Genomic DNA, 144179 nt, shown 5'->3' with positions numbered 1-144179 from the left:
ATCTCTTATCCAGCCATCCCACAGAAGTACGGACCAATCCGATATAAGTTTATGGACTAAACTTCAAATGAGGACAGGAGATAGACAACTTAAGTAACAAGCTATACGATTGTTTATCATAATCACATTATATCAATCATACACTGGGCCACCTTGCCACAATAAAACAATTGTTTTACAGAGATAGGTTTGTAATTATGTCTGTCTAGGCAACAATGCTTTATTTCACTCAGTTGAGAGATAAAGAGCATATTTACAATTCAGAAGTAATTTTCCTCCAGTAATATTTCAATAGATCCACAAGCATAAGCCCTGTATAAAGTACTCACTGTCTTAAATTATGTAATTTCATCCTTTGTTTTCAGTGAATGCCTGGTACTGTTATTCTCCATTGTTTTACAGGATAGCACATGAAATAATCTGTAATGTGGCGAGAAGTATACAAATACATTCAGCATCACTGGATTATCTGTTCTGGGATGCTGTGGTACACAATTACAATGCTTCATAGAAGACAATAAAATGTATGTAATTTGTGTGGCATTACTATAAGAACGTGTAGGTTGTCTCTGCACAATGGAATTACCTTTTAATTATAACATAGAAAGTAGTGGTAAATTGAAACCCCTTGTGCAGTCTACTCATATCGCTTCTCCTCTAATTTCATTTTGTTTAAATCAATGTTCTTGAACTCCAAGTACAGAGTTCCTGCAAACCTTTTAAAATTAATTCATTTTGCTTATATTGTCTATTCTCATTCATCTTCAGAAATGCATAACCTTGCAATTCTTTGCATTAAATTTCACATGCCATATTTTTACTAAATTTTCAAGTTTTCTACCATCTGCAACTTATGAAATTATGTTCTCTGTACCCAAGTCATGTTGATCAAACAAATCAAAAAAGCAGTAGTCCTAATAGTGCTCTTTAGGGGACACAACAGTATGCTTCTCTCCAATTTGAAAAACAACTGTTGCCCAGTAATTTGTGCTCTCTACTTCTTAGCCAAGTTTGTATTCATAATGTCATTGTCGCGTTAAAGCCATGGCCTTTCATTTTGCTAATAAGTCTGTATTGTGACAGTTTACTAATCACATTGTTAGTCCAAACTTATGAATGACCATACAACAACACAAAACAAAAGCAAAATGCTATAGATACCAGAAAGTTGAAATAAAAGCATAAATTGTGTATAAACTTCGCAGGTTCGGCAGCATATTTGGAGACAGAAACAGAGTTGAACAGCTAACTTTTCTGAGCACCATAGAGTTAGATTACAGCAGGGGATTGGAGCCCATACAAGCAATAGACAATAGACAATAGACAATAGGTGCAGGAGTAGGCCATTCAGCCCTTCGAGCCTGCACCGCCATTCAATATAATCATGGCTGATCATTCCTAATCAGTATCTGCTTCCTGCCTTATCTGCATAACCCTTGATTCCACTATCTTTGAGAGCTCTATCCAACTCTTTCTTAAATGAATCCAGAGACTGGGCCTCCACTGCCCTCTGGGGCAGAGCATTCCACACAGCCACCACTCTCTGGGTGAAGAAGTTTCTCCTCATCTCTGTCCTAAATGGTCTACCTGTATTTTTAAGCTGTGTCCTCTGGTTCGGCACTCACCCATCAGCGGAAACATGTATCCTGCTGCCAGAGTGTCCAATCCTTTCATAATCTTATATGTCTCAATCAGATCCCCTCTCAGTCTTCTAAACTCAAGGGTATACAAGCCCAGTCGCTTCAGTCTTTCAGTGTAAGGTAATCCCTCCATTCCAGGAATTGACCTCGTGAACCTACGCTGCACTCCCTCAATAGCCAGAATATCTTTCCTCAAATTTGGAGACCAGAATTGCACACAGTACTCCAGGTGTGGTCTCACCAGGGCCCTCTTTGCTTCTATACTCAATCCCTCTTGTTATGAAGGCCAGCAAGCTATTAGCCTTCTTCACTACCTGCTGTACCTGCATGCTTGCCTTCATTGACTGGTGTACAAGAACTGAAAATGTGTTGCTGGAAAAGCGCAGCAGGTCAGGCAGCATCCAAGGAACAGAAAAATTCGATGAAGGGCTTATGCCCGAAATGTCGAATTTCCTGTTCCTTGGATGCTGCCTGACATGCTGCGCTTTTCCAGCAACACATTTTCAGCTCTGATACTCCAGCATCTGCAGACCTCACTTTCTCCTGGTGTGCAAGAACACCCAGATCTCTCTGTACTGCCCCTTTACCTAAATTAATTCCATTGAGGTAGTAATCTGCCTTCCTGTTCTTGCCACCAAAGTGGATAACCATACATTTATCCACATTAAACTGCATCTGCCATGCATCTGCCCACTCACCTAACTTGTCCAGGTCACCCTGTAATCTCCTAACATCCTCATCACATTTCACCCTGCCACCCAGCCTTGTATCATCAGCAAATTTGCTAATGTTATTGCTGATACCATCTTCTGTATCATTAACATATATTGTAAAAAGCTGCGGTCCCAGCACGGATCCCTGCGGTACCCAACTGGTCACTGCCTGCCATTCCGAAATGGAGCCGTTTATCACTACCCTTTGTTTCCTATCAGTCAACCAATTTTAATCCAATCTAATACTTTGTCCCCAATACCATGCGTCCTAATTTTACTCACTAACCTCCTGTGTGGAACTTTATCAAAAGCTTTCTGAAAGTCCAGGTACACTACATCTACTGGATCTCCCTCATCCATCTTCAGAGTTACATCCGCAAAAAATTCAAGAAGATTAGTCAAGCACGATTTCCCCTTCATAAATCTATGCTGACTCTGTCCTATCCTGTTACTACTATCCAGATGTGCCATAATCTCATCCTTTATAATAGACTCCATCATCTTTCCCACCACTGAGGTCAGACTAACTGGTTCTATAATTTCCTGCTATCTCTCTCCCACCTTTCTTAAAAAGTGATATAACATTAGCCACTCTCCAATCCTCAGGAACCGATCCCAAATCTATCGAATTCTGGAAAATAATCACCAACGCATCCACGATTTCCTGAGCCACCTCCTTCAGTACCCTGGGATGTAGACCATCAGGCCCCTGAGACTTATCAACCTTCAGGTCTCTCCAACACCTAATCCTGGCAAATACAGATTCCCTTAAGTTCAGATCCTTCAGTCACTGTTACCTCAGGGAGATTGCTTGCGTCTTCCCCAGTGAACACAGATCTGAAGTACCCATTTAATTCTTCTGCCATTTCTTTGTTCCCCGTAATATATTCCCCTGTTTCTGTCTTCAAGGGCCCAATTTTAGTCCTAACCAATTTTTTGCCTTGCACATACTTGAAAAGGCTTTTACTATCCTCCTTTATATTATTGGCCAGTTTACCTTCGTACCTCATTCGTCCTCTGCAGGGTGGAATGGTATCAGAATAATTCTGTAATGTATTTCCACCATCGGAGAACATGCCTAGGAAAGTCAGCAGTATTCTCCAACAAGCAAGCAGCTAATAATGCACCATACAAAACAATAAGGACTATTTTTCAAAGAAAATAGGACTTTCCCACTATCAGAACACATCACTGTGCCATTTGGAGAGCCCACCAGCTCACTAAAGGTAGACTCAAGGTAATGGGATCCCAAATGTCCAAAGCCATGTCCAAAAAGAAAGTCCTATATATGGTTGGTTCTTGAAACTAACATTTGCAAAAGGTGTTGAAAGAAGTGATCTTGAAGGCAGCAGGATAGGTACGTAAGCTGGTTATGAAGACATACATGATACTAGCCTTTATTAATCATGATATTAAATACAAGAGCAAGGAGGTTATGACAGAGTTGTATATAATGTTAGTTAGGCCACAGTTGGAGTTCTGGTCACTGCTCTATAGGAAGGATGTGATTGAACTAGAGAGAATGCAGAAAAGATTCATCAGGATGCTACCTGAGCTAGAGTGATTCAGCTATGAAGAGAGACTAGTTGGGCTGGATTGTTTTCCTTAGACCAGAGAAGACTGAGGGAAAGATCTGATTGAGGTTTCAAAGTTTTGGTGGGTATAGATATTGTAGATAGGGAGAAATTTTTCCCAAAGTACCACGGTTTGTAACCAGGGTACAGTTTTAAGGTAAGAAGCAGGAGGTTTAGAGAGGATTTGTGGAAATCCTTTTCATGCAGAGGGTTGTGGGTATCTGGTACTCACTGCCTAAAAAGGACGGTAGGGACAAAAAACCGCAGCTGCTAGAATCCAAAGTAGACAAGCAGAAGGCTGGAAAACACAACAAACCAGGCAGCATCAGGAGGTGGAGAAGTTGACGTTTCGAGTATAACCCTTCTTTATAGTTCTTTAAAGTTGTAAACCCAACTTTAGGAAGAACGGTTACACCCAAAATGTTAACTTCTTCACCTCCTGGTGCTGCCTGACTTGCTGTGTTTCCCAGCCTCCTTCTTGTCTAAAAAGATGTAGAGGCAGGAACACTCAAAACATTTAGGAAAAATTTAGATGAACAGTTGAAACACAAGAGTGTGCAAGGCTACTGGCCAATTGCCAGAAATGGAATTAGAATTGATGGATGTTTGATAGCTGGTGTGGACACAATGGGTTGAAGGGCCTCGTACTATGTTGTAAAGACTCTATGAAAGATGAGATGTTAAACACTGCAAAAGGCCAAGAACTGAGGGAACAGAGTACTGACAAGGTGGGGAATTAAAATTACAATAAAAGGTAACTATGCTTGTTCTGTAATTGCCAGATGGTAGACTCATCTGAAACACTGTTTGGTAACACAAATAAGAAAGTGCCTGAGGAGGAGGACATGTGAGTAATTGGTATGGGTGGGGAATGTGACTAAGTGATTAGGTAGGATGAGTGACTGGGAAGGAAGATGAGTGAGTGAGTGATGGGAAGGGGATGTGAGTGATGGGAGAAACTCAGGGCAGAGTCTGGGGAGAATGATGTGAGTATTGGAGGGTGAGGGAGAGTATCTGGGAAGGGAGATGTGAGTGAGTGAGTGAGTGAGTAAGTGGTGGACATGATTACCATGAATAAGATAATACAAATACCAAGGATCAGGAAGCTATTTGCTGTGCAAATAAAAGTTCCCAATGAGACTGCTGAAGAATAATGTTAGACTTTCGAAGTATCTCATGGTTACTGCTATCAATGAGAAAGAAATATGTCTGGAAGTGAACATAGGAAGCATCAAATTTCCTCATAGTTACCAAAATTTATTTTTTGAGAAAGGATTGCTTACATTATTTTCTAAGGCAACCTACAACTAGTAATGTGCCACACGCCATAATTATTTGTGAGAAGAAGTGATGACATAGATGGGGTAAGTGAAGGCATTATTACCAAGTTTGCAGATGACACAAAAACAGGTGGAGGGGAGGTGGTGAGTATGAGACAAAATCCACAGATAGATATAGACATTTTAAATAAGTGGGCAAAACATTGGCAGATTGAATATAAATTGAGAAAATGAACTTCGGCAGTAAGACCAATGGAAGTGGTTATCATTTAAATGGAGAAAGACTGCAGAAAGCTGCAGCACTGAGAAACTTAGGGCTGCTCATGAATTAATCACAAAAGGATGGTGTACAAGTTCAGTGAGTAAAAGAGAACGCTAATGGAACATTGGCCTTTATTTCAAAGGGAATGGAATATGAAAATAGGGAAATCTTGCCAAAACTATACAAAGTATTAGTCAGATCACACCTAGAATACTGTGAATAGTTTTGGTCCCCTTATCTAAGGAAAGTCAAACCGACTTTGGAGGAAGTCCAGACAAAGTTCACTAGGTTGTTCCCAAGAGGAATTTTTTAATAAGTGGAGGTTGAGTAGGTTGGGCCTGTACTCACTGGAATTTAGAAGACCAAGGCATAAATTATTGAAACACATAAGATTCTTAAGTGTCTTGACAGGATAGATGCTGAGAAGTTGTTTTCGATTGAGGGAGAGGCTTGGACCAAAAGGCAAAGTCTGAGCTTACTGTATCACCCATTTAAGAAGGAGATGAGGAGGAGTTCCTTCTCTCAGTGCTTTGTGAATCTGTGCAATTCTTTACCGCAGAAAACTGTTGAGGCTGGATTTGTCAGTGTTTTCAAGGCTGGCGTAGATATATTTATAAGGGAATTGAAGGTTATGGGGAAAAGACAGGTAAGTGGCGTTGAAGATTAACATACGGCCATGATCTCATTGAATGTTCGCTCAGACGCAATGGGTCAAATAGCCTACGCCTGCTCCTTCATTCTATAGTTTTATGTTAATTGCAATTGACCAGTCAGCTGGGTCAAATGCAACATTTCAATGTTGTTTCTCACCAAGTTAACGGTGAAACATAACAAACTGGATAGATGAAAGGCTTTCCTGGATAGGTGACAAGCTCTCCTGCTCTCACTGTCTCTGATGTTGGCATATCTTGGAAGGATATACAAGTTGGCGTATGTCGGAAGAATTTACAAGATGATACTCAATCTTTCTGGCTGTGTCATGAATGCACCTTTCTTGACCATCAATTTGTGGAGTGGAAACAGGACCTTCCAAAGTACAAAACAACTATACTCCAAAACATCATTAATTGCTACATCCTGAGAATATCAATGGCGTTATGTAAATGCAAGATCTTTTACAAAAGCAAAATGAGAAAGTTGCAATTTTTGTCTATCTTTGTGGGACTGACGACAATTGTCCTTCTGTTTTCCTATTTTCTTTTCTGTGCACAACATGATGATGACCTTTAACAAAAACAGAAAAAGCTCAGCAGCTCTGAGGGTCACTCAACATAAAACATTAACTCTGATTTTTCGCCATAGATGCTGCCAGACCTGTTGAGCTTTTCCAGTGAATTTTGTTTTTATTTCTGATTTATAACATCTGCAGTTCTTTCAGTTTTTATTTATAATGACAATTTATTGGATTTCTTTATATAATAGCTTATATCTGCCCTTTCTTACTTGGTTGATGGTGTCTTTTGGTTCTATCTGATCAACAATGATAAAGTATTGATTTCTGAAGGGAACATAATCTGTTTTCATTCTTACTTTATGATAACAATCATTGTTATCATTTAGCACAAACATATGACTGAATTTGAATTAGGAGTACCAGTGTTGTGTGTGCATTGGAGCATTAATCATACGTGGCATACTATGCAAACATTTATAAAGTTAGTTATAGACTTCTATTCACTTTCTTCGTGAACATACCCATTAATATTTTCTATTATTCAAAGATTTACCATCAATAAGTATAATTAAAATCAGCAAATAACCAAAATAGTGGAAACACAGTGATAAAATGGAATGTTTAAAAATATGTTTTGACATTTTCTGTACTTCAATGTAGAGACTAAAAGTGTTAATTTAGGTTTTAATAAACTCCTTTTCCTTTTAATTACAACCAAGGTAACCAAATAGTTTTCTCAATCTTGACAAATGTGACACAATTTTCACAAGTATATTAAAGAAGCTGAAACTTCTATGAAGTGTTTTCATAATGGAAAAAGATATGTAAATGGTCACATATGATGTCTATCCTGATCATGAGAAGGATCAATCACTGGAAGCCATTAGAAGCTAAAGCAACAATCAGCAACTCTGGAGTTCGGCTATGACAGAAAGCATCACTCTGGGTGGCCCAAAGCATCAATGATTGTGTAGCAAAAATAATTAAGAGACTGGCCTTCAGTATTGAGGCCCAGTTTAAAAAAAATCTGATGTGTGACTGGAGGTCAGATGGACAGAAACAGCAAAATATTGCAACAGAATGCCTGTTACCCTGGTAACCTTTTATTCATGTACCTAACAAGAATCTGTCTACTTCTGCCTTAAAATTTTGAATGACCCTATCCTCAACACCTCTTAAGGCAAAGCATTCCAAAGTTGCACACCCTCTGAAAAAATTTTTTCTTCATACCTGTCCTAAAAGGGTGACCCCCCAGTTTTAAAAAGTGTCCACTAGTTCTGGACTCACTAAGGGTGTCCATGTCCACCTTGTCAAGATTGTTCCAAATCTTCAATCAAGTCATCCTCACATTTCAAAACTACAGTGTAAACAAGCCCAGCCTGTCCAACCAATCCTCATAAGACAACCACACTTTCCATGTATCAAGTGAATCGCCTCCAAACACATTATATCCTTCCTTAAATAAGGAACCAAAACTGTGCACTGTATAACCAATGCCTTGTATAACTGCAGCATGGCATTTTTACTTTTATCTTCAATTCTTCTCATAATAAAAGATCATATTCCATTAATTATTTGCAGTACCTACATATTAATGTTTTGTAACCCATCATGAAAACACCTAGATCCCTCTGCACTTGAATACGCGGCACCTAACTTCTGTTTAAGTAATATATGGCTTCTTTATTCTTCTTGCCAAAGTGAACAACTTCACATTTTCCTTCATTATATTCAATCTGCTAGATCATTCAACTTATGTATATCCATCTGCAAACTTCTTGTGTCACCTTTACAACATAATTTCCTATTTATATCAGTGCCATCTTTAAATTTAGTTACCAAGCCAAGTCATTGTCATGAATTGTAAAAGAAAACTGGTACCCTAGCACAGAGCCCTGTGGGACTCCGCTAGTCACATCCTGTTAACCGAAAGACGCTGTCTTCTGTCAGCTAGTCATGTTGCTAATATTACAATGCTGCCTCTCAAGGCAGTACTGCAATATAAAAATTAGAATACATTCTCTTTAAAAAAAAATTAAAATCCTGTTCAAATTCTAAACCAATTTGACTTCAGCATTCTGCCATTATGGCCAGCAAATTCATTCCTGAACAAATGGATGAAAATACAAGTGGTAATGAAAGCCTATTACATACGTCATGGTACTGCTCTCACAGGATAACAACTATTATTCTGGTTTGAAGTGGTCACAATTGCATTTAGAGTGCCATCTAGCGATTCATTCTTATACAAACCAGGAAGTAAGCGTGTTTCACATAACAATAGTTCAAAGCACTTTACAGCCAAGTAACTACTGTTCAAGTGTGGTGAGAAATAGGCAAACATGGTAGCCAGTTTACGTAAAGTAAATCCCATCAAATACCAATAAGATAAATAACCGTGAGATAAATAAAAACAAATTACTATGGATCCTGGGTACCTGAAATAAAAACTAAAAATGCTGGAGGTAACTCAGCAGGTCTGGCAGCAGTTGTGGACAGAGAAACAAAGTTAATGCTTTGAGTCCAATATAACTCTGCTTCGGAAAATAAATAATCGGATTATTTATTTCGTACTGTTAATTCAGAGTTAAATATTGGCTGGAATTCTGGAAGTCATCCCTATTCTTCTTGGTGCCATGGAATATTTTACATCCATCAAAGAGGCGAAGGAGTCCGTTTTTTTTATGAGACAGGCTCCCCTCTGGAAGTCTGCTATATACATTGATGTATATATTTCTGGGTTATGCACCCCAATGCATAATCTTAATTCAGAAACGAGCATGTCAACATTGAGCTGAAACTGACCCATAATCAACACATAATTATGAAGCCAACTCAAAACAAGGGTATAATGCTCTTCTTATGCTGGGGTTTTGAGATGGATGGTAACTCCAAGCACAACCTGCAGACTCTGCTAAATTTTGTGCATGTTTGTGTTTAGAGAGGGGTTTGAAGGGTCAGGTAGACAAGTTGATTGAAGGCTTGACTTTGCTCCAGCATACCTCCCCAAAAAAGACAATGTATTCAGAACCTTCTTAAATCGACCTTTTCCACTTTGGTCAGTCAACTCCAAGGTTCTGTGCACAGCAATTGGCATCAGCATGGGGCTCTCAAGAGTTAGTCCAGATGTTTGACATCCTCAGCAATCCTATGAAAACATACCTAAAATGTTTATGTTGTTCTCCTGGGAGTTTCCCACGGTGATCAGGTTTAGAGTAGAACTTGCTACCGGAGATAGATTTCAGGCAGACAAACAAGATGCTCCCCTTGGCAGAGCTAATTTTGAAGAATTAGCGCCTTGATGTTTGGCATTGTGGCTTCAGATAGGATGCTGCTAATGTACTGTATAGTACCTTTCTGTACTTTGCTGTGCATTCTGTAGTTTGTCCTAGACTCTGAAGCAGTGACTGGGGATGACAACTGTCTGTTCAACCATTACCTTAGCCTCACATTTGTGATCCTGATCCTCAAATACTATTTGCTTCAGTTAGACAAAGACTAAGCAAACAGACAATGCTAGAAAACCCTGAAGTGAGCTCACTGAACCCAAAAAGTTCATTCTGCTTTTCTCCACAGATGCTGCCAGATGTGCTGAGTTTTTCTAACAATTTCTGTTTTGTTTCTGATTTCTACCATTTACCGTCCAAAAGACTAAGTTGACTACAATAAATTTTGTCAACAATGTTTGCCTTTGTTGAAAGGAAGTTCCTGAAGTATGGAAAATGGTCCACATTTTCCAGGATTTTGCCACTGATCCTAAATCAATTTGAGGAGATGTGTTTTAGGAGATTGCTGTAAAAGGATTTGGTTTTACAGACTTTTACTGAAAGGCTTCGGTTCTCTTGTGATTCAAAGAATGAGTCAACAATGATTGGAGCTCAGTTTCTCAGCCGGTACACAGAAATACCTTCTACATACTGAGATTGGGATGATATTAGCATTGAATTGAAGCAAGTATAGGGTTGAACAGTTTCCTATTTGTTTAGTCAATTGTTTTCATGAATGTGAGTAATTTGCTGGAGGTGAGGTACGTTTGCAGAGAGGAACATGGAGAAGATGGCTAATTCAATGACACAATCTTGTTTCTCTCCAATATTCATTCAAACTGGTTCTATGGGTGGTTTCATTGATGGGACTGCCTGGGGTGGCACATTAGCTCAGGTGACCAGCACTGCTGTCTCATAGTGCCAAAGACCCAGGTTTGATTCCACCTTTGGATGACCATGTGGAGTTTGCATATTCTCTCTGTTTCTGCTGAGTGGTCTGGTTTCCTCCCACAATCCAAAGCTGTGCAGGTTAGATGAACTGGCCATACAAAATTAACCCGTAGTGTCCGGGGATGTGCAGACTAGATTGGATCAGCTATGGTAAATGCGTTGTTACTGGGATAGGGTGGGAGGCTAGATTTGAGTGGGATGCTTTTTAAAGGGACATTGCAGAGGCCTCTTTCTGTAGAGTTCCTAATGTTTCTATGTGGTCACCAGCGATAACTGAAGCTTTAATGATTTGTTACATTGTACATGATATCATATCACAGTGCGATTTCTGCAGCCTTGACTTCCTTTAAGCACCTTATGTACTCCCTTTTCTAAAATAAACTTTGCTTATGTAAGATGACAATTAACTTATTCTTTATGTTGATGGAGTTCTGATGCAGAGTAACCACACTTGAAACGGTAACACTGCCTTCTTCCCACAGATGCTTCCAGACCTGCTCAGTTTCTCCAGCAATATTTGTTTTTGTTCCCTCATGCTACTTTGCTTACTTAGATTACTTTATTATATTGGTCTTTCATTTATTTCTGTTCTTTCTCAATTAATTACTTCTTCCAAAAAAACATTTATTAATATCCTGAACCAATGTATACACCACTTACCTGTAATGTCAGTTTGATTTGTTATCTCAATCAGCAATCTCCTGTAATTGTAGCTGTTAAACTAGACTCCCCTTCCTCTGCTCAATTGAAGCCAAAGAATGTAACTTTACAAACCATGAGCAATTTAAAAATAGAGGGTTTGTGTGGTCTAGTGGTAGTCTGAGCCATAAAGGTATGGATTCAAGTCTCACCTGCTCTAAGGTGTGTCACAACATGTCTGAACAGATTGATTAAAAATCCCTGAACCAAAAAAGAAATGTATGGATAAAATGGTAGTAAATTGAAAGAAATGGTAGACAATATTGTAAACATTAGGGATAACTCAGATGATTGGGAGAAATTTCGAAACTAGTAAAGAATGACTAAAACTTAAAATCAAAGTGGGAGAAATGGGAGGCTAAGAGCAAACTAGTAAGAAATATAAAAAGAGACAGTGAAAGCTCCTGCAAATATAAAAAAGAAAAAGAGTAACTAAATGATGATTGATCATTTAGAGGATGAGATTATGGAATTAATAATGAGAAGTAAGGAAATGATAGAGCTTTTGAATAATTATTTGTTAACAAGTATATCTGTCAAGAATCATAGAAACAATCAGAGACAAAAAAAAGGAACTTAAACTAATTATAATCACAGGAGTAAAAATACTCCAAAAACAAATAGGACTAAGGCCGGAAAATCCCTTGGACCTGATCCTTATCCTTTGTCCCAGGGTCTTAAGAAAAATAGCTGCAGATATAGTTGATACATTGGTCTTAATCTTCTAAATTTCCCTGGATTCTGACAGGTGTCAGAAAATTGGAAAACTGCAAGTGTATCAAGGAATCATGAGACAAAAGAAAACAAGAAACTATAGCCAATTAACCTAACATTTTTAAATCGGAAAATGCTAGAAGTATTAAGTAGGTAATGGCTAGGCTGAGTCAACATTGTTTTGTGAAAGAGAAATTATGTTTGACAAATGTATCTTTTCTTTGGAGGTTGTAGTGATTGTAATGAGTTCAGCCAGAAAATGACTTTGCTGATTGGAGCTGTTAATCTGGTCCAGTCAGGGAACCCTGGCTGACAGATAAAAACAGGTGTGTCACTTGGGTGTTTCTTTTCCTGGTGGTAGAAACTGAATAAAGATTCATGCACCTTGTGTCTTTCCCTGTGTCACAAACATGGGTGTGGGGGAAAAATAAGCACTAAAAAAAAACAGGAGTGTCTGATGTCCTGAACACAAAAAAAAAGAAAAAAAAGAAAAAAAGCAGGTATGTCAAACATCTTGTTCACTCTGAGAGCTGGCTCTGAGGGAGCTGGATCAGTGTCAAGGACTTTCTACATGTGAATAAAGGATGACTTGATGATGGAATAATGACATCTGTGGAGTTATTTCAAGGGTGTACCAAGCAAAGTAGATAAACGGAAATCAGTATATATAGCCTATGTGGATTTCCAAAAGATGTTTGAAACTCTGCCATATTACGGTGTTTTGGATGGGATAGCTTCTTCTGATAGAGGATTGACTAATGAACAGAAAACAAAGAGTTGACATAATGAATTCTGTTTTGTTTAGCAAACTAACTGATCGAAAACTACTGCGGTTCAGTGCTCGGGTTTCAACTATTTACAGTCGACATTAATGACTTGGATGAAGGGACCAACTGCCATATAGAAAAATTTGCTGGTGATACAAAGCTGGGTCAGAAGACAAGTTGTAAGGAGAATACTTAGAATCTGCAAAGGGATACAGGTAAGTTAACTGAGTGCACAAAATTCAGCTGAGAGACATAATATGACAAAATTTAAGATTGTCCAGTTTGGCTAAAATAATGCAAAAGCCGAATATTACTGTATTTAAATGCAGAGAGACAGCAGAATGATGCAGGAAAGGGGTCTAGATGTCCTGTAAAATCACAATACATCAACATGCAGGAACAAATAGTCAGGAAGGAAAATGTTGGCCTATATTGCAAAGGGGATGAAGTAGAAAAGTATGGAAGCCTTGCTACAACTGTTCAGTGCATTAGTGAGACCACACCCTGAGAATTTTGGATAGTTTTGGTCTCCTTACTTAAGGAGGAAAATCTTACATTAGAAGCAGTTGAGAGAAGGTTCACTGGCCTGATTCCTGAAATGAAGGAGCTAACATATGAGGTTAGTAGATTGGCCCTCATTGGAATTTGGAAGAACGAGACATGATCTTATCGAAAAAAATAAGATTCTGAGGAGGGTTGATAGGGTAAATGCTGAGAGGATGTTTCCCCTCATGGGAAACTAAAACTAAGGGTCACAGTTCAAAAATATGGGATCTCTCTTATGAGGGAAATTAGGATGAATTAATTCTTTCAGAGAATCATGAGTCTTTAGAATTCTTTTCCCCAGATAGCACTGGAGCGTGGGCCATTGAATATAGATATTTTCCTAAAGAACCTGTTTAGAGGTGTAATTACACACCTCCGGAGTAGGTGGGACTTGAACTTCAGCAGGGATATAGTGGGTGCTCTCAGTTCTGGTATAGCGGAACGAGGACAGGAGGTGTCAGGTCTGCTGAAGGGTGGCAAAGGTGTTGAATTGGAATCTGGAAGGTTATGTAGTCTGGGGAAAGTTCTTCTTCAGACCCTGAGCACCTACTCCTTAGTGATGACCAGTATATCACCTCTGTCCCCTGACTCTCATGAAATTTTCTTATGCTGCTTGTGTCTTCCACTCTGATGCAGACTGATGCAAAGTATCTCTTCAGTTCCTTTGCCATTTCTTTGTTCCCCATTACTACTTCTCCAGCCTCATTTTCCAGGTGTCCAATGTCCACTCTTGATGTCCTTTGCCTTCTATATATCTAAAAAAACTCTTTCAATCTTCTTTTATATCACTAGCTTACCTCATAATTCACCTTCTCACCCCTCATGGCCTTTTTAGTTGTCTTCTGATGATTTTTAAAGGTTAATGAATCCTCTGGCTTCCCACTAAACTTCACCTCATTGTATGCTTTTGCTTTTATGTTGTTCCTGACTTCTCTCATTAGCCAGGTTGTCTCATCCTTCTTTTAGTATGTTTCTTCTTCTTTGGGATGAATTTCTGCTGTGCCTTTTGAATTACCCAGAAACTCCTACAAAGCTTTCCTCCATCTTTTTCAGCTAAACTAAATCTTTAATCAATTCTCACTACCTCCTCCCTCTATATTTGCAGTTACCTGTACTCAATTGTAATACCATTATGTCTAATTCCAGCTTCTCCCTCTCAAGAAGGTGAATTCTATCATATTGTGGTCACTGCCCCAAGGTATCCCTTCATTGTAAGCTCTCCTAAATAAGTCTGCCTCATTACACATCACCAAATCCAAAGTTGTCTGTTCCCTAATGGGCTTTATCATAAGTTGCTCCAAAAAACTATTTCGTAAACACGCTATGAATTCCTTTTCTTGGGATCGCTCTCAACCTGAATTTCCTAGTCAAATGCATATTGAAGTCCCCCATGATATTTCCAATAGTCTCTTTCTTACATGGGCCGAATAGTCAGCTTTGACACTGTAGGGATTCTAACTCCTGGTTTACTTTCTGCCTCACATTCTGAATACTGAAGAGACCTGTTCACAACTTCCATCAGGGTCTTTTTCCCTTTGCAGTTCCTCAATCCTACCCACACAACTGCAACTTTTGTACTGTAACTTTTCCTGACCAACTTTACCTAACTTCATCAGAACCCTCCAACAACTCCGATTTAAATGGAGACTTTCGGAGTGTACCTGACATCAAGGAATTGCTCAGCGGTATCTTCAATTTTCTGGACAATTTGTTTGTAGTCTACTACAACGGGAATTCCACAGAGTCCCCATGAGCAACTCCCATCTGCAGTGGAAAACAGCCTTCTAAGAAAATCTGGGCCAATGTTTTCAAAATAAAGCTGAATAACTCTAACCAGTAAAATTGATATTGAGCTGAGATCCAGTTGAACCATAGCCTGGTTTAATTCAGCTGAAAAATAATGTTGTACTGCATCTTCAAATATCATAACATTCAAACAAAAAGGATGAGTGCAGGAAATTGGGATCAGCGCACCTTTAGTGATAGTTATGTCGGTGCAGACTTGATGGGCTAAAGGGCCATCTGAAGAACAGTCTCTTGTCTGAAATGCTAATTCTGCTTTCTCACCACAGATATTACCAGCCCTGCAGAGTTTCTATTTATGCTTCAGCTATTGTGAAAACCTTTCTTATTTGATGCCAATAAAACAGAGGAACAATCTAATTGTGTCAAGACAGAAATCACATTATACTAAAGTCCAAACTATCCTCTGCACCACAAATGCCCTATATTTCTTGAGAGAGATATTTTAATCAATCCTGCTCAGATGTGTTATGACAGACCTCTGGGGCAGGTGGGACTTAGAATCATACAATCCTTACAGTGTGAAAGCAGGCATTTGTGGCTCAGTGGTTAGCACTGCTGCCTCACAGCACCATGAACCCAGGTTTGATTCCAGCCTCGGGTAGCTGTCTGTGTGGTGTATGCATATTCTGTCTCTCTGTAGGTTTCTTCTGGGTGCTTTAGTTTCCTTCCACAGTCCTATGGTGTGCAGGTTAGGTGGATTGGCCATCCTAAATTGCCCATAGTGTCCAGGATATCTAGATGGATTAGCCATGGGAAATGCAGGGTTACAAAGATGGGGTGGGTCTGAGTGAAGACGCTCTTCGGACAGTTGGACTTGAACACAGGCCACCTGGCTCAGAGTTAGGTACACTACCACTGTACCATAAGAGCCCAAAGATCCATCAAATAAATCACTGAAGATATTTCAATCAACAAGTTTAGATATGACACAATCCGGAGCTGGTAGGACTTGAACTCCACGTCTTCTAGCCCAGAGGTAGGGTATCCCACTGAACCTCGAGCTCTATTATAGAAGTATTAAACAGGTTTTTGATCTACAATGAAGTCAAGAGTATTGGGGATAGATTGTACTGGCAGGAAAGTTGAATTAAGGCCACAATCATATCAGGTAGGAGTAAGTGAGGACTGCAGAAGCTGGAGGTAGACAGGCACTGAGGAAGGAGATGTGGCTGTGGTAGTGAGTCTGCTTCAGGATGCAGCTAAAGAGCTTCAGGGCAGAGGAGATGACCTGGGGGGATGGGGGGTGGGCAGCAGTGAGGAAGAGACTCACTGAGATCCTTGGAAAGAGAGAGGAGGAGAACTTTTTCAAGGTAGGCATCCTTGGATGAGGCTTCGCAGTGGGGTTGAAATTAACTAGGAGAAAGTGAGGACTGCTGACGGGTTTATGCCCAAAACGTTGATTTTCCTGGTCCTCTGATGCTGCCTGACCTGCTGTGCTTCCCCAGCAGCACACTCTTGAACCACAATCATATCAGCCATGATCTTATTGGGCAGACTTTAGGGATTAAATTCCTTCACTTGCTCCTATTTTTAATCACTTATTCAAATTAACTGATTTTACTGTTTACACTGCCTACGCAACAGTGACGACACTTCAAAAGGATTTCACCTCCTGTGAAGCATTTGAGACGTTTAGTAGTCCCAATCAGCACCTTATAAATGCCAGTGTTTCCTTTCGAATGTTTTCCCCCAAAGAGTCTGTTTTACCCCTCAGTCTGCTCACCAGGTTCCACTGGAAGCTGGGCGAATGTGAGTAATACAGATGCTAGAGATTAAAAGTCAAGAGTTTCTTGGAAGCTGGGCAGAATTCCAGACTGCCTGGCAAATGTGGGAGAAAGTGAGTACTACAGGTGCTGGAGATGAGAGTCAAAAAGTGTGGTGCTGGAAAAGCACAGCCGGTCAGGCAGCATCCGAGGAGCAGATCCTTGCAAAATAATGTTATAAGTCCAGCTTGTTCAAATAGAACAGCATTTACTCCTGGCTCCTCTGTTCTGATCCATGTTCTCCTACTTTCCACTCAGCAGGAAAATTATTCCTAGACTATTGCTCATTTGTCCCCAATCACTGAGAAACTCTTCATCCATCTCACTGACAAATAAAAATCCATTAAGTTCTCCCCAATTTCCTACCTATCCACTTCACTAAATCTGCATTCTCTTATCTCTTTTCTCCATCTCTCCCTCCAATCCCCTTTCTGTCAACCCCTCTCATCTGCCTGCTCTCCAGTTATTACTTCATTCATGTTGGTGTGGATCCCTGTGCATATTAATTGTACAAAATTAAACTATTAAAAGTTATATGAAGTACACATATAGATACATTGCATTCTCCATCATTTCAAGCCACGACCTCAAATGGTGTTAGCAATTGTTAATCTTATTGTGTTTATAGTCATGATGATGATTCTTCGAAACTACCTTATGCATCCTACCCATCACCTGAAGGTTACCTTTGGCCTCGGTCACTTGTTAAATGAATAAATTATGGCAAATGGAGGTTATTATAGAACAACATTAAAAAGAGGTTAGTATAAGACATAGGAGCAGAAATTAGGCCATTCAGCCCATCGAGTCTGCTCCGCCATTCAATCATGGCTGATAAGTTTCTCAACCCCATTCTCCCGCTTCCTCTCCATAACCCTTGATCCCTTTGATACTCAAGAACCTCTGTATCTTAGTCTTGAATATACTCAATGACCTGTCCACCAAAGCCTTCTCTAGAAATGAATTCCATCGATTTACACTCTCTGGCTGAAGATGTTTCCCCTTATCTCCATTCTAAAAGGTCTTCCCTTTACTCTAAGTCTATGCCCTTGGGTCCTAGTTTCTCCTATCAATGGAAATATCTTTCCAACATCTACTCTGCCCAGGCCATTCAGTATTCTGTATATTTCAGTTAGATCCCCCTTCATCCTTCTAAACTCCATTGAGTATAAACTCAGGATCATCAAACATTCCTCAAATGTTAAACTTTTCATTCCTGGGACCATTCTTGTGAACATCCTTCGAACAAGCTCCAGGACCAGTACATCCTCCCTGAGATATGAGACCCAAAACTGTGCACAATTCTCCAAATGCGGTCTGACAAGAGCCTTTTAGAGCCCCAGAAGTACATCCTTGCTTTTATATTCAAGTCCACTCAAAATAAGTGCCATAATTGCATTTGCCTTCCTGACTACTGACTGAACCTGCAAGTTTACCTTGAGAAAATCCTGGACTCGAACTCCCAAGTCTCTTTGCACTTCAGACTTCTGAATTTTCTCCCCCTTTAGAGAATAGTCCATGCTCTATTCTTCCTACCAAGGTGCATGACCTCACACTTTCCCATTTTGTACTCCATCCACCAATTCTTTGTCCATTCTCTTAACCTGTCCAAATCCTTCTGCAGCCTCTCCACCTCCTCAATGCTACCTATCCCTCTACATACCTTTGTATCATCTGCAAACATAGCCGGAAGGCCCTCAGTTCCTTCAACTTGATCGTGAATGTGAAAAGTGAAAAACTTGGTCCAAAACACTGAGCCTTGCAGAATACCACTCAGGCTGCCATCCTGAGAAGGATCCTTTAATCCCCACTCTCTGCATTCTGCTAGTCAGCCAAAATTCTATCCACGCTAGCACCTTGCATCTAACACCACGGGCCTTTATCTTAATCAGCCTCCTGTGCGGCATGTTGACAAAGACCTTCCTGAAGTCCAGGTAGATAACATCCATTTGCTCTCCTTGGTCTAACCTGCCCATTACTTCTTCAATGAATTGTCAGGCATGACCTCCCATTGATGAAACCATGCTATTTTACCATACACTTCCAAGTATTCAGATATCTCATCCTTCACAATGGATTCTAGCATCTTACCACAACTGAGGTTAGGCTAATCGGTGCGTAATTTTCCATCTTTTGCTTATTCCCTTTTTAAACAGAGGTGTCACGTTAATGATTTTCCAGTCCTCTGGGACCCTCTCCGATTCTAGTGATACTTACAAGATCACAACTAATGCCTCCACTATCTCTTCAGCTATTTCCCTTTGCACTCTGGAGTGTAGTCCATCTGGTCTAATTGATTTACTCACCTTTAGGCCATTCAGTTTTTCTGGCATCTTCACCATACTCAGCTGTGCCACCTCACTCACTTGAATCTTTGGGAATACTACTCATGTCTTCTACCATGAAGACTGACATGAAGTAATTGTTCAGCTCAGCTATTTCCTTGTTCCCGACTACTATCTCTCCAGCATCATTTTCCAGCAGCCCAATGCCTACGTTTTCTTCTCTTTTGCCCTTTTATAATCTAAAGAAATTCTTGCAGTTTTCCTTTATATTACTGGCTAGCTTACCCTCATATTTAGTCTTCTCCTTCCTTATTTCATTTTTTGTTGAAATCTGTTGGTCTCTATAAGCTTCCCAATCCTCTGGTTACCCACTGCCCTGTATCACATTATATGCTTTCTCTTTTGCTTTTATGCTATCCCTGACCTCCATAGTCGGCCATGGTTGCCTCATCCTCTGTACTATGCTTCTTTTTCCTCAGGGTGAATCTCTGTGGTGTCTCCTGAATTAATCCCAGAAACTCCTACCATTGCTGTTCCATTGTCTTTCCTGTTCAGTTTCTCTCCCAGTCAATTCCATCCAGCTCCTTCCTCATGCCTCTGTAGTTGCCTTTAGTCAGCTGTAATACCGTTACCTCTGATTCTATCTTCTCCCTCTCAAATTGCAGAGTAAATTCAATCATATTATGATCACTGCCTCCTCAGGGTGCCTTCACCTTAAGCTCCCTTATCAAGTCATAGAGTCATAGAGATGTACAGCATGGAAGCAGACCCTTTAGCTGAAAATGTGTTGCTGGTTAAAGCACAGCAGGTTAGGCAGCATCCAAGGAACAGGAAATTCGACGTTTCGGGCATAAGCTTATGGCCGAAACATCAAATTTCCTGTTCCTTGGATGCTGCCTAACCTGCTGTGCTTTAACCAGCAACACATTTTCAGCTGTGATCTCCAGCATCCGCAGACCTCATTTTTTACCAGCAGACCCTTTAGCCCAATCTGTCCATGCCGACCAGATACCCCAACCCAATCTAGTCCCACCTGCCAGCACCCGGCGCAGATCTCTCTAAACTCTTCCTATTCATATATTCACCCAAATGCCTCTTAAATGTTGCAATTCTACCAGCCTCCAATACTTCCTCTGAGAGCTCATTCCATTTGTGCACCACTCTCTGTGTGAAAAAGTTTCCCCATATCTTTTATATCTTTCCCCTCTCACCCTAAACTTATGCCCTCTAGTTCTGGACTCCCCAACCCCAAGGAAAAGCCTATTTACCCTATCCATGCCCCTCAATTTTGTATACCTCTACAAGATTACCCCTCAGCCTCCGATGCGCCAGGGAAAACAGCCCCAGCCTGTTCAGCCTCTCACTATAGCTCAAATCCTCCAATCCTGGCAACATCCTTGTAAATCTTTTCTGAACCCTTTCAAGTTTCACAACGTCTTTCCGATAGGAAGGAGACCAGAATTACATGCAATATTCCAACAGTGGCCTAACCAATGTCCTTTACAGCCGCAACATGACCTCCCAACTCCTGTACTCAATACTCTCTGCCTCATTGCACAACACTAAATCCAGTTTTGCCTGTCGTTATGGACCAGGGCAGACCCCTCAAAACATTTTAAGAAGGTAGCCCAGACCCTACATTTGCTAGTTGTTTTAAGCAAGTCTCCATAAACACCCCTCGGCACAAAAGATGTGATCAAACAAGTTCTTTCAGGAGAGAGGTCAGAGAGGAGAACTAGCCTGAACTTGCTTCCAGCCACCTGTCCTCACAACTACTGCTACTAAAAACCCAAACGAGAGAAACACTGAGCTGAGAGAACTGGGCACTCGCCTTTCATTATACAATTTTTTAAATATAAACTTAAATGCCTTCTGCCTGAGGCAGTATCTGTTAGCTATTAGCAAATTAGCCCTAAAACCCTTCACACTTCAAACTTTTCAGAGTCTGTCATTTACAATCTCCCTTGTTAAAGGAACAGCTTTGTCACACTGTTCCCTAGCGGGCTCCATCACAAGCTACTCCAAAAAGCCATTTTGAAGAAAGTGAGGACTGCAGATGCTGGAGATCAGAGTCGAAAAGTACGGTGCTGGAAAAGCGCAGCAGGTCAGGCAGCAACTGAGGAGCAGAAAGGTCGATGTTTTGAGCATATGCTCTTCATCAGGAATGAGAGGGTCTCCCCACATATGTTTGGGACACCACCCATGCCCTCCACCTCCTCCATCTTTCTCCGGCACCCAACTCCTCATCTTCACCATGGACATCCAGTGCCTGTACATATCCATCCACCATGGCAAAGGCCTCCAAGCCCCCCATGTCTTCCTCTCCTGCCGACCCAACCAGTACCCTTCCACTGACACACTCATTCAATTGACTGAACTGGTCCTCAACAATTTCTCCTTTGAATCCTCCCACCACCTCTAGACAAAAGGTTAGCCATGGGCACTCGCATGAGCCCCAGATATGCCTGTCTCTTTGTAGGGTACATGGAACTGTCCATCTTCCGCAGCTACATTGCCACCCTTCCCCACATTTTCCTCTGCTACATCGATGACTGTATTGGTGCCACCTCATGTTCCCGCGAGGAGGTTGAACAGTTCATCAACTTCACCAATACCTTCAACCCTGACCTCAAGTTCACCTGGACTAATAGTTGTTTATAGTTATGATGGAGTAGTTTTTGTATATATAATTCTTCGACTCCATGAGTCTTCATTTACTTTTGCTTGACGCTTTGTAAGCAGGGTTTTTCGATCGAGGGGTTCAAGGGTCTCTGACTAAGTGTCATGTCTAAGTGTCTTATTAAATGATGCACCTGGAACATTAAGGGAATTCATTCACCTGTTAAAAGGAAAAAAGTGCTTTCTCGCCTTAAGAGGGAAAGGGTTGATATCGCTTTATTGCAGGAAACCCATCTTGATGATGGGGAACACCTGAAATACAACAGGGGGTTTATGACTGGGTATTCTTTTCATCCTTTAATACTAAAAGTAGGAGAGTGGCGGTACTCATTCAGAAAAATCTTCCGTTCACATTATTAGAGCAGGTGAAAGATGGGCAGGGACAATGATACTTAAAGGCCTGATACATGGGGAGGAATATGGCATTTTAAGTGTCTACTGTCCTCCGGCGCATCCCCTCAAATTTTTGATTAGTGCTTTCTCTAAGTTGAGTGCTTTTGGAACATGGCACATTATTGTGGGGGGAGGATTTTAATTGTCTTTTGGATCTGACAGTGGACAGAATGCCTTGAGACCCCCAACTATTTCTTTGCAGGCCAAGCAGGTGAGGAGTTGCGGATGATGGATATTTGGAGATGTCTTCACCCTACTGGCAGGGTCGTGACCTTTTTTTTCAAACCCACATAAATGCCACATGAGGATTGATCTCTTTCTGGCTCCCTTGGTCCTTCTGGATTCGATTATGGGTTGTAAAATTGGGAATATAGCTATCTCTGATCACGTGGCGGTATATTTGGAGGTTAAGGCCAAGAGTGAAGGGCTAGGTTTGCGGCACTGGCATTTGGACCCTTTTCTCCTTAAGGATTCCAAATTTGAGGAATACTTTTTGAAGGAGTTTCAGGAATTCCTGACTATCAACTCAGGCACAGCTAGTATATGTCTATGCTACAGGAGACTGCTAAGTTCTTTGCTAGGGGATTAGCTATTTCCTGTTCGACGAGCCGGAAACAACAGAAAGAGGAACAGCAGCGCCTGCTTGAGACGTGGTTGAAAGCCGCCGAGGCGGCACATTTTGCGCAGCCTTCGGTGACTAAGCTACAGCGGATCACGGCCCTCTGGGCTGCCTTGAATTCAATACTGACACAAAATGCAAAAAAGAACTTGCTTTTGCTAGACAAAGGCTGTTCAAATATGCGGATAGGCCAGGGAAGTATTTAGCATACCTGACTAGGAAAAAGCATGCTCCCCAATCCATTACTGCAATCAGAGATAACGCCCGGGGTCCTTACATATGATGCTAAAAAGATTAATGAGGCTTTCGGAGCTTTTACTCTGAATTGAGTCAGTCAGAAGGTTGCGAGGACAGGAGGGCTAAAATGGAGACCTTTTTTTAAGAACCAGGACCTCCCAGGGGTAACCTTGGAACAGGCCTCTCTCCTTAATGCCCTGTTGACAGTTCAGGAAATACAAGATGCAGCTAGGCAACTTCAGAGTGAGAAAATGCCTGGCCCTGATGGTCTCCCAGGTGAGTTTTAAAAGGAGTTAATAGGGATCCTGTCAGGGCCGTTGCTGGAGATGTACAATCACCCCTCTGTGCATGAATGCCTACCACCATCTTTGAGAGAAGCTAATATTTCCTTAATTCTTAAGAAGCGAAAAGTTCCTAAGGATTGTGCTTCATACAGGTCCATCTCTCTATTAAATTCAAATTTCAAGATTCTGTCCAAGATCCTGGTGCTGAGATTGGAAAGGTATTGTCCCATATTGTGAAAGAGGACCAGACAGGCTTTATAAGGGGCCGTACTCCTCTAATAATATTAGAAGGTTGCTGAAAATGATCCAAGTTTGTCAACAACAATTGATTCAGGGGTTGGTGATTTCCTTAGATGCAGAGAAAGTGTTTGACCGGGTGGAATGGCCATTTTTTTAATGTCTTCGAACAGTTTGGGTTGGGTGGGGTCTTTGCTAGGTTGGTGGTTGTTTTATATCACCACCCTCTGACCGCGGTTATCACCAACTGGGTGAAGTCTGGGAATTTTAGGACGGGTAGGGGTAGTCAGCAAAGCTGCACCCTCTCACTGTTGTTGTTTACGTTGGTGATAGAGCCGCTGGCAGAGGCCATTTGTCAGAACTTCCACATAACCGCTCTGGAAGTGGGATCGAGGGCACACAAGATTACATTGTATGCGAATGATGTCCTTCTGTTTTTATCAAACCCGATGACCTCTGTACCCCATGTGATACAACGTATCAATTCATTTGGGGGTATTTCAGGATATAAGATCGACTTTGCAAAATCGGAGGCTTTGCCTCTGGGGAGCCTTCAGGATGTGCCAGAAGTTGAAGGTGGCCTGATGTCCCCTTTTAAGTGGTCACGGGAGGGTTCCAATACCTAGGCATTTTTATTACCCCCAAGTTTGATCTGTTATTTCAGACTAACTTTGCTCACTTGCTCAACAATATTGGGCGAGATCTCCAGATATGGGAGGATCTTCCAATTTCATGGCTGGGCCGAATATCTCTCATTAAGGTGAACGTTCTTCCTGGTTTGCTTTATCCCATGCGTACATTCCCTATAATGATTCCCAGGTCAACGCTGTGGAAGCTTATTGGGTGGTTTGGTTCCTTTGTTTGGCATCGTGGACAGCCCCTCATCAAACTCACTAAATTGCAGTTGTCTCAAGGAGGGGGGAGGAGTTGATTTCCCAGACATCAGGAGGTATCCCTGCTGTCCTTTGTCTGTGATTGTGTAGGTAACGATCCAAACTCAATATGGCTACATATTGAGGCCTCTCAGGCAAAGTGCTGTCTTATTAATCGGTTGTTCATGGATAAGATGAGGACAGTTATGAACCACTGCCGGAACCCCATTGTCATTAGTACAGTCAAACCATGAGGGCGATGTGTCAGAGTGAGGGTTGTTTATCCAAGACTTCACCACTTCCAGGGTTCTGACAAGGGATGATGAACTCAGGGTTCAAACTATGGGCTGCGAGAGGAGTTTCTAGTTTGGGCAACTAGTTGAGGGGGAGGTTATGATGTCTTTTGAGCAACTGAGCTGCAAATACAGGTTGCCCAGCAGAGATCTTTTCCGTCTTTTTCAGGTTAGGGATTTCATCCAGAAGAAGACTACGTTTCTCACTATGCCCTATAAGCCCGATACAGAGAAGTTGTTGCTATGTTCCACAAGCACCCTTTCAGTTAGTGCCCTCGATCGCATGCTGGGTGGCAGGACCTGGCAGGATATTAAGGTCTGGGAGCAAGAGCTAGGAGTGGAGATCTCTTCTAAAACATGGGAGAATGCTTGAAAGATCTCAATCTGTAATTGGACATGTGCTACGCAGTTAAAAGTTTTGCACAGGGCTCATCTGGCACCAGAAAGTCTGGCGAAAGTTTAAAAAAGGGCATCTACAGTGTGCCTCAAGTGTAAAATAAGTGTAGGTACTCTTACCCATTGCTTCTGGACATGCCACAGGCTCAATGTTTATTGGAGTGCTGTGATAGGAGAGATAGGAAGGGTATTGAGGACTGAAGTCAAAGTAGACCCGGTATCTCTCCTCTTAGAATTAACCATCTTTAGACAGGCACGAGAAGAAACTATTTAATATTCTTACATATTGTGCACGGAAGAATATTCTGATGAACTGGGTGTCTGAGAATCTGCCGGGCTTGCAAGGATGGCAGAAATTAATTATGGAGCACATTCCCTTGAATTGTTTTACAAACATGGTGCACCACGCAACAGACCATTTTTATAAGACATGGCAGCCCTACTTGAGTTATTTGGATATAGATTTGTCAGCTATCTTAACTGGGGCATTTGTTTAACCAGTATGTTAGGTTTGTCAAGCCCTGGGCCCTAGAGGGGGTCTCCTGAGTTAATATGAGTATATATACACAATGCTCCCGTTCCTTTGTTTGGGAGCTTTGCGCCGAGTATAGCTGTTCTGAATTTTGTGCTTTTTTACTTTTCTTTTTTTGATCTATTAGTTATTTACTTATTTATTGGTGTGGCTTTGCACAGTGTTAGGGTTTGTTTTGTATTATAGGGTAGGTTAGTAGTTAGTAGACAGTAGTTGTATTGTAATTTGTGTTTTGATTTCTTTTTATTATACTGATGTTTGTTAATGATTGTATTTTTCAATAATTTTGTATGTTTGTAAAGTTAAAAATACTTGCTAATAAATATATTTACAAAAAAGAATTCACCTGGACTATCTCGGACATCTCCCTCCCATTCCTGGACCACTCCATGTACATTTCCGGTGACGGACTCAACACGGACATCTACTTCAAATCCACCAACTCCCACAGCTACCTGGACTACATCTCCTCTCACATTGCCTCCTATAAAAAACACGATCCCTTACTCAAAATTCCTTCACCTTCACGGCATCTGCTCCCAGGAGGACCAATTCCATCATAGAATATCCCAGATGGCTTCCTCCTTCAAGGATAGCAATTTCCCCTCCCACGTGATTGACGATGCCCTCTCGCACATCTCCTCCACTTCCCACAAATCCACACTCGAATCCTTCTAATCACAACGAGGACAGAAACCCCTGGTCCTCACCTTCCACCACACCAACCTCCAGATACAACGTATCATCCTCTTCCATTTCTGCCACCTATAAACAGACCCCACCACGAGGCATATATTTCCTTCCCCAACTCTATCTGCGTTACACAGAGACCATTCCCTCCACGACTTCCAACAACCCACCCTTCACTCCCAGCACCTTCCTTTGCCACCTCAAGTAGTGTGAAACTTGCGCCCACACCTCCCCACTCACACTGTCCAAGGTGCCAAAGGATCCTTCCACATTCAACAGAGATTTACCTGTACATTTGCACATGTCATCCACTGTGTCCGTTTCTCTAGGTGTGGTCTCCTCTACAATGGGGAAACAGGATGTCAACTTGAGGAATGTTTCAGAAAACATCTCTGGTACACGCTTACTAAACAACCCCACCGCCCTGTGGCCGAACAGTTTAACTTCAGCTTCCACTCCGCCAAGGACATTCCAGTCCTGGGCCTCCTCCACTGCCAAACTCTAGCCACCCAAGGCCTGGAGGAAGAACACCTTATCTTCTGTCTTGGAATTCCCCAACCATACGGGATGAATGTAGATTTCACCAATCTCTTAATTTCCTTTCCTCCCACCTTATCCCAGAGCCAATCATCCAAGTCAGCAGAGCCCTCTTGAATTGTCCTACTTGTCCATCTTCCTTCCACCTATCTACTCCACCCTCCTTTCCAACCTCTTGGCAACACCACCCCCCACCTCCGTTTACCTATTGCATTCCCAGTTGTATTCCCAGCTACCTTACCCCCATTCCAACTCCTTCCCACTTATCTCTCAGCCCCGATATTCCTAATGAAGAGCACATCCCAAAACATAGACTCTCCTGCTCCTCACCTTCCTGACTGGCTGTGATTTTCCAGCACAGCACCTTTCGACAAAAAGCCCTTTTACATACATTCTACAAATCCCTTTCCTCGCAATCCACTACCAACCTAATTTTCCCAGTTCACCTGCATATTGAGATTCCCCATGATCACCATAACTTTGTCTTTCCTACACATCTTTTCTATCTCCTGGTGTGCCTGCTCCTAACTACTGTTTGGAGGACTGTACAAAACTCCAACTATGGGTTTTTTAATCTTTGCCATTCCGCAATTCCATCCACACAGATTCTATACCATCTGACCCAACTTTGTTTCTTACTATTGATTTAATTTCATTTCTTACTAATAAGGCAAACCACCCCCTCTGCTGACCTGCCTATCTTTTCAATAGGATGTATATCTTTGAATATTCAGTTCCCAAACCTGATCCCCTTGCAGCCACATTTTGAAGATGCCCACCATATCATACCTGCTAATTTCGATCGGCACCACAAACTAATTTATCTTATTTGGTATACTGCATGCATTCAGATATAACACCTATAGTTTTGTATTAACAGTCCCTTTTCAATGTGTCATTCGTTTGTCCAGTGTGCTTGAAGTTTGATTGCTAAACCTTTCCGTACACTTTGCCCTATTTGTGTCTGTGCTAGAGATTTTAATAACCTCTCGAGTTCTGCAGTTTTACCTCCTTCTTTAATTCGGGTTTTCTAATTCCCCCTATAACACTACCTCCCTCGCCTTTGATCTCAGCATGGTTCAGATGAAGACCATTCGATCGGAACAGGTCCCTTCTTCCCAGTACTAGTGCCAGTGTACCATGAATTCAAACCCTTTTTTCCCACACCAATCTTTGAGCCATGTATTTACTTGCTTAATCGTATTGACCTTGTGCCAATTAGCTTGTGGGTCAGGTGGTAATCCAGAGATTATTACCTTTTTGGTCCTGCTTCGTAATTTAGCTCCCAGGCGTTCATACTCCCTTAGCAGAACCTCTGCATTCATTTTATCCATGTTGTTGGTACCTACGTGGACCACGACCATTGGATCTTTACCCTCCACTCCAATTTCCTCTGCAACCAGATGAGATATCCTCCAACCGAGCACCAGGCAGGCAATGCAACCTTTGGGACTCTCAATTCTGGTCACAGAGCACAATGTCTTTGCCTCAAACTATACTATCCCCATCTACCACCTTCTCTCCTACCGACTTGAATGGTTTCCTGCACCATAGTGCTGCGGTCAGTCGGCTCAGCCTCCTTGAAGTCCCTATTCCTTATACACAGGGAGCAAGGACAGGGATTGAGGCTCCTGCAATGCTACCTCCTGGATCTCTCTTACCAACCTTACTCACAGCCACATCTATCTATCCCTGACCACTGGTTGAATTTGAGTTAGTTAGTCTAAGGAATGTGACTGTCTCCTGAAACACAGCATCCAGGTAACTCTCCCCCTCCCTGATGTGTTCTAATGTTTGAAGCTCAGACTTCAGTTCACTGACTCTGAGCCAGAGTTCTTAGAGCAACCAACATTTAGAACATGGAACATAGAAAGGTACAGCACAGAACAGGCCATTTGGCTAATGATGTTGTGTCAAGGATTAATCGTAATGTAAAATAAAATAACTTAACCCACGCACCCCTAAATTCACTACTATCCATATGCATGTCCAGCAGTCGCTTAAATGTCCCTAATGACTCTGCTTCCACCACCACTGCTGGCAATGCATTCCATGCGTTCACAACTCTCTGCGTAAAGAGCCTTCTTCTGATGTCCCCTCTATACCTTTCTCTTAATATCTTAAACTATGAGCCCTCGTGTCAGTCAATCCTGTCCTGGGTAAAAGTCTATGGCTATTGACTCTATTTATTCCCCTCATTGCTGAAAATGTATTGCTGGAAAAGCGCAGCAGGTCAGGCAGCATCCAAGGAACAGGAAATTCGACGTTTCGGACATAAGCCCTTCATCCTGATGAAGGGCTTATGCCCGAAACGTCGAATTTCCTGTTCCTTAGATGCTGCCTGCCCTGCTGCGCTTTTCCAGCAATACATTTTCAGCTCTGATACTCCAGCATCTGCAGACCTCACTTTCTCCTGATTCCTCTCATTATCTTGTAAACCTCGATCAGGTCATCTCTCTTCCTCCTTCTCTCCAGAGAGAAAAGTCTGAACTTAGTCAACCTCTCTTCATAAGGCAAGCCCTCCAGTCCAGGCAGCATCCTGGTAAACCTTCTTTGCAACCTCTCCAAAGCCTCTGTATCTTTTCTATAGTAGGGCGACCAGAACTGGACACAATATTTCAATGTGATCTCACCAAGGACTTGCAGAGCTGTAGCAAAACCTCGAGGCTCTTAAACTCGATTCCCCTGTTAACAAAAGGCAAAACACCATATGCTTTCTTAACAATCTTATCCATTTGTGTGGCAATCTTGAGGGATCTATGTACTTGAACACCAAGATTCCTCTGTTTCTCCACACTCCACATACTACAGACACGGTCACTGGGAACCACAATGGGGTCTGTTAGAAAGTGACCTGTCTTTCCACAGTAATAACATCCCGCCTGTGGGGATTTCCACTTTGATCCTTGTTCCTGTCTACCAGACCCCTTAAAGTCTCCTCCCTTTATTATCAACATGCTGCCCGCCACCATTCCAGTTTCCTTCTCCTTTTAGTTTTGTCCTTTTCTTTATTACCTCAACAACCGCGGCTATCATTATTTTTGCCTTCTGTTTCTGCTTCTCATGTTACATTGCCAGATCACTTGCTGAGTCGATTTAACAAACTGAACATCTTTAGGGCCACCTCATGGCCATTCTTCATCACCCAATGTTTTGTTTAGACCTTGATTTTTTTAAAAAACAAATATTGCAATATTTCAAATACAATTTATCAATTTATGCTTGTCTAACTTTAAAGCCTGTTCCTAACTATACATTTTGGAATCTTACATTTAAATATATATTTATATATTATAAATTCATTTATTCAGTGTTTAATATTTAAAATGTAAAATGCATACAGTTCCCAACTTTGAAATCCACTATAATTACCCGGTTTTAGTCCCTTGATTTAAATCCAAAATTAGTTTTCTGAAGTAATCCTGACCAGTCATTGCTCAATTATTAATGCTATAGGTCATGAAATAACCAGAGCTGCCTTAAAAAGGATTTGTCTATTCAAGTTTAAAAAAAAACTTCTAATGCATGAATAATGGCCAAATCCAAGGTCACCAATTTTAACCATAGGATTTTTTTGGATTTACTACAATCTAATGTTGAACTGAGACTTCAACTGTCCTCCATAAATCGCTTTTATGTAAGGATAAAAGAGATTAGTTAGAATCTGATAGTAAGGCAGTCATGACCTGTAAAAAGAACTGGAGTTAACATTTTATTTCATAATCTGTAAAATCCTTAACCTTAAAAGAAATCATGTTTAAATTTCCATAATAGAAATCAGATTCAAAACAGTCCCAGATCTCAAGCTCCAGGGAACAAAGCATAAACATTCAATCACCAACAAACAAATCGAATCACAAAGGGTTAAACTTTCTGTTAGCTGTACAGCTTTTTTCTCTCTTTCTCTCACACGCATGCGCGCGCACACACACACACCGTATCTCATAGACACTTTGAGCTTCCCGAAATGACTCCTCGAGCTTCTGAATATTTTTCTGGATGTCTGGCTATAAAAGTTAGTTACAAAGTGTACCCTTAGTAGCCCTTCAGCTACTCACCCTTCTGACACGAAGCATAATTTGATTCCTCCTGACTGTAAGGCTGTTTTTCATTGACATTTTATCTTTGTTTTTTATCCTTTCCTTGTGTCCGAGGATTGTACTTCCAATCTCTTAACATTTTTCCTAAAGGACTGTCCGTTGGGATGTGGTCCTCGGACGTCCCTCTCATGTCTCCTTCTACACTTAAACAACTATTCTTATTTCCCATTTTAATACTCAGCCGTTTCTTTATGTAATTTAATTAACCTTACTGAGGTCCGGTATCACCTTCTTCCACACCCACTTCAGGGTCCTGACCTTCGTGTGGGGGATTTCCCCTCTTAACAACCGGTCTAAGGCTGGGTGGTTGAATCAGGGAGACACCTTACTCATCAGATTAATCTAGCCAATTAAATACTTTATTTTATATGTTGCCAATTCCCCATACTTCTCGTATGTCCCTGACCACCAAGGCAATACTTAAAGGTCCATTTTCTTTACCTTGGTCTGTGCACAGAGTTACCTGGTCGTTTCAGCGTGCCTCGTCCCGCTGCAATTCCCGGATATATTCACCTGGCAGCAATGGTCGGCCGGATTCGCCTAACCTAGTCGCCCAGAACCCCAGTTCCCCAGATATATCCACCTGGCAACAGCAACTACTGCTGCCAGTCACCCGGATATATCCAGCTGGCAGCAGTAACTACCGCTGCCTACCCAGGTGCCCTGGATCCCCAGATATATCCAACTGGCAGCAAATACCGCTGCCTACCCCGGTCACCCAGATAAATATTTTAAGACCTTTCTTACCCAGGTCTTGTGCACACAAGAGTTACCCAACTGAAACCCGCCGCGTCTGCCTGTCTTGTTTCCAGGGTCTCCCAGTCCGGATCACGCTTGCCCAAGTTGCCGCGGCAAGGAGGGAAACTAGAGACCGCCAAAATCAGCGAGGTGCACCTTCTCCATTTTCCCAAAAATGCCGAGCATCTGGAGCTTGGGATCCCAGACGAGCCCCCAAATCTGTTAGAAACAAGTTTTCATAAAATTTAGACGAGACCACAAAAACTGAAAACAAGACTATTTATTCTATGATCTTGCAAGAAAGGGCATCACATGTAGAAGCAAATGAGCAATGAACATTCAAACTAGTACACAGTTATACTTTTGAGCTCCATGAGATCACCTCTTCTGACTCCTACATTACCCAATCAACTTTATTCTCTGACTAACTTGCAATCTGCTATTATTATTTCCCCCCCTTCTCCAAGTTGGTGACCCTTCCCTCTGTAAGTGCTGACATAAGGAAGATTCTGCTAAACTTGGATCCTGATGTTCCTTTCACTTTATCTGTTTTACTTGTAACATCTTCCATTGTTCATAGGTACATTCCATTCCTGAATATACGTTTTAGCAATGTGTCTTTTCTTGCCTAGTTTATGTGTTTCAGCTATCTCAGCTATTTTGCGGAGACTAAATAATTTAAACTATCATGATGAAAGAAATTATTTACTAGAATAATTATGCACTAAAGCTAGTACCCAATTATACATTTCCCTAGTGCTTGCTGATTTAATCATTGTCTGCAACTGCCCTTTACATTCGATTTATCAGCACTATACTTAAGCTTATTATCACTACCTTTTTGCGAAAACATACTTCCCCATTTCTTGCAGGGTCTACCAGCTCCCACATCATGCTGGAACAACACATCACCTGACCCTCCATCCTTCTTTTGTTTAATTGCTGTTGAATTTTTTTTTAGATTAAGTTTTTGTATCTCAACTTATCTGCAACGGTTAATGCAAACAAATCGAACACTTTGCAGTGCGGAATGAACATCACTGACTTGAAATATTAACTCTGTTTTCCTGGACGCAGTTTTTATTTCTTATCAACAAATCGAACCCTGGTAACCAAAAATAAAGTGCGGACGAAAAACAGCGAAGGCCTTTTTTTTCTCGAATTTCAATGCCACTGACTCCCCATTTGTGAAGTCCAGGAAAACCCACAACTGATAATGAACAAACTATACAAAAATGTGTATTGACGGATATTACTGTTCACCAACTGGCAATAAATTAAATCTGATGTATTTGTATTTAAAGTATAACAAAACAGCAAATAATTGAAAAAGCAAAATTCTTACGCCAATAAAAGAAAACCACCACTCAGCAACTCGTTTGAGATATTCTCTCCTTTCAGCTTAGTTTACCTGTCAATATGAACGATCGAAAGATTTAAAAGTAGCAAACATAATTTAGCAGTGACTTATTGTGAACAAGATGGCTTGCGATTTCCAGTTTGGTGCAATATTGGTCTTAAGTTCATATCAACGACTCTTTTGAATTAAATTCTTCTTTAACTCACCTCGTAGACATTTTCAAAACCTTTGCGGTTTGGATTTCACACTTGCGGGATCGGTGCGCTCTCTTCATAACCTTTTCAGTGATTTGTTTGTTGCATTTTATTTTGAAGTTACCTTGGATTCAGCCGCCGCTAGCTTGTTGCCATGACAACTGACTCGGCCCCGTCGCGCACCCTCGCTCGTCAAGTGGGGACCGGCCGCGCAGCCACCGCGTCTCACGTGGTCCCGTTGCTAGGGCGACGTCGCCGGGCGTGTTGACGTCACGGCGAGTTTGCGCGTCGGCCTTTTGAAGCCGCTCGCGGAGCCGGAAGTGGTCGTTGCCAAGGTGGAAGTGGGCCTGAAACCGGGTCCGTCTGTCGCGGTTGTCGCCTATTTTCCGGTTTGGCCGGAGAAAGTAACTCCTTTTAACCCTTATTCTGAAGGGCTCTGGCCGAGGCAAAAGATTCAACGTCACATTACAAAAAAAAGAAACGCGAATTCTTCACGTTCTGGACAATTGGTTCAGGGTGGAGGGACTGTTCTCAGACTGACGGGCCGAAGGGTCAGTCAGATCAGTTGCAGGCAGGGCGGAGAGGTCGAAGGAACAAACTGCTTTTCACTTAGTGGCAGTCGATCGCTGGCTGTCTTCTTCCCTCCCCGAAAAACAGCATTATTTTGATGTCGCTGCTTGTGTGAGAGAGACGAAGCTCGAATCCCCTGCCCTGCTCGCCCCCAAGTGATGTGACAGGCTTTAGCTGCCCCTCCCAAGCACCGCTTCCCCCACAAGCTTCAGCCGCTTGCTGACCATGGCTGCAGATTTGCATGCCAAGTATCAGAAACTTGCACAGGAGTACTCCAAGGTGTGTCTGTTTGTCTGGTGTGCTGATTTCTATTTTGTTTCTCATCATTATTTCTATTTTTTATTCTTGGAGATATACCGTAAATTTGGAGCAAACTGTCTTCCAGTTCGAATCACTATGGAAATACATGCGTATTTTGCCGAAACTGATTTGGTTTCTTTGACATTAGCTTATACAGTATTGAAACAGACTGGAAATCGCAAAACATCTTGCTCATAATAAATCACCGCTAAATTAGGTTTATGCTACTTTTGAGCCTTTTTTGGTGTGTGGTGGACTATGTAGGAAGAACACAATTTAAATGCTGGAAATGGGATATCATCTCTAAAGACACAACTTCCTAACGTTTGGTGTATTATTCCTTTCTTTAGAATTAAGCTTTGTAGTATGTTTATTTGAACTGTCAAAACACATTCAAACATGGGTGTGTCTTGGGTTAAGTATCAGTTGGATAGTGATGAGAGCAATTTGAGATGTTGAAGAAGCCCTGTCTGCAAATTGAGTTGTACATTATCGAGCAATGTATTATATTTTCACTTAAATAGACTAAATGTTAATTCTTCTTGACAGGGCAATATCACAAAGTAATTTCTTGATTACTTGCTGGGTTTGTTTGGAGACGATGAATTGTGTGACTTGAGCAAATTGCTAAATCTTCAAATATTTAAACTGAGCTGTATGTTGGATCAAAAATATTAAAGGTTGGATCAAACCTACTGTTTGATATTACATTCTGTGGTGAGCTGGGATCATGATTTTCCCCAACAAGGTGAGTTCTTGATTTTTGGCCATGCCATTGGAAAGAGAATGGCTGAATGAGACAGTTTTGACAAAGGGTCAGTTAGACTCTAAGCGTCAGCTCTTTTCTCTCCTGACAGACGCTGCCAGACCTGCTGAGATTTTCCAGCATTTTCTGTTTTGGTTTCAGATTCCAGCATCTGCAATAATTTGTTTATATTATAATGGCTAAATGAAGAAGAGCTAATTGTATGTCCACTCTTTTAGATTATGCAGTTCCTAAGTGTGACTCAAAGCATTGAAAGAAATTTGGACAGATTATTGACCTTCTGTTCAAATTGAGAAATGATTCAAGATATGCAAATTGAAGGGAAATGATAGAAAACTCTGCAAGTAGATTGATCAGTTTGTTTTGCACAATTTGTTTTACAGTTGAAAGGAATTATTTGTAAAAGCTATTTGTAACATTGATTTTATCTTTAATATTGTCACCATCTGTGAAATTACTAGCTACATGAGAAATTAAATTTATTATGTAACTTGTCAACTTAACGTTTACTGAAATTATTGCTGTGTACTCCAATAGTAAAATATCAATTTTTTTGAAATATTTTAGCTACGTGCTCAGAACCAAGTACTGAAGAAGGCTGTTGTAGATGAGCAAGGCCAAGGTGCATCTTTAAAGGTAATGTTGAGAATATCTTGCATCTGAGAGGTACAAATGTAGTCATGTTGCAAGATTTGATGTTTGCCTTCCAGATCAAATTTTGTTGTTTTTAACCTTAATGAAATATGTTTAAATGTTTCTGCTAAGCAGGACTATTGTGGGGTTCTAGTAGTTAAATAATTTATTTTAAAACTTGTGCATTATTGTATGATATCCAGGTTCCTGTAATGCAGTGGCAATGTCCCTACCTCTGGGTCAGAATGCCTAGACTAAAGTCTCATCTGCATGAAGGCATGTCACAACATGTCCAAACACGTCTTTTTTTTAAACAAACACAATAGCATCTTCCAAATCAAATTCCTTTACTCGATTTTATGAAAAACGATCAAGTAATATAAACGAGAAAATTGCAAGTATAAGCAATTCACTTAACTCAAGACCAATTCTCTATAGTTAAATTCAAGTTGTCCTGATGTAAATTATATTCAAATTATAAATCAATTCATTGCCTGAAATATACAATGAATATTTGTTGGACAGGAGAGATGGAAGAGAGCAGGAAGAACATAAAATACAGAAGTTCCATGCAAACCTGGACCAGCACGGGAGGTTTCTCTGGTGTACTGGCTAATGTTTATCCCTCAAACAATATCGCTAAAACAAATTATCTGGTTGATCGATTGTTATTGTGAGATCATGCTGTGAAAGATACATAAACAAATTTTAAACGTTGTTTTTGTGTTAATGCAATTTTGGTGACTCTTTTTCTAACCTGGAAATCTGGAAATTCAAAACATTACAGAAATTTGAGAGGAGAAAGCAGAGTTAACATAGGGTCTGGTGACTCCTCTTCAATTGGATTTGAAACATTAGCTCTGCTTTTTCCCCACAGATGCTGCCAGACCTGCTGAATTTTGCCAACAATTTCTGTATTTATTTCTCGTTTCTAACATCTGCGGTTTTTTGTTTCAATTTATTGCAGAAACCTGTTAGCTCTTGATTGAGTTTGTGACCAAGTTCTATGCAACTTTTATGATTGATTTATTTTGCTTTTTTTACCACTAACCCCCATTTATCGCAAGCATTGTTGTGAATGAAATATTTCCTCATGGAGCATTGTCGATGGACACCTGAACTGATTCACTTTGGGTTACAGCCAGCTCTCCTGCATGTTTGTTGACTCTTGAACTAAAATTAGATTTGGATTGAGAAAATGGTGCCATGAAAGCCTGTTCTTGGGAAATTATGTACATGTAATTTTTTTCAGTCTGTTAGTTGATAACTTAATTCTGAGTAAATGACTGAAACTCTTGGCTGGTACCTCTTATTCTACATCTATCAAATGGAAGCCACCCCAAAACTTTGCCTGGATTTTGTTTCACCAAGTCCTATTCATCTTTTACCTTAACTAGATTAGTTCCTCGTCAAACAATGCTGTGATTTAAAAATTCTTGTTACTTTTAAATAACTCTACAGTCTTGCCCCACCCTAACTCTTGTAAGCACCTCCAGCCTCACACCCCTCTATGGTATCTGTGCTTTTCTAATTTTGACCTACTGAGCATCCCTGGTTTTAATTCTTCTACCGTTGGTGACATTCCTTCAGCTGCCTAACTAACCTCCAATTGTGTAATAACTAATTGCCTTCCTAATCCCTTCAGATATATGCCTCACCTTCCTTTAAGACACTCCTCAAACTCAATCCTTTTGACTGAGATTTTGATAATTTGTTCTAATATTTCCTTGCATGAATATCTAATTTTTATACAACATTGTGCTCCTTTAAAGCAACTTAATGATATAGGTTCTATCTATATTTTATTAAATTTTACTTAATTTACATTCATGCTGTTTTGAATGGTATATTCTATTGTACTAAGCAATGGGTAAGAACTTTATAAATATCTTCATACTATGCTCCATTCTGATTAGGAGTCTTTTTCCCTGTTGGAGAGGGAGGGGCCTCACAGGTGAGAGATATAAGGAGAGAACTAGCTGAACCATTGTAAAGCACTCAATTTCTGCTCTCATCTTTCAAGAATACTCATACCATAATCATCCTGAAATTCAAAGATAATTCCCATCATTTTTCCTCTATTGCATTTTTTAATGCCCTTGTCTCCTGTTTCCTCCACTCCCTCTCTTCAACAGCAAGTGAAGGGAGCTCATAGACATCTCTATCACTAAGATCAAGACCATTTTGCTGTTAGTTTCCTTCCTTTGCTTTTTCAGCTTGGTCATACTTCCTCCACGATTATTCCCGAATTCTCAATTTCTCTAGTTTCTTTCCTATTTCCCCCTGTATCTTCTTTGAGCTGTTTGAGATCCCTTTCCTATTCTGTTGACAATATTCTGCTAAACTGCAAATTTCTCCATTTTCATTCTTGGTTCCTATGTTAGCTGCTATTATTCTCACTCCTAAGGTACAATCCCTTCTCTGGTTCCCCGCTGACACCATATATCTCAAATTTAAAACAAACCCTTTGTCACCCTCGGTCCTTATAAAGTACCATCCAATCTCCACCTTCTCTCCAGTCCTTGAAAATGCTGCTTCTATTCTGTAGATCTTTCCTGCAAGTTTGAGCACCTCCAATCTCTTTCCAACTTCCACAATGCAAGTTTCTGACAAATTCACAAAATCTGAATGTAAACATAGTAAACTATCCCTCCTTGTCCTTTTAGATTTGATTGTAGTCTTTGACATGATTGACCACATCATTCTCTTCCTTTCCACCTTTGTCCTGCTAGTTCAGACCACACTTTTTATCCAGTCACTGCTTTTGACATGATTGACAGTGGCTTCCCTTCTTGATCTTGCATTGTAATTACTGTCTGATAAAGATCTGTCCTTGATACCTGTCATTGCATGCGGCCCCCTCTGACATCCAAAAACAAGGTCAGCTCTATTTCCTGACTACCTCACGTATCCTGTCCATTGTGAATAAATTATCATATTGTTGGCTGGCATTCAATGCAGGAAAAGTTTACATTTCCTCCGTCAACATTTTAAGTCTTAATCCATTGTGTTCAGATTTTGTAAGGAAACTCTGATCCCTGGTCATCAGTGAATTTGCCACCTCTAGATTTGACTACCCTGTGCACTCCTGGATGATTTCCAATCATCTACCCTCCATTAGCCTGCGTTCTTCCTAAACTTTGCTTCCTATATTCTAATTCTCAGGAAGTTCCATTAATTATCCCCTTGTATTTGTTTTGTATTGTAATGTTAGGAGCAACTATATGGAGTGCAGTGGTCTTTTAAAGTCCTCTATCACCTCTATGTTCTCATAGTGTGAAAGTTAAATAAGACAGTTTTTTATTTTCCCTACCTCAGGAGGAACTGAAAATGAAGGACCAAAGTGTTAGAAAGTTACAGCAAGAAATGGATAGTCTGACGTTCCGAAATCAGCAACTGGCAAAGCGTGTAGAGTTACTTCAAGAGGAACTAGTAACTACTGAGGCCAAAGGCAAGAAGAGCAAGGTAAAGTCCAGAAAGGAACAAGGTTTCTGGCCTGCAAAGCTTTTTGAATTTTGGATGAAACCATGTAGTGGATAGCATAGAATGAGAGTTTTTGAATCTGCACTTTTCTTTGCAAATAGATGTTCGCGTATCTAAGTTGTATTTATCATTCACTGTTATTGACAAGAAAGACATCGAAAATATTTCTTAGTCAAAACATATTTACTTAACAGTTGTTTGCAACCTTTGACATCTGCAATGCATTCCCAGTCATCTTCCCACATTGCACACTCCACAAACTTCAGATTATCCAAAATTCTTTTGAGTTCTTTTCACGTTAAGTGCTGTTAATCTATCATTTGGTCTCACTGACCTATACTGACTCTTTGTGCAAAGTTTCATAGTATTGTTTATCAATCACGTGTGTTTGTTTTAAGATGGAGGTGGCAAGTCAAGATTGGACAGAGTATCAAATGAAAATTGTGGAAAATGAAAAGAGAAATAAGGAAAGAAAACATGTGTGAGAAAGTTAGCTAGCAAAATTTAAACAGAAAAAGAATTCACAAAGGTAAAATTAGTGCTATAGAAGGTGAGTTTGGGAAATTTAATACAAGAAAATTAAGGAAATGGCAGAAGAATGAATAGATACTTTGCTTTGTTCTTCTTTGTGAAAGGTACAGTAAAACATCAGGAAATGGAAGAGCAGGAGCAATTTAAGAAAATCACAATCATTAGGGAGGTGATACAGAGTAAGTTATTGCAGCTGTGCGCTGACAAATCTGCAGGCCCTGATGCTCTTCATCTTAACCAGCAAAATTATAACCCATGAAAAGTAGTAGCTAGTGAGCTGGTTGATTAATTGGTTTAACTTTTCCAAACATTCCGTAGATTTCAGGCAAGGTTCAATTAGATCAGAAGACTGAGAATGTCACTCTCCTTATTCAATAAGGAAAGTAGTGCAAAGCGGGAAGCTACAGAGCAGTTAGTTCAACATTTGTCAGACAGAAATATTAGAAATAATTATTAAAGATCTTATAGCAGGGCACCAGGATAATCAGGCAGAGACAATGTGGTATTAACCAATATATTAAAGTTCTTTTGAGGAAGTAACATATTACGGTTGAAGGGGAATTGGTTGATTTAATATATTTGGATTTCTAGAAGTCATTTGATAAGCTATATTTAAACTGTTTATGAAAAATAAACACTTGTGTTGCAGCAGGGTAACGTTTTGGCAAGTGTCAGAGATAGGTTAGCTGACAGGAAATAATACACATAAATTTGCCTCTTTCTGGTTGGCAAGATGTAATGAGCTGTGTACCACAGGGATCAGTACTAGGGCCTCAACTTAAAACATATATATATAAATGACTAGGATGAAGATATTAAAAATTTGGTTGTGAAATTTGGTGAGACAAAGGTAACTAAAAAAATTACAACAAAAGCCTATTTATGTGCCAAATAGCAAGTGATAAACAGGACTAAATTATTTCACAACCAATGGATTAGATCTAAGCTCTCGTCCTACAGCATTCAGTCATGAATACTGGTGGCCAATTTAAAACAAACTTGCGGGAGGAGGATACTTCACAAATATCCCCATCCTCAAAGAAGGGGGACCCAACATAGCATTGCAAATGCTTCAGTGTTATCTTTTGCAACAATCTACAGACAGAAGTGCTAAGTGTAAGTTCATCTGTGCCTTCTGGATATTCCAAACATCACTGTTTCAAATCTTCAGCCAATTGCATTTACTACCCATGATACAAAGAAGCAACTGTAGGCATTAGATACTGCAAAGGCTACAATCCTGACAAGATTCTGCCAGTGGTATTGAAGGTGGGCTCCAGAAATTGCTATGCCCTTAGCCGAGCTGTTCCAGTATGATTAAACACCAGCATCTGCCCAATAACATGTCCCGAATACACACAGCTTGACAAATCCAACCTGACCAGTCATCATCTATTCAGTCTAGTCCTGAGGATGCAACATGTCCTTAGCAGTAATCTCCTTCCTGATGTGATGTTGGGATCAGCTCCTGACTTCATTACAACTTTGGTTCAAACATGATGTGGAGCAGCTGGTGTTGGACTGGGATGGACAAAATTAAAAATCTCACAACACCAGGGTATTGTCCAACGGGTTTATTTGGAAGCACTAGCTTTGGAATGCTGCTCTTTCATCAGATGGTTTTGAAGCAGGACCATAAGACGCAGAATTTATTGCAAAAATCCACTCTGTCATGTAACTGAAATGATATATTGAACAACCTAGATTGTTAAATTAACAACAATCTAGGTTTGTTCAATATATCACTTCAGTTGTATGACAGTGAAATATTTGCTATAAATTGTGTCCAACAATCTTGTACTCCACAGCCACCTGATGAAGGAGCAGTGCTCCTAAAGCTAGTGCTTCCAGATAAACCTGTCGGACTATAACCTGGTGTTGTGAGATTTTTAACTTGCTTCAAACATGCACTCCTTTAAGTCAATTGATCAACCATGACTGGAGCCTCGGGATTGATCTCTCTTGACAATAGTTGCGATCATTGCACTCCTGAGGTCAGGAGAGGGTTCTGTATCTCCCCTCAGCTGGATGAGTTCATTCAGTCTTGGTGTTTGCAGTGCCTGCCAACAATGAGTGCTTCAGCTAGATTGCCATATGAGCCACAGGCTTTCTTAATTTTCCACCTGTGTGATAGTTTGTCACAGCTCTTCCATTGAGGTAGTTCCTTCGTGGATTCCATCACAGGATTCTGGCAGATACTCTTTAGGCTATCAGCTGTCACTGTAAATTCGCAAGTGAGTTGAAACTCTGTTCTTTCTAATGTTGACCAATGCCATTGATATACTTAACAAAAAAAATGTGGTTTTTTCGTTTGACTTTGGTCTATTAATCACCTGGTAGCTATAAAGATCTTTGCAAATGATGGTCAGCATCAGTTGGAATCTCAGACATCTTTTTCCTCACCAAGTCAGGAAGGTGAAAGCAGATGTCCAGTAGGAGATTATTGGATTTATAGTTTGAAAAGTTCGAAGTTTGTTTTGTTGACCTTTGACGTGGCAAATCTTTGTTCTCACCTTCACAGCTATCAGGCTTTTGTTGCTTTGATACTTTTGAACTCTATAACTTAAGCATAGTAGCTGGAAATTTTATTTTTGTTTCCTTCAAGTAATCACTGAAATAACCTTTTGCTTCTCCATTTTGGGTAGTGAAGTGTAAACATTCTGGTAAGAGTGTGTAGCTGTAATCCTTTTGCTTCCTAGCAACGTAACAGTTTGATGCAAAACTGTTTATCCACCTGCTGCTTGGTACACAAGTAGGTTTATGTTGTAAGTTTGCTACTTACCTTTGTGTCACCAACAAACTTTGCAACCAAATCTTTGTCTTCATCCTTGTCATTTACATACATTTTGCCCTCAATTTCTTAAAAAATATAAATGTTTTTCCAATTGCCAGCCACTTCAGCATGCCACCTTGTTTCCTGGCCAACGTTTCTGTTGGCCTGCTGCTATGCTTCAGTGAAACTGAGTACAAGCTGAAAGATTATATTTCCATTTCCACTTGGGGACACTGTAGCCTCAAGTTCAATAACTTTAGAACTTTGACACCATCTTCTGTGTCCTTAACGCACCCTGACACCCTAAACCCTGTCATCGGGGTTACTTCCAGCACAGCCAACCCACTTTCACAGATGTGGTCCCCATTAGCAGCATTTCTTTCTCCCTGGCATGTTATCATTCATCTCCTTTGTCTCCTTAACTGTCATTCTCTTTCACTAGGCTTCATCTCTGCCTATCCACTCACTCACTTCCTGCCCATGCCATTCCCTTTGTTTGGCATGTATACCATCTTGCCACAGCTACAATCGGTTCTGAAGAAGGGTCACTGGACCAAAACGTTAACACTGCTTTCTCTCCACAGATGCTGCAGACCTCCTGAGTTTCTCCAGCAATTTCTATTTGTTTCAAATTTCCTGTAGCTGCTGCTTTTTGTTTTATTTTTACAGTTTGGTAACATTGGTTGTATTGCTGAGGTTTGCAACTTAGAACCCTCGGTGGCATTTTATTCCTATTATAGTATTACTCATGCCAAACATAAATGACTGAAACTAAATATTTCTACGATGCTTACACTGCTAATACAGTAGTTCAATTTTTCAGATAATAAGAAGTTTGTGACACTCAGTTAATTTCCATGTACATTATATAAGAGTCACAGAGATGTATAGCATGGAAACTCGTCCATGCCGACCAGATATCCTAATCTAATCTAGTCTCATTTTCCAGCACTTGGCCCAGGTCCCTCTAAACCCTTCCTATTCATATACCCATGCCTTTTAAATGTTGCAATTATACCAGCCTCCGCCATTTCCTTTGGCAGCTCATTCCATAAATGCACGACTCTCTGAATCAAGAGACGGATTTCAATAAACCATACAATCAAGAAAGAACACACTGTACTCATTGTAGATTTACTGCAAGGCTGCACATGTCTGTTCTTGTGCTATGAGCTCTCCCACACAGGTTCCTCCAAGATCAGTTACGTTTTTCGCTGCTTTGTTTTCCCAGAAGCACTCTGATGTCCAGGGATACATGAATTCAAACAGCAAAGGCAGTAATTGAGCAAATTCCTCTCTGCTCTCGCGCCCCCTCGCACCTACAAATACCGTGTGGTTTTGTCTTCCTCCCTGTTAAAAGTTTGGTTGTTTTGACTTTTTTCAAAGTTCCAAAACAATGCAAAAGCATATAAAACAATAATTGCTGCTTCTGGAATTCAAGGAAATCACCTTCAACACCTAAAATACCTGAAAAAAAAAGCGGCTCTTACAGCCACAATTTTTTCCCATCCTCCACCTTGGATTACCCAGAATGCTATGCAAAGTATTATTTTGTAGCCTGGACTAAGTGAGAACTGCAGATACTGGAAAATCAGAATGGATAAAGTGTGGAGCTGGAAAAAAACTGCAGGTCAAGCAGCATCAGAGGAGCAAGAGTCAATGTTTCAGGTCGGGTGCTTTCATCAGGACTGGGGAGGGGGAAGGGGGCTGAGAAATAAATGAGGTCGGGCTGGGAGAAAGGTAGGTGGAATGGCGACTTGAATGAATCACAAAAATCTAGCATCCAAGTTTAGGTAATCATGAAGGCAAATGATCTGACAGTCTTTATTTCAAAGGGAATGGAGTATAAAAATAGGGAAGTCTTGCTAAGTTTATACAAAGCACATTTTTGGGCAAATCACCACAAATTACTTTTGTTTTGGCTACTTATTAAGAAATCGCTCAGACAATTAAGTATTGAAACAATTACTTAAACTTCATTGCATGTAGCAACCGAAATAAGACACCTCAAATAAGCACATTAAGCCTGACAGGAGAAAGTGAGGACTGCAGGTCAGAGTCAAGAGCGTGGTACTGGACAAGCAAGGCTGGTCAGATGGCATCAGAGGAGCAGGAGAATTGACTTTTTGGGCATGAGCCCTTCTTCAAGAATGTCAGTTAAGCCTGACAACCCACCTTGGTTATCACCTGATGGGATATGGCCCGGAACTCAACAATAGTATCTGTCTCTGCAAGTGCCTTGGTTCGATTCTTAGGCAGTGTCGTTTTCTTGAAGTTCTGCCACTGACTTGTTCTGATATTAAATTTTTACACAATTTTCTGTCTTTCAAGTTTGTGGTGTGACATCATTCATGAGTTGATAGATTCTTTCATTCCCAACTTTATGTTCCTGGAGACCTCAAGTTTGTAGCTTGCCTTATCAGAAGTAGTTCCCCTCTTGTTGCATTTGGGGATTGCTGTCTGTTCTAAACCATGCTTTTCCTGCAATTTACTTGAGAACATTACGTCTGTCTTGAGGCAGGAACTTATCAAGCAGTTGCCATCTCTCTCCCAGGAAACTATGTTTATACTAAATAAAAATTGAAAGAACTGTGGATGCTGTAAATCAGAAATAAAAGCAGAAGTTGCTCAAAGTTGAGCAGGTCTGGTAGCATCTGAAGAGAAATCAGTTAATGTTTTGGGTCCAGTGACCCTCGTTTTTGGTTTTGGTTCTGAGGAAAGTGTCTATGTTCCTTCTGCTCCATTTCACGGATGGCTAATTTGCACATTGCTTTCAGTTTCTTTTTAGCAGTGTCTCCTTGCCTCTTTTATTTTGAATGTTTATTCCAGGAAGAATTGTTGCTGATTCGTTCTGTGTGCAAAGTTTTTCTTCTGTGGATTCATTCAATCCATGAAAAGTTTATTGAAGTTGTGAAGTTTTACATTGTTGCAGTGCTAGCTAGACTACACACAGAATACTGAGATTAATTTTGGTCCCTTTGCATTAGGGCAAATATGACATTGGTTAGAGAACGTTCACTAGGTTGATTTTAGGTTTGGAAGGATTTTCTTCTGAGAATTTAAATAGGTTGCAGTTGGAATTCAGAAGAATGAAACACATCCTTGAAACATAAGGTTCTTTGGGGCTTAACAAAGTAGATATGAAAGGATTGTTTTTCCCTGGTGATTCAGCATGTCTTGGAACAGGGGACATAATGTCAGAGTAAGGGATCACGTGTGGAAGACAGAATGAATCCCTTCTCAGAGGGGAATGGATCTGTGCAATTCTTTCTGGCAGAGCTTCTGTTGAAGCTAGGTCATTAATTATTTTAAAGTTAGATACAGAATTTTCATCAGTAAAGGAATTGAAGGTTCTGGGGAAAGGGCAAAGTGGAGTTGAGATATAGTAGATCAGCCATTAATCTCTCAACACCAGGTTATAGTTCAACAGGTTTCATTGGAAGCACTAGCTTTTGGAGCGCTGTTCCTTCATCAGGTGGTTGTGGGGCACACAATTGTAAGAAATTATAGCAGAAGTTTACAGTGTGATGTAACTGAAATTATACTTTGAAAAATACCTTGATTGTTTAAGTCTCTCATCTGTTAGAATGACCATGATGGTCTCACTTCTTTCATATGTAAATCACAAAACCTTTTTAAAAAAGGTACTTTCTCAGGTTAACTGTAAATGGTGTCAGCGCAGATAAGATGTTGAAGGTGTTAGCCCCCTGTGTTCCCTGTCTGTTAACAGTTTTACATGGATTCATGCAATTGTTGAGCAAAGACAATGCATCTCTGCAAGTACAAATTCACCCCACAAACGTGTGTGTGCGTGTTTATATAGTGCAATGGTGGTCACCTGTAGTGTGACACGCGCACAACCCACATGTATACATGTGCTTGTGGGGTGAATTTGTACTTGCAGCGTTACATTGTATTTTGTTCAAAAATTGCATAAATCCATGTAATAGAATCAGTCTAAACATTATGGCACAGACTGGGAACACAGGGGCTAACATCTTCAACATCTCAACATCTTATCTGTACTGACACCAGGTTACAGTTAACCTGAGAATGTAACTTTTAAAAAAGTTTTTTTTTCATTTACACATGAAAGTAGTGAAACTATCACGGTATTCGAACAGATGAAAGACTCAACAAACAATCAAGATATTTTTCAATGTATAATTTCAGTTATCACACTGTAAACTTCTGCTATAAATTCTGTCTTACAATTGTGCGCCCCAGAACCACCTGACGAAGGAGCAGCACTTTGAAAGCTAGTGTTTCCAATGAAACCTATTGGACGATAACCTGGTGTTGTATGATTTGGAACACCCCAATCCAACACTGGCATCTCCAAATCATAGATCAGCCATGATTTCATTAAGTTGAAGAATAGACTTGATGCGGTAAATGGCCTACATCTGCCCCTACATCTTAGTCTTATGACCTAATTATTGAGAATCTAAGTGGTGTGTATTTCAGAAGGAGCCCATTTCACTCATTGTGCGTGTGCTGCCTGTTTTGAAAGATTCATCCAATTAGGTTTCCATCTCTGTTTTACTCCAGAAGCTTGAAACTTCCTCTTTCCAATAGTTATCCAATTTCTTTTGTAGATTATTGTATCAGCTTCCAACCTTTTGAGGCAATGTGGATTAATGTGTTTGTATAAGGAAATGAATACTTGTAATTACATTTATTTTAAGTATTGATTCTTTTATCAATTGTCTTTAAATAGCCTAAGCTGAAAATGTGTTGCTGGTCAAAGCACAGCAGGCCAGGTTTGGCTTTGAATTCTTTGTTAATCCCCAGTGGCCTTTCACAGTGAGTTGATATCTAGTCAAAGAAGTTTGGAGATGAGGGAATACTGATGGGTGGTGATTGAAAGGAAAGTTGAGAATGGAATGAAGTTGACATGGGAATAAAGAAGAGGGATGTGAAAAGAAAAGGAGAGTGTGTGTCAATTGATAGTGTGGAAAGGTGGGATATTAGGAGAATTAGTCCAAATGTGAAAAATGATGCTAGGGAACATTAGACAAAGGGTGGTCTGAAATCTGAAAACTGCTCAGGGTTAGGAATGGAAATTAAAAACCATGTTTCATGGTGGTTACAGAAGTTCCTAAAGATTTGATGAGATGTGTCTTTGGCCTGTTTCGGCAGGCTAACATGCCAAATTGTCAATGGGGATAGAAACAGAAGTTTGTTCAAGCAAGTAGGCTGTTCTTCTGGGTGTTGGTCACAAGGTGAGCTAACTGCTAACAAATAAACTTCAGGAAGTTAGTTGGCTTCATTGTGTTGACAGGCCAGAGTTTGTGAATCCATTGGACTTAAGTTTAGAAACGGCAATGGGCAAAGACTACCTTGTGCTAGCTGAAATGTATTGAGGAACAAGTTGGGCAGCTTTTTTCCCCTCGAGTATATGTCAGATTAAGTTTGGGTCTGTTATATTTTGTGACATGTTTAAAGGGATGGCTGGGGACAAGATAACCATCTGACTTTGTCTACATGGAGATGTTTGCTCACTCCAATTGCATTAGTACAGCATCACCCAGTGGTGGTGATAAGAATTGAAATCTAAATTGAAATAAACATACGGGAGTTGACAGTCACGTTAGATAATGCCCCTTTGGCTCAGATTTTTGCTGTTATTCTAAATGCCATATACAGTTGTGCAATATCTTTTATACATTTTTGTATAACATAAATTAGGATAAGTGCTAATTTTTAACTGACTTTGTACAGCAGAAGAGTGTTGACCCTCCATCTCAGATGAGCCAACAGCGACAGAGTGTGTTTGATGAAGATCTGCAGAACAAAATACAGGAAAATGAGCGTCTGCACAGAGAAGTAAGTTAATTCCAGTGTCAAATTTATCACACTTAAAGCAGTTTTTGTGATTGTTGCAATATTAGGCACGAGAAATCCTGATAATTTATAATCACGTCACAGGATTAAAATGTTCCTGAGTCCAGAATGTGACATCAATTATCTGTTATGAACCAGGGATCAAAATCGGAACCATCAGGTTTGCAGAGTTTAGTTTGTGCCATTTGCTGACTTAATTATATTAAGGAAAATCTCAATCCCTTCAGTTTTGGTGATTTTGTGAAGTATGTGAAATCCTGTGCAAGTGCATATAGATAAATTAAATTAATACTAAATTCTTATATCCTATAATTTCAACCATGAGGCATTTCCTCCATATATATATATCTATCCCTCTGAAAGATTTTCTTTAAAATATACTTCTTTGGCTAGATCTTGATCACCCATGGGAATATTGGATCTCTGTCAAATGTAGTTTATTAATCCATTCTTTGAAGTACTTTGCGATGCTTTGTTGTGTTCAATGTGCTATCTAATACATGTCATTCAGTGCAAATTCTGAAAACTTCATTTCAAAAAGCATTGCTAAACTTTCACTCAGATTTAGTAACCAGGTGAATTTCTTTTTAAAAATAGCAACATGGATTGTACAGGGTTTTTAATGTATAAAACATCAGTGTTCTTTAAGAGCCGAAAATAAGTAATCTCAAATAGAGGAAAGTGGGGCACCTCAAAATCTATCTCCTTTGTTATTTTTCAAAGGGATTGAGTGTGAAGCTGAAATATTTGATTATATGTTATCAATAATTGAGGAAGAAGAAGCATGCAAAGGAGGTCATAATGCTAAAAGTAGAAGTTAAGTGCAGGAATTTGAAGAATTGCTTCCTTCCTCCTAAATTTTCACTCAAGAAGTTTATGATCTAAAAGCTAAAATCTTCCCTTTAATACTGAGGATTAAGCCATGGTATTTTTACTGATATGAAATTGCGACACAAGGATGATCAGTTTTGTTACTTCACTCATTACTGCTTTTGTTCTTGTCATTTCAATTAGCAGCAGATATAATCGGCTCTGATTTATTGGAAAACATGATTGAACCCACTTAATTGTTCAAGAGATTGCATAACAGTCACGGGCCAGAAAGCTTTTGCTGTTTTAAGCTGAAGAGGGAAAAGGGCCTATGAGAATCATGTCCACTTGTGGTAGTTTAGATATCTGCTCAGACATGTTATGTCTGGGACTTGAATCTGGACCTTCTGGCCCTGAGTTCAGGACTCCGCCACTTTAAATATTTTCTAAGCTGTTCAGATCCAAGATAGAGGACGGGAAAAATTTCTGGCTGTAACAGCTGCTTTTTTTTTTGTTTTTTTTTGGAGGTATTTCAAGTGTAGGAGGTGATTTCCTTGAATTCTAGGAGCAACAATTACTGTTTTATATGCTGTTGCATTGTTTTGGGACTTTGGAGAAAAAAAAGTCAAAACAACAGCACTCTTAAAAGGAAGCAGTACAGACAAAGGAAGCACATGGTGAGGGGAGAGAGAGAGAGAGAGAGAGAGAGAGAGAGACTGATCGAGCCATGAACCTGCATATTTACTGCCTTTGCTGTTTGTGTTCATGTATCGCTGGATATCTGAGTGCGTCTAGGAAAGTTAACAACCAGTGAAATTCACAATTAATCTTGGAGGAACTTGTTTGGGAGAGGTCACTGCACAGAAACAGATAAGTGGATATTTTAAGTGTGGATGACAGAAAGTCTGTAGTAGCGAGTAGAGTGGGTTCTTTCTTGATTATGTTTTTTGAGATATGTCTCTTGATTAAACTTGAAATATGAGCCATAACCTGGAGCAGTGTTTTGTAGAGGAATAAGACGGTGTTATTTTTAGGGTCTGTAGATTGTGATGGAGCAAAAATGGCCTTTAGTAAAGTAGTATGCTCTTGTCAGATGTGGGAGTTTAAGGAGAGTTTACGGGTTACTGTGGATTATATCTGCAATAAACGTCGTTGGTTGCAAATCCTATCAGATCGAATGGAGAGACAGTTAGAGGCAATCAGGAATTTACAAGAGCAAGGGGATGTGATGGATGGCAGTTATAGGAAGGGGGAAAAGTCACAGATACAGTCACATAGATGGCTTCACTCCAGAAAAGGTAAGAGAGCTAGGCAGTTAGTGCAGAAGTCTTCTATGGCTATCCCCATTTCAAACAAGTATACTGTTTTAGAAAATGGAGGGGGTGATGGATTCTCAAGGGAACATAGCATGAACAGCCAAGTTTCTGGTATTGAGACTGGCTGTAATACAATGAGGGGTATGTCGGGTTCCAAGAGATCAATTGTGTTAGGGGGCTCTCTAGTCTGAGGTACAGACAGATGTTTCTTTGGCCAGCAGCAAAAATTCAGAGTGATGTGTTGCTTCCCTGGTGCCAGGATCAAGGAGGGTGCAGAGTGTTCTCAAGGGAGAGAGGGGCTAGCAGGAGGTCATTGTTCACATTGGAACCAATGGCCTAGGAAGGGAAAAGGTTGAGATTCTGAAGGGAGATTAAAGAGTTAGGCAGGAATTTAAAAAGGAGGTACTCTAGAGTAGTAATAACGAGATTACTCCCGGTGCTATGAGCTAGTGAGGGCAGAAATAGGAGGATAGAGCAGATGTGAATGCATGGCTGAGGAGCTTGTCTATGGGAGAAAGATTCACATTTTTGGATCATTGGAATCTCTTCTGGGTTAGGGGTGACCTGTACAAGTAGGATGGATTGCACCTAAGTTGGAAAGGGACTAATATACTGGCAGGGAGATTTGCTGGAGCTGCTTGGAATTTAAACTAGTAAGGTGGGGCAATGGGACCCAGGGAGATAGTGAGGATAGAGATCAATCGGAGACTGGTACGGTTGAGAACAGAAGCGAGTCAAACAGCCAGGGCAGGCAGGGACAAAGCAGAGAACAAGGTCGGACTGATAAATTAAACTGTGTTTATTTCAATGCAAGAGACCTAACAGGGAAAGCAGATGAATTCAGGGCATGGTTAGGAACATGGGACTGGGATATCATAGCAATTACAGAAACATGGCTCGGATGGACAGGACTGGCAGCTTAATGTTCCAGGATACAAATGCTACAGCAAGGATAGAAAGGGAGACGAGAGGGGGAATGGAATTTTTGGTAAGGGATAGCATTACAGCTGTACTTAGGATATTCCCGAAAATACATCCAGGGAAGTTATTTGGGTGGAACTGAGAAATAAAAAAGGGATGATCACCTTTATTGGGATTGCATATGGACCCGCTAATAGTCAGAGAAATTGAGAAACAAATTTGTAAGGAGATCTCTTTTTTTTATCTGTTAGAATAAATGGTGGTTATGGTAGGGGATTTAACTTTCCAAACATAGACTGGGACTGCCATAGTGTTAAGGGTTAGATGGAGAGGAATTTAAGTGTGCACAAGAACATTTTCTGATTCTATATGTGGATGTACCTACTAGAGAAGGTGCAAAACTTGACTGACTCTTGGGAAATAAGGCAGGGCAGGTGACTGAGGTGTCAGTGGGGGAGCACTTTCGGGCCAGTGACCATAATTCTACTAGACTTAAAATAGTGATGGAAAAGGATAGACTAGATCTAAAAGTTGAAGTTCTGAATTGGAGAAAGGCCAATTTTGATGGTATTAGACAAGAACTTTCAAAAGCTGATTGGGTGCAGATGTTCGCAGGTAAAGGGATGGCTGGAAAATGGGAAGCCTTCAGAAATGAGATAATGAGAGTCCAGAGAAAATATATTCCTGTTGGGGTGAAAGAAAAGGCTGGTAGGTATAGAGAATGCTGGATGACTAAAGAAATTGAGGGTTTGATTAAGAAAAAGAAGGAATCATATGTCAGGATAAACAAGATAAATTGAGTGAATCCTTACAGTATAAAGGCAGTAGGAATATACTTTGAGGGAAATCAGGAGGGCAAAAGGGGACAATTAGATAGCTTTGGAAATTGAATTAAGGAGAATCCAAAAGGTTTTTACAAATACATTAAGGACAAAAGAGTAACTAGGGAGAGAATACGGCCCCTCAAAGATCAGCAAGGTGCCCTTTGTGTGGAGCTGCAGGAGATGAGGGAGAGACTAAATGAGTATTTTGCATCAGTATTTGCTGTGGAAAAGGAAATGGAAGATATAGAATGTAGAGAAATAAATGGTGACATCTTTAACAATGTCCATTTTATAATGGAGGATGTGTTGGATGTCTTGAAATGCATCAAAGTGGATAAATTTCCAGGACCTGATCAGGTGTACTCTAGAACTGTGGGAAGCTACGGAAGTGATTCTGGGCCTCTTGCTGAGATTTGTATCATCGATGGTCACAGGTGAGGTGCCGGAAGACTGGAGGTTGGCTAACGAGGTGCCACTCTTTAAGAAGGGTGGGAAGGACAAGCCAGGGAACTATAGACCGGTGAGCCTGATGTCAGTGGTGGGCAAGTTGTTGGAGGAATCCTGAGGGACAGGATGTACATATATTTGGAAAGGCAAGGACTGATTAGGGTTTGTCAACCTGGCTTTGTGCGTGGGAAATCATGTCTCTCAAATTTGATTGAGTTTTCTGAAGAAGTAACAAAGAGAATGTGATCTATATGGACTTCAGTAAGGTGTTCGACAAGGTTCCCCATGGGAGACTGGTTAGCAAAGTTAGATCTCGTGGAATACAGGGAGAACTAGCCATTTGGATACAGAACTGGCTCAAAGGGTTGTTTTTTAGACTGGAGGCCTGTGACCAGTGGAGTGCCACAAGGATCGGTACTGGGTCCACTATTTTCCGTCATTTATATAAATGATTTGGATGTGAGCACAAGAGATAAAGTTAGTAAATTTGCAGATGAGACCAAAATTGAAGGTGTAGTGGACAGCGAAGAAGGTGATCTCAGATTACAGCGGGATCTTGATCAGGTGGACCAATGGGCTGAGAAGTGGCAGATGGAATTTAATTCAGATAAATGCGAGGTGCTGCATTTTGGAAAGCAAATCTTAGCAGGACTTATTCACTTCATGGTAAGGCCCTACGAATGTTGCTGAACAAAGAGACCTTGGAATGCAAGTTCATAGCTCCTTGAAAGTGGAGTCGCAGATAGATAGGATAGTGAAGAAGATGTTTCGTATGGTTTCCTTTATTGGTCAGAGTATTGAGTACAGGAGTTGGGAGGTCATGTTGTGGCTGTGCAGGACATTGGTTAGACTACTGTTGCAATATTGCGTACAATTCTGGTCTCCTTCCTGTTGGAAAGATGTGAAATTTGAAAGGATTCAGAAAAGATTAAAAGGCTGTTGCCAGGGTTGGAGGATTTGAGCTACAGGGAGAGGCTGAACAGGCTGGGGCTGTTTTCTCTGGAGTGTTGGAGGCTGATTGGTGACCCTTTAGAGGTTTACAAGATTAGATTAGATTACTTAGTGTGGAAACAGGCCCTTCGGCCCAACAAGTCCACACCAACCCGCCGAAGTGCAACCCACCCATATCCCTACATTTACTCCTTACCTAACACTACGGGCAATTTAGCGTGGCCAATTCACCTGACCTGCACATCTTCGGACTGTGGGAGGAAACCGGAACACCCGGAGGAAACTGACGCAGACACGGAGAGAATGTGCAAACTCCACACAGTCTGTCGCCTGAGTCAGGAATTGAACCCGGGTCTCAGGTGCTGTGAGGCAGCAGTGCTAACCACTGTGCCACCGTGCCGCCCACTAAATTGAGGAGCATGGATAGGATACATAGACAAGGTCTTTTCCCTGGGGTGGGAGAGTCCAGAAATAGAGGGCATAGGTTTAGGGTGAGAGGGCGGCACGGTGGCACAGTGGTTAGTACTGCTGCCTCACAGCGCCTGAAGACCCGGGTTCAATTCCCGACTCAGGCGACTGACTGTGTGGAGTTTGCACGTTCTCCCCGTGTCTGCGTGGGTTTCCTCCGGGTGCTCCGGTTTCCTCCCACAGTCCAAAGATGTGCGGGTCAGGTGAATTGGCCATGCTAAATTGCCCGTAGTGTTAGGTAAGGGGTAATGTAGGGGTATGGGTGGGTTTCGCTTCGGCGGGTCGGTGTGGACTTGTTGGGCCGAAGGGCCTGTTTCCACACTGTAAGTCTAATCTAAAAAAATATAAAAGAAACGTAAGGGACAAGTTTTTCACGCAGCAGGTGTATGGAATGAGCTGCCAGAAGAAGTGGTGGAGGCTAGTACGATTGCAACATTTAAAGGGATTTGGATATGTATATGAATAGGAAGGGTTTGGAGTGATATGGGCTGGGAGCTGGCAGGTGGGACTAGATTAGGTTGGGATATCTGGTCGATATGGATGAATTGGACCAAAGTGTCTGTTTCTGTGCTGTACAACTGTATGACACTATGACTAAATGCTATCACATTTCCTTGGAGGAAGTGGGACTTCTGGATCAGTGGTATTGACACTACTGTTGTGCCACAAAAACCTCGACTTTTGTATTTTGTTTGATTTGTTACAACACCTCTGGAACAGGTGGGACTTGAACCTGGGCCTTCTGGTCTTGTGGTAGGGGTGCAATCACAGCACAATAACAGCTCCTACATGTGGCTGTTTATCGCCTAGGCTCATTGTTGAACCAGTTGACACTAATTATTTGCCTACTACTTCCCTGCCTCCCCCTGTGAAGTAACAAAACTGACCATCCTAGTGTTGCAATTTCATATCACTAAAAATACCATAACTACTTATTCAGTATTAAAGTTAAGAAGGAATATGTTAGCCTTCAGGTCATAAACATCTCATTGCCTCCTTCCTCCTTAAGCTTCCAATTTCCAAATTCCTGCACAGAGTTTGCCTAAGGCTTTCTGAGGCAAGTTATCCTTTCAAAGGCACAATGCTCAATCCAGGGATCTGACATTGGGCTTGGGGTATGGCTGCTGAATGCGAACCTCCATTCTTGCCTTAATCACATCAGAGAAGTGGTATTGAGTAAATGGACTGAGCAGTGTGATACATGCCCGCGACCTGATGGACTTCATCCCAGAGTCTCAAAAGAAGTGGCCTGATGATAGATGATACATTTTCCAAAACCCCCTAGTTTCAGGGATGGTTATTTTATGTTGGAAAGTAGTGAGTGTTACTCTTTTCATCAAAAGGTAAAGGAGATAGAAAGCAGGAAACTGTTAGTTGGCTTAACAATTGTCATAGCAAGCATGTTGGAAACTATTAATGAAGCAGTTTTGCAGGGCAGCTGATAGTTCAAAGTAATCATGCAAAGTCAACATGGTTTTGTGAATGGTCAGGCGTGATTTCCCTATCTATTGGCATTCTTTGAGGAAGTAATACTTAGTATGAAGGGAGACTGGTGCTCGTGCTGGTACTTAGATTTCCAGAAGGCACTTTATGCAATGTCACATTGCATTGGCTGGCACAGCCTACCCATTCTCTCCTACTCGTGGCTCTCATTATCACATAATTAGCTTCTCTTTTGTCCTAGCTTGTTATCAACAAGGCCTCTTCATTGCCTACCCATTCAAATGGCTTATGACCAAAATGTTGACTCTCCTGCTGCTTGGATGCTGCCTGACTTGCTGTGCTTTTCCAGTGCCTCACTTTTTGACTATATCTTTCTCTTTGTGCTCTATCTCTATCTTTATCTCTATTTACCTGGTCACCTCTCCTTCACCACCACCGCCATCCTAACCTTTGTTTTCTGTTTTCTCCCCACAGATGCTGCCAGACCTGAGTTTCTCCAGCAATTTCTGTTCTTGTTAACTTACATTGGGTATGGTTCCACATGTGATAATTGCTTGAGTGATCATTTCCCATTTGAGTAATAGGGGAATTTGACTGCAGGGTGAGGGCACTATGTAATGAAATTCAAACAAAGTCTGATCCTATTCATATGCGCGCTTTTTAAAAAGCTAGTGACAGAATCTTGACTTTAATTCTCTTGATTTGTCCTGCATCCCATCTCTCAGCCCTGGGTTGCTAAGGTTGATTGTAACTCCCACAACTACTGCTCAAAATGGATAAAAAGATTCAAAAGCATGGCATGTAAATCCAAAATATTCTGGCCTTAACTGACTAAGCCATTAGAGAATTTGTACTTTTTTTTTGGTTCCTATTTTGTCTTTGTTAGGCTTTGATCCAAGCAAATGGTAGTCTGACTCTGTATCTAGTTGTGAAATAAGTGTATACCTACCCATTTATTTTATCTTATTTTTCTGCCTTTCACTGAAGGCAGGGAATGTCTCTATACATATCCACATGTAAACTGACTGCACTGGGATTTAAATTTACAGCTTTCCTAGTTTCAAAGTATTTAACCAGTCAATGTTTTTATTACTTTTAGAAGAACTCAATTAATGCACTGAAAGCCTCACTATTTCATAATGCATTTTGATAGAAATATTTTTTCCAATTAAAAGATTAGATTACTTAGTGTGGAAACAGGCCCTTCGGCCCAACAAGTCCACACTGACCGCCGAAGCACAACCCACCCAGACCCATTCCCCTACATTTACCCCTTCATCTAACACTATGGGCAATTTAGCGTGGCCAATTCTCCTAACCTGCACATTTTTGGAATGTGGGAGGAAACCAGAGCCCCGGAGGAAACCCACGCAGACACGGGAAGAATGTGCAAACTCCACACACAGTTGCCTGAGGCGGGAATTAAACCTGGGTCTCTGGCGCTGTGAGGCAGCAGTGCTAACCGCTGTGCCACCATGCCGCCCACTTTCAAAGAGTAAACCAGCCAGGCCCATTCCCCCTACCCTACTACTCTACATTTACTCCTGACTAATGCACTTAATCTCTACACATCCCTGAACACTATGGGCAATTCACCTTACCTGCACATCTTTGGATTGTGGGAGGAAACCCCCACAGACACAGGGAGAATGTGCAAACTCAACACAGGTAGTTGCCTGAGGCTGGAATTGAACCCAGGTCCCTGGCGCTGTGAGGCAGCAGTGCTAACCACTGAGCCACCGTGCTACCCAAGCTGATTTAACCCCAAATTAAATCTTGGGTTTTATTGGATAAAAGCTTTTCTTTTAGTTGGTCTTAGATTTATTTATTTAATATTAACATTTCACATTTCTTAAAATATAATTAAACATTAATCCTTACATTTTTCAAGTTATGTTTTGATGAAATAATAAATAGATTGGCCTTTTGCATCTAAACACCATTTCATATTTGAGATACTTAGTATATGTCTTGCTTCTTTTGGCTATTTTGTCTTGTAAGTAGCAGAAACTGAACTGAACAGCTATTCTGAATGCAAACTGTGGTGGAGAAACTTAGTAGATCGAACAGCATCGATGGAAAGAAAAAGAATGATATTTCAGGTCTAGTGGCCCTTCATTGGAATGGAAAGCTGCTAGGAAATGGTACTTATGATGGTGGTTTAGGAAAGGACAAATGAATATGTGTAGATACAAGAACAGCTTAGAGGCTGGGAGTTATGTGGCAAGTACCTCCTAAGTACCTAAAGCCTTTCTATATCTACGTGTCTCAAATCAGAATATGGTGGAATCAGTTGGGAAGATTGCCACTTCACCAAGTGACCCTTCAGAACTTTCTTTGAGTCACTGGGCCAGATGTCAACTTTGCTTTTTCTGCACAGATGTGTCTGACCTGAGCTTTCTAGCAGTTTGATTTCCAGCATCTACAGGTCTCTGGTTGATTAATCCATGACAAAACAACCTGCTTTATTGGTATTCCATCCATTATCTGAGAATTCACTCGCTCAGCCACCAATGCAGCAACAGCAACAGCGTGCACCATCTGTAGAATGCAGTGCACAATCTCATAAAAACTCTTTAGACAGCATTCTCTAAGCCTATGATCTTTTCCACTGAGAAGGATGAGCAGCAAATGCATGGGAACAAAATCACCTGTAAATTCCCTTCAAGTCGCATGTCATTCTGACTTTGAACTATATTATCATTCTTGGAATATTGCTGGTTCAGAATCCTGAAATTCCCTCCATAATTGTACTGTTTGCATACCTATACTGCATGGACTGCTGTGGTTCAAGCAGAGGCTCACCACCCTTTCAAGTGTTGTTGGATGAGCAATTAATGCTGGCCTAGTCACCTAATTACATTTAAAAAAAAATTCTCGTCCCTCCCTCGATGTAAGGGTGTTGTTTCAATTTGTCTTGACGACCTATGCAAAACCTGATCATTGGAAATGTACAAGTAGCCTGATTAGCTCAATCCTGTTTGGATTATCACTTCTTAACAATGTAGATTTATTCCAGTATATTTTCAATTATTGACTCATGAAATTAAGACAAAGTACAATAGTGATTGCATTGCAAATGCTGTTAATTAAAGCATACTGCTCTTTTGAAGCTGATTATTTTGCAATGTTAATGGCTTCGTCCTAAGTAACTTCAAGACGTCACCAAATTATATTCTTTGGTATGAAATAATTTAATTTTGAGAAGTTTTGCATTTTGAAAGTCCTCTTGATTTTCAAAACTAGACAATTGAGATTTCCTGAACACAACTACTTTCGCCTTCAATTGAATTATTTTGTCAGTCCTATTAATTTGTGTTTTAATTTGGAAAAACTACAGTAAATATAGTCCAGTCTTGATAGTTCAACCCTAATTTTTGTGCAGATTAATTGCTTAATCTCTGAATTCAGTTTTAATATCAAGGAATAAACATTATAGAATAGTGGAAACTCTTTTTGATGGTCTCTCAGACTCTTCATATTATTGGTCATATTGAAATTTCTTCTGCAGCTGCTTAATGTTTGTGGAAAAAATATTTCTGTGACATTTGGAATTTGTCCAAGAGTAGAGTGATTTACATTTGGACCCAAAGCATGAAAAGCATTTAGCAACCATTCCATGTGTACACATCTTTGTTTCTCCCGTATTGTTTTTAGGTCATCGGGCTTTTTTTTTGGCTGTCCAACTTCTGAAAAACGGATTTGTCTTTACTTGAAGTAAAATTTGCCAGTATTCTCCAATTAAGCTCCCACCTTTATAAGGTGGTGGCTTTTGCTTATAAAGACCTTAGCTCTGTGCTTTAACTAGCTCTGGAACGTTTTAAAAAAAACTGTTTGATTTAGGAAAACATATGGTCATCTGGCACGAATGTTATCTGTCTGAAATTTAATTGTGATCAATATGTTATGTAATAAATATACAAGCCTTGTGTATGGTAATATTAGGATTACAATCAGCATCTTCATTCTATGGTACTCTACATTGTGATCACCAGGTGCAGGCAGTTATCAGCAAATAAGATTAAAACCAGATTTTTCACGATAGTCCTCATAGATGTTTCTTTCTTGTTCACTCACTTTGACTACTGTGCTGGCTTTTGTTTTTGTTGTGATTTGGCTGCTTTGTTTTCCATTGTCCTCGTTGTATGTGAAACATTGAAGCATTTCCACTCCACATTGAAGCATCAGCAAAACGATGGAAGAGGTCACAGACAGTGCTATCAAGTGCCATTTGTTTAGCAATAACCTGCTGTCACTTCTGCCAGGGCTGTTCAATTCCTCAACTCAATAGAGCTTGTGTCCACCATGAACAAAAGAGTTAAACCCCAGCATAAGGGGGAGTAACTGTTCTTGACATCATTTTAGCAGTGTGGCATCAAGGATCTCCAAGATAACTGACATTGTGGGAATTGGGAAAATGATCCAATAATTCAAGTCATAGCACAAAAAAAAGATGTAGTTGTTGGTCTGTCATCTCAGCTCCAGGACATCACTACAGGGGTTCCTCAGCATTATGTCCAAGGCACGGTGTGCTTCAGTCTCGTCAATGACCGACCTTTCATCCAAACTAAAATCAAAAGTAGGGATGTTCACTGCACAATGTTGAGCACCGTTTTCAACTTCTCAGATGTTGTAGTCGTCAGTACCCATAAGTAGCAAAAGCTGGACAACATCTAGGCCTGGACTGAAATGACAAGTGACATTTGCGTGAGGCAATGGCAATCTCCAGCAAGAGTGAATTTGTTTGTGGGATATTACAAATTAGCATCCATGATTCAGCGGACAATAATGATTACACCTCAAAAGTAATTCATTGACTTGGTGCACCATTCCAATGTTGTGAAAATAACTACATAATTGTACAAAGTTAAAAATCACAACACCAGGTTATAGTCAAACAGACTTACATGGAAGCACACTAGCATTTGGAGCGCCGCTCCTTCGTCAGTGTGCTACCAATTTAACCTGTTGGACTGTAACCTGGTGTTCTGATTTTTAATTTTGTACACCCCAGACCAACACTGACATCTCCAAATCATACATAATTGTAAGTTCGCTTCCTTGGTGGTGGCAACTTGATTCAAAGGAACTAGTTGGCATATTGTTATCTTTGGTAAGTTTCAGATGTTTCTGTTCCTATTCCTACTATTCCTCAAAGTTTATTCGAAAATTATTTTTATTGTTGAATGTTTCAGTTGGTGTTTGCTTTTTGCCCATTTTATATTTATTTTATTTGCCCTTTAGTTCAGAAAAGTAGTTACTTGTTTTATTTCTTGAGCATCCGTGTATCATGACTGCGACACCACTGCGGTTTTCCCTTGCAACATAACTTGGTAAGCCTGACCACTTTTTGCAAGGGCTTTTCCTAAAATGCTTCAAATCGCATGCAAAGTTTGTGTGCGCCATGGTAACTTTTTTTTGGAGAGGGTGGATGTAGGTTTTCTTTTCCAATACTTCTGGTGAATTTTGGTTTATAAGTTTTGCCAGGCAATATACCAGAGATGTCTATGATATCCTGTTTCACGGCAATTGTTTTCTGCTGAGGAGAAGGAAAAGACATTAAGGTCTTTTTCAAATGAAGTAATTGAATTATTGTTACATAGTTGCTGTTCACTTGGATATTATTCTAAAGGTTTCTTTGTTTATTTTCATTCTGGGCTTGGTGTAATGGTTACAGAAATTGCAGGGTAGCTATATTGATACTTTTGAGAAGTTGAAATTTGCAACCTGACTTTCATCTCCAAATTATAGCAGTTACTGGTATAAGGCATGCAGTATTGACTTTTTGAAAGCTTTTTGAACTTATAGACAGGTTCCTGTCTTTGAGTTTTTTTTGGTTTAAAACATTTGGCATGAAAGGTCACAGTTGAATGGAGCATTAAAAATAATTGGAGTACTTTATTGTGGAGTTATGTTATTGCTCACTGTAATAGGACAAGATTGTTTGCTTCAAATAATTTGAAAGAAATGGAACAAGAAAGGTGTTCAGCTCATCTGTTTCTATATCAATAATTAAGAACAGTTTTTTTAAATTCATTCATGGGACATGGCCCCATTGCCAGCAATGTCCAATATTTATTGCTGTCCCTAACTGTCCTTAAGAAGTTGGTATTGAGCTGCCCTCTAAAACCAGTGCAGTCCATGTGTTGCAGGTGGACTCATGATGCCCTTTGGGAGGGAATTTCAGGATTTTTACCAAGTGACAATGAGGAATGGCAATATATTTACAAGTGAGGATGGTAAGTGGTTTGGAGGGGAACTTGCAGATGAGGGTGTTAAACCAGCAATCTCAGTATCTGTGTTTGAGATTTTATTTTGTATTTCTCTGTGCAGATACAAGAAGCACAAGCGAAACACAGCCATACTGAAACTGACCTCAGGGAGCGATTACTGGTACTGGAGAAAGATGCTATGCAACATAAAGCTGTGATAGATGGCTTGAAGATGAAGTACATGGACACCATAGAAAAACTTCAAAACGACAAAGCAAATTTAGAGGTGAAATTTCTTCATGTATCCTTCTCATTCTATTGTGGCTCCCTTTGCTGTTTTCTCATGTGTTGGCTCTGGGAATGAATTGGTGTGCACAAGAACAAGGCAGCATTCCAGAGCTTCATTTGCTTTTTCCACACTTGAGGAAAGCATTCGAGCAGGACCTTTACATTGTTGCAGATTGGTATTTGAAGACCTGAAATCAAAATAGTTTACAGCATTTGCCAGTTTAATGAACTTTGAGATCAAAGTTCTCTCTCTCTTTCTCTCTTCTGTCAGCACCATTCCACCTATTGTTAGTCTGCCCTCCCACCCCATCTTTAGCACACATACCATCCTTTTCCTAGCTTTAATCAGTTCTGAAGAAGAGTCACTGAACAAAGTATTAATTCTGCTTTCTCTCTACAGATGCTGTTGAGTTTTCCAAGCAATTTCTGTTTATTTTTGTTCTCAAAGCTGTTCCAAATAACTCCAGAAGAAGCACACCTATAGTTCATAGAATGATGTAAAGCTGAAGAGTGAAAGATTTCTGTTTCCTATCATATCAAACATCTATTTTAAGGACCTTTGCTAATGTTGGCAAATATTGTTAAATATTAACTCAGGTCCCAGCTGGGCAAAATGTTAAACCATTTATTAAAAGTCAAATAAATCCCAGTAAATTGAGACATTCAGTTCAGTCCATTCCATGTCACCATATTTTAATGTCCATTGTGAAGTTAATAGTAAGACCATAAAACATAGGATCAGAAGTAGGTCATTCATTCTTTCGGCTCTGCTTTGCTCATTCAATGAGATCATGGTTGATCAGATAACCCTCCACTCCACACTCCTGCCTTTTCTCCATAAACCTTGACTCGTTGACTGATTAAATATTTATCTATCTTAACTTTGAATATACTTAATGATTCAGCATCAACAGTCATCTGTGGATTTAAAAAAAAATCCCAGATTCACTATCCTTGGGGCAGAAGTTCCTTCTTGTTTGTCTTAAATGTGCCATTCCTTGTTCTGAAATTATGCCTTCTGGTCCTAAACTCTCCCACAAGGAGAAACCGCCTTTTAGATTGCTGACCCTGTCAAGTCTCTTAGAAATCTTGTCATGTCAATAAGATCACCCTATTAGAAACTTATTACATCTATGACTGGACAGTTAAGAATGAAGCCAATAAAAGGCAAGCCCACTGAGTTGAAATAAAGGGACCACTTTTAAAGAGGTTTTTGAGGTGGTGTTAAAGCTTTATAGAGAACAGAGAAAGGAAATTGACAATAACGGATGTTTGTGACTTTGGAGCAGTTTCATTATTATGGTGAGCAAAGCCCTGATTGTAAAGTTCAAGTGAGTTTCTGAAAAGATGTTTTTGGGAGGTAATAAACATGATTTCGGGACTTTGGAGAGGAAAGCATGTTTGGAGATACAACTGTAATTTACTAGAGCAGGAATTAAAGCTCACTTTTTAAAGTGATGATCAGCTGCTTGTGCAGATGGATATTTAAGTTTGGCTTTGGAAAAGATTCATAAACATTTTCAAAAACATATAATATTTCTCAGGTGAAATCACAATCCTTGGAAAGAGAAGCAAAGGACTGTAGGCTTCGGACAGAAGAATGGTAAGATAGTTATGATTTGTGCTGTATTACTGATAGACTTGCATTGAACATTATGGAACATTTAATACTTCGTCGTTTTCAATGCAGCCAGCAACAGCTAAAGAATATCCATACTGATCTGAGTAGCCGTTTGGACCAGTCATTAAGTATTATTCAAGACAAGGTACCATTTAATGATACGAGTGAGTATGACTACTTCCTGTGCAATTGAGTATTTTCAATGGAGTCCAAGACATGAGTTAGTTTCAATAAGAATGTGGTTGTTAATTTTACTCCTCCTGGGTTAAATTAATTATAAAATTCTTGCAGCCATCAGCTTTCTTACAGGAAAATGTTTTTTCAATCTCATTGCATTATAGGGTCCCACTATTTTTAAACGCCAAGGTTTTGGTACGTTGTTAAAGGCAGATGAATAAAATGAAAATATTTAAACCATCATGTACTGGAAACAGTGACCTGCAATTTCAAAAAAATGAAATTATTTTTACACCTATCTGTTCCATTACTGCCACCTCAGGCTGATTGTTCTGCAAACGTTGCTCTAAAGACCGATCCCCAAACCCAGTCCAAGCATTGAGAAGATTTGCCGCATGCTCGCAACCCTGGTGTGATTCATTGAGTATAACACATTCAGATTGCTATGAATGCTCATTCCATAAACTGCCTCCTGACTTTGCACCAGTCAACACATTTTATTCAGTGACTACAGTACAACCTAGATTATCCGAACAAGACAGACTGGGAGTATTTTGTTCAGATAGTTGATCATTCAGATAATCAATCTGATCATAAACGATAATTTTGAGTACCGGTTATTCAAATATTTCTCTGTTATCTGGTAATGCACCCCATAATGCAGTTTAACTAATAACTGAATGCTGTGTTGCCTAATGGCGTTTTTACGAGACCTTGAGATCTTGTTCGGATAATTGATGTTCGGATAATCGTGTATGTACTGTATATATGTAAATTGCAATGTGGGTTAGGAATTCAAGTAAAGATGGCCCAGAGCTTTGGTATTTTAGGAAAAAAGGTGGTTTTCACATTGAATTAACTGAAAGATTATTGAAAAATTATTTCTTCATTTTGTTTGGAATTATAAAATGTTAATTTTTTGGATTGCTGTCCTTTTCACAGCTGTTTAAAAGTTAGGTTTATTGAAAGCTACAGAATGGTTAAATAACTTTTTTGTTGCCTTGTATAAAATATTAAACGTTTTTTCCTTCCCTGATCCAATTTATCTCTGCAGGCACTTAAGATGTAAACTATATGTTTGCCTTGCATTCATAGTTAGGCCCAATCATGCACTTATCTGATGTCCATACATTTCCACTGTACCAGCACGGATTAAGGTGCTGCTCTCGTTCTTCCCTAATATTGGCATGTATTTTTAAGTAGGTACTACTAAATAGGGACCTAGCTCTCAAGCAATGACATTTTATCTTTAGTAATAATGGATGCTGTAACGAATGCCTTTTCCTGTGTTGAACAATATGTTGAATAATGTTGTACAAGCAAGGGAATCAAACCGTGGGACGTTGAGATCAGTCTGACTTAGCCATTTATAGATTTGAGGTCAAATACTAAATTTGACTACCAAATTCAGAAGTTTTTGTGAAGTATTCCAATGTGTTTTTTTTAGCTGAATGGTGACAGGTGAGTAAGTGTTCTTTGTTTTGTATCTTGTAAAATAAGTTCTCTGTATGCAATTCCAAAGTTACTGAAGTTCTCTTAGCATAGTGTTTGGTTATTGTGTGATTATCAGCCTTGCAAAGTGGTTATTTGAATTTTGAGTAGTACTGAGTTGAACATCAGTTGATCATGATGAAATTTTCACTTAAATGTTTTGGGCTTGAGAAAACTTATTTTGGGAAGAGAGCCTTTTTGTTTAGAAATCTAGGATGTTTAGATTTTCGGAATGCTTTCAGTAAGATCCTACATGAGGCTAGAAACTAAAATTTGTGCATATAGAGTAAAAATATGGATTGAGGATTGGTTAACAAAATAAAACAAAAATGAAACAGTAGGAAGAAAGGGGAATTCTCAGATTTGCAGACTGTGTGGCTAGAAGGTTGCAAGTATAAGTGCTCGAGGAGACTAAATCTATCTTCTCTCAACTCTGTTAGAATGATGGGTGATTTTCTTCAAATGTACGCAGGCTAGATAGAGTGGATGCAAAAATGAAGTTCCCTTTGACTCTGTGGGGTCTACAACCAGGGGACATGGGGTCCAAATAAGGATCAGCCTGTTAATGACCGAGATTAGGACAGATTTCTCCACTGAGATTCAGTTTTTGGAATTGTGTGTCCAGGAAAGCTGTGGAAGCTTGATCAGTGTGTATGTGTAAGACCAAGGTCAATATTTATCTCAATGCAAATGACATTCTGCATATTGGGATTATATGAAAAAATGTCATTGGAGGTGTATGATCTAGAATACTGGAACTGGTTCAAAGGGCTGATTGACCTAATCCTCTCCAAGTACTTATGTTCACAATGAGGTCTTCTAATGCTGCTGCTTCTGTGTTGATTTTGCTGACATATGCTACACAAGTAAAGTGTGGGTGGTGGTGTTTGGTTGTCAAATTGATTCTGGCTAAAGCATTGCCATGAAGAAAGCAACAGGGAACTGTAGGCTTCCCATGCTTTGAAGAAATTCAAAACAATTGTAAGGCTTGAATGTTTTTCCCTTGCTTGCAGAAAATAAGTCCCTGCTTATCCAACTATCACGCTATGTATGAACTTATGATTTAATGTTTGTTAGTGTTGCTATTAGCATTCTGGGAGTAATGCTGCCCAAGTGCAAAATTATATATAGTGGTAGACGTATCATTTTGGGATTTACAAGCTCAAACTGGTTGAGTATGATCTGTATATTGCCCATTCTAATCAACCAGTGGAAAATGTTGCATTTGATCAGCCAGTTATGTGTGGTCTAAGTGCCTGGCATCACACTGGCACTCAAATGCATACACTTATTTCTCATTGGCAAGTTAGATCATCTCTTTGGACTGATGACCGCATCTTGTTAGTGAAAACTCAGTCACCACTGCATAACATTAGCATGAAATGGCTTACGTAACTTACGTTTCAATGTTCTGAGATATTTGAGTTTTGAGGATATTTTGGATATACCAGGTATTTTTGACTTCGGAAAGTTGCAGCTTTTGGCCTAATTGTGAGTTTGTAAAGTGCATAGTGAATAATGATCTGATAAAATAGCAATTTTTCTGCACCAGAGCTTTCATATTTCATGTCTTAGACATGCACAGATCTGTTCTTACCTGTATTCTTGATAGCTGTGGTAAGTTTTCAAATTAATCATATTTGGATTGTCAGGATTGCTGATGGAAATTTAGAATGTACTTTCTACTGTTTTCATTGTATTCTTGGATGCTTAAAACCTGCTTACTTATCCAAACTCTCATTTGTATATAGGTTGTGCAGAATACAGCACATTGGATGTACCTGTACATGATAGAAGGCACCAAGTGAGTAATCCAGAACTGGATGGTCAAAAAAAAATTAGTTGTTGCACCTAAAATAATTTTTAAATCTGTGGTTTAGGAACTAAGTCATAGAGTCATACAGCACAGAAACAGACCTTTGGTCCAACCAATCCATGCTGAACATAATCCCAAACTAAACTAGTCCCATCTGCCTGCTCCTGCCCATATCCCTCCAAACCTTTCCTATTCATGCATCAATTCAAATGTTTTTTAAACATTGTAATCGTACTCACATTCACCAGTTTCTCAGGAAGTTCATTCCACACATGAACCACCCTCTCTTTTTAAAAAAAATATTGCCTCATATCTTTTTCAAATCTCTCTCTCCTCTCACCTTCAATATGCCTGCCCCCCCAAAAGTCTTGAAAAGCCCCATCCTAGGGAAAAGATAACTGCCACTAACACTCTCTATACTAAACTTTACTAGGTGGTTTACAATGTTTCTTAAAAATTAGATTTTTAAAAATAAATCAATGTATTTTAAAACCTTCAAAAACAGTGCACAGTACTCTTGGAAAAAAATGCAGTTATTAAAGCAGGCTGTGAATAAGTTTGAGATTGAAAAGTGGTGAAATAGTCTCATTTTGTTAATTCAGTTTAGTTTTCATGTGAAATTTATATTTTTCTAAAACACTTATTGGTTTGTACTTAATATTTCTCACCTCTGGTTATTTAATGTTCAGTACAAAATTTCATGTGCTTAACATGCCTCATAATTGAATGATTATTACTTTGAGAATTTAGACTGGACTTGTCCTTTGTTGATGATATTCTTAATCAACAATCATTTTTGCTTAATAAAATGTCCTCACAATTATTGAGAAGAACAAAGAATTGTCCTTGGGTTTAATGACAAAAATGAAATTCTAGAACTAGTTTTATGCTCAATGACAGAATTAGCATTTTTCAAACATCTGTTACTGCCAGCCAGTTCCTTTTTTATTCTTTTGTAGGAAATGATGCAGATAACTTACAGCTGACATAGCAGTGTGTTGGACTTGAATCAGTTCTGAAAACCCCAGCCAATGTGGCTTTGAACAAATGTTTCCTCTGTAGATTAGGCAACAAAAAAATACTCTTTATTGGAGCTAAATAAATGATTTAGGGGCTTCGATAGCTGAGGCCTAACATTAGTGGTGTGCATGTACCTTGAGAAATAACTACTAATTGCATAAGTGACGTTTAAAGGAAGTTATGAAGACACATCAAACTAGTTTTTTTATGAAGAGAAACCAACTTGGCCTTGATGTGTCCGAAATTCTGACTCTTTCATGTCCTGTCATAACTTAAGCTTATCTATAGTTTTGGACTAGTTCCCATATAATACACGATTAATGACTCGTATCTGGCAGTCAGTTGCAAAGCAGAAGCATTTGTTGCTGGCTGAATTTACATAATCTTTTTGCTCTTTCTGTCAACTGGAGTAAGAATATGCTGACCTAGCTGCAACACCAATAATTCAATGAGTTGTGTAGAGGAGGCCTCGTGACGAGAAGGAATTTGTATGCAGCAATGATCCACTTAACATCATAAGCTGAAAACCGCGTGGTCTACTTTCAGCTGAATGAGAACAATTTTTGTAATACTTTACTAAATGCTGTCTGTACGTTTGGCAACAGCTTATGGTAGATAAGGAGAACAGGTGCATACTTGAAAGTGGAGTCGCAGGTTGAAGACGACATTTGGCATGCTTGCCTTCATTAAGTGTAAGAGTTGGGATGTTATATTGTGGATGTACAAGGCAGGACTTATACATTTAATGGCAAGGTCCCAAAGAGTGTTGCTGAACAAAAAGACCTTGGAGTGCAGGTGCATAGTTCCTTGAAAGTTGAATCGAAAGTAGATAGGATAGTGAAAAAGGCGTTTAGTATGCTTTCCTTTATTGGTCAGAGCATTGAGTATAGGAGTTGGGAGGCCATGTTGCAGCTGTGCAGGACTTGGGTTAGGCCACTTGTGGAATATTATGTGCAATTCTGGTCTTCCTCCTATAGGAAGGATGCTGTGAAACTTGAAAGGGTTCAAAAAAGATTTACCAAGATGGAGAGTTGGAGGGTTTGAACTAAAGGGAGAAGCTGAATAAGCTGGAGCTGTTTTCCCTGGAGTGTCAGAGGCTTAGCGGTAAATTTATCAAGGTTTATAAAATCAGGAGGGGCATGGATAGGGTAAAAGGTCTTTCCTGGGTCATGGGGGTCTAGAACTAGAGTGCATAGGCTAAGGGTAAGGGGGAAGGATTTAAAAGGGACTTGATGGGGAAACGTTTTCACGCAGAGGGTAGTGTGCGTATCGAATGAGCTGCCAAACGAAGTGTTGGAGGCTGGTACAATTGCAACATTTAAAAGACATTTCCTTTCAATTTGACATTATCCTTCACTTTCTTGGTTACCTTGATATGTCCCCCTCCTTCACTGGGATATATTTTTGTGTTGAATCTTGAACTATTTCTTTAACATCTGATATTATTCATCGATTGTTTTCCTGCTAAACTGTTTTTCTCAGTCTACTCCAATCAATTTTCCTCATTTATTTAGAAGTTTCCTTATTAAAATTTAGCTTTGTTGTTTCAAACTCAAATTTATCCCTGTCAAATTGAATGCTAAGTTCTGCCATGTTATGGTCACTGTTTACTAAGAAATCTTTAACTCTTGATCACTTATTAAATCTGCTTTATTACATATTACTAGATCCAAAACGGTCTGATCCGCAATGTTGTAGGAACCTGTCACGAGTACGCTTGAGTTGTCTCTGCTAATTTGATTTTCCCAATCTACCTGCAGATTAAAGCCATCCATGACTAAGTGCAGCCCTTCCTCCCTGTCATCATTCTGTCCTGATGTATTCTCTGTCTGACCGTCAAGTTGGATGTGGGGCCTTTAGATGTCTCCCACCAGTATCTTTTTTCCCCTTGTTATTTTTTAACCTCCACCCATAGGGAAGCCACTTCTCCCAATCAAGAACGCTTCCATTGTCCTATTTATTCCATCTTTTACTTATAAAGTACTAGCCTTTCCTTCCTGCCCACCTTCTCAAAAGCAATCATGTATCTGTCAGTATTTAGTTCCCAGCTTTGATTTCCTTCTAACCATGTCTCCATGATAGCCATGAGATCATGTTCTTCAAACTGTATTTTTGCCATTAGTTCATCTTGCTTATATTGTGCTATGTAAAATAAATGGCCATGCTATACTCCACGCTAAACTGTGTTGACTTTCAGCTGAAAGCTCGTGATGTTAGTGGACAGGCACTGACTTTCCTTAGAGATTTGGTTGGAGCATTGCTAAATCTTCATACTTACACTGAGCAAAGAATTCAGATCTACCCCATTGACTCTGCAACAGACACTATATCTCCACTGAACCAAAAGGTATGTTTCACTACTTATTGGGAAATATGTTACCAATAATGGGAATTGTGGCAACATTAATGATGTATCACCTTTTATAGTGCAAGTGAAGATTTTAACCATTGGACAATCATTTAAGTTCCACAAGTTTTTTGCATATGTCCTATATTGTTAACTAAGTTATAATTAAATTTCTTGCTGCAGAGAGAATTCTACCAAATTGCAACATCAGAGAGATTGTCAATAAAAAGTTTTATAGTATTAGCAGGATTAATGAGAAAGATGTGGAATATCTGAGAGAAAAGTGTTCTTTTTAACATAAAGGAAGAGGCTAAATATTCTGTGAAAGTAAAAGAGCTGACAGTTAACTGAACAAAAAGCAGAACTCCATTGTAATGCATGATCAGTGAATAAGCTTTTTTGCAAGTGTTGACATTTTGTATGCACCATTTTAGAAACTGTTTTTATTGCCAAAAAGTTAGGGATCTTGTTTAAAAACCCATGCTGTCCATTTATAATAAATTCAGTTGGTTCTGGTTATAATCGCTTTACTCTTTATTCTTAAAAACAATTTGTATGTGGGTATTATTGGCACAGTGCAATTGAGCATGAGCTTTTGTTCTTCTCATTGTACCGACTGGTGGAAGAAAACGCCTCCTTTGCGCTAAGCAAATATTTTCATATTCTATTATTGTTTCTTTTAGTGTGTTACTTTGCAATCTCTTTTAATTTCTGGTGTTTTATGTGTTTCAATAGCTTTCAGCAATCAACATGACTATCATTGTAACGGTCATAGACTGGAAAATTGTATTGCCATATGTTCATATTTCAGTTCCAAAGTCTTGCTTAATTAACAAGCCAATTTTGTATACATTAAAGAATAGACTAGTAGCAATTCACGTATTGTGTGTGCTTTCACACACATTAATATGAGGGAGGATCTGACTGAAACTTAGAGAATATGGAATAGCCTGGACAGAGTGAATGTTGGGAAGAGGTTTCCATTGGCAGGAGAGAGGAGGACCTGAGGGCACAGCGTAAGAATCAAGGGAAGAACTTCAGAACAGAGATAAGGAGAAATGCCTTGAGGCAGAGAGTGGTGAATCTGGGCAAATCATTGCCTCAGAAAGCTGTGGAGGCCAGTTCATGGAGTATATTTAAAACAGAAGTTTTTGATTGCCAAGGGGATCAAAAGTTACTGGGAGAAAGCGGGAAAATGGGGATGATAAACCTATCAGCCATGATTGAATGGAGGAGCAGACGTGATGGGCCAAATGGTCTAATTTCCAATGTCTTATGGTCTCATTTATTTTCCTCTCCAATGGTCTCCAAATACCCACTAATTCAAGCAGCCCCACTGTGAAATCCATCTGATATGTAAATGTGATGAACCTTTCAGGTTTGCCTCTCCTTCAGCATTGATCAATCTTTTGTTTTATTGGTGCTCTGACATAGCGGCTGAATATCCTGTCTTAGGAAGTTAAATACTATTATTGCAACAGGGCCTTTGTTGAAAGTACTCTTAAGAATCATAGCAACACTAATGATGATTTAGATTTGTTATTTACACATCTCCCATTGTAATGTTTACTGTATCAAATAATGTCCTTTTCCTAGGGCAAAAGTGTGGCCATTCTATGTCATGCACAAAGATGAAACTTTAAGGTCACAAAGTTTAATTGTTAAAAGCTCCCTCCATTCAAGCAGAATTGAGTTTCTGACAGATCCAGGAACCTTTCACACTGTGAAATGACAAATATTCTCCAATATTATTTTAAATATGCAAGAAAATGTTTTGAATTTTTTAATGTATTTTCAAGCGGAGGGAAAGCATTTAGACTATGCACACCATAATAATTTAAAAAAAAGACCAGATATAGAAGCTGAATTTGGCCATTCGGCCCATCAAGTCTGCTCTGCCATTTGATCAAGGTTGACAATTACACAACTTCATTCTCCTGCCTCATTCCCTTTGATCCTCTTATTAATCAAGAACTTATCTGTCTCTCTCTTAAATACATTTAATGACTTGGCCTCTGCAGTCTACTGTGGCAATGAGTTCAACAGATTCACCACCCTCTGAAGAAATTTCTCTTCATCTCAGTTCTAAATGGTCATCCCTTCACACTGAGGCTGTGCTTTTAGGTCCTAGTCTCTCCTAGTGGAAATCTTCTCCACATCTACTCTAACCAGGACTCTTAGTATTCTGTAGATTTCAGCGAGATGTCTGTTTCTAAACTCCATTGAGTGCAGACTCAGAGTCCTTGACTGCGCTGCATGACTGACCCTTTAACCCCAGGATCGTTCTTGTAAACCTCTTCTCGGCCCTCTCCAATGCCAACTCGTCATTCTTTGGATACGGAGCCCAAAATTGCTCATGGTATTCCAAATGTGGTCTGACCAGAGCATTATACAACCTTACCAGTGCATCCCTCCTATTGTATTCTAGCCCCCTCAATACGAATGGATAACATTGCATTAGCCTTCCAATCCGTCAACTGATCCTGCTTCTTAATCTTGAGAATCCTGAACTAAGATTCCTCAGACCCTTTTGTGCTTCAGATTTCTAAAGCTTTTGGCTGTTTAGACAATAGTTTAGGGCGGCATGGTCATTCAGTGGTTAGCACTGCTGCCTCAGTGCCAGTGACCTGGGTTCGATTCCAGCCTTGGGTGACTGTGGAGTTTCCACATTCTCCTCATGTATGTGTGGGTTTCCCCTGGGTGTTCTGATTTCCTCCCACAGTCCAAAGATCTGCAGGTTAGGTGGATTGGCCATGCTAAATTGCCCATAGTGTTCAGTATGTTTAGGTTCGTTACATTAGTCAGGGGAAATGTAGAGTAGTAGGGTAGGGGAATAGCTGTGGGTGGTTAATCTTCGGAGGGTCACCAGACTTGTTGGGCCAAATGGCCTGTTTCCACACTAGGGATTCTGTGATTCTATACTTCTTTTTCTACCAAAGTACATAACCTCACACTTTGCCACACTGCAATGCATCTGTTACTACTTTGCTCATTCTCCTAGCATGTCCAAGTCCTTCTCCAACCTCCCAATTCCTCAACACTGTCTTTCCACCTATCTTTGTCTTATCTGCAAAGTTGGTAACAATGCCTCCATTCCTTTGTCTAGATTGTTAATGTATAACATGAATAGCTGTAATCCCAACATTGGTCTGCTGCAGACTTCCACTTGAGACTGGCTCCCATCCTGAAAAAGACTCCTTTATCGTTACGTTCTGCCTTCTGCCAGTCAACCAATGCTGATAGCTTACCCTAAACACTTGGTCTCTTAGAGTCAGAGATGTACAGCATGGAAACAGACCCTCCAGTCCAACCCGTCCATGCCGACCAGATATCCCAAACCAATCTAGTCCCACCTGCCAGCACCCGGCCCATATCCCTCCAAACCCTTCCTATTCATATACCTATCCAAATGCCTCTTAAATGTTGCAATTGTAGCCGCCTCCTCCACATCCTCTGGCAGCTCATTCCATACGAGTACCCCCCTCTGCGTGAAAACATTGCCCCTTAGGTCTCTTTTATATCTTTCCCCTCTCACCCTAAACCTATGCCTTCTAGTTCTGGACTACCCAACTCCAGGGAAAAAACTTTGCCTATTTATCCAATCCATGCCCCTCATAATTTTGTAAACCTCTAAGGTCACCCCTCAGCCTCCGATGCTCCAGGGAAAATAGCCCCAGCCTGTTCAGCCTCTCTCTGTAGCTCAGATCCTCCAACCCTGGCAACATCTTTGTAAATTTTTTCTGAACCCTTTCAAGTCTCACAACATCTTTCCGATAGGAAGGAGACCAGAACTGCACACAATATTCCAACAGTGGACTAACCAATGTCCTGTACAGTCGCAAAATGACCTCCCAACTCCTGTACTCCATACTCTGACCAATAAAGGAAAGCATACCAAACGCCGCCTTCACTATCCTATCTACCTGCAACTCCACTTTCAAGGAGCTATGAACCTGCACTCCAAGGTTTCTTTGTTCAGCAACACTCCCTAGGACCTTACCATTAAGTGTATAAGTCCTGCTAAGATTTGCTTTCCCAAAATGCAACACCTCGCATTTAGCTGAATTAAACTCCATATGCCACTTCTCACTTATTTTACTAAGCAGCCTCCTGTGCAGCACCTTATCAGAAGCCTTCTGGAAATCCAATTAAACATGCCCCCACTGGCTGTCTTCTGTCCAGCTTGCTTGTTACCTTCTCAAAGAATTATCACCGATTTGTCAGGCATGACCACTCATTGACAAAGCCCTGCTGACTTAGCCCTATTTTACCCACTCACCTCCAAGTACTCCACAATCTCATCCTTATTAAGGACTTAGCAATGACTGAGATTACGCTAGTTGGCCTGTATTTTCTGTTCTTTTGCCTGCCTCCCTCCTTAAAATAGCGGTGTTACATTAGCCATCTTCCAGTGCTTTGCGACTCTCCCTGACTCCAGTGGTTCCTAAAAGATAACCTCAAGCAGCCCCACTGTGAAATCCATCAATCCACAATCTCTTGTGCTATCTCCTTCAGATCCCTGTACTGTGGTGCATCTGGGTAGGGTGATTTATACATCTTCGCTCCTTTCTGCTTGCCTAGCACCACGTCCTTAATGATGGCCACTATACTCACCTCTGACTTTGGCATGCTACTCGTGTCTTATACCATGAAGACTGATGCAAAGTATCTATTCAGTTTGTCTACGTTTTCTTTGCACACTATTGCTGCTACTACTACACCCTAATTTTCCATTGGTCCAGTGTCCACTTTTGCCTCTCTTACAATTCCTTATATTAACAGCAAGCTTACCCTTATATTTTATCTTCAGGCACTGCCACCAGTTCTGCCCCTCGCCTGTTGTTTTAAGTTTGTCCTCTGCTGGTTTTTAAAGACTTCCAAATCCTGTGGCTTTCCACTAATTTTAACCATATTGTATGCTTTTTTCTTTCTTTTGTTTTTATGCTGTTCCTGACCCCTCTCGTCAGTCATGGTTGCCTCTTCCTCCTCTTGGTACATTGTTTCTTCCTTGGGATGAATTTCTGCTGTGCCTCCTGAATTACCCCTAGAAACTGCTGCCATTGCTGCTCCACCATCTTCCTTGCAAGACTCTCCTTCCAATCAACTCTGGTCTGTTCTTCCCTCATTCCTTAGTAGTTGCCTTTACTCCATTATAATATTGTTACATCTGATTAAAGCTGTTCCCTCTCCAACTGCAGGGTGAATTCTATCATAAGGTAGTCACTGCCCCTTAGGGCTTCCTCCATCTTAAGCTCCCTAATTAAGCCTTCCTCATTGCATATAACCACATCCAGAATTGCCTGTTTCCTAGTGGGCTCTACCACAAGCTCCTCCAAAAAAAGGCATTGCACAAATTCCTTTTGTTGGGATACACTATAACATGGATTTCCTAGTGCACCTGCTTATTGAAGTCTCCCATGATTATTGTAATACTGCCTTTTCTATTTCCTGATTTATTTTCTGTTCCATATCACTGCTCGGAAGCCTGCATATAACTCCCATAAGGTATTTTCTCCCTTTGTAATTTTATCAACTCTACCCAAACAGATTCTGTGCCTTCTAACGCTTATCACTTCTTGCAATCGATTTTCATTTCAGTTCTTACTAACAAGGCAACCCCACCCCATCTACCTGTCCTTTCTTTGGAGTGGGTATCTTTGGATATTCAGTTCTATCCCTGATCCAATGGTAGCCATGTCTTTGTGATACCCACAACATCATGCCTGCCAATTTCAATCTACGCTTTTTGTCCTCTTATTTGCTACACCTGAAGTTTGACTCCGAAACCTTTCCATACCCTATCCTATTACTTGTTCTGGAAACTTCCATAACCTTGCCTGAACCTCGCTTGACCTAGCCAAATGTTCTCTTTCCCTGTTGAACTTTGCAGTCTTCATAATCACATCAGAATACTGGAATTAGTTTTACTTTTACTTAGGAACAGGGGAAGGCTATTCAGCCCCTCAAGCCTGTTCTATCATTCAAACAGATCTTGGCTGATCTTTGGCCTAATTCTGTATACTTGTCTTTGGCCCATAACTCTTTATATCTTTGCTGAACCAACAAAAAAAAATCTAAGGCCTAAAATTAACAATTGAACAACCTAATCTTTGGTCTTGTGGAGCGTCACAATGTTTCACAGCATTCCAAGTGGTACACTTAACTTGATATTATTTCTCTTATTTCAGTTTTCTGAATATCTACATGAAAATGCCTCTTATGTCCGTCCCCTAGAGGAAAGAATGTTGAACCTATTTGAGAGCATTACTGAAGAAACTCTTACAACACTGGTACGTTTGCTAAAGTTGGTTTAAATGTAGTTTCTACAATATATTTCAGCATTCATATGATGTGCATATTAGGGAAAATCTTTCTCTTCTCTTTCAGGAAACTACTGTGAAGCTTAAACCATTTTCAGATGTCTTTACTACCTATGTTTACTTCCTGAAGAAAATTCTACCATACCAACTAAAGAGGTAAATTGTGTTTGCCATTGTAACAATGTGACAGTGAACTTTTTTAAAAATTAACAATGAATGGAGAAACTCAGCAAAGCTCAGTTTTAAGTTTTATACTCTTGACTTTCCAAAATGTATCTCAACTGAGTTTTGCTTTCATTATCAATGTGCACACATGAGGCATCCGAAAGCTAGATTTAGTGTCATGGAGACTGCCTTGAAGTGCTGCAGTCTATGGAGTTTAAAAACTCCATCCTCCAATCCTACATTTGTTGTTTGATGGTATTGATAGGCTGTCACCATCCTGCCACCCCCACCAACACTGTTCTTGATCTGCCTCTCTGCAATGGTTCACTTCACCACAGACTTGCTGCCCACTAGCGTGGAACTAACTTACGGAACCTATGGGAAACTATTCATCTCCACCGCCTTCAAGCCAAAATCACACTAACCAGTGTCATCGATCTGTAGTACGTGAATGACGCTTGCGTATGCACGATCTCGGAGGATGTACTCCGGACCTTCCTGGCGGCCAAAACAATTATTGATGAAGAGATCCAGCATCGCTTGCAGTGTGCTAGTGCATCCTTCATCTGCGTAAGGAAAAGGAGAAGAACAACAATGTCAGAGTTGACACCAAGATAATCCTTTTCAGAACGGAGGTGATTCCTACCCTCCCATGTGGCTCTGAGACGTGGACTATCCACAGCAGGCATCTCAAGGCGCAGGTGCAGTACTGCCAACACTGCCTGCACAAGATACTCACAATCTCCATGAAGAAAGGCACACCAATGCCAGCATCCTCAACCAGGCTAACGTTCCCAGCATCAAGGCACTGACCACCTTTGATTAGCTATGATGGGCTGAGCATGTCATCTGCATGACCGACGTGAGACACCCAAGCAGGTATTGTAGTCACTTCTTTTTTGAAACAGCAGATGAGCTCCTGGCGGACAGAGGAAACACTTCAGTGATACCCTCAAAGCCTCACTGGCGAAGTGGGGCATTCCCACACTCACCTGGAAACACCAGCCCAATACTGTCCAGAGTGAAGAGGAGCATCCGGTAAGGCTTCAAACACCTTGAGATTTGCCGGTTGGGGGAAGAAAAATGGAAACGGGCGAAAACAGCAAAAGGAGTGCACTGCCACAACAGTGCCTCACCCACCGCTTCCCATGACCACCAAGTGTAACAATGCCTGTGGTAGCCGCATCGATCTGTACAGTCACCCACAACTCTTCCTGAGAATGGAGAACAGTCATCCTTGTTTGCGAGGGATCACCAATGATGATGTGCTAGCTAGAATTTGTTTCAAACAGATCTAGCAAAACTGGGAATTTGTGAGTTGCTGTGCGCCATTAGCAGTATCAGAACTGCCATCATCCATTTTGATTCATTCCATATGAAATCAAGACTAAATTAAAGTACTGGTAATGCAAAGGCTTTAGGGTTGGTAATACTTCAATATAGAACTTGAGTACCTTTTGGTACTAGCAATAGTGCTTCATGGGATGGCAGGACAGACCTACGAAGAGGGGACAAAAAGGTGGATGATTAACCACGATCCTACTGAATGGTGGACCATGTTTGAGGGGTTGAATGACCTTTTCGTGCTCATGTTCTATGTCTATTGGTCTTTATAGCATGAAAATTTAAGTACAGGAGCAGGGTTATCTTTGTTGCAACTGTAAGAGGCCTTGGTGAGAACACGCCTGAAGTATTGCGTGTAATTTTGATCTCTATCTGAGTAAGGATGTTCTGGATATGCAGGGAATGCAATGAAGGTTTACCAGGTTGATTCCTGGAATGGCAGAACTTTCATATGAAGAGAGATTGGGTTGAATAGAACTATATTCACTACAGTTTGAGAATCATAGAAATAGAGTCATAGAGATGTACAGCATGGAAACAGACCCTTTGGTCCAACCCGTCCATGCCGACTAGATATCCCAACCCAATCTCATCCCACCTGCCTGCTCCCGGCCCATATCCCTCCAAACCCTTCCTATTCATATACCCATCCAAATGCCTCTTGAATGTTGCAATTGTACCAGCCTCCACCACATCCTCTGGCAACTCATTCCATACACGTACCACTCTTTGCGTGAAAATGTTGCCCCTTGGGTCTCTTTTATATCTTTCCCCTCTCACCCTAAACCTATGCCCTCTAGTTCTGACTCCCCGAACCCAGGGAAAAGACTTTATTTATTTATCCTATCCATGCCCCTCATAATTTTGTAAACCTCTATAAGGTCACCCCTCAGCCTCCGATGTTCCAGGGAAAACAGCCCCAGCCTGTTCAGCTTCTCCCTACAGCTCAGATCCTCCAACCCTGGCAGCATCCTTGTAAATCTTTTCGGAACCCTTTCAAGTTTCACAACATCTTTCTGATAGGAAGGAGACCAGAACTGCGCACAATATTCCAACAGTGGCCTATCCAATGTCCTGTACAGCCGCAACATGACCTCCCAACTCCTGTACTCAATACTCTGACCAATAAAGGAAAGCATACCAAATGCCTTCACTATCCTATCTACCTGCGACTCCAATTTCAAGGAGCTGTGAACGTGCACTCCAAGGTCTTTGTTCAGCAGCACTCCCGAGGACCTTGCCATTAAGTGTATAAGTCCTGCTAAGATTTGCTTTCCCAAAATGCAGCACCTTGCATTTATCTGAATTAAACTCCATCTGCTACTTCTCAGCCCATTGGCCCATCTGGTCAAGATCCTGTTGTAATCTGAGGTAACCCTCTACACTGTCCACGACACCTCCAATTTTGGTGTCATCTGCAAACTTACTAACTGTGCCTCTTATGCTTGCATCCAAATCATTTATGTAAATGACAAAAAGTAGAGGGCCCAGCACTGATCCTTGTGGCACTCCACTGATCATAGGCCTCCAGTCAAAACACCCCTCCACCATCACCCTCTGTCTTCTACCTTTGAGCCAGTTCTGTATCCAAATGGCTAGTTTTCCCTATGTTCCATGAGATCTAACCTTGCTAACCAGTCTCCCATGGGGATCCTTGTCGAACACCTTACTGATGTCTATATAGATCACATCATCTGCTCTGCCCTCATCAATCTTCTTTGTTACTTCATCAAATAACTCAATCAAGTTTGTAAGACAGGATTTCCCACGCACAAAGCCATGTTGACTATCCCTGATCAGTCCTTGTCTTTCCAAATACATGTACATCCTGTCCTTCAGGATTCCCTCCAGCAACTTGCCCACTACCGAGGTCAGGCTCACCGGTCTATAGTTCCCTGGCTTATCTTTACCGCCCTCCTTAAACAGTGGCACCACGTTTGCCAACCGCCAGTTTTCCGGCACCTCACCTGTGACTATCGATGATACAAATATCTCAGCAAGAGGCCCAGCAATCACTTTTCCAGCTTCCCACAGAGTTCTCAGGTACACCTGATCAGGTCCTGGGGATTTATTCACCTGTATGCGTTTCAAGACATCCAACACTACTTCCTCTGTAATCTGGACATTTTGCAAGATGTCACCATCTATTTCCCTATAGTCTATATCTTCCAGATCCTTTTCCACAGTAAATACTGATGCAAAATATTCATTTAGTAACTCACCCATTTTTTTGTGGCTCCACACAAAGGCTGCCTTGCTAATCTTCGAGGAGCCCTATTCTCTCCCTCGCTACCCTTTTGTCCTTAATATATTTGTAAAAGCCCTTTGGATTCTCCTTAATTCTATTTGCCAAAGTTACCTCATGTACCCATTTTGCCCTCCTGATTTCCCTCTTAAGTATACTCCTACTTCCTTTATTCTCTTCTAAGGATTCACTCAATCTATCCTGTCTATACCTGACACATTCTTCCTTCTTTTTCTTAACCAAACCCTCAATTTCTTTAGTCATCCAGCATTCCTTATACCTACCAATCTTCCCTTTCAACCTGACAGGAATATACTTTCTCTGGATTCTTGTTATCTCATTTCTGAAGGCTTCCCATTTTCCAGCCGTCCCTTTACCTGCGAACATCTGCTGACAATCAGTTTTTGAAAATTCTTGCCTAATACTGTCAAAATTGGCCGTTCTCCAATTTAGAACTTCAACTTTTAGATCTGGTCTATCCTTTTCCATCACTATTTTAAAACGAATATAATTATGGTCGCTGGCCCCAGAGTGCTCCCCCAGTGATACCTCAGTCACCTGCCCTGCCTTATTTCCCAAGAGTAGGTCAAGTTTGCACCTTCTCTAGTAGGTACATCCACATACTGAATCAGAAAATTGTCTTGTACACACTTAAGGAATTCCTCTCCATCTAAACCTTGAACACTCTGGCAGTCCTAGTCAATGTTTGGAAAGTTAAAATCCCCTACCATAACTACCCTATTATTCTTACAGATAGCTGAGATCTCCTTAAAGTTTGTTTCTCAATTTTCCTCTGACTACTGGGGGGTCTATAATACAATCCCAATAAGGTGATCATCCCTTTCTTATTTCTGAGTTCATAAGGTTTTAACAGGACAGGGTAAATGCAAGTAGCATGCTCCCAGTTTAAGGCGGTAGCCTAGGCCATTTCGGACTCTGGTGAGGAAAAAGTCCTTCTCTCAGTGGGTAGCCTGTGGAATTCTCTGCCATAAAGTAGTTGAGGCTAAAGCATTGCAAGTTTTCAAGAAGAAAGATATATTTCTTGGTTCTAAAGGGATCAAAGAGTATGGAGAGAAAGTGGGAATACAGTATTAGACTGGATGATCAGCCATGTCCTTTTGAAGGGCCAAATACCCACAATTATGTTTCCAAGACTTGTTCATCAGAGCTAGCCACATCTCTCGTTAAGCTGTTCTGGGACAACTACAACACTGGCATCTACTCATTACTGCGGAGAGTTGCCCAGATTTTTCCTGGATACAAAAAAAACCCAGAATAAATCCATCCCAACCAATTAACCACCTAATCCATATGCTCTTGATCGTCAGCAAAGTGATAGAAGGTGTCGTTGACAGTACTATTATGTGGCACTTACTCAACAATAATCTAGCCACTGACTCTGTTTGGGTATTACAAGGGCCATTTAGTTCCTGACCTCATTACAGCTTTGGTTCAAACATGGGAAAAAAAAACTCCAGAGGGAGGTGAGGGTAATTACCCTGATATCAAGGCTGCATTATGTATGACATGAAGCCCCCTTCTCCTCTAATGCCTGTCAACCACCCATCAGGCATAAATCAGACATGTAATGGAATTTTCTGGATGGGTGCAGTTCCAGCAACAATAAAGAAGCTTGACACTATCCAGGACACAGCCAGCTTAATTTGCTAGATTAAACACTCACACTCTTAACCACTGATGTGCATTGGTTATAGCAGTCTGTGATCTGCAAGTTGCACTGCAGCAACTCCTCCAATCTCACCCAGATTGCACTTTACAAAACTGCAACCGCTACTACCCAGAAAGCAAGGCATCAGATGCTTATGACCACTAGCACCTGAAAATTCCCTTCCAAGCCACAAATTGTCCTGAATTGCAACATATTGCCCTCCCTTCACTGTTGCTGAGTCAAAATCTTGATACTTCCTTCCTGCAGTCCTCTGGATGTAACTACCTGACTGAGGTAGTTCAAGAAGCACTTCATAACCAGCTTCTCAAGGGTCATTAGAGGTGAGAAATAAATGCTGGCATAGGTAGTGAACCCACTCCCAACAAATGGATAATAAAAACAAAAATCATGTTAAAAGTTGCTTCATGTTTTTTAAATTGGGCAAGATGAATCATTCAAACAATGATTGAAAAGCAAAACGCTTATAAGTGCTTCAGATCTGAAACAGAAACTAAAAATACTGGAAATACTCAGCAGGGCTGGCTGCATCCGTGAAGAGAGTTAGAGTTGATGTTTCAGACCTGTGAGCTTTCTTCACATGTTTCCAGACCTACTGTGTGTCTCTAGCATTTTCTGTTTTATTTCAGGCTAGGATACTTAGTTCCAAGCAGAATCTAAGCTTTGCCAACAAAAAAAGGTGAGAACATCTGCATATCATTTCTAATGATTTACATGCCATATTTATTCCAATTCTGCATCTAGTGTTCATAACCATAAAATTTGAATGAGGCAAATAGAGGGCTAATTTATAATATCTTCAAGTTACAATCCTTTTGGATAAAGCAAAGTTTCACTATTTGCAACAAATTTTCTAATCTGCTTCTGTTTGAAATGTTTCACAAACTTCTGTTACTTTTACTTCCAGGAATTCAAGTGACCATCCATCATTCTTTTACTTTGAGTGACCTGTTTTTCACTGCCAATGCATTTAATGGTCCATAGTGTTTTAGTGTAATTGAAGCTGAACAGAGAAATTTGCTCATTTAGTTTGTATGAAATTCTCAGTTGTGACCAAGCTGTTCAGGAGTGCATTAAAGGTGGGTTATTTAGTTTAGATGCTTGTAAGGAAAAATTAATCATTTTATATTGAAATGGTTCTAGTTTGGAGGAAGAATGTGAATACTCGGTGTGCACAGCTAGTTTACAAGCAAGAAATATGGAGCTGCAGAGTGACATGAAAAAGATGACTGCTGTCTTCGAAAAGCTGCAGGTTTACATAAGTCTCCTTGCCTTACCAAGTGAGTTCACAAAATGATTTTTTTGTCCTTGCAAGAGTACTACAAAACCACTGTATAAGTTCCTGGAAGGATTTGTAGTCAAAGTATCCTGCCATGGCAAATGGTGGAATTTAAGAGTCTAATGATAACCATAAATCTGTTGTAGACTTGTAAACATCCATCTGATTCACTCATGTCCTTTAGGGAGGGAAGCTGCCATCTTTTTCTGGTCTGGCCTCCACGTGACTCCAAACCCGTAGCATTGTGGTTGACCTAACTGCCCTCTGTGCAATTAGAGATGAGTAGTAAATGTTGATCCAGCATTCCTGTTAATTAATTTTTTAAAAATATATCAAATATAGAGTTGAGAAGGATGAAATATGTTTTCATGTAATTTTATGTAAAGTGATTTCAGGAAAAACAAATGTACTTAAATGAAAAGAAAATTGAGGCCTGTTTGAATGCTTTGTAGGGTGACTAGTGAGGCTGGGACTGAGCAAGTTTTTATACAGGTGGCAGCAGGAATAAAATTGAAGAAACCTATTGACTTGTTTTGTCTGTTCACAACACTACAAAAGTTAATTTCATTTTGTTTTTAACTCTGCACCTTTTTCCTTTTAGGTACAAAACCTGAAATGCTCCTTCAGACAAACTATAATGTAATTTTCACACAGCTTGCTGCTTGTCTTCATTCATTGCATGATGTCATGAAAGGCAAGTCTTTTAAGAAAAAGGCATTTTAGGATCTTTTCAGCTATATATAAGGATTTTGCTTCTGCACCATTGTTTTTAACTGTCCTTTTATAAATATTTTGAAATAGTTCAGAAGTAAATAGCCAGCATACTAAAAATGTAACAAAGATCGGCATATTCCTCAATTTTTTGTTATTTCCCAAATTCTAACTCTGAAAAATCTATAGTGTATCCTCTGATTTGTTAATTAATTTATTCTAGCTTATAGATTGTATCCAGTGTCCTACATGACTGGCTATCTCAAAGTCAACAACTTTGTGTATGTAATTTCCATTTCTTAAAAAAAAATGAATATGTATAGCAATGCCACTAAAGTGTAATAATGTGAACAATTTTTATGGAGAGAAATTAAGTGAGCAGAATGATGGCAAATGGAGTATCATATGGGAAAATGTGAAGTTGTTTATTTGGATGGGAGAACGAAACAGTTTTTTGTGGCAAAAAGCTGAAACACAAGGGGACTTGGGTGTACTTGTGCATGAAACTTTTAAAGCAAGCGCATGTGTAGCAGATAATCAGTAAAGTGAATGAAATGTTGGGCCCTTATCTCAAGTATGAGTAGGGAAGTCTGATTGCAACGGAGAACGTACTGGCAGATCACATCTGAAGTAATACGAGCAGTTTTAGTCCCCTTATTTAGGCCATTATTGCATTGGAGGCAGTTCAGAGAAGGTTCACTAGGATAATTGCCTTATGAGTAAAGGTAACAGATTAGGACCCTGTATATTGCAATTTGGAGGATTGAGAGGTGATCTCAGTGTAGCATATTGGATTTTTTCATAGACTCTTAAGAGGCTTGACAGGGTAAATTTTGAGATGATGTGTTCCCCTCAGAGAGTATCTGGGATCAGAGGGCATCCTCTTAAAATAAAGATACACCAATTTAAGACTGAAATTAGGAGGAATTGCTTCTGAGGGTTGAATGTTTTTGGAACTCCTTGTCACAGAGAGCTGTGGGGTACAGTCCTTGTGTATATTTAAGAGAGAAATTCTTGATCAGAAGGGGAATTCAGGGTTAAGGGGAAAGACAGGAAAGTAGACATGAGTATCAGATCAACTGCAGTCCTATTGAATGTCAGCAGGATTGGGGGCCCAAATACTTAATCCTGTTTCCTATTTCTTATGGTCCAGCTTCTTGCTGACTAAAAATTGTTTCCCCTCAATTATATAAAATTAACCTGATCAATAATACTTTTTAAAAAATAATCTGCTCCGATTTCTGTATCGGAGAAATGAAGGTCAAGGTATTCTGTTGTGTATATTAAACTGATTTTGTATATTGTATGGTAGATATTAGAAACAGCAGCTTACATTAATATAGTGTCTTCAAGATAAACTATCCTCTGGTGCTGCTTGGAAATGCAGTCAAGGAAAAATCAGCATTCAATGGTGATTCTGGATACCGGAATATCAGGTCTCAATCAATGAAGTAGACTTTGAGGAAGAGTTTCATAGGCGAATGGGATTAGGGAGGGATTTCAGAAGCTTGGGGGTCAAGACATCTGAAGACATTGCTGACAACGTTGATGTGGAGGGTATGTAAGAAACCGGGTATGGGAAAGATGGAGTTCTTGAAAGGTTTCTAGAGCTGAACTTGCTTAGAGGAATGAGATGCAATACCATGTGCTGAGAACCAAAGTAGGGCTTTGAAAGGAGGAATGAGAGGTGAATAGGAGTTGGTATGTGTTGCGATGTGAAAAGTTTCCTTTATGTCCAGATTTATGGAAAATAGGTGATTGGAGTTGATTCTGGAAGTAAGTAGTAGTTACATGTATTATTATTTTCTCTTGTTTGCATATTCCACAGAGGTTATATTTTCTAAGCTTTTTGTTTTATAAAACATTCATCTTTGTAGATGACCCATTTCCATTATTGAAGTTTTAATAACTTATCTGTTGACCACTTTAAACAAGTGATCTCTTGGATGCAGATTCTTTGGGAAATTGAGAATATTATGATCCCACCTGATGATAATATGGAGCAAGTCAGATTCTAAAGTGAAACTTGGCTTGATAGAGCAAAGCTGAAAATGTGTTGCTGGAAAAGCGCTGCAGGTCAGGCAGCATCCAAGGAGCAGGAGAGTCGACGTTTTGGGCATGAGCCCTTCAGGAATCACTTGGGGTGTGCAGTGAGAGGGGGACTCACTGAAATCCTTGGAGAGGGAGGAAGAGAGCTTCTTCAAAGAAGGCATCCTTGCAAGAGGATTCGCAGTAGGTTAAAATCTTCTAGGAGAAAGTGAGGACATGCCCGAAACCGCTCATGCCCGAAATGTCGACTCTCCTGCTCCTTGGATGCTGCCTGACCTGCTGCGCTTTTCTAGCAACACCTTTTCAGCTCTGATCTCCAGCATCTGCAGTCCTCACTTTCTCCTTGATAGAGCAAAGGTTTTATTTTTGTTGTTTTTGTATGAACAGTCAGTCACTCAACATCCTCACAGGGGCTGTCAGTGTACTTTAAATATGAGAATGTTAAAATTTATTACATGGGGGTGGGGGGGAGCCTGATTTACAATGTTAAAGAACTATTTGAAGTACTATGTGAAATCTTAGTACAAATATCAGGAGTTAAGATTGAAAATCTCATTGCAGGGATCACCCTGCTTCCACTTGAAAATTCTTTATTCAGTTGGCACTGCTGTAAATCTTTTACGGAGCTTTCTTCTAATTGACTTTTAAACACTTTTGGAACAAACATATGGATTTTCCATATTCTCAGCCTCGAGCAGATTTCTGCTTCAAGTTGTTTTCCTAAAATTTCTAACATTTTCCCAGCCCATCGGAAGACTACTAAGCTATTAGCAGTTCTTGCTGTCACTGAGCCTGCACACACTGCCTGACCATCTGGATTGTTTTGAGTTTGTGATAGGGGGCCTCTGTTGCTGGGCAACAATTTTCTTTTCCTACCCTTTTTAACTAATGCACTGAACATCAAGATCTACTCCAATGCTGTAAACCCTCATTAAAAGTACATGCATCAGCCAAGTTCAGACACTCCATCACCACTCTCTGATCAAATTAAACTGAAACCATGTCTTCCTCTGTTAACGCAATATAGAAATAAAAATTAAACTGAAAGCTGTGCATTGTTCTATACACTTTAGAACACAAGCTTCCAAGTAATTATAACAATGAACCTTCGTCACAATCTTTGCATTAATTATGAGTTTGTTCTCATAGTTTTAGACTGAAGTTCTCTGGTGTTTGTTTTCAAACTTGTTTTTGCACTGCAAACTGTCTTGGCACTAAATAATATTACCACTGTAAATTCCCAGGGAGCTTTAGCTATTTATAATTGATCCAATATGAATCACTCTAGACACTTCCAAGTGAGCAATTCTATACAAAATAAATTGCATATTTAATGTCTTTCCTAAAAATCAGATTCTCAAATATTTGTGTACACTCAAATGGTTTCAATCACACAGTTTCAGGTTTCTATCCATTAGCATGTTTTGAAGAAAAGTAGATGAATGTATTGTGAAGTCATTTGAATATTTTGAATATGTTGTGCACTCAATGCATTTCTGTCATCAGATTTCTTTGCAGTGCTATAAAGTGAGAATCAGATGTGATGTTAGGTTTTGTTTTGAGGGTTAATTCAGCTTTGAGGAAGGAACCTGCGTTTTCATAGTTATGTTGATTGTGGTATGTCATTGCTTGCTCAGGATTGGCTGCTATACTAGAGGCAAGTGAGCTTTCTTTTAATGCTTTTTCACGGGTTGTGGGTGTTACTGGCCAGGCTAGTGAATAATGTCCACACATCATCATTTTTAATATATGATGATGAGTTGCCACCTTAAGTTGTTCATCCAGTGAATATATAAAGATTGTTATTCAGGATAGAATTCCAGAACTTTAATCCAGCAACTGTGAAGAAAAGGCATTATAGTTACAAGTTAGATGGTATGACTCTTGTGATGCAACTTGCACTGATGCTCCCACGCACCTTTTGCCCTTGGTTTTTCCAGATGACTTTCTAGATCACACTGGTTTGGAAGTTGTTGAAGGCACCTTAGAATGTAACTGTAGTGGAGATTTCAGATGGTATTTGCTGCATTGGTGTTGGAGGGAGTATGGTGGAGGGGGTCCTGATCAAGCAGGATGCTTTGTCTTTGATCATGTTGAGCTTTTTGATTGTTAGAATGCTCATCAGGCAAGTCTAGACTATTTGATCACATTGAATCTTGTACATGATGGACAGGAATTGGGAAATTTTACTCACCATTTAATTCCCAGCCTCTGACCCACTCTTGTAGCCACAGTATTTGTATGGTTGGTCAAGTTCAGTTACTATATGTCCTGCCCCAGGATGGTGAGGGCTTCAGTGATAGTAATACTATTAAATGAGAAGGTAATAGTACACATTATCCCTTAGAATTTTAAAATCTAGGCAGATGTGATTTCAGTTTTGTGAAGATAACTTTCTTGAGGTCAGAAGATCGTTGGAATAGTGAATGGGAGAGACCATTTCCAGGGAGACATGTAATTTAGTTAGTGTCTGTTGTGTTAGTTAAAGAAATCTTTAATAAATAAGATGTTTATATTGCCTAGTTTAAACAGACAAGGGGAAAAGCGATCAGAGGCAATAGTTTAGGTTCGACTTCAGTTCAGAAGGGAGAACAATTCATAGAAGAATCAAGTTTGCCGGTCAGGGGAACTTGTCACCCTAGCAGAAGAGATTTGTTTTGTGAAGCTTCCAAGCTGTGAGGTTTTCTATGGAAGTTTTTAAACTGTTAGAGCTGAAAAGAGTTTTTTGGGCTGTCAGAACTGGAGGGGGAGAAATCTTCATGCCAACGGAAACTGAAGGAAGTTCTAAAATTATCTTTATAGTTCAATAATCAGCAAAGTAGGAAATGGCAAAAAAAAGGAGCTGTTAGGAGTAATACTTAAGAGTATTAGTCGTACAGCATGGAAATAGACCCTCAGCCCAATTTTTCCACATAAGCACCACCCTCCTGTGTGAAATAATTGTCCCTCATTTCTTTTAAATCCCCCCCCCCCCCACCTTAAATCTATGCCCTCCAGCTTTGGACTCTCCTACTCTGGAGAAAAGATCTTAGCTATTCACTTTATCTATCATAGGATCCCTATAGTGTGGAAACTGGCCATTTGGCCCACCAAGTCCACACTGACTCTCTGAAGAGTAACCCATCCAGACCCATTCCCCCTACCCTATAACTCTACATATACCCCTGACTAATGCACCTAACCTACACATCTCTGAACAGTATGGGCAATTTAACATGCCCAATTCAAGTAGCCCCACATCTTTGGATAGTGGAAGGAAACTAGAGCACTCTGAGGAAACCCATGCAGACACTGGGAGAATGTGCAAAATCCACACACTGTTGCCCAAGGCTGAAATTGAACCCAGGTCCCTGGAGCTGTGAGATAGCAGTGCTAACCACTGAGCCACCAGGCTGCCTCATGATTTTATAAATTTCTGTACAGTCCCCCTTTAACCTCCTACACTTAAAGGGAAAAAGGCTCCAGCCTCTCTGTATAACTCAAACCTTACAGTCTGAGTAACATACTTGTAATTCTCTTTTGTCCCCTTCCCAGTTTAATAACATCTATCCTACAGCAGGGCGACTAGAATTAGATGCAGGGCTCCAAATGTGGTCTTCTCTGCGGTGGAGAATTTATGAAATGATGGTGCTTTTCCAGCAACACATTTTCAGCTCTGATCTCCAGCAACTGCAGACCTCACTTTCTCCTCGAAGATGGTAATCTCTTAAGCCAGGTTTCACTCTGGGATTTCTTTCATTTATTATCAGCTGCAAACATAGCAATAGGCCAATTCTCTTATTGGAGATGATAATTGTCTCTTGCCATAAAGTTTCTTGCCATTTATTCACCCAAGTCAGAAAATTGTGCCGGTCCTTCTACACTTTGACTTGAACAGTTTTCAGTATCTGTGGTGTCTTAAATGGTATTGAACATTATTCAATCATTGGCAACATCCTCATTTCTAATCTTATGGAGTGAAGATCATTGAAGTAGCTGAGCATGGTTGGACGATAAGCTAATACTCTGAGGAATTCCTGCAGGAATGTCCTAGGCCCAAGATCTTGGTCTTCAATAATCACAACCACCTTCTTTTTGTTGTCATATAAATCAGTGGAAAATTTTCTATCTGCTTCCCATCGATTTCACTCTTGTCAAAGCTTTTTGATGTTACACTCAATGCAATTCTGCCTTGATATTGTGGTTAATCCTCTTCCTTTGTTTTCGGCCCCCCCCAGGATTTGAGTTGTTGTCTTGACCATGTTTGGGCCAAGGCCATGGTGAAGGTTAGAATCAGTGGCCTGGGAGGAAATTGCGCTGAGCATGAGTAATGAGTTAGTGGTAGCAGATGCTGCTTAATAGCACAGTCAAAACTCTTGTCACTTTGCTGATCAAAAATAGCTTGGGGGTGCTTGGCAAGACGGCGGCAATTCTGTTAAAATGCTGTGGACAGTTCTGTCTAACCGCCAAGGCATACTGGTGTTTTTTTGCCATCCCTGGCCAACTTATGGTGAAATTATTAGTTTAAAACCTTATAGAACACATTAGATTAGACTTACAGTGTGGAAACAGGCCCTTCGGCCCAACAAGTCCACACCGACCCGCCGAAGCGCAACCCACCCATACCCCTACATTTACCCCTTACCTAACACTATGGGCAATTTAGCTTGGCCAATTCACCTTACCCGCACATCTTTGGACTGTGGGAGGAAACCGGAGCACCCGGAGGAAACCCACGCAGACACGGGGAGAACGTGCAAACTCCACACAGTCAGTCGCCTGAGTCGGGAATTGAACCCGGGTCTACAGGCGCTGTGAGGCAGCAGTGCTAACCACTGTGCCACCGTGCCGCCCTGGTTAATATCTTGGTTAATATTTGGGAACGGGAAGGATGCCAAAGGGAAAAGGGGTGAGCAAACATCAGCAGGGAGGACACTCCCCTGCAGCACCAAGCATACCAGAGACAACAGCATCTCCTTAACACCCCCCCCCTCCCCCCACCAACCTCCCCCCGGGGCCCTGACAGGAATTGGCTGTGGCAATGGAGAGACTTACCTTGAAAGTTGGGGCTGCAATTGGGGAGATTCATGCCCACGTCCAACCTATTGCAGCCATGCTGCAGAAGCATGAGCAGGAGATCCAGGGCCTCGGGGAGCGGCTGGAGGAGGTGGAGGGCCAAACTAAGGCCTCGGAAGCTGCGATGGATCCAGGTGCTGGAGCAAGAGGTGCGGGCTTTGCGAGACCATATCGACGACCTCGAAAATCGAGGCTGGAGGATAAATCTCTGAATTGTCGGGCTCCCTGAAGGTGAGCAGCCAGCCAGCTTCTTTGAAAGCTGGCTGCCAAACTTTCTGGGCCTTCACATAGAGTCCAGAAGGCTGCAGATTGAAAGGGCTTATTAGGTTACAGTGCACAGGTCAGGCTGCTGCAGCACTTCCATTCATGTAAGGACAAGCAAAAAGTGATAGAAGCTTCTAGATTACTGGGAAATGACCCGCAGGCACTGCTGTACAAGCAGTCAAAAACCCTGTTTTTTCAGGATTTCTCTGCAGCTTTAATTCAAAAGAGGAGGTCCTTCGATGAAGTTAAAAAGATGCTGAGGAACCTGGGCATCCAATACTCCGAGATACCCCACAGTGCTCCATTACAGTCATGAGGACTCAGTTTATACTTTGACTCAGCGGATAAAGCTAAACACTTTGTCAGCACTTTAAAATAGATGGATTGGTCTGAAGAATACGGTTAATGTTTGTTCTTTTTTCCTTCTTTTCTTGTGTTTTCCCTTTTTTAAAATTCCTTTCTTTTTCCCTAATAATTTCATTTTTTGGAAGGGGGGGAAAGAAAACCTTGGAATAAGTTGTTGCCTTTTTTAATAACTGGATTTTCTGATGGGAAATTTTGTGAATGCTTTTTGTTGTCTCTTTTCCCCCCCCCCCCCTTTTTTTTGTTTGTTCTGTTGCTCTTTTAGTCACAAGTAGGGGTGACCTGAAGCCTGGGATGAGTGGAGTGCTCATCCTGACTGTGTCTTTTTTCTGTTGACTTAAGGATCATCTCCTTGTTTTTTCTCTGGTCTAAGGCTGGGGCTCAGTCTGGGTTTGAAGGAGCTGTGAAGGAGGGGATGGGTAGGGCGAGTGCTCCCTATGGGCAGGGAGAAGTGTCTTCTATTCAAAGTTTTATAGTTGGTTTTCTTTGTAGTTTTTTGGTAGTAATGATTGTTTATAGTTATGATAGAGTAGTTTTTGTATATATAGTTCTTCGATGCTATGAGTCTTTATTTACTTGTGCTTGGCACTTTGTAAGCAGGGTTCTCCCTCCGAGGGGTTCAAGGGTCTCTGAATTGGGATACAGCTAAGTGTCTTATTAAATGGTGCACCTGGAATAAGGAGAGTCATTTGCCTGTTGAAAAGAAAAAAGTGCTTTCTATCCTTAAGAGGAAAAGGGTTGATATCGCTTTGTTGCAGGAAACCCATCTTGATGGGGAACACCTGAAATTACAACAGGGGGGTTATGACTGGGTATTCTTTTCATCCTTTACTACTAAATGTAGGGGGATGGTGGTACTTATTCAGAAAAATCTTCAGTTCACATTATTATATCAGGTGAAAGGTGAGTGGAGACAGTTTATGATACTTAAAGCTCTGATACATGAGGAATATGGCATTTAAAATGTCTATTGTCCTCCGGCGCATCCCCTCAAATTTTTGATTAGTGCTTTTGGAGCACGGCACATTATTATAGGTTGGGGGGGGGGGAAGATTTTAATTGTCTTTTGGATCCAACAGTGGACAAGATGCCTTGTGGGCCTCCAACTATTTATTCGCAGGCTAAGCAGGTGGTTGACTTATGCGAGGAGTTGGGGCTGGTGCATATTTGGAGATGTCTTCCCCCTTCTAGCAGGGACTTCACACTTTTTTTTCAAACCCACATAAATGTCACATGAGGATTGACCGCTTTCTGCCTCCGTCTGCCAGATTATGGGCTGTAAAATTGGGAGTATAGCTATCTCTGATCATGCGGCAGTATATTTGGAGGTTTGCGGCACTGGCATTTGGACCCTTTTCTCCTTAAGGGTTCCAAATTTGTGGAATACGTTTTGGAGAAGTTTCAGGAATTTTTGATTATCGACTCCGGCACGGCTAGTGGTCCATCTATGCTATGGGAGACTGCTAAGGCCTTTGCTAGGGGATTAGCTATTTCCTATTTGGCTAGCCAGAAATGACAGGAGGAGGAACAGCAGTGTCTACTTGAGACGTGGTTGAAAGCCGCCAAGGTGGCACATTTTACGTGGCCTTTGGTAACTAAGGTACAGTGGATCACGGCCCTCTGGGCTGCCTTGAATTCTGATACAAAGTGCAAAGAAAGAACTTCCTTTTGTGAGACAAAGGCTGTTCAAATATGGCGATAAGCCAGGGAAATATTTAGCATACCTGGCTAGGAAAAAGCATGCTCCCCAATCCATTACTGCAATCAGATACAGCACCAGCATCCTTACATACGATGCTAAAAAGATTAACAAGGCTTTTTGAAGCTTTTACTCTGAATTCTATCAGTCTGAAGGTTGTGAAATGGAGACCTTTTTTAAGAACCTGGACCTCCCTGGGGTAACCTTGGAACAGGCCTCTCTCCCTAATGCCCCGTTGACTGTTCAAGAAATATAGGAGGCAGCTAGGCAACTTCCCAGATCTCCCTGATGGTCTCCTGGATGAGTTCTATAAGGAGTTTATAGGGATTCTGTCAGGGCTGTTGTTGATGTACAATCACTCCTCTATGCATGAATGCCTACCAACATCTTTGAGAGAAGCTAATATTTCCTTAATTCTTAAGAAGGGGAAGGTTCCTGAGGATTATGTCGCATACAGGCCCATTTCTCTCTCAAAATCAGAATTCAAGATTCTGTCCAAGATCCTGTCGCTGAGATTGGAAAAGGTATTGCCCCATATTGTTAAGGAGGATCAGATCGGCTTTATAAGGGGTTGTAGGTCCTCTAATAATATTAGAAGGTTGCTGAATATGATCCAAGTTGTCAGCAACAATCGATTCAGGGGTTGGTGATTTCCTTAGATGCAGAGAAAGCATTTGACTGGGTGGAATGGCTGTATCTTTTCTATGTCTTAGAATGGTTTGGGTTGGGTGGAGTCTTTGCTCAGTGGGTGGAGGTTTTATATCGCCACACTCTGGCCGCAGTCATCACCATCTGGGTGAAGTCTGGGAATTTTAGGACTGGTAGGGGTAGTCAGCAAGGCTGCGCCCTCTCATTGCTGTTCTTTACGTTGGTGATAGAGCCGCTGGCAGAGGCCATTCGTCAGAACGTCCACATAACTGCTCCAGAAGTGGGATCAAGGGCAAACAAGATTACGTTGTATGCGGATAAAATCTGTTTTTTTACCAACCCGATGACCTCTGCTCCCCATTTGATAGATGTATCAATTCATTTGGGGGTATTTCAGGATATAAAATTAACTTGCAAAATCGGAGGCTATGCCTTTGGGGAGCCTTCAGGATGTGCCAGAAGTTGAAGGTGGCCCAATGTTCCCTTTTAAGTGGTCACGGGAGGGTTCCAATACCTAGGCATTTTTATTACCCCCAAGTTTGATCTTTTATTTTAGACTAACTTTGCTCACTTGCTCAACAATATTAGGCGAGATCTCCAGATATGGGAGGATCTTCCAATTTCATGGCTGGGCCAAATATCTCTCATTAAGGTGAACGTTCTTCCTGGTTTGCTTTATCCCATGCGTACATTCCCTATAATGATTCCCAGGTCAACGCTGTGGAAGCTTATTTGGGTGGTTTGGTTCCTTTGTCTGGCATCGTGGGCAGCCCCCTCATCAAACTTACTAAATTGCAGTTGTCTCAAGGAAGGGGGAGGAGTTGATTTCTCAGACATCAGGAGGTATCAGTTGAGTTCCTGCTGTCCTTTGTCTGTGATTGTGTAGGTAACAATCCAAACTTAGTATGGCTGCATATTGAGGCCTCCCAGGCAAAGTGCTGTCTTATTAACCTGTTGCTCATGGATAAGATGAGGATAGTTACGGACCACTGCCGGAACCCCATTGTCATTAGTACAGTCAAAGCATGAGGGCGATGTGTCAGAGTGAGGGTTGTTTATCGAAGACTTCGCCACTTCCACCTATAGATGGTATGCCAGGGTTCCGACCCGGTATGGTGGACTCAGGGTTTAAACTGTGGGCAGTGAGAGGAGTTTCTAGTTTGGGAGACTTGTTTGAGGGGGTGGTTATGTCTTTTGACCAACTGAGCTGCAAATACAGGTTGCCCAGCAGACATCTTTTCTGCCTTTCAGGTTAGGGATTTCATCCAGAAGAAGACTACGCTTCTCACTAAGCCCTATAAGCCCGATACAGAGGTTGTTGCTATGTTTTGCAAGCACCCTTTTGGTTAGGTCCCACTATCGTCTGCTGGGTGGCAGGGCCTGGTAGGATGTTAACCGGTTATGTGAGGTCTGGGAGCAAGAGCTGGGAGAACCTATGGGAGAATGCTCAAAAGAACTCAATCTGTAATAGGACATGTGCTACGCAGTTAAAAGTTCTGCACAGGGCTCATCTGGCACCACACCGTCTGGCGAAGTTTTAAAAAGGGGCATCTTCATTGTGCCCAAATGTAAAATAAGTGTGGGTACTCTTACCCATTGCTTCTGGACATGCCATAGGCTCAGTGTTTATTGGAGCATTATGGCTGGAGAGATAGGGAGGGTATTGAGGACTGAAGTCAACGTCGACCCAATATCTCTCCTCTTAAGTCTATCGAATTTACCATCTTTAGACGAGCATGGGAAGAAACAATTTAATATTCTTGCTGGGATGGCAGAAATTAATTATGGAGCACATTCCCTTGAATTTTTTTTACAAACATGGTGCACCACCCAACAGACCATTTTTATAAGACATGGCAGCCCTACTTGAGTTATTTGGATAGAGATTTGTCAGCTATCTTAACTATGGTGTTTGTTTAACCAGGATGGTTAGGTTTGTCAAGCCCTGGGCCCTGGAGGGGGCCTCCTGAGTTAATATGAGTATATATACACAATGCTCCCATTCCTTTGTTTGGGAGCTTTGGGCTGAGCATAGCTGTTTGGTATTTTGTGGGGGTTTTTTTTATCTATTAGTTATTTACTTATTTATTGGTGTGGCTTTGCACAGTGTTCGGGTTTGTTTTGTATTATGGGGTAGGTTAGTAGTTAGTACACAGTTGTATTGTAATTTATGTTTTGATTTCTTTTTATTGTACTGATATTTGTTATTGATTGTATTTTTCAATAATTTTATATGTTTGTAAAGTTAAAAATACTTGCTAATAAATATACTTACAAAGAAGTTTGGGATTGGAATTAGATGTTCGGATTTTTTTCCTAAATTTTGTGTATGAAACATACCTGGGAATCTTTCCATGATGTAGCTAATCTATAGCAACTTTATTTTGAACATGATTACAGCTAAACTGTAGCCTTGTCATGATTTGTAGCCTTTGGTGCTTGCTGTCACATGGAGTGAAGCAGTTTGGCTAAAGACTGAATTTGTAGTAATGGTAACCTATAGAGTAAGCCAAGTTGGATCATTCTGGCTGAACATTGATGCAAATGCTTGAACCTTGTCTTTTGCACTGGACATTCTCTGCCATCATTGGGAATAGCTGCAGTCTCCAGTAAGTTGTTTTGTTGTCCACTACTTTTCATAGTTGTGCATGGCAGGGCAACCGAGCTTTTCATCTGGTTTTGGGATAGCATATTGTTGCTTTTCTTATAGCATGTATATAATCCTAAATGGTAGCTTCCAGTTAATGTGTTGCTGCTGCTCTGCTGTCCTGCCTTCTTTATTGACTTGGAGTTGATTCTGTGGCTTAATGGTAAATGAAGGATGTGTTGCGAGATAAGTTTGCAGATTGTCATGGAAAATAATTCTGTTATGAATGTCAGCCCACAGCTCCTCGTGGATTCTGAACTTTTGAGCTATTAGATCAATTGAGTCTATTCCATTTAATAAGATACCACCACACAACCCAATAGATATCCTACCAATACTCCTTTGGACAGCTATGTATCCAAAAGGCAGATTGATAAGAAAGAGTCTACTAGGATTTCTCTTTTGGCTTTTTTCTATCTGCCACATGCCCAGTATGATAGGCCCTTCAGAACTTGGTTTGCTTGATAACGAGTGGTCCTCTAATGGTTATGATTCAGCACATGCACTCTGTTTAGGAATAATATTTGCCTTTCCTTATTTCAACAGTGTTACCTGCCCTTAGTGTCTTGGAGGGTCTTCAAGAGAGAGAATTAGACTCTGGGATTACATTTCCTCTGGAACCACTTCAATATTGTCGATTTAGTGCCTTCTTTAGGAACTTTTGTTCCAAGACTGCTTTGATGGGTTTCCATTACAGGATGTAAAAATGTGGAATATCTGGTAGTCAGCAATCTGTTACCTGGGAATTGGATTGGAACCCCTCTCTTAATCAGGGCAAAGTTGAGGCATTGCTCTTAAGAGGGGTAGTGATGTTTACTGAGAATGAACCAGATTACAATCGAAGCTCTCTTAACCCCATGTAACTGTACTTCATAAATAATGTATGCTGCAGGATGTCTTTCTGAATTCAGATTGAAAAATTAGTTCCTTTTTTGAGGTGTAAGACCTGAAAAAATGAAGAGGAAAATAGGATCAATTAGAAATGGCTGATCTTTGACTTTTCCAAAGGTAATCTATTCCCTACTCAGTCTGGATTTTTGTTTGCAGTAAATCTATGCAATCCATTTATTCTGGGTATTATAATCCATTTTGACCTCCATCTCGATTGAATATATTGGTACATTAATGTTCTAAGTATGTTTGATCATCTAGTCTCTACAGTGGCTCAATCTCTGGTAAAAGATGGGGAGTACTTCATTGATTTCAACATTTCCTGCTTCCTAAAAGGAAGAAATGTTGCTACCTTTACCTGGTTGTGTTATGCACATTAATCTGTGTTATCATGTCTTGACTTGCCACATCAGCCCTAAGAATTATGCCATACAGCCCATCAAGTCTACTCCGCCATATGGTCATAGCTGATCTGTTTCTCAACCCCATTCCTCTGCCTTCTCCCGTAACCTTTGAAATCCTCTATTGGATTGTATGTATTCTGTAAAGTCTTTTGTATCAAAATAATGCATATTATTTGTACAAGATTCACATTTTCAAGGTATTTTTAACATTTCTCACTTTGAGAAATGATTGCAGCTGCAGAGCTAATGACTCTTTTGGTTTGTTTTTCTGTTTTTAGATATTTCCAAGCACTACAGTAAGAAGGTTTCCTTAGAGCAAGAGCTACCCACCATTACACAGAAGCTTAAAAATACCAATGATTGTATTCTTTCTTCTGTTGTAGCATTGTCAAATGTTACAGGAAAGGTAACTGACCATAAGTTACAGTTGCTACAAAATGAGAAAACCATTGTCCGTTCTTAAACAAAAGCAAAACATTGTGGATGCTGAAGATCAGGAATAAAGAAAAAGAATGTTCGAGAACTCAACAGATCTGGCAGCATTTATGAAGAGATAGAGTTGATGTTTTGAGTCTAGTATGATGCTTTTCAGAATTGGACGTGAAAAAAGTGGTGGAATTTGATGTTACTTGCAAAAGACCAAGTGTAACCAAGGAAGGTGAAGGAAAAGTGACACAGTACCAATAGGCAAAGAATGGCAGTGGTTTGAGAGAAGAGATACAGATCCAATGTAGACTTTCGTAATAAAAGATAGGCCAGCTCTGAAAGCAAAATCATGCAAACCAGAATCAAAATGGAGCTGAGTTTGTGTTTTCAAGTTCTTGAACTCAATATTGAGTCCAGGAGGTGGTAAGAGTCTACAGGAAATGAGGTGCTATTCTTTCAGCTTGCATTGGGCTTCACTGGATCACTGCAACAGACCTTAGAAATGTAGGCGTTAGGCCAAGCTGGTGTATTGAAGTGGCACGTGACTGGAAAGTTTGGCTCATGCTTGTGTTTTGCAAAGCTGCACTTGATCTGCATTCGATCTTCCCAGTGTGGAGGAAACCATATTGTGAGCCATGAATATAGGAGACTCTTGACTGGAGTATAAATAAGTTGCTGCTTCCCCTGGGGCTGGTAGAAATGGCATCAGGTGATCCTTGGAATATGTAGGGTGAAGGAATGGAAAGTGTAAGGAAGAGATCTTGAAAATGGGTTGGGCATGGTTGAGGCTTACATCCACAATTGTTGGGGGAATCCTAATTAAGGAAAAAGGAAGATACGTCTGAAGTGTCATTGTGGAAGGTAATACAATGAGAGTCCCAAGCTAGAAGAATTTGTTGTAGTCTTTGCAAGAAGGTGGTTCCAAAGAAATATACACAAGCTAGCTGTCGGAGTCAGCGTTTGTAATGAATATTAGTTGACCGACTGTTCCCAGAAATGAAAAGTGAAGTCATGAAAGAGAATGGTCTTATCAGACATTGACTAGGGAAGTTGAGAGAAGGGTGAAAATTGAAAGCAAAATTGATTAACTTGTCCAGTTTTGGGCAAGATCATGAAGCTGCATCATGACAAGCAACATTGATAGGCATTCGTACACCTGCAGTCATCGATATCCGTTCTTAAACGGTTGTCACATTTATTCACAAGACAGGTTACTTTTTCTTAATTAAATCATAGATAATTTGTATTACATCTTATATCAGCTTATAGGAGTTAAGATCTAAAGTAGGCCATTAAGCCCATCTATTCTGCTCTCTCATTCATGGGGTCACAGCACTGATGTGATCAGACCCAATTGCATTTTCCGGTTTTCTCTGTACAACTGTTGATTCCCTTACTGTTTAGAAATCTGTCTATCTTAGCCTTGACATCTCTTTGCAATAAAGAATTCCACAGACTGTCTACCCTCTGAGAGAAGAAATTCATCCCCATCTCTCTTAAATGTGTGACCCCTTACTCTGAGATTATGCCTTCTGGTCCTAAACTCTCCCAAAAAAGGAAGCAATCTATATGCATTTACCCTGTCAAGACCCCTAAGAATCCTGTATCTTTCGATAAGGTCGCCCTTCATTCTTCTACATTCTAACAAGTACAGATGGCCCTTCCGTAACTGGGATCATCTAGTTAACTTTCTCTGGACTGCTTCCAATGCCAGTACAGCTTTCATTAGAATAAGGTATCCAAAATCTTTCATAGTATTCCAGCTGTGGTCCCACTAGTGCCTTATGTGGTTTTAGCAAAACCACTTCCTTTCATGTTCCATTCCTTTTTGAAATAAAGGCCAACATTCCATTTGCCTTCCCTAATGAGCCACTAAACTTAGAAGCTAACTTTTGTTAAGTCATGAATGGGGACTCCAATCCTTCAGTTCTGTGGCTTCCTCAGCCCTTTGCCATTTAAATAATATTTAGCTTCTGTATTCTTCCTGTCAAAGTGCAAACATCATTTTCCCACATCTTTTCCATCTGCCAAGTTTTTTGCCAGCTTGCTTAACATGTCCATAGCCCTCTGCAAACTGTCCTATTCACCACTTGCCTTCCCATCTAATTTTGTTATCCCTCAACCTGTCTATAGTACATTCACTTTCTCATCTGAGTGATTAATATATATGTTGTAAATAATTGTGGCCCCACCACTGATCCTTGTGGCAATCCATTAAGTTGCCATCCTGAAAATGACCCCCCCTCCCTGATTCCAACTCTTGACTTCAATTAGTTAATGTATAAGCATGGATAGAGGAACGGCTATCTCCAACACTGTGCTCTTCTTTAAGTAGCCTGATATGTAGTACCATTTCAAATGTCTTCTGAAAATCAAGATATATTATAACCACGGATTTCCCTTTATTATCCTATTGTTTATATCCTCAAAAGAAATGGAGTAAATTTGTCAGGCATGATTTCCTCTTCTTGAAGCTATGCTCACGTTGCTTGATTGTATGCATTTTTACATACTCTATTTCATCCTTTATGGATTGACATGGTGGCTCAGTGGTTAGCACAGCTGCCTCACAGCACCAGGGACCCAGGTTTAATTCCAGCCTTTGACAACTGTCTGTGTGAAGTTTGCACATTCTCATTGTTTTTGCATGGGTTTCCCCCCTCACTCCAAAGATGTGCAAGTTAGGTGGGTTTGCCATGGGAAATTGTCCAGTGTCTAGGAATGGTCAAGTTCGGTAGATTAACCATGGTAAATGCATGGTGATAGGGCAGTATCTGGATCTGGTTAGGACACACTTCAGAGGGTTGATATGGACTCGATGGGACAAATGGCCTGCTTCCACATTGTAGGGATTCTATGACTACCATTTTCCAAATTTCACACATTAAGCTAACTTCCCTTTTTAAATAAAGGTATTGGCAGTTTTCCAATATCCTGGAAGATTTTCATAAAGTATGGATTCCTGGAAGGTTACTGCTAGTCTGTCCATTATCTCTGTAATCATCCATTACATCCATAGCTATTTTATTTAACATTCCTGATTGCATCCCATCTGCACCAGGGGACCTATTGTCCTTGCCTCACTGGTTTCCCTAGCATTCTTCCTCTGGCGATAGTTATTGCATTCATTTCCCCCCTTCCCCACCTTTTATCCTTTGATTATTTAGTCATTTTGGAATGTTATTAGTGTCTTGCACTGTGAAAAATGCCAAGTATTTTATTCACCACCTTTGCCATTTCCTGGTTGGCAATTATAATTTTGTCTGTCTGGTTCTCTAAGAGGCCTGTGTTCACTTTGGCCCCTCTCTTCCTGTTTATATATTTAAAGCTTTTTAAAAAATCCATCTTCTATCACTTTCAAGTTTACTCTCAAGCTTATCTTCTTTAACTTTGTTCTGCTAAGCTGGCCTAGATTTTTAAATTCAGCACAGAAGATGGGCATTTACTTTATTATACATGTGCCACTGTTGGCCCCTCCACAGGATCTCACATGCTTGCTAAAGCTTTTTCTTTTCGAACACCCATTCATGTTTTTAGGTTTAGATGTTTAGAATTTAGAAAAAGGATCCCTGTATTTCTATGCTCTCTTGTGGGGAGAGTAAGGAGGCATGGGATAGGAAAATCTGACTGTCTGGATAAACAATTGGCTGGCCCATAGAAGAGAGTGGTGGGAGATGGAAAGTGTTCAGCCTGGAGCTCGGGTGACTAGTGGTGTTTGGCAGCAATCAGTTCTGGGACCTCTGGTCTTTGTGATTTTTATAAATGACTTGGATGAGGAAGTGGAAGAGTGGATTAGTAAGTTTGTCAATGACAGGTTGGTGGAGTTGTGAATAATGTGGAGGGCTGTTGTGGTTGCAACGGACATTGACAGGATGTAGAACTGAGGTAAAAACAATGACTGCAGATGCTGGAAACCAGATTCTGGATTAGTGGAGTTGAAAGAGCACAGCAGTTCAGGCAGCATCCAAGGAGCAACGAAACCAGCGTTTCGAGCAAAGAGGGCTTTTGCCCAAAACGTCGATTTCGCTGCTCCTTGGATGCTGCCTGAACTGCTGTGCTCTTCCAACACCACTAATCCAGGATGCAGAACTGGGCTGATAAGTGACAGATGGAGTTCAACTGGAAAAATGTGCAGTAGTTCACTTTGGAAGGTCGAATTTGAATGCAGAATACAGGGTTAAAGGCAGGATTCTTGGCAGTGTGGAGGAACAGAGGGATCTTGGGGTCCATGATCTAGATCCCTCAAATTTGCCACCAAGTTGATAGGGTCGTTAAAAAGGTGTATGGCCTGTTGGCTTTCGTTAGCAGGCGGATTGAGTTGAATAGTCATGAAGGTATGCAACAGCCCTATAAAGCAAGTGTTAGATCACACTTGGAATATTGTGTTCAGTTCTGGTCACCTAATTATAGGAACAATATGGAAGCTTTAGAGAGGGTGCAGAGGAGATATTCCAGGATGCTGCCTGGCCTGGAGGGCATATCTTATGAAGAAAGGTTGAGGGAGCTCGGGCTTCTCTCATTGGAGCAAAGGAGGATGAGAAGTGACTTGATAGAGATGTATAGGATGTTGAGAAGTTTAGAGTGGATAGCCAGAGACTTTTTCCCATGATGGAAATGTCTATCATGAGGAGAATTAAAAGGAAGGTTTAAGGGAGATGTCAGAAGTAGGTTCTTTACACCAAACGGTGGGTGTGTGTGGAATGCACTGCTGGCATTGGTAGTAGATTCAGGGACATTTAAGTGACTCTTGGATAGGCACGTGGTTATAGTACAATGAAGTGTATGTAGGTTAGTCTGATCTTGAAACAGTACAGCACTGTACAAGACTTTTTGCCCTCTGTTGTGCTGGTCTTTTATCCCATCATTCAATAACAGCACCTCTCATTCTTCTAACGCTGGTGAATACAGCCTAGTCTTCCCTGATAGTATAACTACTTTATGCCAAGAAATCAATTGATTGAACATTATCTAAACTGTTGGAAATAGGTTTGAATGAAAGGACTGTGGGAAAACATTGTTGTGGAACAGTTTGAACATTTTTGAGCAGAGTTTACCAGGCAATTTTATCAAGGAATAAAATCAACCGCTTAATGTGAGCTATGAGATTTACGTAAATCAAATAATTTTTGAGAAGGCAATAAAGTTTTAAAGGAATTAAGAGATAAGGTTTATGGCCTTTTATTATTGAAAGATCAGTTTTGGAAGATTAGTGGGTCTGTTTTTGGACTTGTTTTTCTGTTTTGTAGACCCAAGTCTGTCAGTAAGGAAGACACCCGAGAAACTGAAGTGTCTGACCTGAAATTCTTTTCTCAAAATCCTGAAACCAATAATGTTTCCAAATACCAGTATTTCCAACTACTTTGTAGAGCGGAGAAGGCTGGATTGTGACCATTTTCCCAAATGTTGATCTAAGCTGATTGCAATCTGAACTGAAGGCCATCCAACAATCTATGGGCTGTCAGTAATTTAATTTCACTGACAAGAAACTCTGTGGACTGAGGTCATCACATTCTATCCTTTGTTTCCTGACTTTGGCCAATGGGAGATCTATTTTTCATTTTTACTTTTTTAAAATCCATTTCTGCGATGACTGTCTTTTTATTATCTGTGACTATTGTTGTCACAGATGGAGAGAATATGGCTTTAATTCTGATCATATTTAAATATGATCTGTGCTTTCCACTTGTTTTAAAAGTAAGTTTTGTTTACAATAAATGTGCCTCATTTATTATATTCCAGACTGCAGAATAAAGATAGTTGATCATTTTCCTAATTGAACATTTAGACTTAAAGTGCGACTGGTGGATCAATGGAATTTAATTTCCAGCACATTCCTCCCATAACAATTGCTAATAAAATTACTTATTTTCTTAAATAAAGGAAGACAAAAATGGACTAAGTACCACAGATGTGGTCTCACTAGCAGTGTGTACAATCATCCATTTATCTTCTGTTCTCCTTGCAACAAACAACAATTCATTTACCTTCCTAATAAATTAGTGTACTGCTTGCTAATTTTGATTCATGTATCAGTACACTAGTATCTTGCTACAAGTGAAGTTCAGCAATCTTTTATCCATTTACTTTGCTCTTTTTTCCTGCCATTGAGAGAGCTCTAATTTTTCATACTATAATTGATCTGCTAAGTTTGACTTATCTGTATCCATTATAGACTCTGAATTTCACAATTTGCTCTGTCTCCTGTATTTGTCATTGCAAATTACTTTCAGTCCCTATATTCATAAACATTGATTTGAATTATAAATAGTAGAGGCACCAACATTGATTACTGTAGAAGTCCATTCACTGCAGCTTGTCAACTGACCCATTTATCTCTATTTCAGCTTTTTGTCAGCTCACCAATTCTCTATCCATCTGACCATGTTGCTGCCTACATAAACTGCTATCTTGATAGGTTACTTTATCAAATGCTTTTTGGAAATCAAAATACAATGCATCTAGAGGTTCCCTTTTATTCAATTTTTTTTTGCTATTTCCTTAAAGAACACTAAATCAAACATAATTTTTCTTTCACAAAAGTGTTGCCTCTTGCTGACTGCATTAAAATTTTCTAAATGTATCTTCCTGTAAACTCAAGTTTCCGAATTTTTCATAAGACAGATGTTTGGCTCATTGGCCAGACATTGCCTGCTTTCTGACTTAAACCTTTCTTGAATTGTGAAGTTATATTTACAACTATAACTGGAGTCATTTAGATGTACAGCACGGGATCAGTTTTTAATCCAGCAAGCCATTATTTAGAATGCATGGCCTGAACAGGTGATAGAAGCAGATTTAATAAATTTTGAAAGTGGAGGAATAGGTACTTGGACGACAAATTACAGGATTATAGGGAAAAGACAGGTGAATAGAACTTTTTAGGTAGTTCATTTTAAAAAAGACTTGCCGAATGGCCACTACTTATTGTATAAGTAATTTACAAATGTTTAGGTTGGGTTTTTATTTCTTTTTGCCTTCTAAGTATTGACTTAAAGCTTGATTCACTGTCACTGAAGACATTTTGTCCTTGAAATGAGTTGTTTCTCACTGCAAATAAAGCAGTGTTCATTGAAGTTTTTTTTGCCTTTTTAGATTGGCACGTTCTTCAGTAACAACCTGGACTTTTTCACGGTTCCTTCTGTGTATAGCTCAAGGATAGGAATGGGTGTAATTGACCCTCTTGCAGCAGAATGTATGCTAGAGAATAAGAAGAAAGCAGCTGCATATATTAAGTCTTTAAAGAAGGTTTGTATCATTTTGCAAGGTTTGTAGCTCAGGTTGAGATTTAGGGTGTAGGTTTGCTCGCTGAGCTGTAGGTTTGATATCCAGACGTTTCATTACCTGGCTAGGTAACTTCATCAGTGGGGACCTCCAAGTGAAGGGAAGCTGTTGTCTCCTGCTTTCTATTTATATCTTTCTCCTGGATGGAGTTTGTGGGGTTTGTGGTGATGTCATTTCCTGTTCGTTTTCTGAGGGGTTGCTAGATGGCATCTAGATTTATGCATTTGTTTATGGTGTTGTGGTTGGAGTGCCAGGCCTCTAGGGATTCTCTGGCATGTCTTTGCTTAGCCTGTCTCAGGATAGATGTGTTGTCCCAGTCGAAATGGTGGCTTTTTTTCATCAGTGTGTAGGGCTATCTAGATGCCATCTATCAACCCCTCTGAAAACAAACAGGAAATGACATCACCACAAACCTCAGGAACCCCATCCAGGAGAAAGATATAAACAGAAAGCAGGAGACAACAGCTTCCCTTCACTTGGAGGTCACCACTGATGAAGTTACCTAGCCAGGTAATGAAACGTCTAGATATCAAACCTACAGCTCAGCGAGCAAACCTACACCCTAAGGTTTGTATCAATATACTGAGACTGAACTAATGCATAATTGGATTTCATGTCACATCTAATGGGGAAAGGGGAAGAAAATTGGGTAAGGGATTAAACTAAGAATCTCTCTTTGTTTAACCGTTGCTGCCAAGGATATCTAAGTCCCTAGCAAAGTTATCATGCAGGGTTTCGAGATTCTCTAGCAATTTTAGTCTACAAATTAACTTTGTTTCTTCAGTATGAAATTATTAGCTATCTTGCCCATCATTAGCTCCTTTATTTTTACTCATATTGTCAAGCTGTTCTATCTGGTTTCCAAATGCCTGTCACACGTGGATTAAAGACTTTAAAAACTGAGTGTTGTGATTAAGTATTACATAAACAATAAAATTTTATCAGTAGGTTTATAATGGAGTTCAATTCTAAAGCACTATAACATTGTTGTAGTTCCATTGTATTAACCGAGATGAATTACTACTAGATTGTTTGTTTTAATTGCAATAGGTCCTCATTTGCTACTTAAGTCCATTATTCTGTACTGAACAGGTACAAACTAAAGTCATGCATGCAAAGCATCTTTTAACTGCGACAATGGTCAAGGTCAGAGGCACCAGTTATGTTCAAAAGCACATTTAGAAAGCCATAGGGCCAAGGAGAGAATGACCAGGGATGAGCCTTGTGCAGAATTTAACACTAATTAGAGTTTTGTAATACAATATATAATTAGTTCTGCATTAACATTTTAGCTTAATTAGTGGAATAATTATGTTACAGCCTCGTCCAGGATCAGTACCATATGAAGAAGCTTTGGCAAATCGCAAGACTATTCTGAGTTCCACTGAAAGCCGTGAAGGTCTTTCGCAACAGGTATTGATTTGTTTTGTTTGTTTGTTCAGGGTATTTGTTAGAAAGGCTTAAATAGCTGAGGAACACTTGAAGTGATCAAGTCGTCTTTGATGGCATTTTATTTGGTTAATTATGGAAATCTAGCTAATATTATAGCTCTTTCAACTTTTTCTAAGACCATATCTAGTATTGATCTAATTTTTTAAAAAGTCATTGCAAGACATTAGAATGTTTTTAGGCCTTCTGTGTCTCAAACTTTCAGCATAGGTTTTGCAGCCTTTACAAGATTTGAATAATTGCCAGAAACTTACATTCTCCATTCTCTTACATGGCTGCTAATGAATGTCAGAGTGTTTAGTGAATTTTGAGAATTTACAAAAAGCACCCATCATATGAAAATGCATGTATAGTCACATTCTAAAATCCTCCATCTTTTGTGCAAAAAATAATTTGTGGTACTTGTGTCATTATTACTGCCCAATTTTTCAAAACTTCTGGCCTTGACATTAAGTATGATGTATGTTATTGTTGTTACTGCCTGCAGTATAGATAAATAAATCTTTTGTTTCTTATCACTTAACTTTGCCTTTAATAGTAAAACTGACTTCGTCTTTATTATTTTAGCTTATACTTTATATACAAGCAGCCTATATTCTTGTTTGGATAAGGATGTCACTGGCTAGGCCAGTATTTATTGCCCAAACCTAATTGCCTAGAGGCCAGTTTAAGAGTCACACTCATTGCTGTGTGTTTGGAGTTACATATAGATCAGTCCATCTAAAGACAACAATTTCCTTCCTTAATGTCCTTTAGAGTTATGGTTAGGATTAAAAAAAATTTTTTCCCAACAATTAACAATGCATTTGTAGTCATTGGTAGACTTGTAATTCCAGATTTTTGTTGAGTTCACCCCCTTTTTTGTGCACTATTGTCCTTTTCTCTTACTGTCAGAATATGCCTGTCTGTGTGTGTCGCCCTTCGAGCAATGTGTTCTGTATTACACACTGGTGCTACCACCTTGTCTGCTTGCTTCCAGACACCATCCACCCCTTTGAATGCCCGCTGCAGTTTCCATTGCTCTTTCTCTTCCTGCGGGGTGTGCTCCTGTAGCTTCTGAATTTGGATAGTGTCTTTCGCTAATTCAGTAGTGACTATTGCAGCTTCTTGCTCGAGGGCTTTCTGAGCTGCTTGGTCAGCTGCCTGGTCTCCTTTGAATTTTAGCTAATTTGGGCTCTCTTTTGCTGGCTCCTTTTGATGGGCTTTTATTTTTATTACTGCAACCTCTCTTCACTGTTCACCGGCACCCAATAGTGCCTGAGTTCTTAATTGGTGTCTGATAGGGGGTCCCCCGGCAGTAGTGAACCCTTTTCTACCCCAGGCCTCCATGTAGTCATGGACTATTCTGAAGGCATATTGACTGTCGGTATATATAGTCGATTTTTTTTTCTGTTTTTGCTAGAACCAGTGCTTTGAGTACTACCAGTTCTGCTACCTGTGCGGACTGACTTTCATCAATCCTTTCAGACATCATTTGGAAACAGTTATCATTTACCACAGCCCATCCTGTTCAGGGTGATCCTGCTACGTGTTTTCATGACCCGTCCACTAAGAGGGTCTCCTCGACTGTGTCTGGGGATGCAATCTTTTACTCGCCCCCTATTCTCATCCCCATCTATATCCCCACAGTTGTGTGGTTCCTCTGGGTCTAGAATTCCCTCAGCTGGGTTTACAGACTGACTTGGGGCTAAAAGAACTGCCTTCCAGTTTGCCCTTCTCATATTGGAGACAGCCCTCAGTTTCCCTGTGTTTAGCATTTCTATTGGAGTGTGTTTAGTGTGGAGGATGACATTCCCTGTCATTACTATGGGCTCACTAACCCTAAGGCCCAAGCAGTGCAGTCTAAGGCTGCTATGCATCTGGGTAACCTGATGACTACTGGCCCTTTTGTGGTTGAGAAGTACCCTACGGGCCTTCTCCTGCTACCGTGGTTGTGGGTGACCACTGCGGAGTAAAATCCTCCCTCGTTATTACAGTGGATATGAAAATCCTTGCTGGGATCTGGCAGCCCTAGCCTGGGGGCTGGTATGAGTGAAGGTTTAAGCTGACTGTATGCCTCCTCCTGTTATGGCCCCAGATTACACGTTCCAAAGTGGGCTTGCCTCCTGTAGTTAAGCTCTGGATTGGTTTAACCAATTTTGCGAACTCTGGTATAAATTCCAACTGTAGTTGAATACCCCCACTACCTTTCTGACTCCCTGACAGTGGCAGGTCATGGCATCTGTTGGATTGTCGTCTTGCAGTCGTTGGACATTTCTTCGAGTCCCTGAGATATAAGGTGTCCCAGATATAATACCTGTGCTTTGCCAATCTGTGCCTTTTGTGGGGCTGACTTTTTATGCAGTACCAACCCTAAAGCTTCCTGGTGTCCTGGCCTGGACTCGGAGGCAATTAGGATATCATCTCCATATTGGAGAGCAGTGCTTATCCTCTGGTAAATCTACTCTCTTCAGAATGTTGCTCATCAATCTGAAAACTAGTGGGGCTGTTGTGGAGGCCTTGTGGCAGGCGAGTTCATGTGTACTGCCTGTCCCTTACTCTAAAAGCGAATTTGTTCTGGGATTCTGGGTGTAATGGGATAGCCAATGGTTTCTAGTCTATGTCTAAAACAGTAAAGATCTTGTGCTCTGGGGCCAAGCCATTTAAAATGGTGGAGGGGTTTCCGACTTTGGGCTGACCTTATTTAATCCTATATAATTAATGGTGAGCTGTAGCTCCCATTAGGCTTTAATACTGGCCACTTTGGGGAATTAATTGTACTTGTGGTTGCTTTCAGAATTCCCTGTCTCTCCTTTCACTATCTCCACAACTGCTTTTTCTGTTTCGGGTTTTATTGGGTATTGCTGGTGGGGCTTGTGCTCCGTTCCGGGATCCTTTCTCGACTCTGTTCACTTTGTTTCTGCCCATGTTCTGGGGACAGAGGCACACATGGCTCCGAATCTCACCCCCCCCCCCCCCCCGCCCCCGACTTTGAGGTTCCAGCCCCTATTGGTGACTGTAGCCACTTTAATAGTTTCAAGGTGACTTGTAAGTTTCCCAACTCGGTCTTTCGATCATCTTGTCCGTGCCAAATCAATTTCCCTTTTGCATAATCAATTAGAACATTATATTCTCTCATGAGATCATTGCCCATTATGGTGCCCTAGTTATTTTGGCACACATTGAATTTCATGGGGATATGTATTGTTTATTTCTAAGAGGGTAGTTTATTTTAGGTAATCTGGTGTTTTATCCCCTCCTACCTGGGTTAAGTGAATCATTTTATTTGTGTGGGGTAAGTGTGATGGATACAGCTGCTCCTGTGTCTACTAGCATTTCACATTTCCTCCCTCCTATTACTGTGGGCATGTAAGTTCTCCCCTCTCCCTTGCCCTCACGAATGGGAGCAGCTCATTGTCAGCTCTGCTGATCTCAGGACTCCTGTGGTTCTGCGGTGTTCCAGGTGGTGTTTGGGGGTGCCCCATGCTTCTGTGTGTCCTATTCTGTTGCAGTGCCTGCAGTATTTTACATTGTTCCCTGCTCTAACTCTTCTATTCTGTCCTCCAGCTCTTTAACGTGTTCCCGGTCCTTTCTCCACCTACTTGTGGAGGCATTCACTTGTTCAGTTAGGCCTGCTAATTGGTATACTAACATTACCCCTATCTTTTTAGTTTTATTTTGCTTTTGTTTATCTATCCACTCTCTCTGCTATGCTAATGTCTGGGATGGATCCAGTTACTTTTCTTCATTTGCTCTGTCAACCCTTGTCTATCTGCCTTGTATTTCTCAAGAAGGGAATCTGCAGTGTCCCCTTTAAAATTTTGATCTGCCATTTAGCAGATTTTGTACCCCTGGATAGCATTAACAGTGAAGTATTTCTAACCAGTGGAGACATCTCTACCCTCGGCCAATAATATTGTCCGTATGGCTGTTGCAGCCTCCAAGCAAGGTGTGCTCTCTGTCGATGGGACTTCTCTATCCTCTCGGCCATCTCTACTGACCCAACACCTCCCAATAGGCCCGGAAAACTACCTCTAACCTGGTATGCTCTCTACCAGTGACCACTGCCACTGTTTAAGCTCTGTCATTCTACCGACAGGGTATCACAGTTACTCAGTGTCCACACTCCCCACCTTGGTAACGTGTGCTCCACTGAGGTTCGGCTCTTGGTCAAAGTGATCAGCTCCTCTTCCTCCCCGCAATGGAAATTACAAGTACAAACAGCACCCAACTTTTAACTTAAACTTCAAAGTTCATGAGAAGATTTGTAGCTCGGGTGCTCATTATTGTGGTTCTGTTCACCGAGCTGGGAATTTGTGTTGCAGATGTTTCGTCCCCTGTCTAGATGACATCATCAGTGCTTGGGAGCCTCCTTAAACTCCAACTGGATTCTGTATTGTACGCCCCTACAGAGTCCAATCTTACCTGAGTTTGCTACTTGTGCTTCACAGCTCCTAGTGTCCTCGGCGCCTCAATTCCCAGCTTTGCCCGGAGGCTCACTGAAGATGTTACCTAGTATGGTGACGAAACGTCTGAAAGCAAACCTTCCAACTCAGTGAGCAAACCTGTATCCACAAATTGATTCTTACCCTGACCTCCTCGATCATGGCCTTCGACCAGGGCACCAGTAATAAGGATCCTGCTCGCTACACCATTTGTTATGGGGAAAATCACCAGTCTCTGAGTCAGAGTCTAGGTTCAATGACAGTTTATTGCACAAAGAAATACTGGAGCTCCGAGGGGAGGGAGAGAGACACCAACAGCACAGTGGTCAGCTGCGAGTCTTCTCTCAACTGGAGGTTGTCAAGATACCTTTTATTTTGTAAATATATTTAGCAAGTATTTTTAACTTTATAAACATGTAAAATTATTGAAAAATACAATCAGTAACAAATATCAGTATAATAAAAAGAAATCAAAACACAAATTTCAACACAACTACTGTATACTGGCTACTAACCTATCCTATAATACAAAACAAACCCTAACACTGTGTAAAGAAACACCAATAAATAAGTAAATAACTAATAGATCAAAAAAAGAAAGAAAAGTAGAAAAAACAAAAAAACACAGAATACAGGACAGCTATGCTCAGCGCAAAGCTCCCAAGCAAACAAACAGGAGCATTGTATATATATCCACATTAACTTGTTGTTGGGGGGGGGGGGGGAGGGTACTGAGGAGAAGGTAGCAAAAAGGCCTTTATTTTTCGCTACCTTCTCCCCATTGCCCTCATCCCCCCTGAATTTATCTCTCCACCCTGGAGACTTCCTGCCTCTATTCCTGATGAAGGGCTTTTGCCTGAAACATCGATTTTCCTGCTCCTTGGATGCTGCCAGACCTGCTGTGCTTTTCCAGCACCACTCTGATCTAAACTCTGGTTTCCAGCATCTGCATTCCTCACTTTTACCCTGCCACTCAGCAGGTGATAGAGGGCACTAACTGAAAGGGTGCTTGTGGAACATAGCAACAACTTCTCTGTATCGGGCTTATAGGGCTTAGTAAGAAGTGTAGTCATCTTCTGGATGAAATCTCTAACCTGAAAAAAATGGAAATGATCTCTGCTGGACAAGCCGTATTTGTGGCTCAGTTGCTCAAAAGACATTATAACCTCCCCCTCAAACAAGTTGCCCAAATTAGAAACTCCTCTTGTTGCCCATAGTTTGAACCCTGAGTCCACCATCCCTGGTTGGAACCCTGGTATACCAACTATAGGCCTAGGTGGCGCAGTCTTGGATAAACAACCCACAGTCTGACACATCGCCCTCCATGCCTTGATTGTACTAATAATAGTGGGGTTCCGGCAGTGGTCCATAACTGTCCTCACCTTATCCATGAACAACAGGTTAATAAGAGGGCACTTTGCCTGGGAGGCCTCAATATGCAGCCATCTTGAGTTTGGATCGTTACCTACACAATCACAGACAAAGGACAGCAGGGAACTCAATTGCTATCTCCTGATGTCTGGGAAATCAACTCCTCCCCCCTCCTTGAAGCAACTGCAATTTAGTAAGTTTGATGAGGGGGCTGCCCACGATGCCAGACAAAGGAACCAAACCACCCCATAAGCTTCCACCGCGTTGACCTGGGAATCATTATATGGAATGTACACTCGAGATAAAGCAAACCAAGAAGAACATTCACCTTAATGAGAGATATTCGGCCCAGCCGTGAAATTTGAGGAGCCCCCCATCTCTGGAGATCACGTCTAATATTGTCGAGCAAGTGAGCAAAGTTAGTCTGAAATAACAGATCAAGCTTGGGGGTAATAAAAATGCCTAGGTATCGGAACCCTGCCCGTGACCACTTAAAAGGGAACTTAGAGCCACCTTCAACTTCTGGCACATCCTGAAGGCTCCCCAAAGGCAAAGCCTCCGGTTTTGCAAAGTCGATCTTGTATCCTGAAATACCCCCAAATGAATTGATATGTTGTATCAAATGGGGTATGGAGGTCATTGGGTTTGATTAAAAACAGAAGGACATCATCCACGTACAATGTAATCTTGTGTGCCCTCGATCCCACTTCCAGAGCGGTTATGTGGAAGTTCTGACAAATGGCCTCTGCCAGCGGCTCTATCACCAACGTAAACAACAACAGTGAGAGGGTGCAGCCTTGCTGACTACCCCCACCAGTCCTAAAATTCCCAGACTTCACCCAGTTGGTGATAACCACAGTCAGAGGGTGGCGATATAAAACCTCCACCCACTGAGCAAAGACCCCACCCAACCCAAATCGTTCTAAGACATTAAAAAAAATGGCCATTCCACCCGGTCAAATGCTTTCTCTGCATCTAAGGAAATCACCAACCCCTGAATCAATTGTTGCTGACAACTTGGATCATATTCAGCAACCTTCTAATATTATTAGAGGAACTCCGGCCCCTTATAAAGCCTGTCTGGTCCTCTTTCACAATATGGGGCAATACCTTTCCAATCTCAGCACCAGGATCTTGGACAGAATCTTGAAATCTGAATTTAATCGAGAGATGGGCCTGTATGAGGTACGGTCAAAGATACTTTTATACATCTTGTGAGACAATGGATCAACAATGAGATTATTGTCTTTGTAACATGATTTGTTTATGGCAATCATTGCAGAATTGTTTTGATGCAGTACAGTCATTGTCAGTTGCAGCACAGCCTTTGTTGATTTCAGTGCGGTCGTTGTCAGTTTTAGTGCAGTCATTCAGTTTCAATGTCTGCGTGGAAGCTCATTGCTATAGTAATAGGCTCTAATCGCTCTTCCTGAAAAGGATGATTACTGCAGCCCTGGCTATTAGCACTTGATATTGAGTCCATATCAAGCTGTTAGCATTTCTATCAAAGGTGTTGGTGGTCCCAGACTCTTCAGTGGGTGGCGTATGTTATCCACGTGTATTCCATCCCCCATCCGCCTTAAACTAATCAACTAGGTTGTGAGTCAACAAGTCCACAGCGAACCTCCAAAGAGCAACCCACCCAGACCCATTCCCCTACATTTACCCCTTTACCTAACACTGGGCAATTTAGCATGGCCAGTTCACCTAACCTGCACATCTTTGGGCTGTGGGAGGAAACCGGAGCACCCGGAGGAAACCGATGCAGACACGGGGAGAATGTGCAAACTCCACGTAGACAGTTGCCCGAGGTGGGAATTGAACCCGGGTATCTGGTGCTGTGAGGCAGCCGTGCTAATCACTGTGCCACCGTGCAGCCCATAGCATTCTGATGGTCCTCGGCAGTGTCTGTATTTGATCTGCTGTTTCTCTCCGTATTGTGGTCTGGTGGCCATCTTGTGTGTGAAGTGGCCAATACATGGCTCAGCGGTCATCTTGTCTCCTTGTCCTAGTGTCACCTTGCCCCATGCTGTCTCCCACTTCAGGGGAATACAAGGTCACCATGCATCTTTGTGAAGTAAGGATCAAAAGGTAAAGTGCTGGCGTCATAGTGATGAGTGAACAGTTTCAAGATAGGTTAAAAGCACTTTGTAATCTAACTGCAAGTTAGCAAACTTGAATGTTTGTAGGAAATGAGGTTGACCTTAATATCCAATGGGTTAACTTGATATAACCTCTTTTCAGAGCTGTTTGCTGCTGCCACGACTGTAGGAGACACTCTCACCACCCTTTCAGGTGACATCACTGTGAACAACACAGGCTTGTTTCCTGCAACTGAATTTTTCTTGCACGTTAATCTACTTTCACCTCCCTTTGCATATCCAATTCACTACATTGAAAATCTCTCACTAATAGTGAATTCAAAACCATCTTAAGACCTTAAGATATTGAGCAGTCATAGACCTTTTGGCCCATCAGGTTTGCTCATCCATTCAATGAGATTACGGAAAGGGATAGGAATTCGATCGTCTCTTATTGGAGATGGTCATTAATCGGCATTTGTATGGCGCGAATAGGTGTTGAAACTGGTTCATTAAATGCATTCAACACACACTTTCCTGTGTTTATCCCCAGAACCTTCACTCCCAATTTCACTTAAAAATAAATCTCTCCATCTCAGTGTTGAATATATTTAATGAACTGGCTTCACTGCCTCTTGGGCTGACAATCGTCAAATAAGTCACACCACCCCAAATGCCAGGTAATGACCATCTCCAATAAGAGACTATCTAACTACTGTCCCTTCACATTCAATGGTATTACCATCACTGAATCCCCCACTATTGACATTCTAGCTTACTTTAGATTAGATTATTAGATTATTTACAGTGTGGAAACAGGCCCTTCGGCCCAACAAGTCCACACCGACCCGCCGAAGCGCAACCCACCCATACCCCTACATATACCCCTGACCTAACACTACGGGCAATTTAGCATGGCCAATTCACCTGACCCGCACATCTTTGGACTGTGGGAGGAAACCGGAGCACCCGGAGGAAACCCACGCAGACACGGGGAGAACGTGCAAACTCCACACAGTCAGTCGCCTGAGGTGGGAATTGAACCCAGGTCCCTGGCGCTGTGAGGCAGCAGTGCTAACCACTGTGCCACCGTGCCGCCCTCATTTTTTTTTTGAAGGAGTCATCAACATTTCATACAAAATATTTTTAAAAGTAAGTGGGGATCAAATACGTTTAAGCTAATCACAGTTCAGCTGTTCTAAACATGGATTTATTCTTTGCAAAGAAGATATATGAGTGACATCCAGATTAAGTAAACATTTCATGAGCAGCATTTATTCAAGCATCAGCTGCTTCTGGTCGAACAAGACAATACCACAGACTACACCAACACTCCACTGTGATAAATTCTTCCTGCACTTAGAATAGCTTATAGAAATGTTTAACAGCAGACAGTTTCAATCAAGGAAATTCTCTTCATAGTCTTCAGAAAATAAAAAAAAAAGTTACGCGCTGAACATCCTCCACTCATACAATCTGTCCAAAACATCTGCTTAGACCATACTGTGCTTAGTTTGTGGCTTTTTCTGACTGGAGACCAATTTCCCGTGGCGCATGATATACTTTTCCAAAGTTTCAATAATGCTATTAACAATACGCAGAACATCTGGTGAAACTTGGGGGTGTTCCTTAATGCTGTACAATGCTTACTGTGGACCAGAAACTCAATTGAACTCATTACTAAACAGAATGACTACAAAAACAAGTTAGAGGCTAGGAATACTTGTGAATAACTCACCACCTGACTTTCCAAAGCCAGTCCACCATTTACAAGGCACAAGTCAGGAATGTGATGGAGCACACTCCTCTTGCCTGGATGAGTGCAGCTCTGACCCCATCAGGGATAAAGCAGCCTGCTTGATTGACAGCCCATCCACAAACATCCACTCCCTCTACCAATGCTCAGTAGCAGCAGTGTGTTGCATTTATAAGATGCAGTATAAAAATTCGCCAAAGAATCTAACAGCTACCAAGAACAAGACCACCTCCATCTTGAAGGATAATAGCAGCTGACACATGAGTACCACTACCTGCATGTTCCCCTCCAAACTACTGACTGCCCTGATTTGGAAATATATTGCCGTTCTTCGCTGTTGCTGGGTCAAAATCCTGGAACTCCCTCCCTCATGGCATTGTGGGTGAACCAGTGACACAGACTGCAGCAGTTCAAGAAGGCCGCTCACCACCACCACCTTAAGGCAACTAGAAATGGTCAGTAAATGCTGGCCAGCCAACAATGCTCATATACTGCAAGTGAAGTTTGTAAAAATCCGCAGATTTAGTACCCTAAAGTCATAGAGATTTTTTTGTTTAAGACGCCCAGGATGTGGGCTTTGCTGGCTTCTCTGGACTGTCTCCAATGTTGGTATATCTTTCCTTCGATAAGGAACCCAAAACTGTTGTTGAATGTTGATAATGAAACCAATGGGCTAAAGACTGACAAGTTCTGTGGCTCTGATGTGATGCATCCTCTGCTAAAAATGGAAGTAGCACAGAGCATAGATATTCATCACAATCATTCAAATCTTCCAAAAAAATCCTTCGATTCAATTCTGGAAAATTTATCACCTTTTTTTGTCAAAGAGCATAATCTCACTATTCCCTAATAACGAGTCAACCACATTGCGTGGATCGGGAGTTACATATAGGCCAGACCATATAAGGATGGAAGATTCCCTTATCTAAAGAACTTTAGTGAACAAGATGGGTTTTTCCCCGACAATTGAGAATGATTCCACTGCTACCATTAGACTCTTCAGGTGTATTTTTGAATTCAAATCCTACCATCTCCCATGACAGGAATTGAATCCAGGTCCCCACTACATTATCTGGGTGTTTGGATTAATAGTCTAATGACAATACTACAGGTACACAATCTTTTATCTGAAACGCTCAGGACCAGCTGATTTTCAGAATTCGGAATTTTTCGTATTTTGGAATAAGTGACAGTGAAATTTAGAAAAATCTTACCTAACAGCAGACTCTGAGTACTAGAAGCCCTGAGACAGAATTGAGGCCTGCCAGTGCTGGGTCACACCCCCCCATGTTACATGTGAGTGCCATGCATCAAGTGTGTGTGGAGTTGGGTTAACTGTTTGTACACCAAATAATCTTGTTAATGAGAGAAAAAACTTCACAAGAGAGCCTTCGGATTTCAGAGCCTTTTGGATTTCGGGGTTTTGGATAAAGGGTTGTCTACCTGTACTAGGTCCATCACATCCACGTGGGTCAAAAACAGCTACCTAATTATTTTAATCACATTTTCCAATAGAACGATGAAGAAATTCCTCTCCATCTCTGTTTTAAATGGACAACTCCTAACTCTGAGGTAATTCCTTCTTGTCCTGGGCTCTTCCGTGAGGTCAGGTCTCATTCTTCTAAACTCTACTCTGTACAGACCAACCTACTCATCTCTTCCAATAAGAGAGTCCCTTCATTCCCAGAATTAGCCTTGTGCACCTTCTCTGGACAGCCTCCAATGTTAGTATATATTTCCTCAGATAAGGAACCCAAAGCTGTTGTTGAATATTGATAATGAAACCAATGGGCTAAAGAATGACAAGTCTTCTGGCTCTGATGTAATGCATCCTCTGCTACGAATGGAAGTCGCTACAGAGAGTGCATATTGATCGTAATCTTCTGGAAAACTTTAGCATCTCTTTCTTGCCAAAGTGCATCACTTCACATTTTTCCATATTGTATTCCGTCTGCAAACTTTTTGCTCCCTCATTTAACCTGACTATATTTCTCTGCATACATTGTCATCCTCACCACTTCCCACCAATTTCCTAACTTTCATAAATCTTTCAATAGTACATTCACTTTCTTCATCCAAGTCATTAAACTGGAAAGGTGCAAACAAACTTTACAATGTTATTACTGATACTAGAACATTTGAAGTTTTGAGATACTGGATGGGAATTTCTCCCGTCGGGCATTCTTAGGAGGCTGAGGGGTGACCTTGGAGGCTTATAAATTATGAGGGGCATAGATAAAGTGAATAGTCGAGGTGTTTACCCCAGGGTGGAGCCATAGAGGTACACATTGGGGATACGGACCCTTTGGTCCAACCCATCCGTGCCAACCAGATATCCCAGCCCAATCTAGCCCCACCTGCCAACACCCGGCCCATGTCCCTCCAAACCCTTCCTATCCATATACCCATCCAAATGCCTTTTAAATGTTGCATACACTTAGAACCCTATGCATGAAAAAGTTGCCCCTTAAGTCTCTTAATCTTTCACCCCTGACCCAAAACCTATGCCCTCTAGTTCTCGACTCCCCCATCCCAGGGAAAAGACTTTATCAAGTTATCCTATCCATGCCCCTCATAATTTTGTAAATCTCTAAGTTATCCTATCCACCCCCTCATCCTCTGACACTCCAGGGAAAACAGCCCCAGCCTATTTAGCCTCTCCCTATAGCTCAAATCCTCCAACCCTGGCAACATCCTTGTAAATCTTTTCTGAACCCTTTCAAGTTTCACAACATTCTTCCGATAGAAAGCAGATCAGAATTGCAATATTCCAACAGTGACCTAACCAATGTCCTGTACAGCCGCAATATGACCTCCCAACTCCTGTACTCAGTGCTCTGACTGAAAAAGGAAAGCATACCAAACACTTTTCATTATCCTATCTACCTGCAATTCCACTTTCGAGGAACTGTGAACCTGCAGTCCAAGGTCTCTTTGTTCAACAACACTCCCGAGGACCTTACCATCAAGTGTATAAGTCCTGCTAAGATTTGCTTTCCCAAAATGCAGCACCTCGCATTTATCTGAATTAAACTCCATCTGCCACTTAGCCCATTGGCCCATCTGGTCAAGATCCTGTTGTAATCTGAGGTAACCTTTTTCGCTGTCCACTACACCTCCAATTTTGGTGTCATATGCAACTTACTAACCGTACCTCTTGTGCTCACATCCAATTCATTTTGTAAATGACAAAACGTAGAGGACCCAGCACTGATCCTTGTGGAAATCCACTGGTCACAGGCCTCCAGTCTGAAAAACAACCCTCCACCACCACCCTCTGTCTTCTGCTTTTGAGCCAGTTCTGATTCAAAATGCCAGTTCTCCCTGTATTCAGTGCGATCTAACTTTGCTAACCAGTCTCCCATGGGGAACCTTGTCAAATGCCTTACTGAAGTTCATATAGATCACATCTACCACTCTGCTTTCATCAATCCTCTTTGTTACTTCATAAAACTCAATCAAGTTTGTGAGACATGATTTCTCATGCACAAAGCCATGTTGACTATCCCTAATCAGTCCTTGCCTTTCCAAATACATGTACATCCTGTCCTTCAGGATTCCCTCCAACAACTTGCCCACCACTGCCGTCAAGCTCATTGTCTATAGTTCCCTGACTTGTCCTTACCACCCTTCTTAAACATTGACCACACGTTAGCCAACCTCCAATCTTTCCGTGACTATTAATACAAATATCTCCGCAAAAGGCCCAGCAATCGCTTCCCTAGCTTCCCACCGAGTTCTAGGGTACACCTAATCAAGTCCTGGGGATGTATTCACCTTTATGTATTTCAAGATATCCAGCGCTTGCTCCCCTAATATGAACATTTTTCAAGATATCACCATCTATTTCCCTACATTCTGTATCTTCCATGTCCTTTTCCACAGTAAATACTAATGCAAAATATTCATTTAGTATCTCCCCCATTTTCTGAGGCTCCACCCAAAGGCTGCCTTGCTGATCTTTTGAGGGGCCCTATTCTTTCCCTATTTACCCTTTTGTCCTTAATGTATTTGTAAAAACCCTTTGGATTCTCCTTAACCCTAATTTTCAAAACTATCTCATGTCCCCTTTTGGTCCTCCTGATTTCCCTCTTAAGTATACTCCTACTGTCTTTATACCCTTCTAAGGATTCACCCAATCTCTCCTGTCTGTACATGGCATATGCTTCCTCCTTTTTCTTAACCAAACCCTCCATTTCTTTAGTCATCCAGCATTCCCTATACCTACCAGCCTTTCCTTTCCCCCTAATAGGAATATACTTTCTCTGGACTCTCGTTATCTCATTTGAACTACAAAGTAAGGTAAGTAAGTGCAAAAGTAGAGGCTATAGGCTTCAGGTAAGAGGGGAAAGATTTAAGTGACCTGAGGGACAACTTTTTCAGAGTGGTGCATTTATGGAGCAAGCTGGCAGAGGAATTGGTAGAGGAGGGCATAACTATAACATTTAAAAGCCATTTGGATAGGTATATGGATAGGAAAGATTTCGAGGGATATGGACCAAATGCAGGCAAATAGAACTAGTTTAATTTAGGAAACCTGGTTGGCAGGGACAAGTTGAGTCAAAGGGCTTGTTTCCATGCTGTATACTTCTAAGACATTAAATCATTAATATATGTTGTGAGCAATTGCGGCCATGCCCTGATCCAAGTTACCTTTCTGAAATTGCACCCTCCTCCATCCCAACTCTGTCTTCTATTAGTGAAGGTTAAAAATCACACAAGACCAAGTTATAATCCAACAGGTTTATTTGGAAATCCTGGCTTTCAGAGCGTTGCTCCTTCATCAGATAGCTGTGGAGCAGGATCATAAGGCTCAGAATTTACAGCAAAAGCTTAGTCTTCATGCAACTTCAACGATATATTGAAAACCTAGAATGCCTATTGTTAGCCAGTTCTGTCTCCATGCTAGCAACACTAGCACCTCTTAATTATTTTTTGGTGCAGTACCTTATCTAACACTTTTTGAAAACCCAAGTATATTGTATCAACTAATTCCTCTTTATCCTGCTTGTTACCTCCTTAAAGATTTCTAATATATTTGTCCAGCAAGATTTTCCCCTTCCTGAAGGGGAAGTCCCCTTGCTGACTCTTCGTGATTATATTATATATTTCTAAATGCTCAGTTACGTTTTATAATAGACTTGAAAATTTTTGCAATGCTAGATGGTAAGCTAACTCACCTATAGTTACCTGTTTTTTTTTGCCTTTGGCTCTTTTCAAATCTCTTACATTGGCAGTTTTTCATTCTCAGAATTTCTTGAATCCAAGGATTCTTAGTTTTTGCACTGAGGGTAATCTTCCATGTTTGCAGCTACTTTCTTTAACATCTTAATATTATTAGCCATCTTAAATGGTAGCCTCCTTTATTTTAAGCTGAGTTCTCATCTCTTCCAGAAAGGGGACCGTCATTTCAGCATTTGACTCCTCAGGATCTTGAATGTTTGATTAGATTACCTCTTATTCTTCAATAGATTCAGATCCAGTGATTCCTCAAAAGTTAACCCCTCCACCCACACCCAATTCCAGGTATCCATTTGAATCTTCTCTGAACTGCTTTGCATTTATATCCTTCATTAAATAAGGAGACCAAACTTGTGCACACTATTTCAGGTATAGTTTCACCATACCTTCAGTGTAGCAAAATATCCCTTTTATATTCTGTTACCTTTGCAGTAAACCACAATGTTCCATTTGCCATCTAAGTTTCTTGTTGCATTTGCAACTTTAAGAGCTTAATGTGCAAGACTTCCAGATCTCTCTGTACTTTCAAGTTCTGCAATCTCTGTCTATTTAAGAAATACACTGCTTTTCTATTCTTCCTGCAAAGTGACCAAGTTCTCATTTCTCCACATTCCAGATTTATTTCTGGCCTACTCAGCCTATTCTTTTGCAGACTACTTGTCCTCTTCACAAGTTGCCTTACTACATTTCTTTGTATCATCAAATGTTAACTGCTGTACGATTGGTCCTTTGATCATAGTTGAGGTTAATTGTAAATAGTTGAGGCCCAAGCACTGATCCTTCTGGAACTCCACTCCTTACAGCATACCAATAGCCCGTTCATGCCAACTTTCCCTTCCCTGTTAACTAACTCATTCTCTATCCATTCTAATATGTTTTCATGATCACCATAATTTCTTAATTATGTAGTAACATTGTGGTAACTTCCAAATGTCATCTGGAAATCTCAGTACTCTACATCCACAGATTCAATGGCATACTTTGAACAAATTGGAAACATGATTTCTCTTTAACAAAATCATGTTGACTCTGCCTGATTGCATTGAGAGTTTTGGAATGCCCTGTTGTATTACCTTGTATACAAATTAGCTTTTTTAAATTTCAGATTTAAGAGTTGAATTCAAATTTTACCCTTTGACATGTTGGGATTCAACACATGGCTGTCAGATTATTAGCCAGGCTCTCTGGATTACCAACCCAATGTCATCACATTTCCATCTGTCTCATTCCCCCATTCCCCACCTTCCAAAATGTGAAGCAAGATATTAGTTTAAGTGTTCCTTAATGCCCACCACATCTACAGCCCTGCCAGTGAAACACCACTCAACTTATGATCTACATGATGGTTTCCTATAATCAGCCATTAAATTGTTTGTGAAGTCTGAGATGATTGGCTTGAATTTCTTTGTGATTTCTAAATTAGATTTGCTACAAAGGTTAAGGTTTTGACTGTTTTAAAATTTTTTTAATTAAGGTTTTTAGAGGTCATTTGATTAGAAATAATTATATAGGCTGTGGTTAAACTGATTCTGCGGTTTGCATTCTCTTTGACAGTTGTGTTGTTTTGAAAGTTAGCTTTTTAAAACTTTTATGTGGGACTCACTGACAAGGTCAACATTTGTTACCCATGATTATGGGCACTTGAAATGAATTGTTTGCTAGGCCATTTCAGAGGGTAGTTGCAAGTCAACCATATTCTTGTAGATCTGAAGTTGCCTGTATGCCAGACCATGCAAGGAAGGCAGAATTCCTTACAACGATGACAGTTTCATGGTCATTATTACTGAGACTAGCTTTCAGTTCCTGACTTTATAATTAAAGTTAGATTCTGCTATGGCAGCTGGTGGAATATAAACTCCTGTCCTCAGACCCTGAGCATCTGGATTACTAGGCCACTCTGCCATGCCATATTCCTGATGATGGGCTTTTGCCTGAAATGTATTTTTTTTTTCCTGCTCCTCGGATGCTGCCTGACCTGCTGTGCTTTTCCAGCACCACTCTGGTCTACACTCTGCCATGTCTCCAACTAAAAGGGTAAAAAGATCAATACTGTAAATGTAACATTGATCACTGCATGTGCCTTGCAAATAGGAAAATGTAAAAGCCTTAGGAGTATATCAATAACCTCAATTTGCTATAGCCCCGAACACTTAAAGAAGTAGTTTATAACTAAGTAGGTTTCCCCCATCTTTACAGGTGCAACAAAGCCAAGAGAAGATAGCAAAGCTGGAACAGGAGAAAGAACACTGGATGTTAGAAGCTCAATTAGCCAAAATAAAATTGGAGAAGGAGAATCAACGTTTAACTGAGCTGGAAAATCAATTGAAACCTACAGTGACTGGGAAAATGACTTTTGTTGGTGCTGTCCAGGAGAATGGTACTATTCCTAAACTTGAAGAAGAATCGCCACTTGTTGAAAAGGATTCCAAAGAGCCAGTTAGAAGCACTAGCCTGGTAATTGAAATAAGACTTTAATTTAATGGAACTAAGACTTAAGTTGGTTTATTTTTTTTTCTCCTAAACATCATGGCCTTAATTCCTAGATACTGTTCCAAGAGAGGTGACTGTTCTTCCAGTGCCTTTTCCCAAGGGGCATTCCTCATGAGTGAGCTAAGATTAGATTTCAACGTACTATTTTATCAATATTACATCACATCCATGCCCACTACAGTCTGCCACTTTGGAAACACACTCTTCTCCCATCCCATCTCCCTGCCATGTCTAATTAACTAAGGTCATTTAAAGCTTTTTAAGGTCATTTAAATCCTGGCAGGGGATGATGTCTCTCAAACCATTGTAGTGAGTAGTGATTTACTCACTGAACATTTGGGGAAATGAATTCTAAATGGCAACAGTTTAGAAACTTGTGAATTGCCACAGTTTTAAGGAAATTTAAGATAGGTTAAGTATAAAACTCAGCATTTTTGGCAAAAAGAAAATTGTGTCCTCAAGATCCTCACTGAACCACTGCCTCATTCTCGTGAGTCCCTCTCCTTTTGCTTGTAGTGTATTTTAATGTTTTCAGTAGCCTGAAACTTGAGCTGAATGAAAGTTCTTTTTTGCTAGGTTGGAATGTTGACCACTTCCACCATCAACAATGAGGTAACTGTGATATCCTTTGCATTTTTTGTTGGAAATTAACTAGTTAAGTGCATTGCAAGCATAAATTCATTTTGAAATGAACAAAATTTTGCCTATTTGTTAGAATTAGAATTTGATGCGTTATTTGTAATTGTAGCTCGGTCATTATAAGTAATTAGATTAAACAACTTATTCAGAAAGCAATAGAGAATGGAGATTTTGAAGTAGTCCTCATTTGTTTGGATGTCTTATGCCATATTTTAAATATTTGGTTAAATGAAAAGTAATTAACAGATTTTAAAGTGTCACCATAAATAACATTTGCCAGTCTCATCTAAAGAAGTATCCTATGTGTTTGTTTTCAGATTCCTGATGCGGAGTCACGTGAACAGTTGATCAAAAATCACTACATGATGAGAGTGGCTGAGCTAACCTCACAACTTCAGATAGGTGACAGCAAGTCGGTGCATTTCTATGCAGAGGTAATATTATTGACTCATAACAGGCTTTTAGTGCTGACATTATCAGATCTTTTGTGCCCAACAGAATCAAGTGATGATTGGAAATATCAGCCTACAAAAAAAATGAAAGAAAGTAATGGAAATACTCAGGTCTGGCTGCATTTGTGGTGAGAGAAGCTGTTAAGAATGCTGTTTCACTGTTCACAAAGGCTGTCAATCCATCTATTTCCAGCATCCAAAGTATTTTGCTTTTATGTAATTGTTTTGATTTCATCGGTGCATAAGAGTTCTGCAAGTTTTGAATGATCAATCTTTGAATTTTGCATTTAAATGAAGAAATAAAGTATTTATTTATACAGTGCCTGTTAAAATCACTTCGGAGTCATCTTGAACCTTTTGAAATGTAGTTATTGTTGTAATGTGGAGGAACATGTGCACATAAATAACTCATAAACAATAAAATTAACGATCAGATCACCTTTTTTAGTGATGTCGTTGAGTAATAAATTCTCCAGAGACTTGGAACCCAACTACTCATATTTATGTAATGCTTTTGGGGGTTTTTTAATGTCTGCTTGAGAGAGCAAAGAGAACCCTCTTCTAATATCTCATTTGAAATATGATCCCATTCCCTCAATGGTATACTGAAATGTCAGTCTAGATTACCTGCCCACGTGACAGTTTTATAAGTGAACTACATATTTGCAGTGATATAAAGATTTTTTTGCTGCATTTGTTATAGTTTACCGAATAAAGAGTCGGTTCTAGCAATTGCTCCCATGCACTTCCTATGGCCAAAAATGGATTGGATAAGTGAACGTGTATCATGAAATGAACATCCCTCCTGATTTTTGCTTCTAGTGATGAAACACTAATTTTCAGCTTTGGGCATAGCAACTCTGGGATAATGAAAGCCTGGTTTTTACTGTTCCAAAGCAGTATTCTGTGTCTTGCTGCCCTTCTGTAGGGTTTTGAGAAGTCATAAGGGAACTGCAATGTTGCAAAGAATATCCACTTCACAGCACTATGGGCCAAAATGATTTGGGGCCCAAGAATTTTATTTTGAATCTCTACCTTGAGTAAGCACTGTTCTAGAAAAAGGTTCCACAAGGCAACCACCTTCCACCTAGAATGCCAACAGCCCCAACAAATGACTGTATCACCCTCACTGAGAAACTATTAAAGTTTTGGAGTTAAACAAGTTGATGTTTGAAGTAGGTAGCTGCATGATGAGGAGGAAGATGAGATGTTACTTCTGTTGTGCTTGGAACAGTATCATGGGTGCAAAATGGGATGGCTGAGCTAAAAAGATTTGTGAATAGCAGGGACATGTGTAAGGTGATCAGGAAATCAATGCTCTAATATGCAGGGTCTCAAACAATCATAAATGATATAGTTTAAGGTTAGCCAAATGACAGCATTCTCGAGTTGCCTTATGGCCTACTCCTTTACTCATTTCTTAATGTAAAGAAGACAGCACTGAGAGTAACATGTGTAGTATACCCATTCGAAGTTTTTCAAATTGCAAATTTCACAGTTATTTGAAATCTTGGACAGTGGTGTGAATGGACAAAATGTTGCATTTTCTTGGGGAAGTTATGAGTAAAGACCTGTTGGAAAGTGGCAGGGTGTAAACTTGAACAAGGCATCCTGTAAGGAACCATTCATTGAGATTGTTGATTTTTGTTTAAAAGCTTATGGATAAAAGTATCAAGACCATTTTCCCCAGCTGCACTGGGGCAGGTTTTCAGATCACAGTTTCAAACATAATTATTGTATGAATTAGAAAATTTTCCTACAAAATGCTTTTTCTTTTATAAATTTGTAGTGTCGAGCCCTTGCTAAACGCTTAGCTCTGGCAGAAAAGTCCAGAGAAGCCCTCTTAGAAGAAGTAAAAGTTGCCAATCAAAACATTGTGCGATTGCAGGTAGGAAGAAATATAAACCCTCTTGAGTATGTATATGATAGAATGTAAATACATACAGCCAGTCTACAGATTGAGACTTACCAACCTTTTATATTTCTTAATCTGTCTCTCGTACTTTATCGTGTTTTTAATCACTTTTTAAAAATAAGCCAATTTTCTGTCCTGGTAATTTTTGCATAATTGTATTAATTTTCCTTCAGTCTGATACTTTCTAACTTCTATTAGCAAACAGATGGTGCATCCTTTTCCTGAAGTCTTTCACACTGGAATGGATTTTTGCTAAATGATTATCAAATATGTCTCCCACTGCTTCTGTACTGTTCTGTTTTTTAACCTAATTACCTAGTTCAATTCTGTTTTCATATCTATGTAATAGCCATTATTTAAATTTAAAGCTGTCGTCCTAGCTCTACAATTTTCCTCTCAAACTCTAGGTATAATTGCATCTGTCTTGAGGCTTCTTTATTTTAAGGGTATTAATTCATCCTGTTACATTGCGCATGGCCAGTTCTAGAATAGCTTGTTCCTTAGTTGGCACAGGAATGTGCCACACTATGAAATTATGCTAGTATGCTCTGCAATTTTTGCCAATCTGGTTCAATCAATATATAAATTAATATTACTCATTATTTCAGTACCTTCTTACAAGCAGCCATTATTTTTTTCTGGTATACTATGTTGACAGTGTAGCTCTTGTTTAGGAGCTTGTATTATACTCCCACAAGTGAATTCTCACCTTTTGGTGTTCTTGTCTCTAACCAATTGACCCTACATCTTGATTACAAAATCACCTCTCACTACTGTACTAATGTCATCTGTAATTAACTAAGCTACCCCACCACATTCTCCTCGCGTATTGCACTTCCAAAATGCCAACTATCCCTGAATCTGGGTCCCAGCCAGGTCACCTTGCAACCAAATGTCTATAAGGTAATACAAATTTGTTGCTATTTGTCCAAAGAACTCTTGTCTTGTCCTGATTTTTGTGTGCCTTCCTGCTACATGCTAGTAATTATTGCCATTGTTGGTACCTTTACTATTGGCTTCTCCGCTTCCTTTTTAATTTGCCACATCTTCCATTACTGGATCTCCTCTACCCAGAACCTGTATCTAGCAAAAGAGTTATATGAAGGACAGAATAAAACACTGATCTGGCTGCCAGAATTCAGAAGTCTAATTACAAATCTTTTTCCAATGGGTGAAGACTGTGACATGGTAATGTCATTGGACTTGTAGTTTAGAGTCCTTGAGTAATGCTGTGGGGACATTCTTTAGATCCCACCAAGCCAGTTTATGGAATTTAAATTCAATTAATAAATCTGGATTAAAAGCCAGTCTCTCTAATGACTTACCAAGAAACTCTCAGCTATTACTACCAGCTGGTTCATTAATACCTGATAAGGAAGGAAATTTGCCATCTCTACCAGTCTGGCACATACGTGAATCAAGATCCAATGTGCTTGACTCTCATTTGCCCTCTGAAATGGGCTAGCAAACAACTTGGTTCAAGGGTAAGTAGGAATAGCCAACAAAACCAGCATTACAAGCAAACTCACATCTCTTAAAATCATTTTTAAAAATCCTGTTCACTGTAGCCACTGTTCCATTAGTTTAAGGTTGTTTTCTCATTTATTTCCATATGGTAAAATGAAGGATGACAGCTAAGATGGCCAATGTACTAAAAGCTTTTTTTTTTGAAGGAAGTTGGAAGTGGGACAGTGAGTTTTCACCACAATAAATACAACAGTTGAAACATCCCAGTATTGGTAGTCCAGGTGCACAATCCTTTATCCAAAATGTTCGGGACCAGCTGGTTTTTGAAATTCATAATTTTTTGAATTTCAGAGTAAGTGACAGTTTGGTGAAATTTTTAAGTCTTAATGGAGGAGCACACTCTGAGTAAAACAGGCCTTGAAATAGAATCCAGCCGCTGCGACCCCCACCATTCCCACCCCCCCCACCACCACCAATGTTGCACCTAAGTGACACGTATTGAGTGGTGTGGAGTTGGGTTAACTGTTCGCATGCCAAACAATCTTGTTAATGAGAAAAAACACCCACAAAAAAACCTTCAGACTTTGGAGCATTTCGGATGAAGGATTGTCTACCTGTATAGAATTGTATTTAGTTAAATTGTCACAGATATTTGCATTGTCATGTTGTGGGATAAAACATCTGAATGATTTGAGTCTAGTCATGCTTTTCCTGAATTTTCCCTGACCAATTTTGCAAATGTAAGCAGTGACAGAAACATGAATATCCAGTTTACTACTTTATCTCTTGATTACAGAATCCTATAAGTGGGTAAAGGATAGTATGATTGAGTTAGGTTATGTAAGGGCAATGGCGACAAACTATAAGAATACCTAATACCACTGAGTCCACAGTCATCACATACAAGTCTTTTTGAAATGGCAATACATGAGATCTGAATTGAATATTTATTTTATTTTGAAACTAAGCTGTAATATTTTCAAACATTTTGTCCAAGCCACAATTTTAAAGGAATACTATCTATCCACTGATCAACATAACATTCTCTGCTGACACAAAAAAAATTATATCCATTAGATTCCTTTGTGTGGACCTTTCTACATTGCACAGAATTTCCATGCTTGTGCACTAAATGTATTCTACACATTTCCTGTTGCAATTCCTGTTTTAATATGGTGTTGTCTTAATTTAAAACAGGATGAGTTAATGACTACAAAGAGGAGCTATGAAGATCAGTTGAGCATGATGAGTGATCATTTATGTAGTATGAATGAGACTTTGTCAAAACAAAGGGAAGAAATTGACTCTCTTCGTATGGGCAGTAAGGTGAGCAGAGAGCACGGTTTTGACTTTTTTCCTTTTGGTTTCGTTAATTTTTTGAATCTGCTGAAGACCAATAGCAAGGTGCAGATCTGATGCAATTTGTATAAACTTGCAAGTAATACAGTAAATTTTTAAATATCATCCTAAAAATAAATAATAGAGAATAATCTAAAACTAAGAAAAGCATTCACATACCACTTGATTAAATAAAGAGTAATTACATTTGTGTTGCAGGCCATATACTGTAATGACCCATGGAAATTGTAGTGATAGCATTGACTGTGCCATTAAAGCTGACCCAAGTTTTCCTTTCCCTTCCAAGATTGTGTTTGTAATCTGACCAACATTATTTCTGAGAAGGACAAGTTGGTGGATGTATACTATTTGAAAAGAGCACATAAATTTTGGAAGCAACCCTGGGCTGGACGCCAATTAGAATGGCAGTTTTTGAGACGAGGTGTTTGATTTAGTGGTAGGTGAGCACTTTGGAGAGAGTGGCCATAATTCAGTTACGTTTAGTTTAGGGAAAGGTACGGTTCCACATGGTAGGCTGTTGGAGAAAATGCAGAAGCATGGGATTGAGGGTGATTTAGCAGTTTGGATTAGAAACTGGCTTTCTGTAAAAAGACGGCGAGTGGTGGTTGTTGGAAAATATTCAGCCTGGAGTCCAGTTACTAGTGGTGTGCCACAAGGATCTGTTTTGTTACCACTGCTGTTTGTCATTTTTATAAATGACATGGACGCAGGCATAGGTGAATGGGTTAATAAGTTTGCAGATGACACTAAAGTTGGTGGAGTAGTGTACAGTGTGGAAGAATGTTGCATGTTGCAGGGGGACTTGGATAAACTGCTGAATTGGGCTGAGAGGTGGCAAATGGAGTTCAGTGCAGATAAATGTGAGATGATTCACTTTGGGAAGAATAACAGGAAGGCAGAATACTAGGTCAATGGAAAGATTCTTGATAGTGTGGATATGTTGAGGATCTTGGAGTCCATGCACATAGATCGCTGAACATTGCCACCCAGGTTGATAGTGCTGTTAAGAAGCCATACACTTAGGTTTTGTTGGTAGATGGATTGAGTTCCTGAGCTGTAATGTCATGCTGTAACTATACAAAATGCTAGTGTGGCCTCACTTGGAATATTGTGTACACTTCTGGTTGCCCCATTACAGGAAGGATGTGGAAGCATTGGAAAAGGTGCAGAGGAGATTTATGAGGATGCTGCCTCGTCTGGAGCAAAGGTCTTATGAGAAACTTGGGTCTGTTCTCATTGGAAAGAAGGCCAAGAGGGGATTTGATAGAGACATACAAGATGATCAGAGGAATAGATAGGGTAGACAGTAGAAGTCTTTTATCTAGGATGATGTTTGTACAAGGGGGCATAGCTACAAATTGAGGGGTGATAGATTTAAGACAGATGTCAGAGGCAGGTTCTTTACGCAGAAAGTGGTAAGGGCGTGGAATGCCCCACCTGCTAATGTAGTCAATTCAGCCACATTAGGGAAATTTAAACAATCTTTGGATAAGCACATGGATGATGATGGGATAGTGTAGGGGGATGGGCTTGGATTAGTTCACAGGTCGATGCAGCATGAAGGGTCGATGGGCCTGTTCTCCTCTGTATTGTTCTATGGCAAACATAGGACTTGGGAACCAGAGTCAGCCATTCAGTCCTTCAAACCTGCATCTGCATTCAACAAAATCATCCCTGATCTGGTGGTGCTCACAACTATTTCTTGTTATCTGAACCTCCTGACTATTGATTCCCTTGTTGATCAATAATCTATCTAACTTTGCCTTGAACAACTTCAGTGACCCAACCTCCCCTACTTTGTGGGAAGGTGAATTCCGCAGGTTAAAAACCCTGTTAGAAAGGAATTTTGCACATCTTGAGCTTAAAAGGGAGACCTTTAATGACTAAACTAGTCTTCCCACAAGCAAACAATATAGTATGAAGGTATAGCTTTTTTGTTTAAAAAGTAACAAAAAAATCTGGAATTCTCTTAGAATGGGTATAAATTATTGCTCAGTATTGTGATTACTGAAAAGTAAATTACCTGATACAAATCTGGTGCAAGTGGTGAAGCCTCAGTTAAGGAACAGCTGTAAACAATTGATACCATTTCCTATAAACTCTGTGCAGGGCCCTTTGTGGCACAGTGGTAGTGTACATACTCCTGTACTGAGAGACAGAAGTTCTAGTCTCACCTGCTCCACAGGTGTGTAATAATATCTCTGAACAGATTGATTAGAAAAATAGGTTAAATTTTTTAAAAATTAAACTGTGCACAAGGCTGAGTGGCAGCACAGTGTACCACAGAATGTTCATTGACCTTGGGAAACAAATTTTAAAATACTGTACTTTCAAATGAGCAGGTCAAGCACAACACAAAATAGCTAGAGAACACAATGTTGTATTATCTTCAATCCCCATGGTGGCTCAGTGGTTAGCACTGCTGCCTCACAGCGCCAGGGACCTGGATTCAATTCCAACCTTGGGCGACTGCCTGTGTGAAGTTTGCACATTCTCCCCGTGTCTGCATGGGTTTCCTCCGGTTTCTCCCACAATCCAAAGATGTGCAGGTCAGGTGAATTGGCCATGCTAAATTGCCCATAGTGTTAGCTGCATTAGTCAGAGGGAAATGGATCTGGGTGGGTGTGGGCTTGTTGGGTCAAAGGGCCTGTTCCCAAATTCTAATCTAATCTTCTACCAACGGTAAAATAATCTAATAATGAAGCAGCACCTATGATCAGTCATTGGTATTGCAATTCAGCCAGAGAATGACGAATGGTAATGTTTCCTGTGTACCTTGTTAGGCATGTTCAGATCTTTCAGTACCATTAAGTCTTTTTAAGTTACCATAGAAGTCTTGTTATGCTAATACACCTATTAGTACCTTTCATGTTAGAGGAAAGGTTGGTGGGTAGCGCAGTAAACTGGAAAAAAAAGAAAATATTGAAGAATATGTGCACAGCTTCACCTCCCTCTTTTAGGTAGTTTTTCATCATTCAAAAACTTTAACATGTGCTTTATTCCAGTATGTTCAAAAGTCAGCTAAATTAGAAAGAGGAGTGCTCTTTGATAATGTCTTTGTACATTAATAATACATTTGGCATTTCCCTGTTCACTCGAGGTAGGCACAAAACGAAGCTGCGAAGCCAATCAACAGTTTGTTTTTCTCATTGTCTTTGAAGGGTAACGCAAAGAAAAACAGAGGGCGATAAGATCTAAAGACACCAGACTACTAGACATCTGAGCATTGAAGATACAGCTGCTGTTATCCAGAGGGAATTTCACAATGCCAAATGAGTATTTGTGCCGCAGTTCTTTCTGGGAGTAAAGGTGTTCAGTGATTGTGGTATTAGAGAGCCTAGGAATCAAAAGGAAATTGGACTTTAAGGGGTGATTTTTTAAAAAGAATCCTTACAAGTTTTAGGAACATAATGGAAATATTCTGGCATTTAAAATATATTCCAAAAACATTGTACCTATGAAATTCCCATTCAATAGGTAATTTGTAATAATAGCTTTTAAGATTGTATTTCATTAGGTCAATCCATAATGAAGGAGGTTTTGTACATTGAATTATGTGACGATGTGTATGTTAATTGTTTAACTATTCTCTGAAAAATGAGAGATTTAGCATCTTGTACAAATCAAGTTTTTTGATTTCTCAAAATGTGGAGCACAAGTCTAATTTGTTCCTTTGACTCCTGTTACTAACCTTGTTAATACTGCACCAGCTCTCTCCTCTCCATTTCACATCCTTTTGCTCTTTTCCCCCCTAAAAAATTTAAATGTGAAAATCTATTTGGTGCATAAACTGTAAATGAAAAATGATCAATAAAAATGGTACATTATATGCACACTTGTGGAGTGCTGTCTCATTGAAGGAAATTTACTTGTCCAATAGCTGAGCATGTAATTTTCGAGGTGGGACTGCATGTATGCTGTGACTGTTTAAGAGTTAAACATTCTGTTCATTAGATATGGATGTAACAAAGCATCACAATGCCCCCTTTATGTATGCATTCATTATTTTACAGCATTGTACAGCTGAAACTCCAGACTGTTTAGCATTTGTCTCAACTGCAATTTGCAAAATAACAAAGCTATCTTTATAGTAAACTCCCACCATACAAGGATTCGCGCTCCTTTTAAAAATGTTTTTACATGTAAGATTTTCTTATCCAAAAATACTTCTAGTTCAATATCTCAAGGTTAACCATATCGGTCTTGGGTAGAGCGTGCTTCTGGTTTCCACTTTCAGTACTGTAATTTTGAACAACAGCCTGCCTTTACATTTTGTACTTTTTCAATGTAGTGCAACATTGACCCCACCACAAAAATACTATCTCTCTTTAATCCCACTTTACGCTGTGAGCTTGTCTTTGTTTGGAACTGAGTTAATAATCCTGTGATCTCAAAGCACCAACTGTTGAACATAACATGGTTTGAGAATTTCTAAAGTTAGAGCTTTGGATTGTATTTGAAGCTGCAAGTAGATTGTAGGTTTTTTTTCATCAATTTGGACTTCCAAAGCACATCTTAACAATCATCTTGAAAATTCAACAGCAACTGACATTTTCCTTACAACCTTCTATTTCTTTCAACAGCTTCTGGTGCAGATATTGGGGTTCGGGACAAAACATCATCTGGTAGGGATGTTATAGGCATTCCCACCTCCTGAAATCTCATAAAATGACTGTCTCAAAATATAAATTATAAACTATTAGTGAAGTTTGTTCTTTAATACTTTATTTTCTCAGATGTAAAAACATATTATTATTATTATTATTACTATTTGGCATATGTTGTTTCCTGTAAATTGTTGAAAGATGATTTTGAAATTGTTGGCAAAATTCCTTAAAATAGAGCTGAGTTCTTAAAATATTGACCTGAATTTTGGAAGTATCCAAACATTTCGTGTACGTAATTGAGGAACATACAGGAGTGCGGGTGGGGGTGGGGAGAGGGAGAAGAACTTATCTTCTTAGTAGAGGGTTTAATAACCAGTGGCTTTGGATTTAAGGTATGAGTTTATCCAGAGGTTCACAGGCGTCTGAACCACTCAACCTATACAAATGGTAGTCAGGAACTATCCCACATTTATGAAGGTTTAGGTTAACATTTCAAATGTTAATATGGGGTCAGGGCCGGAAGATGATCCTGAGCTCGCATTGCTGGCAGTAGAACCTACACTGTCATTTTACTGCAGATAGCCCCCTAATAATTCCCTATCCAATTAGGGATAGTGAATGGGCTCCTGATGCTGAAAATTCGGTCCGAAGTAAATAGGAGAGGAGTTGGGACATGTATCTGTACAGGCCATTGGTTAGGTCACTTTTGGAATATTGTGTGTAGTTCTAGTCTCTCCTCCTATAGCAAGGATGTTGTGAAACTTGAAAGGGTTCAGAAAAGATTTACAAGGATGTGGCCAAGTTTAGAGGATTTGAGCTAGAGGGAAAGGCTGAATAGGCCAGGGCTGTTTTCCTTGGAACATTGGAGACGGAGGTGACCTCAAAGGTTTATAAAATCATTAGGGGCATGGATAGAGTAAATAGACAAAAGTCTCTTCCCTGGTGGGGGGGCGGGGGGGGGGGGGGGGGTTCCAGAACTAGAGGGCATAGGTTTAGGGTGAGGGGGGAAAGTTATAATGGGAACGTAAAGGGGCAACATTTCCATGCAGAAGGTAGTGTTTGTATGGAGTGAGATGCCAGAGGAAGTGGTAGAGGCTGGTATAATTACAACATGTAAAAGGCATCTGAATGTGAACATGAATAGGAAGGGTTAAGAGAGATACAGGCCAAATGCTGGCAAATGGGACTAGATTAATTTAGGATATCTGGTCGGCATGGACATGTTGGACGAAAGGGTCTGTTTCCATGTTGTACATCTCTATGACTCATTCCCACTGCTGTCCAGTAGTCTCTTATTTAGAGAGTGGAAGTCTTGTCCTCACCTGTGGCACCAACATGGGATGATGCAGCCTTCATGAAATTGGCAGCTCAGAGGGGGCCTTCTCTGGCATGTGACTACCAGAAATCATATTAAATAGCTCTTAATGTAGTCTTTACATAAATTGGCTGTCTAGCTGCCCACTTCAATGGGACAATTTGCGATGCAGCCTGCCACAGTGAAGGTTTCCCAGTGGTGATACTGTCAAGGAACCTTCCTGTTACTGCTCCCTGCTGTCTTTCCAGCTTTAGTTGGACACCCTGTGCAAAATTTTTCACAATGTCCAATGCATTCCATGGAATATGGTGTTCCATTGACTCTTGAAGTCAGACTTGAAATGGTTATCAATTTGATTGATTAAAAAGCTGGTTAGAGTAAGGTTTTCCATTTTAAAAGTGCAACTGCTTAACTGAATATAAGGAGACTTCTGTTTGAAAGTCTTCCACTACTTAATCTATAAGCAAACTAATAGATTAGAGTGACCGGGTGTTCTTTTCCTTTGTGAGAGAAAATCTTCTGTAAATGAAGTTTAAAAATCACAACACCAGGTTATAGTCCAACAGGTTTAATTGGAAGCGCACTAGTTTTCGGAGCGCCGTTCCTTCAGGTGACTGTGGAGGACACAATTATAAGGCACAGAATTTATTGCAAAAATTTACAGTGTGATGTAACTGAAATTATAGATTGAAAAATACCTTGATTGTTGAGCCTTTCATTTGTTCGAATACCATGATAGTTTCAATTTTTTTATGTGTAAATGACAACCTTTTTTTAAAAAAAGTTGCATTCTCAGGTTAGCTGTAATAACGGGCATTAGCTAGACAATATGTTGAAGGTTCTGGATTAGTGGTGCTGGAAGAGCACAACAGTTCAGGTAGCATCCACAGTGCAGTGAAATCGACGCTTCGGGCAAAAGCCCTTCATCAGGAATAAAGGCAGTGAGCCTGAAGCGTGGAGAGATAAGCTAGAGGAGGGTGGGGGTGGGGAGAAAGTAGCATAGAGTACAATGGGTGAGTGGGGGAGCGGATGAAGGTGATAGGTCAGGGAGGAGAGGGTGGAGTGGATAGGTGGAAAAGGAGCTAGGCAGGTAGGACAAGTCCGGACAAGTCATGGGGACAGTGCTGAGCTGGAAGTTTGGAACTAGGGTGAGGTGGGGGAAGGGGAAATGAGGAAACTGAAGTCCACATTGATGCCCTGGGGTTGAAGTGTTCCGAGGCGGAAGATGAGGCGTTCTTCCTCCAGGCTTATGGTGGTGAGGGAGCGGCAGTGAAGGAGGCCCAAGACCTGTGTTCTGTCAATGCCATGAAGTTTAGATTGATTCTAATCTAAAAAGTTAGATAAGAGTTTTACATGAATTCATGCAGTCTTTGAGAAAAATACAATGTAACTCTGCAAGTACAAATTCACCCCACAAAATTTGTGTGCATGTAGGTCTTTGTCTGTGTGTGTGTGTCTCTGTCTGGGTTGGGGGTTGAGAATGTGAGAGGAAGCATATGTGTGTGCATAGTGAGTGTAGAATGTCTTAAGTCTGTGAGGGGGTGCATGTGTGGGGGTGTGTGTGTCTGTGGGGGGGGGGGGTGTTGAGTGTCAGTGGGAGAGTGTATATGTGTGTGCATGAGTGCAGAGTGGCCTAACTCTGAGAGGATGCCTGTGTGAGTGTGGGAGTGCACGTTTGTAAGGATGTGTGAGTGTCCGTGTCCGTATGTATAGTGCAACGGTGGTCACTTGTAATGTGATATGAACCCAAGGTCCCAGTTGAGGCCCTCCCTATGGGTACCGAACTTAGCTATCCGCCTCTGCTCGGCCACGTTTTGTTGCGGCCTGTCCCGAAGTCTGCTTTAGAGGATGGTCACCCAAAGGTCCGAGATCGTGTAGGCAACTTCTACTGCCTTCCAAAGGTACACAAAGCCAACACACCAGGACGTCCCATCGTATCGGGTAATGGGACCCTGTGTGAGAATCTCTCCAGCTATGTTGAAGGCATCGTGAAACCTATTGTACAGGGGAGCCCCAGCTTCTGTCGCGACACTATGGATTTCTTACAGAAACTCAGCACTCATGGACCAGTTGAACCGGGAACATTCCTCGTCACAATGGATGTTTCAGCACACTACACCAGCATCCTCCACAATGATGCTGCAACAGCCTCAGTACTCAACACCAACAACTGCCAATCTCCAAACACCATCCTACAACTCATCCGCTTTATCTTCGATCACAACATCTTCACCTTTGACAATCGGTTCTTATCCAGACACATGGAACTGCCATGGAGACTAAATTTGCACCCCAATATGCCAACTTTTTTATGCACAGGTTCAAACAAGACTTCTTCTCTATGCAGGATCTCCAACCAACATTATACACCAGGTACAATGACGACATTTTCTTCCTCTGGACCCATGGCAAGTAGTCACTGATAAAACTACACAGTGATATCAACAAGTTTCATCCCACCATCAAACTCACCATGGACTACTCTCAACTATCTGTCTCATTCTTGGACACATGCATCTCCATCAAGGATGGACACCTCAGCACCACACTTTACTGCAAACCCACAGACAACCTCACAATGCTACACTTCTCCAGCTTCCACCCAAAATATATTAAAACAGCCATCCTCTATGGACAAGCCCTGCGCGTACAGTGGATCTGCTCAGATGAGGAGGAATGTGACTGGCACCTGGAAGTACTCAGGGATGCCCTCACAAGAACGGGGTTATGATGCTCAACTCATCGACCACCAGCTCCAACGTGCCACAGCAAGGAACCGTAATGACCTCCTCCGGAGACGGACATGTGCTGCAACTGACAGGTACCCTTCGTTGTTCAGTATTTCCCAGGAGCTGAAAAACTACGCCATGTTCTTCGTGACCTGTAACACATTATCAATGAGGATTACCACCTCGCCATGACTTTTCCCACACCTCCACTGCTTGCCTTTAAACAGCTGCCAAACCTCAAACAAATCACTGTTCATAGCAAGCTGCCCGGCTTTCAGGACAACTCCATACAACCCTGTCATGGTGGGCGCTGCAAGATGTGTTAGAGCGTGGACATGGATACCACCATTACGCGTGGGGACACCTCCCACTTTGTACGTGGCAGGTACTCATGTGACTCAGCCAACGTTGTCTATCTTATACGTTGCAGGCAAGGATGCCCTGAGGCATGGTACATTGGGGAAACCGAGCAAAAGATACAACAACGGCTGAATGGGCACCACACAACAATCAACAAACAGGAGTGTTCCCTCTCAGTTGGGGAACACTTCAATGATCCAGGACATTCAATCTCAATTTAGAACATTAAATCCCAGACAGGAGATGAGGTCTCAAAACTGAAAGATAGCTAGTAAGCAGAGTTGAAGAGTGTGGTGCTGGAAAAGCACAACCGGTCAGGCAGCAGCTGAGGACCAGGAGAATCGACATTTCGAGCATAAGCCCTTCATCAGGAATGATGGGGTGGCCCAAAGGGGCTGGAAGATAAATAGGAGGGGGGTGGGGGGAAGATAGCTGAGAATGCGGTAGGTCAGGAGGGTGGAATGGATGGGTGGGAAAGGAGATGGACAGATAGAACAGGATAAAAGGGCAGTGCCAAGTTGGAAGGTTGGATCTGGGATAAGATGGGGGAGGGGAAAAGAGGAAACTGGTGAAATGTGTATTGATCCTGTGTGGTTGGAGGGTCCCAAGGCAGAAGATGAGGCTTTCTTCCTCCAGGCATCAGGTGACAAGGGTTTGGCAGTGGAGGAGGCCCCTGACCTGCATGTCCTTGGCGGAGGGGGAGTTAAAGCACTCGGCCATAGGGCGGTGGAGATGTTTTGTGCATGTGTCCTTGAGAGGTCCTCTGACACGTTCTACAAATAGGCATTCTGTCTCCCTGAAGTAGAGGAGGATACAGTAGATGACGTGTGGGGAAGTGCAGGTAAATCTCGATATCCAAGGTCCCAAAGGAACCTTCCACAGAGTTGAGAGGGGAGGTATGGGCTCAGGTTTTTCAATTCTTGCAGTGGCAGGGGAAGGTGCCAGGAGGGGAAGGTGGGTTATAGGGGAGGCGTGGACCTAACAAGGGAGTCGCGGAAGGAATGGTCTTTATGGAAAGCGGATAGGGGTGGGAAGGGATACATATCTCTGGTGGTGGGTCCATTTGTAGGTGGTGGAAATGGCAAAGGATGATGTGATGTATCTGTTTGTAAGTGGTGTTACCCTCCCCACCCCTGTCTGCGTTCTGTAAAGACTACTCTCTCTCCAACTCCCTTGTTAGGTCCAAGCCCCCCACACCAACCCACCCACCCACCCTCCCCTCCCAGCACCTTCCCCTGCCACCACAAGAATTGCAAAACCTGCGTCCACACCTTCCCCCTTACCTCTGTCCAAGGCCCCAAAGGATCCTTCCACATCTGTCAGAGATTTACCTGCACCTCCAAACATGTCATCGACTGTATCCATTGCTCCCGGTGATTTCCTCTGCTTTGGGGAGACATGATGCCTACTTATCGAACACTTAACAGAACATTTCCTGGACACACAGGAAACAGCCCCACCACCCTGTGGCCAAACACTTTAACTCCCCCTCCCACTCCACCAAGGACATGCAGGTCAGGGGCCTCCTCTCCAGGCAAACCCTAACCACCCAATGCCTGGAGGAAGAACGCCTCATCTACTGCCTTGGAACCCTCCAAACACACAGCATCAATGTGGATTTCACCAGTTTCCTCATTTCCCCTCCCCTACCTTATCCCAGATCCAACCTTCTAACTTGGCACTTGGGATGCTAAAGCAGAGTTGTTAAAACCTCCAAAGGTATGGTATATTCAAAATTCTATATAATCAGATTAGTATGACTTTATTGATACAGATGGAATCTGAATAGGCTCAAGATCTTTCCTGGAGTGATTTTGTAGTGACTGTATTAAGCTGAAATAAACTTTTTTTGGATAAGAAAGAATGTAGCAAATAGCCTACTATTTTGTTTTCTTGTGTGCTGGCAGGAGGAGATGTGGAATGAAGGCCAGGTGGCTTCCTCAATGGGAAGTAAGTGTCACTTTGGGCTGCTGTTTAGCATCTCCCAACTGCTGCTTGTATTGTCCATTGGTGGAAATCTGGAGCATATCATCTGGTCCTCTATATTCTGCCAAACAAGCAATGGGTGTGGAAGTATGAAATTATCAATGGGAAAGGAAGAAATTAATTAAAAAATTTGAAATAAGTAACTGCATTCTTCTTATTTCCTGTTCTAAAGATTAAATTTAACTCCGTAAATCTGACATGGACATTCACTGCACTTGATGACTAGTAAATGTAATAACTCTAGGTTTTAGCGTAATTCATGGAATAAATAGCTCCTTCGAGCTGAGTTATTTGAGTGATTGCTTTGACTGCACTGAAAAGTGAAATTTGATTCCAGGGAATAATGCACACTCTGAATGCTGAGTCCAGAAAGCTGTATTGTTTGGAGCTATATTGCAATAGCAATAGTCACAAAACAGTTAGTACCAATTCCTCCACATTATTATTCTCAAGCCAATTTTAAAATAGGTTTAAACACCAGTAAATGTTTTTAGCAGATATAAACTAATTGGAATGGACTCTCTACTATATAGCTGTTTATTTTAGTTAGAATTGATTTATAATAAAGGGTTTCATTATTGAGGAAAATACATGCATTTTACTTGTATCCTATCATGCATTTTACTTGTATCCTATCTGAGATTTCTAACTTCTAAACCCTCTGTCTTTGAAATATTTTAAAACCGCATAATGTCAAGCTTTTTCAAAGGCGAATGCCTTTGGGAAAATGCAATAGGCTGAGGGCAGAAATATCAATTTGAAGAGCAAGACGGCGAATTAAAATGTTAGGCAACTGGAAGCTTGGGCCATATTTATGGACTTAACAAAGGTGTTGCACAAACTCAATTGGTTTTTGGCCTTCCCAGTGTGTATCAGACTACATTTTGTAAGCAGTGAATGCAGTATGCAAAACTGTAAGAAGCCCGTAGTGAAACAACAATGATTTGTGTGACCCTTCATGCTGTGTTCCAATGAAGCTCAGTGCAATCTTCAGGAACAGAATTTAATATTTTTATTGTTCACTCTTCAGCTTTCTGTCCTCAACATTGCATTCCACAGTTTGAGATTGCAGTCTTCATTTTGTTGGCCCCCATAATTGTTACCTTTTCTATGCAGTTTTAGTCTCATGTTTCCCTTGTTTATACCTTTTGGATGGCAGTTGTTCATCACTCTATTGTCTTCTGAAAGGAAAATGACAACAAATATTTTAATGGGTTCTGGTGGGTCTGTGAAAGCTAATTTATGCCCGAAAGGTTTTGCTGCAAATCGATGAGGATACTGCTGATGATGTTTGGAGTTTTGGCATGTTGTTGACTTGGGATTTCTTCTGGGCTTTCTTTCAGCTTCAGAAACTTGCTTTTGACAGAGACTTAGCTATTTATTCGGTTGTGCAATTCACAACCTCTCCAAACACCATCATCTATTTCTTTACTTGTCCCGTTGCCATTTCATTTTGGCTCTGCACCATAAACTCTTTTGCAATAGACAATGTCTCCTATTTCCACTCTTAGAGAAATTCTCTTTTGTTCTTTCTTCACCATTCCTCTGAACCCCTTATCCATTTGCTTAAAAACAATTACATTTCTAACTTTCTCCAGTTTTGGTGAAAAGCTAAATCTTTTGATGAAACATTACTCTCTTAGTCTCTATTGATGTTACCTGTGTACTTCTAGCATGCTATCTTTTCATTTTATATTTCCAGTATCTGCAGTATTTTGCTTTTACATGCAGAATCCTGGGCTTTATTAATAACTTGCTTAGATTTGTACTCTATGATGGAGCTTTATAAAGCACTGGTTCAGCCTAAACTAAGTATTATGTCCCATTAAGGTTTCAGAGTGTGTTGCTAAGATTTAAGAATAGTCTCAAGCTTCCATAAAAGTTAAAGTTCTTAATTGGAGTAAGGCAAACTTTAATGATATGAGACAGGAACTTTCAACGGTTGATTGGAGTTGACTATTCGCAGGTAGAAAGACAACTGACAAGTGAGAGGCTTTCAACAGTGTGATGGTAATAGTTCAGTGGCATTACGTTCCTGTTAGAGTGAAGGCTAGTAAAAATAGAGAACAATGGATGAATAAAGAATTAACCTTTTGAAGAGTATAAAGGGTGCAGGGGCATTCTTAAGAGGGAAATCAGGAGGGCATAAAGGAGATATGAGGCCATGGCAGATAAGGTTAAAGATAATCCAATGAAATTTTACAAGTACATTTAAAGCAAAAGAGCAAACAGAGAGAGATTAGGGCCCGTTAATGATAAATGTGTTGAACCTCAGAAGATGGGGGAGATACAAAATGAATATTTTGCATCAATTTTACTGTGGAGAAAGAAATGGAGGCTAGAGAACTCGGGGAATTAAATATTGATGATTTGAAAACTGTTCACTTTATAGAAGAGGACGTGC

General features: G+C 40.6%; 1 protein-coding gene across 5 annotated transcripts; it reads left to right on the top strand.

Moving 5' to 3' along the window:
• Positions 1 to 33941: 33941 nt before the first annotated feature.
• ppp1r21 (protein phosphatase 1, regulatory subunit 21) lies at positions 33942 to 134607 on the top strand. 5 transcript variants are annotated; one of them, XM_060830854.1, is made up of 22 exons: positions 33942 to 34450; positions 35805 to 35873; positions 39189 to 39335; positions 48385 to 48486; positions 62018 to 62182; positions 63729 to 63787; positions 63875 to 63969; positions 67225 to 67277; positions 70507 to 70656; positions 76845 to 76946; positions 77044 to 77132; positions 83561 to 83697; positions 84298 to 84390; positions 98706 to 98833; positions 105946 to 106098; positions 107455 to 107547; positions 124653 to 124910; positions 125523 to 125558; positions 125903 to 126019; positions 127827 to 127925; positions 130617 to 130745; positions 133940 to 134607. In XM_060830854.1, exons 1-22 carry the CDS (start codon positions 34397 to 34399, stop codon positions 133967 to 133969), a joined length of 2358 nt encoding a protein of 785 aa, XP_060686837.1. In that variant the 5' UTR covers positions 33942 to 34396; the 3' UTR covers positions 133970 to 134607. The 5 variants fall into 5 exon arrangements, with proteins under 5 accessions (XP_060686837.1, XP_060686836.1, XP_060686840.1 ...); XM_060830853.1 differs by having other exon boundaries at positions 48382 to 48486; XM_060830856.1 differs by lacking the exon at positions 33942 to 34450 and adding an exon at positions 35137 to 35219 and having other exon boundaries at positions 48382 to 48486.
• The last annotated feature ends 9572 nt before the right edge of the window (positions 134608 to 144179 follow it).

This window comes from Hemiscyllium ocellatum, chromosome 10, assembly GCF_020745735.1.
Source record: "Hemiscyllium ocellatum isolate sHemOce1 chromosome 10, sHemOce1.pat.X.cur, whole genome shotgun sequence".
NCBI classification, from domain to species: Eukaryota; Metazoa; Chordata; class Chondrichthyes; order Orectolobiformes; family Hemiscylliidae; genus Hemiscyllium; species Hemiscyllium ocellatum.
Note: the sequence above shows the minus strand (reverse complement) of the source record. Positions and strands in the feature narration are given on the sequence as shown.

Coding starts and splice junctions, on each gene's coding strand:
- ppp1r21 (XM_060830853.1), top strand. CDS start 34,397: ATGGCTGCAGATTTGCATGCCAAGTATCAGAAACTTGCACAGGAGTAC. Junction 48,487..62,017: donor ATGAGCGTCTGCACAGAGAA/GTAAGTTAATTC, acceptor TTCTCTGTGCAG/ATACAAGAAGCACAAGCGAA. Junction 70,657..76,844: donor TATCTCCACTGAACCAAAAG/GTATGTTTCACT, acceptor CTCTTATTTCAG/TTTTCTGAATATCTACATGA.